The sequence below is a fragment of the Cylas formicarius genome, unplaced genomic scaffold (assembly GCF_029955315.1).
Source record: "Cylas formicarius isolate icCylForm1 unplaced genomic scaffold, icCylForm1.1 PGA_scaffold_10__41_contigs__length_53128322, whole genome shotgun sequence".
Classification (NCBI taxonomy): domain Eukaryota; kingdom Metazoa; phylum Arthropoda; class Insecta; order Coleoptera; family Brentidae; genus Cylas; species Cylas formicarius.
In genome coordinates, this window is record NW_026844214.1 from 18,188,718 (window position 1) to 18,332,896 (window position 144,179).

Sequence of the window (144,179 nt, forward strand, 5' to 3'; positions counted from 1 at the left end):
GGCTACTTGATAGACCAAATCGCCCGCAGAAGTACTATAGATGAGTTGGCCCATGCATTAATGTATTTTATTACCTAATGCGTTTTTTTTAAATATTTGGAAATACAGATTCCACTATTTTCATGACTATCCAACCATCGTAATAAAATATTTTTTGCCGCACTCTTATGGAGGAACTTCGTTTTTATTTTTTTTTATTTAATTTGTTCAGCTGAAGTCTTTCTCTTCAATTGTACTTCTCTTCAATATATATCTAAAATTGTAATTGTGAATGAAAAATTACATTTTATTAGACATATTTTTATCATAATAAAAGTGCATTTAAAATTTTTGTGATGTTATGATGTTTGTGAAATTCTCTACTGCAGTTTTGCAGAAATTCAGGTTTAAATTAAAAGTGTAACTCCAATTTACGTAGTAAATAGTTATAACATAATATTTTATATACGTTTCGATTTTACGTTACCCGTTTAAAACTTTTCACGTTTAAATCTTTTAATAAGAAAATAAAATTCAATTAAATACGTAAATTAATTAACTGTTCCCAAAACTACGGAATTTCGCCCAACCATACCGAGCGAAATCTGTTGAAAGCGTTTTAATAAACGCTCGATAATGAATAGTCAAATATTTATAATTCTAGTGGGTGCCCGCCACGAACATTATTGTTTAAATTATACATCTTTTATCCCCCACCTACCTATATTATAGTTTCGCCATACAATTAAGCTGCAGCATAATAATAAAACCCCTCAGCGAAAATTCTATAATATATCGACTGCGCGTTCTGGTCTTTCTTAAGAGTCCAATACAATAGCCTTTATATTTCCATTGAAAACTAGTTTGTATTCCTATTCACTTACCCATTGTATAACCGCACATAATACAGTAAATATACCTAGTAAATATCAGACTTCGCCTTGGTAGGAGTGGTCACGATCAAAATGTAGGCGTTCCGCTTCGAAAGCGTTCTGTTATTGGTTAATGTTGCCGAGCGGTGACAGCCAACAGTTATTGCATTGTAGCGATCATGGGATACCTAGTTATCTTTGACTGCTATATTCTCAGTAGCTTTAACTTATTTCCTCGGTTCGGTTTAAATTTTATTCTTGTTACTATAACGGAAATTATTTAGTGAATTAAAAAAAATATATTGATGGAACGCTACGATAACTAGAAAAGTAGGAACGATGAGCATTTCAAGCAGCGGCGTTGATATGACGGCGTTGATGTCTCAGCATCCCGTCTTGGGAAATATACCGCCCGCATTTTTCCTTAGAGCCTCCGAACGTTACCAAAGAACCCCGAAATGTGCACGGTGTAGAAATCACGGGGTAGTTTCGGCGCTAAAAGGTCACAAAAGGTAAGATAATTTTACATGATATGCATGCAATTCGTAATTTATTTGATCGCTATATTTTACGTGTTCTGTCAGTTTGTGATTAAAGTTGTAATTAACACAAGGTGACAGCTGTTTTAACAATGTAGAGAACGTCTAGGACAATTTATTTGATTAAGAAATTCTCTTTATTATCATTTTTGATAAAATTATTTTTTTATTCGCTGTTTTTAGGGATAATAAATTCTATATGATATGATTTTTAGTAAGCAATACCTTTTTATCTTTGAAATGCGGTGGGATTAATAATTAACCATCTATTACCTTAAAATAAATAGAACGTTTTGTGTGCGTTTTGCTTTTAGCTTTAGTCCAGAAAACTTCTAAATTAACAATTAACGATGTATAGAACTAAGAACTAAGTTAAGGGTAGAGTAAGTAGTTCTTTTTCCTTCTTATTCTGTGCTAATTATTTATTAAGGGTTTCGACAAGTTTTTAGTGTTTAATTCATTTTAATAGAATCCTAAGGAATATTAAAACAGAATAGATATTTTATATTGTTGAAGAACATCTCCTCAAGTATGTATAATATACCTAGAGTATCAAATTTTAGAATATTTCACCAGATCACTGGCAATATATCACCATATATAATCTCACGGAACGTATCACTATTTTCGGGGTAACAAGACTTTTTGATATTTTTACTAAATAGTTGTATATATTAGATATGATCAGTAAGAACCCCAGATTTGGAGGCCTTTGAGTTTCATGCGTGATACCGAATAAAACTATAGCAGATATACCTAATCCACTATAATCATTTGATAAGGAGAATTAACGAGCCAGGGACCCGGAAACGTTCGTCATAAAAAAAATGGACGATTCAATTTTGCAAAACGAATTAATTTTAGGTGGTTGTCCTGATTGACAATGTTTGCAAATAATTTTTTACTGTTGGTTGTTCAATAAAAAATTTGCCATATGCCATTATGCAGAATACAAATAAAATAATTTTAATTCTCTGAAATGGGTTCGTTTTTCAGCCAGTTGTATTTGAAATAAAATGGTAATATCGAACCAAAGTATATTTTTTAAAATAATTTTATAGTAATTCAATTTTGATTGGTTTTTGTGTATGAAATATTTTTCGTTTATTAAAAAAATAGCATAGTGCCTAAATTTAGAATTTTTAAAGCAATAGCAATATTTACAGCATTTATCATTAGCGGGTTTCTCAAAATAATTGTACAAGTTTCTAAATGCCTCGTTAGATACAATAAATAAGGAAAAAAATAAAAACAAAAATTGTGTATCACCCATAGCTTAGCTCATAAAACTGAACATAAAAATTTAAGAGGCCGGACAAACCCCCAAACTGTACTTAAAAACTTTGGTATTCGGACGTAATATGTCCGTACAGTAATTTGAATGCATTCATATTTATTAAAAGTGTATAATTAGAGGAAATGCGGCTTAGTGGGACCTATATACCGTTATACCCGTTAATATCTACTAAAATTATAAAATTTCATTTAGGTTTAGTAAATTTGATATAAAATGCATTGTGTAAATAAAGGAATTTGTTTGTTCATATAGACCGAACTTTCTGCCATTAATATGCTAAAATTCTAATATGGTGAACACTGGTTGCGGTTAGAAACTTGCGTTTATGATAATCCTGAAAGGAAATATATCGCAAACTAGCAGGTTCTCATAGTTAAATAAAATATATGAACAGAAAAATGCATTTAATTATATTTCATCTTCAATACCAACAGCAAACAATTTTAATTTATTCATGAAAATGTTGAAAGGAATCATTTTGCAGGTTCTCTTGATAACCTGAAGATAAATATATTTCATTTTCAATAAAAACAACAACATTGATTGTTTTACAAACATATTTTACTTATTTCTTAGTTTATCCCAAATCCAAAATTCTTGTTATCGGATTTTTATCGTCTAAAGGTAGTAGTAATATGTAAATTAGGTTTATTCCACTGCAATTTTGATCTTAGTTCTGAATCTACGACCCACTACAAAAACAAAGTACTTTATCTCTTTAGAAACACCTGAAAAGAAGGTTTAAATAAATGTTATTCCTGTTATTGTTATAACTCAAATATAGATAGATATAAGTAGTAGAATAGAATGGAATTTATTTTGCCACTTCCAATGGCACATTCAGGAGTACTAAATATAAATGGTATAGTTTACAGCACAAAACTACTAATATAAAATATAAATTTTGCCTAAATTATTTCTCAAACGTCCGATAAAAAATCTTGCAGCGAGTAATAGCAATTTTGAATAAGGATTTCTTTCACTTTGACTTTCAATTGAGAAAGCGCGAGGTTCACATTTAATGTGTTATCCGTTCTCACCATTTTATTAAAACATTGAATGCCAATAATTCGTTACGCTTACTTACAGATAATCTGTAGGAAGGGTAGAACTAGGTTTTATTTACCTTCTGCCCAAAGGTACAAAGCAATTATTGCATAACCATGGTGCGTATTATTCTTTTCTGTGTCTATTTCACTAGACATGCCCCAATAAACTATTCCGCATTTCTCAAATTTCTTATTACAAAACAATTTGAACTTATTATTCTTTTTTAAGAAACTTCCGCAGGGTACTGTAATACTATTTATAAATCTTCCTTCTGCCTCAGTTGTGTCATATTGGTGAAAGGTAAAAACCTGAGTCGCGGTTAGGATTGTGTGGGTCTTTATAAATTTCTATGGATTCCCGAATTTTTCTTTGATAGAAGAATTGATTACATGCAAGGATTTTAGTTTTAGTTTCATAATTCTGTTCGGCAATTGCTCATGAGTTTTACATGTTCTTTGAGCCTAGTTGATATTTTGCGTCAGGGCTCTCCAATGTTGCCGCATATGCATGGAATGCTGTAATTTCCCGGTATCTCAAACGGAATTTTGTCTTCCATGGATCGAAGATGTTGAGAGATTTTTGAACAAGTGGTAAATCTGGTTTAAAATTAATATTTCTTAAGAACTTTTGATATGTGGTCAGTGAAGTTTTGATTGTAATGACGGACAACAGCGGCCAGTGTGGGGTTTCTTTTGGACTCATTGTCTTTGGAAGGTTGTGGTAAAGTGTATTTTGTATCTCGAATGTGGAAATTTTTAGATGGAAAAGCAGATATAAGGTGTTTTAATGCTGATGGAGTTGATAACCCATGATTTTTGGGCCGGAGAGTGATGTGACAATACATTAAGGTTTTCTGTAAACAGAATGGCCCAATGTGAGGTTGCATTTTCAATTGGTACGAATATCTTAGAATGGGAAGTTCTTGCACATAATCAAGTCTTCTACCAAAGAAAATCCCAGAATCCTTAGAAATCTGTAAGCAACAAAACAATCTTAACTGCGACTCAGGTCTTTACCTTTCACCAATATGGGAATGAGTCATCCGAAACAATGTTTATAAGCAGCTACAGAGTAGAATGCGACTCAGTTTTAGTTAAGCTCTAAAGAAGAAGAACAGGATAAATGGCGAAACGTTAGCAAGTTTGATTTATAAAAAACCGACACAGGAGCCATCTAGAAAATTTCTAACTTATTTTAGAATTCGGGAAACCTATGTGTTTTTTCCAAGTTAGCTTTTGATCCAGTTTTATCAGTAAGACACTAGTACTTTTGCAATATACATCTACTCGGTCCTAACCAGAAGACTTTCTTGGTTACTCTTATTTTTTTTTTCGCAAAATTGCAAAATTTGTGACTTGGAGACATTTAATGCCGGTTCATTGACATCACACCATTTTATCGTAACTGAAGCTGCAAACGCACTCGTTTGCAGCTTGTGTTACTTCAGATTTACACTTTTTTCGCATCCCAATCCTATTGCCACTTAGCAAAATGTTGGTTTAAGTGAATTTATTGATTCGGTGTCTCACGTTGAGTGCCCTATCCTTTTACTAATTATAAGCCTTTTTTGCAGAAAAGCATCGCTTTATTAAAGCTTAATATTAAGTAAGTGAGCTAGCGATTTGCAAATTTTACAATGAAGAACATTTGAAGATACCTTAAGAAGTGTATGAAAGTCAAAATTATTTCCATGCATGGGTGACATATGGGGATGTATAACTTTGTGGCACTCACCATGAATGTAAAATAAATTGTAAATATCAAGATGTGAATAATTAGTTGCATTTTCCATTTTTTGCGTTGTTTTTTCGTGCTTTATTTAAGACTGTTGGCCGATGTCAAATAGTTTTCAAGAAGAATTAAAACATAAGCGAGCCATAGCCTATCTTTATGCACTCAAATCTAATAAACGGTATGCCGATTTTGTAGTGTGTGTGTTTGAACTTCTTAATATGTAGGGTTACATTAACGGAAAGAGATTTTTTGCTGCTACTAAAACGATAAACATTTTCACTTAAATATTTATATTTGCCTCGAATTCTATACGTTATATATTTATTTTAGTGTATACTATTTACTTTAAATAAAAGTATATCAAAACAAACGTTAATTTTCCATAATTAAGTTGGGCAAATTGCCGTGCAGTTAATTAGATAAATATCGAAGGTGTCAGTTGTATTGGTATCTACCTAACTGCAAGCGCCAATTGAACAATACACGCAATTAAACGGAAAAACTCCACCGACTAAAATTGCTTTTCGAGCATTATTGTTGCCGGTGTGGAGTGTTTGAGTGACACGAAAAGGTTGCGAGTTCTATATGTCGACGTCAACAACACCATCGCGAAGTGAACCGAAAAGGGACGAAACAAATAAGAAGAAAGGGCCCAATATGTCACTATAGTTGGCGCTAGTATCAGCTTTTTGTACATTACTTGTTTAACAGTCATTTTCCCGTAGAAACGGAGAGTTGTTTTTCTATCTTGTTATCTATACTCTTAATATGTCATCGCCAACATATTAAATTAAAGGAAAATGTTTTGCAATAGGTTGGTTTGAATTTAAAATTAAATTACACCAAAATACTGACATCTTTTCAATTATATTAATAATCAATAATAAAATTGCAATGCAATAGGTATTAGCGTAAATATTTTACTGACGCAAAACAGAATCTTTCTTTCGTAACCATATGCAACTTAAGAATTTACCATGAAATTGTTATTATAGATTATATATACATACACAACCAAAATATATTACAACCGCTTAATTTTCGTTGACAACCGATTTATCCTCAAAAACTTCAAACGGATAGAAACATTGATATAAAAAATAATATAAAATTCATATTGACCACTCCGTTATATTGAATCCACTGTTTGTATTATAAGGATAAATTTTGAGAATACGCTGTTAGTACTTGCCCACCTAGCACAGTGAAGACAGTAGAATACAATTAAAACCTAGAGTTAAAAAAGAATGCAAAACAAGATAACAGAACACACATATTAGCTTTCCAATCATTGTAATAATATTATATTGCGCCTTCCTTACTTGTCCTTATCACTAACAACTCATCTGAAATATGTCTGTCGATGACTTTTTATTTATTCTTACTTTTAATTACGAGTCGTTTTCTTCGATTGTTTTTCTGTTCTTCTTCTTTCATGCTTTGGGTCCAAAAAAAATTATGCTTTTTCGCTCTTGTTAGGAGACTGAATAACAGAACAATAATATTCTTAGGGTTTTTGGTTTATTGATACAAATACAAAGTTAAGAAGCAAAAACAAAAATATTTTCTTTTCTTTATTCACATAGATATTGCGCTCTGTTATATAATCATCAACGCGTTAACTACATCAACTCTGACTTCAACATCCACAGCTCTCTTTTTATCACCTTCCTGTAGCCTCATTTCTTCTTCAGATTCTTCCTTATCTTCTACATTTTGCTAGTTGTCAAGGCCTGGTCTAGTATTATAAATAAGTAAGTTTTTGATCGATTCGTTAGCCACAGCGAAAAAGTAAATCCACAAAGGCTGTCTCGAAAAAGCACGGACCTACCACAATTTTCAACTTACCTCACACACTCAAAAGCAATACCTGGAACTAAATTGGTGGAAAAGTGGTATCAAATACAGACAATATTTGTGTGTTTCTGCCAAACTAGGCCAACTTTAAGATTGATGCAACAAGTATTGGTATATAATAACATGATGCAACAAAGATATGATATTGCGCATGTAGGCGGAGCCAACGGGTCACGTCACTGATGTCACGCGGAGCTTGATTTGGCGGGATTCCTTACCAAATATCATTGTTTGTGTTGTGCTTTTTCGATCTTTGTAGAATTTTAGTGCTTTTTTGTGGTTTATATTAACCAATTTTTACCAAAATGCCGTTTTCTGTAGCAGGCTGAAATAAAGATAACGGGTTAAAACATTTTTCGAGTGATTTCATGCTCTTTGGAATGACGAAATGACGAAAACATTCAAAAGAGTCGGGTGCTTGCAAATTGCCGATTACTTAAACCAGCCGCTCTACCATTTCTTAATTTGCTATTGCAAAAATCGAGGGATATTGACAATTATGGAACAATTGAAAATTATTTTCAACCCTGTAAATTCAAATAATCTGGTAATCTAAGAAGGATATTTAAGCATTTTTTGGAGAAAGCCTCCAATATTTATTGCAGCATAAAAATCAAAAAGTTGTTTTTTAGGATATGTTTTAGAATAAAAAAAAACTAAATTGGGTTTTAAAAGATAATGCTTTATACAAAAAACGAAAAATGTCAACAAAAATTTCCTAATTCATCTTGCGTCCTAGTTAAATAATATATCGAGGATGGAGACAGGACCTCGAAACTGACCAAATTATCGTAAATGAGTTATTTGTATATTTGCATCTAGATCGAATGGGTACTGGAAAATAAAATAATTCCACACTTCATGTTGGATTTTTTTCCTATTAAATAAAAGTATTTTATTTTCAGGATTACTTAACATCTCCATTTTTAATTTTTAGAGAAAAAGATATTTCAAAAATAATACAAGTTAAATATATCTAACCCAAAACCTATTTCTCAGTTATGAAAAAATGAAGAAAAAAATTGCTGCTTTCTTATGAGATTACTGATCCTCCTCTACCGAGGTTTGGCAATGAAATATGAGAAATATATTATCGTTAATCCAAATGCCATAAAAGTCGTTTGATTTCTGCCCCAGTCCTAACTCTCTATTCTAGCAAAAAAAAAATGTTTTTATTTTTAACACTCATATTTCTCATTTTAGTCCCTTTTCAAACTGTAGATTTATAATTAATCTTATATATTACAGAAAAATGCAATATTAAATATTAAATTATATAAAATATTAAAATTATTTTAAAAAACAAATCTCCTTAACATTCACAGATCATCTTAAAAGCACCCAGATTTTTTATTAATCGTTAATAAAATGATACCTAATCCATTATCATAATATCAAAATTTCATTTTAAGTACCTACTTCAAATATCTTAGTTTGATAAGTGCAAATTTTTACACTAACTTATGAATCATATAACACATTTTATAAAGCGAAATTTAACGATTTTCTGATATGTTTCTGCATATTTGGTTTTTAGAAATATATGCTTTTTACCCTAAACAAGTATAATTAACAAACTTTCGTAATTACACTGTAAACAAGTATCATATCCCATAAGTACTCCTTATCCAATTCAAGTTTTCAGCTCCACATGACGAAATTAAAACTTGGATATATTTTTAAGGAATAACTTTAATAAAAAAATTAACAGTTCGAAACCACAGTGGCCAGATAGCAAATCTCAGGAACCAATCGTAAGAGTTTGGAAAAAATTTTATTATGGTAATCGAACAACAACAATTAGCTATTAGAAATATTTGTCCGAACCCTATGTTACCTGCGAACTTAATTGTGTTAAATATCTAGAAAATTTCTCAGGTTTAATAAAAAATGCTATATTATTAGTAAGTAATATAATGATTTGGATCTACGGTTTTTTAACATATTGTGCAAAAAATGGGCAAGAGAAAAAGTTGAACTTTTCCTGATTAAAGGGTCTATGTGTCTGTGTGTGTTATCTTAATTTCCGATGACGGCAAAACTTTTGCTTTTCATATTAGTTTTTGTCGTCGTTGTCAAGATTCGATCGCTCCAGAAATCTTAAAATATAATGTGGTGTACTATTTGAGCTTGAAGCTTTATGTAATTGAAGACTACGCTTCTATTGCGTTCATGTTCTATGAACCATTTGCGTCTTCAAAGTAGTTTGCGCAGGAGGAATCTTTAAATACGCACAAAGCCATGAGGCGTTTGGAATGAAACCATTTTTTGACCCAGTATGTAAAATAATTCTCTTTTTCCTTATTTGTCGGAACTTTTATCCTTTGGATGGATTCTTCCTTGTCTCAAGATAAGTTATAGCACGATTTTCAGTATTACTTTTATTCCAAAAGTGGGATTGCACATGTCAACTCTTCGATACTCGATATTTGAGAGCGGATTCTCTAGATTAGTGAAGCTACATACGCTTTGACAAAGTTAACTTTCTTACTCAAAGCATATCTTTCAATTGTAGAAATGCGTTAAATTATATAAAGACATAAGAACTTTTGTCAATGTCTCTTCGAGGAGACAATGTTAATGTGTTTGCTAAAAACATCATGCGAAGCGGATAACATAACCGAGTTAGAGTCGTTGATTTCAGTTTTCTATGATCTCAATAAAAACAGTACCTTGATCGGCATTTATTGTAAAAACGGAGATATATCGACAATCTACCGATCCATCGGTATCCAGACCTTCCCCCTTTTCGATAAATGTATGATCGTTAGCGTGGCATCATCGCGATCCTTCGGAAACCATTTCCCGTCAAAGCAGTCCATTGTGGGCTGGCGCGTTCGAATCCTAAAGACCTTCGACTAAATTGCTCTTTCTCGTCGCAAATCTTTGAAATGATAAAAGTTTCGGGGACGTTTTCGGCGTAACTACCGATTCGAGCAGTGTGCAAGATGTTTGTGTAAATCCTCTTGCCGTCGCTGCCCTTTTGCTTGCCTTGACATCTGTGTCTAGGCACCTGAGACACAAAAGAACCATATTTTCAATACAGCTCGTTAAGCTGACCGGATCAGTTAGCTAACAAGTTACAAATGTCTAAAAATATCCCAAACAAAATGTCTACAAACGTCAAACAAAACCTGAAATAGCTTTCTTGCACTAATTTTATTGTTTTAAGAATTGGTAATTAATCATTTTGTTGAAGCTGGTATTCACAATCGGTGTTCAAAGTTGCTTAAGTACAAGTAGCCGCTGTATTTGCATTTAATAAACCAAACTTGAACACAGATCGTTACTTACAACTGTGAGAATGGAAATTCAATCTCAAGCACACATTCGATCTACCTTGAATGTCAATTTCTAACAGTACTTTTTGCGTGTCATAAAGTCAACGAATAGCAAAGTCTTTAATTTACTTTGATTTTGCGAATTTATTTAGTTTTGAAGAATCCATAAAATGCTTAAATATTTTTAGAAATTAAAAAAAAATTGAACCGGTTTGACAAAGATAACATAATTCAGACTCTTTTGCCTCTTGTATTTGAAGGCTTGCAGCAGCCAACTAATCGTGGCTTAACCATACCGCCCATTTTGTAATTAGTATTAACTTAAAGGCCTATGTCTTTTACCATATTCAAGTTATTTGCAAGCCAAAATGGACATTTCTGTTGTAATTATATGTGCAACAGCTGTTTTACACAAACATTAGGTTTAATAAGAGACAATCGGCGAAATGATTTTGAGAACAATGTTCAATATGATTTTTTATTTTTAATGATGAACGAGAATTAGATTTTCGACGACATTTCAGGCATCAACATTTTTTACAATAGAGTTGTTAGATAGTGTATATACTTAAATATATTTAATATTAATTTATATTTGTAACCTCCACTTTAACGATAAACAATAAAAAAGAAAAGAAGGAAGTGTTTTAACCGTTTTAACACGGAGTTTTTCATTGAAATTAAAAAAAACACTTTGAATTATTTTCACAAAAACTGCGTTTCCTACTCTCCAAAATGCAAAATTTTTTTGTTTGGCACCTCGTGCATTAGGTGACAACTGCGATGACAAAGCTGGAAGCAGTAACAAGTACAAAAATATATATCTTGATTGGCTATATTGGCTTTATCCCATCTTTATGTAAACTAAAAGTTAGTTACAGGGTTCCAGGCAGTTTATTAACTTTGGATATAACGTCATTGACATTCACATTGGATGCTGTAAAAATATTTAAATAATCAGTCATATTGCCATATAACTATGTATGCAGTTACCACAGCTATTTCATAACATATAAGCATGGTCGCATGGGAAGGCCTAAACATCGGTCAGCTATATATCGGCTATACCTGAATGCCTGAAGGCCTGAATAGAATTGAATTACCTTGCTTGTAGTGATGCAATCACATTTTCTTTATAAAAAATATAAAATGTCAGAATGGTTCTTTCCTAATATTGGAATAATATAGAAGAATCAAATACAAATACAATAAATCGGTTTACTGTAACATGAATTTAAAATTTGTTAGTACTTTTAAATTCAATAAAAAAAAACTTACTTACTTAAGTCAAAACATATATCGATTTTGATTTATGTTTACGGAACGTATCCGCTGTTTTCTCAAAATTTGGTATTGTTTTGAAATGGGACGGGGTTTATTTCATTTATGCTTTTAACGTTTCTATCAATAAATACGCGATAGTGTTTATCCAGTACAGAGTTGTCTTGTATTAGCAACCTATCCACCTATGTGTAAAATCGAAAACCGAACAATCCAACAACTTGTAAAATGTATCTTTTCTGATTTTTATTATTAATCGTATTACGTTCACCAAATTTTAATGTTTCTGGCCCTCTAGTCATAGCAGCAGGTTGTGTTTTAATATAAGCGATCCTTTTAATGAGTAATACAATAAAAGCAAATTTTATTAAATTTGATAGGCAGTCAGTTTCCTTTAAAAAGTGTGTGTTCAAGAACCAAAACTAACCAACAGGATCGACCTATGGACTCACGCAAGGAAGATCGGTTTTAACAGCCCATTCGATTGCAAACTCGAAGGTGGCAGATGTAAGCGAGTAACTGAAATTACTGTGGGGAGTTTGGAATCGACCCGTGAGCAGCCGTCAAGGGGAGCAACATCCCAAAGCGATGAAAATCATTTTTCAATTACCGGTTGCGCGTCGACATTATTAACGTATAAGTGTTAAATGTAATACCATAAATGCCCGATTTATATGTACGTATATGTTGAAATTATTCCCTCAAAATACATGCTATTATGCAAAAAATATAACAAATGGATTATCGTTGTTTTTATATATATATATATATATATATATATATATATATATATATATATATATATATATATATATATATATATATATATATATATATATATTACTATAATGTAATTGGCGCCTAAATTTTGCTTAAAATAACTTTAACAAGAATTTAACTAGTTAAGAACTCAAAAAAAAAACATTTCCTTCTCCACGTCGATTTAATAAAACAATAGCCCTCAAAAGCAACTAAAATTAAAATGTTATAGGTGAGGTTAAAAAGTAGATCTTAATTCGCAAAATACGGATTTAGCTTTTTAGAGTTTTCTCTGGTCAGGTGCGTTCATAAAATTCATTATAAATTTAAAGGTTTGCATCTAAAAAATGTATATATTTTTTTAATCCTAAAAATGGTTAATTACTATTAAAAAATGAAATGCTTATTAGTTCCATTCACTCTCGTAAGTGTTTTGACTAGGGCGCGAACAGAATTAATAACATTAGACTTATATATCTAAGGTATTTCATGAACAGTGTGGCACACGTCAACAAGGAATAATTTGTATCAAATAATATCACCATGTAGGGTGTATTCCAGGTTTGTTTGTTTTTGCAGTACGTTCGATACATTTTTTTGCGAATAATTTATGTTTATGTTATTGGAGTTTTAGAAGTCTTATTGTTTCTTATAAGAAAAGATAAAATATAGATTACTCTGGTTAAATAAATGAGAATCATTTTTATATTTCAAGCTAAAATAAAATTTTGCGAACGAGATTAAAATCTCTGCTTTTACAAGTGACGGTAAATTTTTATATATCCTGTGGTATAAAGTGATATAAGTGTTTCTTTGAATACCTTAACAGTGTAAGTAAAATACCAAAAATACATTAAAAATGCTATACGATTAAAAAAAAGCATCGGTCTAATATAAATTAAAATATTTTGTTGTCAGTTTCCTATATAGTATGAATTAAACTCATTAAAAATGCAAATCTCTTACTCTCGACCACCTCTAATGTTCAAGCTTCAAATTAGGGCACCGAATTAACAGGTAAAATAATTTGAATAAACGACCTTTTTTGGTAATTGTTTCGGTAATTTTTTAGAGTAATTTGAACTAAGTTTACATTATTATAGTTTAATAGTTATGATTAGATTGTGATAGATTCTTGGCTTAAAAGTTGAGAGAAGTAGTTATAGTTATTACAGTTAGTTATATACGAGGTATATCTATAAAGATGTTTCTTCCAGAATATTCCGAACAAAAAATAGGAAAACTTGTGCAGCCCATATTCCAAAAGTAGAAAAATCTGACGTAAATATTGCCAAGGGAAAGAATTATTCTGAACTTGAATGACAAGAGTAACAGTGAGAGTGAAACAGACCCAAGTTAAAACTTATTCTTAATTATATTTATTCAAACGTTATCTACTTTATATACGTTAACTACCTAGTATAAAAATATCTGCTTTTTTTGGAGAAGGTGCTTTATTGCGTATACCTAACAGAGTGTATATCTATAATTGGCCTTTCGCTGGTACTTTTTGTTCTTTGTGTTATTATACTAAAATATTGCACATCGTAACAGAAACATTTGCCCCTTCTAAAGAACTCGCTTTCACTTTTCCACTTTTTTTAGTTTCTTATTCCAGCAGTAACAAGTCCGTCGCTGCCTTCATTCCGACACTGACTTGGTTATAACGGTAAAGGATAATAATGAATTTGATAGATATCTGGTTCCACTATACTATATTGCATTTATTGTCTTACATGTTTACAAAACCAAAAGTGTTTGAGGCAAACTAGTTTAACTTCTTGTGACTCCAAGAAAATATCCGGTTTCAAATTTTAAAGCAACGTTTTAACCCTTACCCGTGGTATTGATTTTTTTGTCAAAATCTTTCAACAGTCTTATCCAGACCGATCATTTTCTAGATTAATACCCAATCTGCTGTTCGCAGATGACTTAGAATTTATTCAATTGAATCAAGAGTACGGGATGCGACGCTTGGCGGTAGAGTTACTCGATGCCATCGACAGCGTGTTCGATGACAATGGCATCCGATTAATAAAGCTTTTTTAAATTATAATTTAAAACATTTTGATGGATAGAGATAGAATTGCCGATAAACTCGTTTACGGAAAGACCGAAAGCGCGAAGGCACTTCATTCCAATAGCGTGTTCATGGATGTGAGATATTAGAATTTGATTATTAATTAAAACGCTTTGTGTCTTTCCAAGTCTGAATAATAAAAACCCAAGGTCCAATTCAGGAAAATAAAACTTGAAATTAAGGTAAACCTATCTTGTAAGTAAAGAAGGACGACTATATAGGAACGTTTCTCAATATAGAAGTTTACACTGGTGGACTAAACTGGTGAGTTTGCAGTACATTTTTGTAGCACGTGACCTGAACTGACCAATGTCACATTACTATGGCCAAAATCATACACATTATATTCCATACGAAACTTCCAAAATTGCTGGACCAAGCCAAATCGTCACAACGTGACCTTGGAAAAAGAGTCGTAAAAAATAACGAATATTAAAACTCAAAATATTTGGGACAACGATTTAAGATAAATTTCCTTTAATCTGCGGATGAATGAAGCTGACCACCTATATAATATATACTATACTCTGTTTTCTCCAATAGTGTTTCGAACAATGACATATGCAGAAAAAAATTAAGGTCAATTAGATTTTTTTCAAAGTCACTATCTATGTACAAATGAAGAGGTTTGAAATTAGTTTTTACCAGATAAATAAAATATTTTAGCAATTTGCGGTTAAGAATTGGAGTTTATCTCTACTTTTAGCAGCATTTATCTACCTTTCTACATGAGTTTTTATTAATGAGTAATTGAAAAACATTTTTATTAGAAGGTTGTCACATATTGAAAAACTATCCCTGTAAAGTCCATTAAGAGCTATGTTATCATTAGCTATCCGTTTGGTTAAATGATTAGGTGAATATAATTATTTGGAAACAATTTACTGTTTCCTTGAAACCCGTTTTTGTAGCTATTACAACATTAAAACTTAACTTATCTTAGGAAAATTGAGAACCAATAGCGGGTAACCTAAATTGAAATCATCAACCGTAGAGGAGATACAAATGCAACCCAAGACCATCCGAACTCCCCAAAACTTATCTTAAAATTGCACCTTGTACTAATTTTATGCATGTATAATATCTGATCTCTTTTCAAGAAAGTTCGCTAGACAAAGGATAGATTTCGGTGTTCATATTTATAGAAATTAACATCATATCAGCTTTTTTAATGTTATATTCCACAGACGAACCAATCGTTATTCTTAGCATATTTTTTACCAATCGTTATTCTTAGCATATTTTTTATAGGAGTAAGTTGAAAATTAAGAAACGAATTGTCTTTTTTTGTAAACTTTGCAGCCTACTAATCTCCCCCTGTGTGCAGGTCAAAATTAAAGAGGAACAGTAATTAAAGTGAGACAAAATAATACTTTGTCAGGCCAAAGTCTTCGTGTACATTGACAAGCTCGGCGATATTCGCTTAAAAATCATAACTAGGATCCAATATTACACATAAATACTTTATTTCAGAGACAAATTCTACGAGGAAATAATTTATTCTTAAAGTTATTTTGGTGCCGATTACCATACATTCATATAAGTAACACATATTAATGTATCGTCTGTGAACAGACTTATAGAAAAATATAGAATAGTATATTATGCAACAAGTATGGTTAACGGTATTTGAGTCATGAGTTTATTTGGCACGATCGAAGCGAGTGTTTAATAAATGAGTAAGTTTAGAAGTTTACCAAAAGTGTAATATACTATACATATTCTACGACCAATAGATTTTGGGTAGATTTTTGCAAAACAACACGAATACATTCAATGACAGGCGGAAATATTACGGAAATGTCCGAACTGGCTCGGAATGACACTTTTCGCACGCTAGATTGATGTATAATTGGGTATTTTACAGAAGGGAGAAAAAAAATAAATATTGTGAATAGCCCTGCATGTTATTTGACATGACTCTGTATACTTACATTAAGAGCTTGACTTCTAGGCTCAATTTTATATTATGGGCAATTGCTGGCTTTTCGATAAGTTTTCAAATAGAAAAGATACACCTACATTTTGAAGAACAAAAATGAAAGAGATTTTTCTTTTCACAAATTTTGCTGTACATTATTTACCGCCAACATATTTTATGTAAACCCAAATTAAACGGTACTATAATATGATACTATAATACTTTTATAATAATAGGCCTGCGCCCAATGAAATTTGTATTTTGTCGTAGATACTGCAGGTGGAGAGACTGTAACTGCGCCAAATGTACGTTAATCGCAGAACGACAAAGAGTGATGGCGGCTCAGGTTGCACTGCGCCGTCAACAGGCCCAAGAAGAAAACGAGGCCAGGGAGTTGGGAATCTTGTTCCCGACGCCCGCCACATCTTTGGAGGAACCCACGTCTTCGGCCGTATCGCCGTCCTCGGCACCGAAAAGTCTCGAAAATCCTCTTTGCTCCCCCAATTTGAAACAGCAGAGGAGCACGACAACACCATTTGGCGCTTCAGATTCTTCCAGCGCATCAAGCCCAGGTATTTTGATGCCGCGTTTTCAAAAACGGATTGATCCCAAATAAGGACGCACACTGGGGTATCACAAAATATAATAAAAAAAATTAAGTGTTCCCTGGATTTTACAAATAATAATATTTAATAATAATGAATTAATATTTAAAAAAATAAGTAACAAGTCGAAACAATATTTGCTTAATCTGAGTTTTCAAGCATTTCTAATCTGGGTTATTTGTTGGTTATGTTACGTCAAAAATACGACTTAGATGGAGGAAGAAACTGCAGGTGTACTTTAAAACATTATATTATTTTTCAAAATCGATATTTATGAGAGTTTTAGTTAACTATTTTTTCGAATTCAGCTAAATTTCTATATACTTGTTACTCAGTAAACATCCAATTTTCTTATGGTAAAAAACTTGTTGCTACTTTTTTCTTCTCATACTTTAAAACTCCGGTGTACTAAATTTCCAAAAAAATTCAGGCAATAGTCTCTGAAATGTTTGAAAGTTGCGGGATTTTTGGCGAACCCTATGTAATGTAGATATTTGTTCATCCTTCAAAATATTAAATTCTTACGGAATTTATTTGCTTTTAAATAAAAAAATATATTTAAAAAGCCATTTCGATCAGTATCAAATCAATATCAGTTACAATATCTAAAAAGAAAAAACTCATAACTATAAACAAACTCAAATGATTTTTGAAAGAGTTGAATCTAAAAGGCCGTCATGTTTAGGTGCTTGATTTATGGCTATTATATTTTTATTAAAACCTTTTTTTTGTCATATTGCCAATATACAACAAAATTTAATAGGTTAAAGTATAGGAAGACAAAGAATTGTTCCGGTTGTATAAGCGAAGAAACTTGGAAACACTGTTAATTCTATTGCCATGACAATTATACAAATGGAGGACCTAAAACCAACTTGGCGTGAATGATTATATCAATAAAATTGAAAGGTATGGTTTGTGAAATTTGTTTAAATTATCAACTGCCTAGTTTGCAAAAACTTAGTCTATGAATGTGGACGTGGACAGCAAGCCAAATGTATCAATTTATTGGAACTGTGTGTGTGTGTGTGTGTGTGTGTGTGTGTGTGTGTGTGTGTGTGTGTGTGTGTGTGTGTGTGTGTGTGTGTGTGTGTGTGTGTGTGTGTGTGTGTGTGTGTGTGTGTGTGTGTGTGTGTGTGTGTGTGTGTGTGTGTGTGTGTGTGTGTGTGTGTGTGTGTGTGTGTGTGTGTGTGTGTGTGTGTGTGTGTGTGTGTGTGTGTGTGTGTGTGTGTGTGTGTGTGTGTGTGTGTGTGTGTGTGTGTGTGTGTGTGTGTGTGTGTGTGTGTGTGTGTGTGTGTGTGTGTGTGTGTGTGTGTGTGTGTGTGTGTGTGTGTGTGTGTGTGTGTGTGTGTGTGTGTGTGTGTGTGTGTGTGTGTGTGTGTGTGTGTGTGTGTGTGTGTGTGTGTGTGTGTGTGTGTGTGTGTGTGTGTGTGTGTGTGTGTGTGTGTGTGTGTGTGTGTGTGTGTGTGTGTGTGTGTGTGTGTGTGTGTGTGTGTGTGTGTGTGTGTGTGTGTGTGTGTGTGTGTGTGTGTGTGTGTGTGTGTGTGTGTGTGTGTGTGTGTGTGTGTGTGTGTGTGTGTGTGTGTGTGTGTGTGTGTGTGTGTGTGTGTGTGTGTGTGTGTGTGTGTGTGTGTGTGTGTGTGTGTGTGTGTGTGTGTGTGTGTGTGTGTGTGTGTGTGTGTGTGTGTGTGTGTGTGTGTGTGTGTGTGTGTGTGTGTGTGTGTGTGTGTGTGTGTGTGTGTGTGTGTGTGTGTGTGTGTGTGTGTGTGTGTGTGTGTGTGTGTGTGTGTGTGTGTGTGTGTGTGTGTGTGTGTGTGTGTGTGTGTGTGTGTGTGTGTGTGTGTGTGTGTGTGTGTGTGTGTGTGTGTGTGTGTGTGTGTGTGTGTGTGTGTGTGTGTGTGTGTGTGTGTGTGTGTGTGTGTGTGTGTGTGTGTGTGTGTGTGTGTGTGTGTGTGTGTGTGTGTGTGTGTGTGTGTGTGTGTGTGTGTGTGTGTGTGTGTGTGTGTGTGTGTGTGTGTGTGTGTGTGTGTGTGTGTGTGTGTGTGTGTGTGTGTGTGTGTGTGTGTGTGTGTGTGTGTGTGTGTGTGTGTGTGTGTGAGAGAGAGAGAGAGAGAGAGAGAGAGAGAGAGAGATATTGATGACAAAATCAAACGAAAGCCAATTAATTGCTGATGTATTATATGCACAGGTTATACATATTTGCTGTGGATGATAGTTTGTTATTAACAATGCCTCAATTTATAGATTGATGCCGGACAGAGTTCGGCAATATTGTAGTCTATACTTCCTAAGAAACAATTTAAACAGTTTATTTTGGCAGTGGCAGATTTCCTAAAGTAGAGCAAAATAGTAGTGATTTTGCAAATGAATCTATGAATTGGTTCTTATTATTTCCATCCGAACGGTGAACTAGACTAGACCTCTATTTTTTTTTATATCTAAGGCGATTTCGTCTATTAGTCGAAATATATATCCAATCCTCTATATACGATTAAGGCGAGGAAGACGGTCAAAGCCAAATCAACAGTTGCCGAAAAATGTAGAATTTTCATCTGTTTACGCAGTTCCTAATAAGGATTGACGTGTACGTTTGGCTAGACATTCGTCATTCAAATAAAAGGTCACAAAAATATAGGTCAGGAAATGTTTAATTTTCAAAATACATGACGTTAAATATTTAAAAAAAAAAGCGGCTGTTCAAAAATCCTTATGGCGGTCATTTTCATCATTTTTATGATTTTATTTTTTTCCACGGGCAAGGCAAGAAACAAAAAAATTAAAAAGTACTACTTTCCGTAGCTCATTGAAAGTAAATAACAAAAATTGCAAAAAAGTCAGTGACGTACATCTCTTTAACAATAGTATTCGTTATGACTGAATATAAATTAAATTGCCAAATTTCAACAAAATCTAACCTCAAATATTTAATATGTTTTAAAAAACCCGTTTTATTAAAAATAGTAAACAGTAAGCATTTCTCAACCTAGGAATAGGAATAGGTTCAACAGATAGACAAATGCTTTCAAATCTTCTGATTCCGATATATGAATATCATACAACAAAAAAATCGAAATTTCACGATCTTCCTACGCTCTATCGGGATTTATACACGGCGCGGGTCCACTCTCAGATCAGCTTTAAAAATAAAAAAAAACTCATCTTTTGAACCTCACCTTTCCTAACATTTCACAAGTCGTATGAAATTATTTATGACTTTCTCAGTTATTTTGCATTGTCCTTTAAATTAATTATTTTTCTTTCTTCAGTAGTATTAAGGTTTTCTTTTGTATTGCTGTGACGATATAAAACCAGCCCAGTTAGATACCATGCAGAGATATCTCCCAATTGTGTAAAATTATATACATTATTTTAATTTAATTAAACAAAAATATTTGTATTTCTTCAATTTAAGAAACATTACTAAAGTATAGATTTATGTTGTATAGTTAAAAAAAATAAAATAAAATTAGTGCCCGTAACGAGTATCGAATCTGCTTTTTGGGACCACGCCCGCGGGATATATTTAAATAGAAACCGTTACGAGAGAAGAATCGTTTTATTTGAAAAACAATCGTTGAAACTGTGCACCGAGTAATACGATAGTATATCTGTGTCTTACTTCTCAGCTTTGTTTGATAAACAACGCTCTTACAGTAGCGTGTAATTTAAGACGGCCGTAATATGAAAAAGGGAAAATATAGGGCCAGTGCCACCACCCATTCAACCTAAATCGGGATGAAAAGGACAATTCTGTTTTGTGTCATTTTTTGCGTCAGTGGTTGGCCCTGAAGATGAAGTTTCACATTGTATTTTAATGCTTGTTTCCCTCTTGATTAGGTTACTTAAAAAGTATAATAAATGTGATATCCTGTCAGAAATAATTAGATAAATCATCCCTCATCGAAATTCACAAACAATATTCCCAAAAAATTAGTTACATTTGCATATAGTAAGTACTTAACATATTTTCATTATTTACATTATTTATACCTAACATAATATTTACTGTACCAAATTAAGAAGTTACAAGGTGAACTAAGAAAGTAATGATGAAAACGAAAAAACCATTGAAGATGGCCATTTTGGATGTACCGATTATTTGGTGAAAAAACTGTACATATATAAATTTATACATATCGACATTAATCGACTTAAAAAATATATAATTTACAATACAATTTAACTACAAACAGTGGCTAGAAGGGACTTCCTATGGTTAACTTGATCTTCGTCTTCTCGTAGCCTATGAATTTTTCGCTTATTACGGGTCAGTACCGGTGGTAAAACTTTCAAGCAATGGTGGTAATTACTGAGACGCAGCAGTTAAAATGCGACCGAAAAACTTCTATATTTTTGACAACTTATCTATAACAATTATTTCGAAATCACCTAAACAAACAACTTTTTGTTTTTATTTTTTTCCTACCCTAAAATGACCAGTTACACCGGGTACTTTAGTCATGGGTTTGCGAGAGATCGGATGTTTATGGTAGATTTTAAGCATTTACGTATTTTAAAGTTTGTGAGTGGTAAACGACAGTCACGAGTTTATTTGACACGAGCGGAGCGGCGAAACACGATTACATTCACTGAGTGACGTGTGACATATCCGTCAGTAATACTCCGAAAACATCAGATCCAATTGCTCGCAAACCCGTGCGGTAATATAACGGAAATGGCCGAATTGGCTCGCGCACCGTAGGTAAAGAAACAGATGTCTTAAAATGTCTTATATTTTTAATTCAGTAACACGTCATAATATAAAGAAAGCGATCTCTTGCAATTTATGACAAGTGTTGCAAGATGTAAGTGCAAAATTTCGTCGTAAAATTATTTATTTCATCGAAAAAGTATAAGAACATTATTTTACGGTTGTGCGCTTCGTGAAATAAATTTTTCATTCACTGTAGACTGACTTTTCTGGCTTCTAGAAAAACGAGGCGAAAATCTTCTTAGCAAAATATATCTGCAAAGGATCGAGTGTTCCAGTCTCATGGGCATCATCATGCCGCCGGCATTACAAATCCCATAGGGGCTGTCGCATCGCGTCTGGCAGATTGATATTTTAGATACTGACTTTAACCTAGACGGATGTGTCAATATTGCAGAGATATTAATGTGCAAACGGTAAATACTTGATCTGACTTAATCAGTGAAACCAGAACGGTGGATCGAGCATTATTATAACAATTGTCAATGAGAATTCGGTCGGGTTTGCCACCTTAGTGTTTTACTTACATATAGAGTTTTTTTTAGAAATTTCCTGAAAATATTTTAATTTAAAGGATTTCACAGATTGATTGAACTGAAGAAGAGCAATAATTCAATTGTTTTTCAAAGAAACTTCTACAGGCAACTGTAAAACTATTGGTGGTTGTTGAATCGAACACAGGACATGATTATTAGCGAAACGCCAGCAATTTCGATTTAACATCAACCAACGCAGGATGAATCCAGAAGTGTTGTGAATAGTATAATAATAAATAATAATTCATCTACAATAAATAATTACAAAATTTATATAATACATATTCAGAGAGCGAGTAAAATCTATTTACGGGCACTATATCTAGCTTAGTTTATTGCGTTATGGCTGTATCCGTTTTAGTCTATTTTTTATCTATGACATATTATATTTTATATATATGTATATATATATATATATATATATATATATATATATATATATATATATATATATATATATATATATATATATATATATATATATATATATATATATATATATATATATATATATATATATATATATATATATCTTACAGTTTCGTAAAATTAAATTATTAGTAGTACAACTCATAGTTGCACAGTACACCATTGTATAAAGTATAAATGTATTTAAAATATGTCATAGATAAAAAATAGACTAAAACGGATACAGCCATAACGCAGTAAACTAAGATTTTACTCACTCTCTGAATATGTATTATATTAATTTTGTAATTATTTATTGTAGATGAATTATTATTTATATATTATATAACAGTAGAGACGTTACCTAATAATTATTGAATCTGATGCTAGAACGCAAATAATATTTGTAGTCCAGTATCCTATCAGCAGCTGAGAATCTATCTTATTATTTAGAAATGAATATACGAAATTAATAATGAATTAACTTCAAATTTTGTTGATTGTAATACTTTTCCAATTTATGCTCTTTGAACACTATTCTTTTATTTACGAACTTGAATAATAAAAAAGCAAAACAGTATTTAAAAAACAAGAGTTGAAATGAAATTACACCAAAAGGTCATGCTTTATCATGATCTGTCTGTACATTTAGGTCATGTTGTGATGTCATGCGTGTTTCAGTTCGAAAATAGTTCGAGAACTGACCATACTTTATAAAAATCGCAAAATAACCAACCCATCGCCAATGAGTTCATTTTTCATCTAGTTGTACTGACTATGACTGGAACAGTCCACTGGTTCGTTGGAAAGAGTTTGGCACGAGCGGAGCGAGTGTTTAATAAACGAATGACTTAAAAAGTTTACCGAACGTGTTGCATACTATATTTTTTCTAATAGTTGTTGGGTCCATTTTCGCAAAATGACACGAATACATTCCTTGACATAACCGTCAGTATTGACAAACGTCAAAATTCAAAGCGTGGGAAATATCTCCGAAAACATCCGATTGCTCCCAAACACGTGCGGTAAAATCCCGGAAATGTCCGAAGTGGCTCTGATCCGTGGGAAACAAAACTGACGTGGTAAAGTGACGCTTCCCGCACGCTAGATCGGTGCTTAATTAGCCATTTTACAGGCGGGCCTAGAAAATTAGTATATTATGCAACAAGTGCGGTAAACGGCATTTGACTCACGAGTTTATTTGACACGAGCGGAGCGAGTGTTTAATAAACGAGTGACTTAAAAAGTTTACCGAACGTGTAGCACACTTTTTCTAAGACCGTTAGTTTTTGAGTACAGTTTCGCAAAACAACAAGAATACATTCACTGACATGACCGTCAGAATTGACAAACGTCAATTCAGGGCAATTAAAATTGCTGGTGCTAGTTGAGTTATTCTTTCTGTCCCAAGATGTTCGGAAAGTTGCAGTGTATTACTGTTATCATTGATTTAAACTATAGTTCTGATTTAATCACGGAATTGCCGAGTTTTTAGTTCATCTCTATTTCTGCAAGGGGTCGTCAAACACTACTAGTCTGTAAATTTACAAGGAGATATCAGAGAATCGAACCTTCGAGAACTTCCGTTGCAAGAACTACACGCGATTCTTTAAGTATTACCTAGATGTGACTTCTAGATACGTCTTTCTCGTTACGCACTGAGCACTTCCCACGAAACCTCTCTAACAACACCGACAGTAAAAAATTTTTTGATTTCAATCGATTCGAATTTAAAAATAAAACACTTTTCTTCTGACTGTTGCCTTGAAATAATTGCTTCATCGTGCGTAGACTCGTTGTCTGTTCTCAGTGCGATTTTCTTGGTGATTTTGGCATTTGGTTAATATTTATCGGTATTCAACACCTTAGAAAATATGGCCATTTCATCAAATTCCATTTTAATGTAAAATTAGAAATAAACAATGACAGGTACCATCAACTTGTAAATAAAATAGTCAAAACCGGCTGCTAACAAAAGGATATTTATGAAATGCTGTGGTTATGCAGACATCATCAGGGCCCAAAATACTTCTAACAATATGAGATTATTTAATCGACAATTTGAGTGCATATTTTTTGGCTGACAAAACAAAAAAATAGAAAGAAAAACGAAACAAGCTGTTTCTTTTTTCACTGATTTCTCTGCATGTCAGAATCAAACTCAAACTTTTTAGAGAATATTTTTTTTTACCGTTATAACACATTTTAAACAAAACTTTCAAAAATTAGATAACTTTTTCTATCCATTTCATACTAGATTTTAACCATTCAATTCGAAGATGAAATAAATTCAATCAACTCCTGGTTAGGATTTAATTACCGATTGGCAAGTTCGAGAAGGCTTGCAATGAAAATTTTAAAATAAACTTAACATTTGGTTAGAATACTTGGAAACCAAATCTTACGTTTTAGAAATCAGTTAAGGTCAGCATCCGATCTAACTATATACTACTTAAAATATTTAGCGTCGATCTATACAATTTAATGGTTATAAATGGGGGTGAATACGTAATTTACTATTAAAAAAATGTCATCGTGGAGGACCTTAATAAAAGGAAGCGTTAGCCACTTCACTTTCATACTCGTAAATGATACTTATGGAATTCGCAATAAAGAAGGAATGTCATTGCGGAATGACGGTTGGGTACAAATATCCGTTTAATATGAGCCGCTTCAGGCATCTCAAATGGTATCGCGATGTTTTCAAGTACGTAAAGTGTAATTTCTACGAGAGGGTGAGAAGTTAAATATTTAGGGCTGTTAGTGTCTAGTTTATAATGATATAATTTATTTATTATCAAATAAGCAAGCATAATTATCTAATTTAAAATATAACAAATATTTTCCATACAACGTGAAAAAAATTAAAAATGTGTGTTGGAAAAAGTCAGTTTCCTCTCTTTATTGGATCATCCCGAGATTTCAAACAAATTATAAAGGTTTCTGATTTTTGACAGATTATTTTCTTTTTTTTTACTGCTACAATATGGCCGGCAACATTGTGTCTTCTTAAAAATTTGTGCCATGTCCTGAGGATGGCTGTCATCAGCATAGAAGCCGAAGAGATTTCTGCGTTTTTATTGACTCCTTCCAACAAACCAGAATATTTTTAAAAACAAGTTCAATTGGAAATCATCACTGCAAAAATATAAAATTTTATCCGGAAGCTGCTGTAATTTGACTTCCATTTATATGTGTTCAAGATATTATTTGTGATGAAAATAAAATTAAATAAAATTATAGTACAAGTGATATCTACAATTATCACAACAATTTAATGCATAGTCAAAACAATACATTGAGTTCCGGTAAAACCGGAGGACAAAATGGAATTAAAAAATCGATAGTAGTCTCAAAGAGGATTAAAAAATTGTCTACAGAATTTAGGTGCTAACCTCACTATATTTTAATTTATATTTTTCTGTATATGTGCACCATTGGTAGGTTTTGCTTAGTTTTGCAAATATGGATCAATGTCCACTATTAACTGTAAAGTAAACTAATTTCGAAGACTATTGCGCTACTTTAAGCGATCCATCCATGAACGAGTGCAGCCAAGTATGATGTTGTCCATTAAAGACGCCAGAATTGTTACGCTCTATCAATAGTTGCCAGAAACGTCGATGTGGACAACACGACACATTTAATTGGGGATACCCCAAATGCCCAACTAAGTGTACTACAGTGAAAATCGAACCTTTCAGTTATATATCTACAGTTTTGGTTAGTTTTAGTTAATTTTTATATTAACGCAGTTAACACTTCAGTTCAAGTATTGAAGATTAAGGGATGTGTTATCGACAAGAGAAAGCAATTCGATTGATAGCTAACAAAATTCCAATCACTAATATACACTTAAAAGAACATAAGTACTTAAAGAAAGCACACCGGTTCTAATATCACTGTTTTCTGAATCAATAACATCCGCCATTACTGTTTGTATACTTATGTATATCTATCCTTAGTGGCAATTAGACTCCAGCTTTAGATATAATGGGGAGTAGAGAATGTGAATAATGAACGTTACCAAATACCCTTTGAAATATTGATACACTCAAATTGACTTTGACCCCAAATTTTCCTAATCTACATATTACAGAAATAAATATTTTTCCTTTTTCATAAAAAATCTACAGTTTTGGTAAATCAAGCAAACTGAAACTCAGGAAAAAAGAATGCTTACACCAAAAAATATTGCGAAGATATAAGACCAGCAAAAAGTATGTCATAATTCCTTTACAATGCTTGATTTATTCGACAGCATTGTACGAACCAATACACTGATTAAATGGTTTCGGAAGCAATCGGAAAGTTTTAGGCAGATTTTACACTCATTTATTAAACACTGTACACTATTGACAACATGAAATATAAATTAAAACAAAACACAGCAAACATTTTTCAAAACCAATTCTAAAAATAAAATTGACTTGATGAATTAGGAACGCCATCTATGGAATTAAAACTAACCAATGTTGGGCAACATAATTTAGAATATAATGAAAGGACACTGAATTTAAACTTTGGGATCTGCCGGTTTGCAGTAATTTCATCCCAATTCTTCTTCAAATTAATTTTGTTTCAAGCAATTCTTATCTTGTTCGCCCGCATTACGACTTTCTTAAGTTTGATTGGCGTTTCCTTGTTTGAGATATAAAGAGTGATAATGTATAATTCAAGTTGCCTATGTATAAAAACAGTTATGCTACGTTATGTATATCTTTCTATAACAAATATTATTACAACCTGCAATCGTCTTAATAAAATATTTTTCATTATAAATACCCTAAATTTTCATGAGAAAATTACAAACGACTTCAAGATAGCGGGAATGAAATTTCAAACTCCATTTAGTATATCAGTGTCTTCGGAGATTTTCCTCGAATTTCTTAACCGTAGTAACTAAGTAGAACTGAAAGTTCATTTCATAAATTAGACGACATAAAGTTATTATGGCGTTTTAAATAACTCACTAACAAATAATTAGTTAAATGCGACATTAAAATCTCAAAAATCCCAAAGCATGATCGCTGACTGCAAAAGCAGCTTATTTCTTGCATTATCAACAATCGAAAACATTTCTAATCATGTGTATACAGAGCTCAAAACGCTAGTGGGAACAAAAACTTTTTAAAACCGGTACTTTTTTGAAACATTTTGACTCCAAAATTTTTCAAATTTCGTTAAAAAATAAGCTCACAAGAGGGAAAAAACCAGATAAGAAAATACATTTTTGTAAAAACAAAATATTACTTAGGTGGCTTTGCTTCTATTCATCAAGTCGCCATGATTGAAAATTCTAACAGTTTGTACATTTTTATCTGATTATCGCTTTTGTCTTGTTATTGATTTGGATTATCATGGAAAACAATAATCAATTTACAAATGGAGAAAAAGTTGATATGTTTCTGATATACGGGAAATGCAGAAAAAACTCTCGACAGGCCCGTGCATTGTGTGCAGCCCGCTTGGCAATTAATAATGGACAAAAATGAGAAAAAGCATCCTATCCTACGTAGAATGATCCCCTGAATCCAAAAATGCAAAAAAATGTAGGTTGTGCCATTTAAAATTCCAAAGTTACTGTCGTTTCCGCTCAAACCGGAAGTGCAACCATTGAATACATATTGTCAAAAACATGGACATTCAGCCTACATTAACCCTTCCAAATTTCAAATCGGTATCCCAAGCCGTTTAAAATTTATAAAGTCTTCCCACTTTCTGGTGTCACCCGGTATATTTTGTAATGGATCACCCTTCACGAGAGATCAGAAAAACAATTTATAAACAAAATAAAAAATGTGTTACCTATTTCCTTTATATAACATGTATAGAGAAGAAATACATTTCAACATATACATGTATAAAAACATCTCAATTTTTTTCTAAACAGTTATAACAAAAAAGTTTAAACGGGGCTGTACCTACTATTCGATAAAAATGCTTAAAACAGCCGCTGCAACGTGTCCAAATTTGTGACTGCCCGTTGAATAACCTCCTCCACGCACCCTTTAATACATCACTCCCCTTCTTCAGTTGCAACTTCCAAACTATCCCCATCTGTTTTTTATATTTCTTTTGATAACCGCTGATTTCGCTGAGAGTTATAATACTACACGCGATCGAAGACAAATTACCCAAAACGTTTCACATACATATTTCTTATAGTAAACCGTATTCCCCTCTCCAATTATTCTGTATCGTTTTCAAGAGTCATTAGAGGAAGAAGTGAACTGGGGTTGATCAATTAAAGGGTCTTTTCAAAAGATTTACTGCATAAGCTGCGTGGATGTGGCGCAATACAGTCAGGCGTGTTTTTCATTATTTTTCTACTCTTTAAGTTCAACCATTAACCACGCGATAGTACAAATAAAAAAGTTTTTCGCCGGAGTAGAGACGTATTTACTGAACCATATTTGCCAAATCGAGGGATTCGTGAATTAATTAATTCCACCACTAAAATAACAAATAAAGTATAAAATAAAGACCGAAGTTGTACGGATGGCCGGTTTTGCGCTTAGTCGAGATTAAAACGAACTTGATTGGCGGATAAAATGATCATAATCGGTAACGCACATGAATTTGGAGTTTTTTGTTGGCAAATATTGAGGCTCGTTTGTTTTAAAGGTACCTTCACATATATTTCGCCTGAAATGTGCGGTCTCAACTGAAGATTCAAACAGTTTTTGAACTGACAAATTTTTGAAGAAGAAGAAGTAAATTTAAAAAAAATTATTTTAAAATTTTATTCAGAGAAAATAGCAATATTTTAATATTTTATAAAATATAAATAAAATAAATATTATATAAAACAAACAAATAAAAAAATATTACGAAAAAAGAACAAAACTACCAAAACTAACCAAGAAAAGACCGACAAACAAAGAGCCCAAGTGTGTCACAGAATGTATAGTTTTTATTTTTTTCTACTGTTCATATCAACTTCGTAAACAGGCAGGTTATAAAATGCATTTGTAAAGTTTATTAAGTATTTATGAATTTATTTTTGTTTTGTTTTTGTTGATTTCAGCAGGAAGCATATTATAATATGCATGCCCGTAATGAGGTGATTTTTTAGAGTAATACTAATTAAAAAAATTTTTTAGCTATGAACGTCAGGTCTTATTTCAATGTTTTCTTTATTTTTTAGTTTTTGTTTTGATTCCTGACTCTAGTAGTTTTAAGTTGTATATTAATCGAATTATTCCGTACGATATAATATTGTAAGACATTACCTAATGCACTGATGAGTAGTATACATTTATGAAAGAAGCGGTATTTCAGGAAGATTTCAATGTTAATATTGCAAAATATGAACTATATTAAATTTAATTGGCCCATCTTAATAGACATTCAAGTTGGGTACCTAGAAATTTTTTATGAGAATTTTTAGTTACATCATTTTGGTCTATTTTGACGATTAACCCGTCTTTTTAGGATTTAGTAGAGGGTGGATTTCCATACAGTAGGTATGATGCTTTTATATAGCGACTACAATTTTTGTCTTGATTTTGTCACTAGTTACTTTCGAAAAAAGACCAAAACTAACCAAAAAAAGACCGATAAACAAAGAGCCCAAGTGTGTCACAGAATGTATAGTTTTTATTTTTTTCTACTGTTCATATTAACTTCGTAAACAGGCAGGTTATAAGTAAAAGTAAAGTTTATTAAGTATTTATGAATTTATTTTTGTTTACGGCTCTGATTTAATACTAATTAAAAAAACTTTTTAGTTATGAACGTCAGATCCTATTTCAATGTTTTCTTTATTTTTTAGTTTTTGTTTTGATTCCTGACTCTAGTAGTTTTAAGTTGTATATTAATCGAATTATTCCGTATGATATGATATTGTAAGAGATTACCTAATGTACTGATGAGTAGTATACATTTATGAAAGAAGCGGTATTTAAGGAAGATTTCAATGTTAATATTGCAAAATATGAACTATATTAAATTTAATTGGCCCATCTTAATAGACATTCAAGTTGGGTACCTAGAAATTTTTTATGAGAATTTTTAGTTACATCATTTTGGTCTATTTTGATGATTAACCCGTCTTTTTAGGATTTAGTAGAGGGTGGATTTCCATACAGTAGGTATGATGTTTTTATATGGCGACTACAATTTTTGTCTTGATTTTGTCACTAGTTACTTTCGAAAAATCGATGAATTCGAAATTTTCGATAGTATACGCGCTTAACTTATATCTCGGTAACGGTTGGTCCTATAGAGTCGCCATTGGTACAGATGGACTCAGCGTCGAAAAAAAATCACATGGCGTCCATGTTTTTTTCGCGATTTTTCTGTGTTTTCCGAACATCTTTATGAAACACGATAAGTGTCCGAAATTTGAAGGTTATTGACATCAAATTTATCATACACATGGAGCTTGACTCTGTAGCGGCACTTATTGAAATTGGGAGGGAGGGCTGGGGGTGGGAAATATTTTAAAAAAATTAAACATCGCGATTGCAGGGTTCCAAGAAAAAAATTAATTTTCGGAAACCGTTCACGCGATCCACAAAATTTGCAATTTGACAATTACAATTTTCAAAAATGTACAGGGTGTGCCAGGTGTTCGCAAAATACTGAAAATTAGGATCCTGTTATAATGGTAATTGACGATAACAAGAAGGCTGTGCTTTAGTTCTCAGTTTCTTTTACATAGTCATATAGCCCGTATGCACAGTTAAAATTTTTGTATTTAGGGTTTTCAGCTATTGTACAGGGTGTTCAATTTATTGCTATATTAAGAAATGTAACAAGTGTCTTAAATTTGAAGCCACCGACTTCAAATTTAGCAAAGAGTTAGAAGTTCGCACTTGCATTAATACTGTTAAAACTGAGAGCCATCGACTATCGCATCGACTATTTTTTTTTTAATTGAAAATTGTTGTTGAGTTATTTTGGTTTAGAGAAAAAAGAACATTTTCTCCAAAACTATTAACCCGATCGGTCAAATTCTATAACCATTAGACGCGAAAGATCCGGTACTATAACTTTTATTTCAACCATTTTTTCGATTATGTACAGGGTTTTTCAATTATAGACAAAAATATTAGAGTCCATGAAAATCATTCTTTTGCAGAGCAAAATATTTGCCGTACATCAAAATGTATAGAAGATATAGAAAAGTGGTTTAATCGGTATTTTCTCTCCCATCACACACGCAGCTCGGGATATTTGAAAAAATGCATATGAAAATCACTGGTTCTCGGGCTCTGTCCAGACGCGTCGACTATTGCGGAGTACTGCCTAGTTTCAGAAAAAAAATATTTTCTTGAAAACCATTTACTCTATTGGAAAAATTGTTGGACCAGAAAACGTAGCAGATCCCATTATGTACAGGGTGTCAAAATTTAATTATTATTAATATTGATCAAAGTTTGCTGTCACAATAGTGTTCCACAGAAGCACGATAAAAAACAATGCGTCCCTTTTTTGACATGAAACCGCGAATCGATTTCTTTTTGAAATACAAAACTGCTTGGCGCTACGCGCTACGAACTTACCCCACCCAGTGACGATTTTTTGAAAGCAATCTTGTTTTTCCCGGGATTACAATGATCGTATCTTCACAGTATTAATATAATTTTTCGCCAGGTGAACTGCAGGCAAATTGATTTTTCAGCACACGCATATCTTTTTGGAATTTTTGTCAGTACTGATCGGTAGATAAGAATGTTTTTAAATATAGAAAAAAGCTTATATTTTGATAATTACATCAATAAAGGCAAAAAATGATTTTAGGTGAAGGATTGGTTGTTACCACTGAATACTTTGGTCCTATGTAACATTTTTAAGCAAACTCACAAGAAACACTTATATAAAAAGATTATTTGAAGCTTACTCATGTCATTTTCATATATTCCTCATACCTATACAGAAACTGCAAAAAAGTTGGGCCCCTGCAGATCTATGTTTTTGAAACGTCCCCAAAGTTTTTCTTGAATTTATTGTGAGTGCAAAATGTCCGAACCTTCTACCAACGGTCTTCAAACTTTTGCGACACACTATATACAGGGGGTTACCTAACCTCTCTGAAAATAAGGAATAAGATATTTGTCACTTAATTTTTAGACGGAAATGAAATAGAATGTCACTTCATTTTTAAAATACAGTGGCAATAGTGACAAACGATATTCCAGTGATATTTGGTATATATAAATTTTAGTACTTTACTTTGTCTCCACTTTAAACATTTTAAACACAGTTCACTGTCGGACATAATTTCGCACAAATAAATTATACGGGCCTGTTTAGCATTGAATATGTTAATCTTATACAACGTGAAAATTAATGCCGAGCAAACAATTTTTTTTGCATTTTTCTCTGACGGTTCATTAAGGTAAGTACAGCAATAATGATTATTTTGATAAGTCATTGAGAAACTAAGAGGATCTCTTCCAATTAACTATTTGAAAACTTTAAAATGGTCACAAAGTAAAGTATGTGTACCAAATACTACTGAAATGTCGTTTGCCAAAAAATTTTTCAACACCCTGTATTTAATTAAATTAAATTAGATGGGAATTCCAATCTTTCCTTTTATCGAAGAGGTTAAGAAACACCTTGTATTTATATTGTAACTTTGTTGTATTTCTATGTGTAATTTTTAACATTTCAGCTTCGAAACGGCCTCGTATCAGCTCCGAGTTTCGAGTTGAAGAATCTGACTCTGATCCAGAAGATACCCAGCGTAGCCAATCATCCCCTTCTAGTCAAAATCATAATCTTCCCCAGCCCATAACTTCCCAGTCTTCACCCCAGGCGGACGATAATTTAGACCTTAACATAGAAGAAGACGAAAATCAAGAGGTTCCTGAAAATTTGTCCCTAAAAAAAGAAGCAGCAGCAAATCAGGATGTATTTCTTCAGAACAATACTTGCAGTTTCATCTACAATCACCAACCGCCTGCCCAAATTTCTCAAATTCCGACCTTCTTCGCTACACAGAGATCACCGGTTGATGTTTTGCTAAGAGTGTTTCCGGGAAGAAGTCGCTCAGAAGTTGAAGCAATTTTGCACAGGTTAGTTACCAATTCTACACAGTTACATCCAAAGGAGAATCAACAAGCCGTTAATATTTTCCAAGTAACGCAATTCATATTATGAATATCGTTGCCATATTGCCATATAAATGTATCGCTTACTCTTGACAAACACAAATACTTAATAAATATACTATAATCATTTATGGTGCTAGGGTGTTAGTTGAAAATATTTTATTAAATTTTATTCGGCCACTGAAAAATAAAATTAATATAGAGACTTTTTGTCCAGATTGTTTAATATTCGACTTTTAGTGCGAACGATGTAATTGGTCACTATGACCAAACGCTATCTACTATCAATCATCAGTAAAAAATTGTTTTTGAATTTAGGTAACTTACATTTAAAGGAGAAAAAACTACGGACAAAGTACTCCAGTCGTGATTTACAAAATGCATAACATACATACACACCAAAATATTTAGGAAACTGATATGTAAAAGTTTGTTGCGTCTTTTGTAACGCCATGCGACGGCTCGTTTCTATTCTGGTAATTTTACTACTTTTGCGCAAAAATTTCAACCCTTCAAATTTCAAACTATATAATATACAAGAAAAAGCAAGATTAGATTAATACTAATACTAATATGAAGGCATAAGAAAAACAGGTTAAATGAGCTTAAATAAAAGCACGAAGTCTTTTTCAGTACAAAAAATTCCAGATTACTAAGTAAATTTGCTTAGTATATTGCTAATTAGCAAAAGCAGAGTAAACCTACTAGCCCCATAGTTTGTACGATGACAGGAAACATGAAATGTCTGTATTCTGCTTGTGGATCTAACAGGAGAATGTAAATCAATCTGTGAGGCCAAGATCGAACAATCAACCAATGCATTAGTTAGTCGGAAGAACAGAAAAAGGTCATGACTACCACGCTTGATTTCAGAAGGCAGAATACCGAGTTTGAGCTTCATAATCAAAGGAACGATTGTTAAAAAAACTTTAAATTAAAGAGGAGAAACTTTCTCTACACGCACTCAATGGGATTTATGTGAATAAAGCGTAAATAAAGAGATTCATTCTAGTGTCTGAGCATAAAAATCTCTGTCATTTATTTTGAGAAAGCGCGTCATCATAAGATACTTGTTTATTATATTACTGATGTGGTGAACACAGTTTAAATTAACTTCAAGACTCTTGCGGACAGCACAGGCTACTGCTAACCAACTATGTTTGTTTCATCAAAGTACAAAAATTATTTACGTCATCCTGCAGTTGTTGGTAGTCTAAATAAAACTAAAAATAAAAGAGTTTTAAATCATCAGCAGAATCTGAAACAAGAATGAAAGTTAAGACAAATAAATATGATGTGCTACTGATGAAGTTAAATTATTAAATAGTTTGTTATTCGAAAAGGGGTGTTACTTTGTTTAATGAGTAGATTAAACGATTATGATCATCCTAATTTCAGTTTTTACGGGTAAGAAATGCGACAGCAAAACCTGAAAACGGGTAGGATATTCCAAATATAATTTCGTTTATTCGGCTGCACTTTTCTAGGGATTTTATTAACTGCTGCGTATATTTTTCATAGTAGGCTTTAGTCTAATGCAAAACACAAAGTCATGATCATTCCGAGACTTAGTGTTACCATCCGTATTTATCGATTAAAGATAAAATTTTCTACATCCGTTTAAGTTAGCCATTTAGATGAATGTAATATAAATATTAATTATCTACATTAAATACTAATAAAAAATAATAAAAAAATTAAGATCCCAAAACTATGGTCCTTTAACATTTTATGATGCAGATGGGTTTTCATTCCTGGCAAATTTCACTTACCGCTGGCCGTTGTAAGAAATATCCATCAATTTAACTAAATAGCTACATAAAACTTGGTGCCTCTAAATCCAACAGCAAAGTTATCTGGCTGCAATTCTGTGATATGTCAGAAAACATCGAGGATTGTTTTCGTTCTTAAGAAAATTGAAATATCAAACTTAACTTAAACTATTTTAATATTCTCAAGGTCTACGAAATATGATGCCTCTTCCGAAATAATTCGACCATTAACAGCACATATCTAAAGTCGGTAATGCTTTTATCAAGGATACGCTTTTCCATTATAATTTTTGCCAAGCTATATAGAAAATTGGTTTAACATTTTTTAGCCCTTACTGTAATTTTAAAAACTTTCGTATGTTTTTATTTGTCGGATAAGAAAGTCAGTGGCCACCCAAAAAAATTAATAAAAATATGTTTAAAATCGCAGTAAAAATGTAATTATCTATTTAATAGTAATTGAGTATAGCTTTTAATTAAAAAAATCGCAAAATATGTCTAACATGAAAAATAACTTTAATCTAGTTGAATAACTTTTAAGATATTTTTATTTAAAATGTTATGTTGGTAATCGCATTTTCTAAAAGTAAAACTTTAAGGACCATTAATTTTATTTCGACTTATTAGAATTGCTGTTATAACTATCCAGTTACAACTTCCCATTTTCGGGCGCATAACAGGACTTCATTATTAACTTTAATATTTGTCAAAAGAGGCCTTTCAGGATTATTCTAAAAATCCGTGTGATCATGCAGAGGTGAATTTAAGAAACAAAAGTTGGTAACCGTACAATGTACAATTATAATGTTACAACAACAATAACAGAGTTAGTTCTCTCCCCCTATCTGATAAATCTCTTTTTCATTTTTTAATAAAAATATATCGTTAAATATTCTAATCCAAAGCTACAAGTAGATATAATTATCTTCGCAACGAAATTAACGCACTAAAATTTGGGTCAATTCCAAATTTCATTTTCTCGCCAACAAAAAACATTTTTATTTAAATTTCAGTTTTCGGCATATATAGAGTGTTTAAAGAAAAACCAATATAATCGTCAATGTATGATAACATACACACAGAATATGAATATGAATTCTGTCGGTATTCCCTTCAACACAATTGGGTGTCTATCTAAATCAATGCATACCCCATCTTTTCTCAGCATTTTGTTTTTTCTTCACATCTTTACCTAACTTATTAAATGAAATGCGGAATTTAATATGAAATGTAACAATTGCAGTTTAATACAAAACAAAAACAAAATCATAAGCACTAAACAAATAAAAAGTTAATATCGGCTGTTTTCTCCCATACCCCTTATAACTGATTGACATAGACGACCCATGCATTAAACCGTTATCGATGTTAGTCGATGGTTTTATTGAGTTAAGGTCTGCACTGCGTCAGGTCAATCCAATCAATATTCACCTCATTAATATAATATTCTACTATTTTTGCAGTATGTGATCTGGCGTTATAAAACTCATCTGGCAAATTTATTAATTTGACATTGAATTCAGTATTTCATTTAATAACTGAGATAAACACGTGACTATATAAAAACAAGATGCTGAGAGCTATGTACTGACTTAGACACCCAGTAGTCTTAATGCAAATTTCAAAAAACTCTAATCTAAATAAAACATTTTTTCATCACATCATTGCTGATGGTTAGATCTACCTACAATTTAAAAAATGTGTCCAAATCGAATCAGCAGTTCGCGAAAAAATTAATTTTAAAGTTCACCCAAATTTTATTGATGTGTTACTTTTGATGCACAATTTGTGCATCTACCGAAGATACATCAACTCTTATTAGTGTTTGATATTCAACAGGTGCAAAGGAGACGTTCTTCAGACCATGGAATTAATGGTGGGTGGGATCCAAAGCGATATTTGTACTCCAGCATTTCCACCCTTGATGCCACCGCAAAACTTTCACAGATATTGTCCTTCAAGACGATTCTTGTCGGCACCTTACGCTGGCACAGGTTACCTTCCGACTATTATCCGACCACCGGCCGATTACCTTTCGGTAGGTCAGTTGCAAGATATTTACAACAGCGAGAAGGCCACTTCTCCCGGTTCCAATGCCGAGTCTGACAAAACGTCGTACTCTGAATAACCGGTACGGTTCTTACTGTGATTGTAGCATATTTATCTCTTCCGGCAGTTTAGCGTCATTTATATCAAATTGTACTACACGAGACAAATCGATAGTGATACTCTATAAAACTCTGCAATAGATACTTAAAAGTATTTAGTGGAAATGTTATTTAAAATGTAATTTTAACAAATAGTTATATCATATAGTAGAAATAATGAAATGAGTAGTTTTACTCGGTGTCGATCGTACTTGTATAAACCCGGTTCTGCGTGGTGCATTGTTTGTATATTTTGCTTTTATTAATAAATGAAATCAATATCGAGAAAGGGTTTTACTCGGTGCCTGCGAAATGGCCAGTGATGGCAAATAAATAACGTCCAATCGCGAACTGGTGTTCAAGCATAACAATGAAAAATATTGATTACTATATACCTTTGGTAACTATGTTTTTGACTCGAATAAAAGGTAAGGATGCATGGAGATCTCGGTTAGAGCTACAACTAACAGTATTATATCAAGAAGTTAAAAATTTGCAAATAATTTCCGGAATACCCGCAAGAAAACAAAACCTTTTAAGCAAAACTTAATTGTGGATTTACAATTTTTCCGCTCTGTCCAATAATCTAAAAATTACAGTTCCACATTTCGTCTCTGAGTGTCATTTTTTAATGCGGTTTAAAATTATTTGAGTTATTTTTCAAATGCTTTGACGTTTGAATAAAAGTGCTCATAATTTTCCAAAAAGAAAAAATCAACTTCAAATGTATATTTCTTCAATTTCCACAAAAAATTCGAAATATATTGAAAACAGTAAAACTTAAGTATATTTAAAATATATCTTGAAAATTCCGAGAAATTCGGGGAATTATATTTACAATAACAAAGTTGTTATTCGTCAACTGAAATACAAACATCCTATTATATATAACAAAGCTATATGTGAATTTTATAATTTAATTAAGTTATTAATTTCTTTCTTTAATAATTTTAATAATATAATTTACTCAGTATCTGCCTTAACCTTAAGCGGTAAATTTATGAAAGTTTAATAAAAAATAATGTAAGTTTTGAATTTACCCTTTTATTATATCTCTCATAAGTGACCTTGTAGACAGTGTGAAAAAAATACCCATAAAAACCCTGTACAAAGATAAAAATCCAGCTAAAGGAACACATTTTACAGCGAAAGAAAAAAACAAAAGCATTAAAAAAAACTACAAAATAACGACAACTAAGAAAACCCTATTACTAACACATTAACGCAATAGACCGTTAAGTAAAATTTAACATTGAATTAACATTATTCTGTAAATTTTACTAGCTTCAAAAAAACTATGTGACGGGAAACATCGCTAGCCTTTGCCACCCCACGAGCGGAGGGGTGTAATTTTTTGGGGGCATATTAAATGTAAGGAACAGTGTGTGCGGTTGACATTGATCTGCTTCGCGTAAAGGGATCACACGTGCATACTATTGAAAAAAAATAAATAAATAACACGGTTCACATTCTTCAAAGCGATGTCAATCCCGCCAAGAATTGCGCGTAAATTGCGAATTTTCTCTAAATAAAAATCGTGCGGGTATTTGGATCTTTTTTGAAGAGGCGAGGAGATAAGATAAATTCGTTTCTTTTTTCTAGAATTTCCAGTATTTAATTTTAGAAAATTTCAATAACGCCATTAAAAGAAAGTAACAAACATTTTAGATAGCACGTGTGAACAGAATCTAGTGTCATGCATAAAAGAACAATTCTCTACATCCGTGTAAAATGCTGTTACCGTTCTTATTTGTTAAAAATATGTTATATATGATCTCGCTATTGAAGGATTCTTTCTATTGTAGCTGTAACAAAATAGTCAGCTGACTGTACGGCTGTGTCATAAACATATGGAAAATATTACTTAAGTAAAATGAGAACAAGAGAACTGAAATTTATAAGAAATTTTAATTTTTATAGGAAAATAGCCCAACTGTCATGCCTACTTCAATGAAGGGGTTGCACTGTGCAAATAAATTAAACAATCTGGTAGAATAGTTATTTGAGACTGTGAAAATTGTAATAAGTATATGTGTGATTTGTATTGTTTTAATTTTGAAAATATATTTATATATTATAAAATTTATTGCATCAAATAACTTTTAAAAATATCCATTACTTTAACCTTCAAGTATTTTTAATTTTTCAATTTATATTGTCGTCTTGTGTATGCTGAATACCTACGCAAATATTCTTATTTCATACAAATTATATATTCAAAATCCATAAAAATGTGAAAAATAACTATACAGACATCAAAACATGATTAATCATATTTACACGTGGAAATATAAATAATATATTTACACCCTGAAATATGTAATATTTGCTACGGCACTTCGCCTCGGCGACTGCGACTGCGAATATGTCGAATCTAGTGTTATATTGTCCCAAACAGTAAATGGCAACCGCGAATATGGACTTACAATAAAAATTGACAAATTGCAAAATTCGCAAAAGCTAAAACTTCCGCTAACAGCAGCAATGAACTGTAACACAACGGAAAATTCAGAGGACTGTTTCTTTCTTAAAACTATTGAAATTAACTGCATTTTCACTTAATTTCAGCTTTCTTGATATAATTTTACTTTGGCTATATTTAAAACATGTTTACGTAGGAAGCTAACGTGTAATACACCACACAACAGCTATATTTGTTACAGCTATATAGAATATGATTAAGGTATCTAGCTATTCAGCTATATTTTTAGTAATTCTTGTGCATGTGTGGATCGTCCTTCACTTTCATTTTTAACATTACTGAATAGAATATAGGAAACATTGTAACTTTCTTATCATTGCCGGCTACTATTGAAATGCCAGCTATTACATTTTGGACTAGCCCAAAATATGTTTTGCCATTTTATTGATACCAAAATTTATCTAACAGCGCCAAAAAATGCTTTTTGACAAGAACAAAACATTTGGCTCTTCGGAACAACACCCATGTCTCTGATCTCTGATCTGTGAACATAATCCTGTGACTATTGTTTATGTTGTATATTTCAGTGTTGAGATTCTTGTTCTTATTGAAGATGAGGGAATAACGTTCTTTCACATTAAGGTCAATCCAGTTACTTTAGACCAAAGTACAAAGTACTGGTCAAATCTGATAGTAGCGGGATGCACTTATTAATATGAATGACTACTATTGCGAAAAACTTCAAATCATCAGCAATGGTATTTGTAACGATCCTTAAACATCGTTTATATGAAAAGGTTTCATATCCCTGTAGACCCTTGGGCTGATAATCATTTACCCTCACAACTTGAGAGCAATCCACCAGATATGATTTGAGCCACTTGCGGAGACAACCACTGCCACCCAGACTCTCACACCTGTACATAAGCAAATTATGGTTGATACTGTCGAAAGCCTTGGAAAAGTTGGTGTACATGACATGCATTTCATACCGGTCCTCCAGGGCATATTTGAGCGTTTTAGAAGGACATGTTCAAAAGAAATCATTGCTGCTACATTTTTAAAAATCCATGGACTTCAGCAATAATCGTCTTAATAGGTCCACCCACGTTGACGTTTTGGGGTTTCAAAATATTTTATCGTATTTACTTCCATGCATAAAAAAACATGTCCAATAGCCTTTTAAGAAAATAATGTTTCAAATAAATTCGAATCAAGCTCATCTTAGTAGTAATTTTTTCTTGTTTAATAAAGAAAACGTTCCAGGTGCTTTATATTTTTTCGTAAGGGACACCTATATAACCTCTCGAACCATAACTCAATTAAAATTCGAGATTGTATTATTTACGTCGAGTTATGACCAAAACATAAAAGGGATATTTAATCAAATAAAATATCTCCCAGGTAAAACCATTCATCTTACGTCGGATATTATCTCCTAACCTACGGACAATTAAAAGACCAGTTTCCAGACGAACAATCACATCAAAATTTAATTATAAAATACATATTATGAATCAACTGGGTTCCATCCCTCTATTCATCGAGTCACCCCGATATTCATGCACTCCGTAGTAGACTATTGAATACATGAAGCCAGTTATTAGACCCCATTGTTAGCCTGTAGCTAACAGATCGTATAAATTTTATTGTAAACAGTGGCGTGTGTGTAGTTGCATTGTTCGAATTAAATTGTGGTTAGCTACCTACTTGAAAGACAGACGCGAGCATTATTGAAAAGGATTTAAATTACGCTCGCAGAGGGTATTGGCTGCACATAAATTTTTTGATTTGCGATTATTGTGTTTCTGCGGATGAAACTTAGCCCGCAATCTATAATTGCTTTTTTAATACGCCAATTTAAAATCGTTTGGGGGAACGATGGGGGGGATGCGTTTAAACAAACCCACTGCGTGGGTTTGTTTAAACGAAAATAATTCATTCTTCCCAAAGCGGAATAGTAAGAATTCTGTCTATATGTCTTTCTTCAAAAAAATTCATTAACTTATTGAAATGATCTTCGTCACCTGAAAATTTAAGGATATCATAATTAAAGAGGGGGATATGGAGTGAACGGAAAATAACTTCAAAATCTTAAAACTAGATGTAGTGATACGCTATATCCATAGTGATAGGTGTGATCCATAATTGTTAAATAACGAATTGTTTGTAATATTTATGAATAAGCTAAATAAGCACGTCGAAAACACTGCTGAGTAATGGCAGTAGAATTAAGTCGAAACATGGCGCTACTTACCTGGGAGGTAAGCCGTGTGGGTTGTTGCAATAGAGTAAACGGGTAATTAAGGGCCGACTCTGTGTCCAATGCCCGACTGTTGTCTAGTATAGTGTTTGAATATAGTATTTTGATACGCTGTATTTCTTTGCAACCTAACTAACTTCACAACAACTAGTATAAGATCCAAGACACATCCACAATTTGGATCAAACTTGTTAACTTCGCCGATTTAATTAAAAAATTAACTGTTGATTGTTTTAGTATTTACAAACAAATAGTTGCTAAATTCAGACAGAATCGAATCTAAAATCATTTGTCACATTAGATTCTCTAAAGATTAAATAAAGTATGTGAACTTCTAGTCCACACATAGCAAAAGTTTATTGTTTGTATAAGCCGTATCTTATATTATAGCATATTTACTATGACTTTCAAAATATCAACTATTATTTTATTAAGAAACATAATAAATTTTGTTACTAATTATTTATTTATACCCCATACATCATGTGTTTTTTTATCAGTTAAAACGAATAACTATATTTTGTAGAGTTTCGACAAATTTTTTGCAATTTTCATTGTCAATTAATTGCGGAGCTAATTATTGCTGAATATTTTTGTTTCGTTAAGGCGGTCACCACAATGGTCTCAATGACGCAAAAATAAAAAATACATTTTTTCTTTGACCTAAAGTTTTTTACGAAGTCTGGGAGGATCAAAGTTTCTATTCAGTTCCACGAATTTTTAGAAACGGGCATGAAACTCTTTTTGGACAATCTTTTGAGGAATTACAGATTGATCTAGATGACAATGAACTGAAAAGTTGAAAGAGGAAACGAAAATTCATTAGCTTAGCAAGAATGTGATATAGGTTTAAAATAAAATCATCTATATGATCCAGTAAAAGCTTTCTATCAACAAAACTACTTTTCTTAATAAAAAATCAAAGCAGACCAAATTAGAATCTAATTACTACTTTCACATGATCAAGATCAAAGTCATTTATAGATACATATGTATTTAATTATTAAATGCAATAATTAGTTTGATTGATCTGATTTTTGTAGTCTAATAATTAGGGAATAGGGTTGGTTTAATGCACATTCATTTTCAGTTTATTAAATCAATTTTTTTTTTTAATTAAAAATAAAAATTTTGGCGGATGCGCAAGGATATGACACTAAATAAAGCCAATTCATGTCGGTAGGTCCCTCTATGGGCTTGTCAGTAAAATATTGGATTTAGAATCAACAAAATTCCAACTCAAAAACAAGACCCAAGATTCTAAATATTGTTATTAAGTACATATAATATGAAGGAGTAAAATTATAAGCAGTTAAAATACTAAAAAACAATGTGTTTGTTTAATTGCGAAGTGATATCTATGAATGAGTAGAGAAACATTAATCTTGAAATATAATTTCTGCTTTTTCGGTAAGAAATACATGTGACTTTGCATGGCTAAAGGTGATTTTCCAATGCTTTTGGGAGGCCTTATGATGCGCCGCAACATTTGGTTTTGCATTGACAGATATTATTATTATTCTAGCTTCGGTTCCCCGGTGTTATATATTCGATACTATGATTGGCCAAAGCTTGATCTGTCCAAAACGTTTGGTTTTGTTTTTTTTTCTGTTTTGCTTTGAATATTTCGTCACTTATTGTAAATCTACCTTTGTGTTTTGTCGAACGTCTAACAATTTTAGGTGGGAGGAGTAAAAATCCATTTGTTTACATTAATTTTGTTTGCAAAACGTGTAAAACACCAATTATAGATTGGGTTAACTTACAAATAAATTAGTAGTAATGAAATGTATACGGGCCAGTTGCTTTAAAGTGGCGCAATATTGAGGTGTTGTTTGGTGCACTTGATCCTAAGGTTTTACCTCTTGAAAGTATGTAGGTTTTTCCCACCGGTTTTCCGTGTTCCACCACCGGTACATGAACGATCTTGTTTACAAATCAGCAAAAACAGGTACCTACTTGTGTGTATGAATCAGTATATCATATTTGTTCCAAACACGAACACCGTGTAATAAAATTCTCTAATTTCCTGGATTGTTTTATTTTTTATCGATAAAATATATTTGTAGTGTGTCAACAGAGTAAGTATAATAATATTGGTGTATACGTATCTATGTCCTTATTAGTACAACAAACTTCTATAAGAATATTTCATTCGTACAAAAAAATCTTTAAGTATTAAGTATTAAGTAAATATTATGATTATCTGTACAGTATTTTATATATGTATACATTATGTAGGGGGCAATAATGAATGCAATTAACTTTTTAGCAGTTAATTTGGATCATGTTTATCTCTATTATCTCTATTTGTACGTATCTGTAAAAGTGCAACGAGCATATTTATCAAAGTATCAAAAGTATATTTGTTAGGTATCGTTTTATCATCTGCATACCGATAGTTGGTTATCGCTTGACGGTACATTTTCTTGTTTAAGGCAGGCCAAATTGCACGAGTTAAAACTTTTGAAGAGAGGTAGATGCACCAGTCAGGGATAAATAAATTAAAAGAATAAGAATAATTAATGTAATATTATTTCATTGCGCCATTAAAAAACTCTGCAATACAGGGGCAGAGGTATCCAACTGCTGTAATATAACACTAAAGGGAAATTTAGAAATTGGAATATACGGATTATTGCTAAAAATTTTATGTTTACGACTTATTGATGTACGAAGGTCTTCAGTTTGGTAAATTGGTACGTAAGTGATCAGAAATTAGACCGGAATCGTCAATTTGGAAAACTAAGAAAAGTTCTAAATTTTATGTAATATGTTCTAATCTTATGTAATAAAGATGTTTATGCAATAACTACACCAAAAGTACTAATTAATAACTATCGGTCGATGATACTAATAATAGTGTAATTGAAAAGGCAGAATGTACATATTTTTCATATTGATTTCCTAAGAAAAATGATGTCAAAGTTTTCTGATTTTTGGAATTTGTTTTTATTTCGTTTCTAATTGTCTTTCAGAATATTTCATAAAATAGATTAAAAGATGCATCTTTCGCCAACTGTGAATCAAGCCATAAGATGTCAAACCGCTCCTCTTCTCTTACTTTGATTCAATATAGGTTTTTTACTTCAATAGCGCTTATGTCAACGCATCACGCACCTTGTATGTAAGTAGAGTAACTTTCTAATTTCATTTAAAAAGCTTAAACCATCTGCACTTCGTACAATATACTTATGTAGCAGTAAACTCACAATTGTAAGTGCTGAATCGGCAAGATTTTGCTTTTATTATGAATCGCCACGCATATTTAGAACAATGAGATTGAATCGGAGTTTGTATAAAAAAAACTTAAAATTTGTCTATATTTGAATATTTTCACTAATAAGACCTTACCAGACATATACAAAACAATTCACCATCCGAATGTTAAATACTTAGGTAGTTATTTACTATTGAGGTACATTTTATTATACACTCTATGTCCTAGGGCTAGACAAAATTATTATTATCTATTTACTTATCTGTCATGTGTTAAAAAAAAGTATTCGTGTCAAAATATACTACTTCACAGGTATGTAACCGTTGACCGAATTACTAGGCTTGGTAGGCTATGAAAGGTTTTGTTTTAATTCGTCTTAACATTAAAATTGCCTAACACTCAGATTAACTACTTTGCTCAATCCAACCAACTAATGCAAGAATAAATGTAGTTTCTAAATTGCTTACTTGGTTAATGATATTAAACTCATTAACTACATAGTTATTTTGTAAAAAAAATTACAATTACCTATTTAATAGTTTAGTTATTATCTATAATATATTAAAATTAAAACCCGCCATGGGTAAACAAAAATTAGTTCGAGTAGTTTTGGTTTTTCAATAACAGAAATGCTGTCTTTTTGAACTACCCAGAACCGCTGACAACAAACCCAAAATTAACCAACCAATTTAGTATTTTATTTTGGACTTATAAGGTACAACGCGTGCTAAACCAAATAGATAAACTTTCGTAGACTGCGTATTAAACCGACACCAACAACAAAGATTTCTGGCTAACATTGAATCCAAAATTTAGCTAACGTGGTTTATGCCAAATTAAATCAATATGAATTAATATCAAGAATTTATGTTTGGTTTTCCGATAATATGTAAATACGGAAAAAAATAAATATATTCTAGATGTAACCAGTCATTTACGGGTACGGATTTTAATTGTTGGTGCTGTTTAGTTTTGTTTCCAGAACCATGGTACTACAATGGTCACCAAAATCTCCGGATTGGCTAGGGGATCACCTACATCTTTTTTTGACAATGAAACTAGAGGATGTTAAAACTCACTCCGCTGTTGAAATAATGGAGCGGAGTGACAGTTTCCCTATTAAATTCCCAGCTCATGCAGGAAGATTGAAGGAACTTCAGAATTACGTAAGACACATCAAATATATATTAGATATAGAAAATGGTCGTATGTTTCTACGGAAAATTAACTGAGAACTGATTATTTAAGTAGTCACGCGACCTAATATTTTAAATTAAATAAAAGCTCCTATAGTAGAACTATGAAATGGCTATACAATGAAAATGAATATTCAAAAAGTTAAATGCTATAATCCATGACACTATTTGAATTTCTGCTTAATCATATTCTCAACTTTCCCTTTCAACTCGAAATTTTAGCTTCTGTGTTTAGTTCAAACATAACTAATAGCTTTTGACTTGCTTCATTGGTAAAATGAACAGGTCCCGCTATAACTGATATCAATAATCCATTGACCGGTTTTTTAATAATAGTTCCATATCCAGCAGATGTCGTTCATTTCGTTTGAATTTTCGGATATTTGAGGGCGAATTTAAATTACTTTCACTAAGGATTCTACAAGTTCAGCTGATAATCCTTTGGCACTCACCATGAGTTTGTTCTGTTGAGCAACTAAATTATCTGTATAGGTTATCAAATATAGATACTTATTATTTCATGTCATCGTCAAGCCAAACAAATATCGTCTTCACCGACAAACCGACCAACAATTTCAATTTTCAATATTGTTTATTAGAGTTGGGGCTGGTGAATTTCCTATTTGACCAGTCAAATTGGATCAAAATGTTTTAAATAACATCTTGCAATTGTAGAGTGTTATTATTCTTATTTAATAATAATATGCACTTTTAATAAATTATTATGAATTGCAGTTTACCTATAACTCTCTTCAAGGAATATCCGATTACGATACTTAGCGATTTGGGGCATTCCAATAAAAATGTCAACTCCGTTTAGTTCTCATAATATAAATAAATATAATTTTTATTATTATTATTATTATTTATTGTTTATCAGGAATTAGATTTATACAACAAGAAATCCTCATCAGACATTACATAGGCTTAAAAAAAACAAGCAACATGTGATTTCAAATACATAGATGGAAATTATAATTTTATTTTTAATCATTTCTTAGAATGGCGCTGGTCTTTAATACATTTATAATGAGATAAGCAAGATGTTTTGACCCACGTTAGTCCAGAATTTTTGAAGCGATAATACAGGTATTATTATTGGTGGTAAGTTGTTTCAAGTTGATTGGGGATGCAAGCTTGAATAAAAATTCGTGTAGTGTGAATCGACTGCAACGTTAAGATGTGCTGGAAAAACTTTTGATTTAAAACAGTCTAAGATGTCATTCTTTTGCCGCTTTAGAGTTTGGTAAATTAAGTATGGGGAACCTGTTTGAAAACTATATAAAAAATTAACTATAATCCCTAAGAAATTAACTGACTGTACATATAATTTAAAGTCCATTAGGAATTTTACGTTTCCAGTGGTTTAGAAACAGTCTGAAATTAACTTTTTATAAAACTTCTGGATGCCTCCTGCTTCGGTTTTTGTTGAGTCGAACTAGCTAACGTTTCGCCAATCATCCTGTTGGCTTCTTCAGAGATTGACTGAAACTGGCTAAAGACCTAATGTCTTCATATGGCAGCACAATTTTTTTCATTTATTTTCAAACGCCAATGAAAAATGTTTGGATCTATGCGACTTTTGAGATTTCAAATAATTTTTTCATATTATAACTAGATAAGTGTTAATTATATAAATTTACCGTAGAAGGACGTAACGACCGAGTACATTGATCGGAACATCAATTCAGTCTATCCACTAGTCCACGAAAGCGTCTTGGAACTGTTCGGAAAGTTTCTCATTTTTAAAAGGGACCACGGAAGTTCGATCGAAAAAAACTTCTACAAAGACTTGTCGCTGAGAGATTTCATAAACAGACTTCTTAAAAATCGGGCGGTAATGTTCATGGGGAAGTACGATAAATTTCTTTTGATTACTGGGGAAAGAGGATCCCACAACTGGGAAAAGATCGGTAAGTTTAGAGAATCATTTGTCATTATTATTCCTTCGATATTCCTTTATATTATGCGGCTATAACTTTGCCAATTTAGTGAGAATCGATTAACTAGGGTGATTTAGTGGTACGTCTTTTTAAGGAGCTATTGAAATTAAACTGCTATAAATCACAGAAGCCGAGTTTGATTTAGTCGAAGCCAAATTGTTAGTACGGAATTATCCAGTAATGTGGTGTTCTGTTGCCTGAATTACGAGCGTTTTCGTTAGTTTAGTTACAATCGGTTCGGAAACAGTTGATTAATTAAATCACATAAAAATCTCGTTTAAAAGTTTTGCTTTGTAGAAAGCTATTTTTGGTGAATAACCGAGTTCGTATACCAGATATTTGTTCTTGAATATGGCAACAGTTATTTCATTCATCTTACTTATTTAAAAATAATTAAAATTTAAAAAGTTTCTTCTTCTCGAAGTTTTCTTTAAACACCATGGGTCTTTCTAAAATCACATTCATTAAATAAATCTTGATTTGTTGAACTTCGAACTACGACAATAACGTTTCGAACAGATCTGTCCGTTATAAGTGTAAACTTGATTGAAAATCACAAATTAAGACGTCAACAACACGCGCTCCTACCTAACGAATAATTTAGCTAGCTGAGCCATGAAGAACGAGAGAATTGCTGAGAATTTGTTATAGGATATGAATCTGCATTGAAATTCTGGGTATTCCATTCGAAACTTCAAAGTTGTCATTGCTTTCTAGCAGACGCAATACTCGATTAACCCAAATATCTCTGAAATATTGATTTGTTTGTTTGTTCGAGTTTGTTTTGAGTGTTTGTATATTCCAGTCGGAGCAATTGTGCAGTTACGTCACGTATAGTGACTTGATAAAGGATTATCCGCATGTCTTGGCTATATATAATCTGATTGGACTTTAGCAGCTCCTAGGTAAATGTTTGACATATGCCATCAGGGATTGCTCAAGATCAATGGACGAACTTAAGCTACAAGTTTATCAGTATAGTAATTATGGTTCCGGTTAAAGTCTATTTAAACTAACTAAAAACCAAATCCAATTCCAATTGATCACAATAGAAACTAAAATACAAATAAATACAGTCTTTGTTATCAAAATGGATAAATAGATTGCAGTCTTTATAAAGTTTCTTTTTACGCTTAAACGATTTAGGCACGAATGAAGAAAAACCCCCTCAAATAATAGCCAACTGCATAAGCTATGACGAGATCAAATTGTCGGCATTCATTTACGTTAGTTCCTATACTTATTTTGTGAACAAAGGAGATAGAAAGAACAAAGCAGTTTACAGTTCGGATAGAAGCAATATCCAAGACGAGGGCGTTATCCTCGGATTGATTGGTCCCAGGTTAAAGAAAGAAAACGTGATGGACTTTCAGGAGATGGTTTTTACTCCCAAACAAAATCAGGTATGGTCGTTACGTCGTTATTAAGATCCCATTCTAAGGCATATTATTTCACTTTTCCAGGCTTCTAACGGTTATGGAAAATTATGTCAAAATACTATTCACTCACTTTTCGCGGATTATTTTGAAGAAGATAATAATGATTACAAAGAAGTTATTGAACAGAGGTATTTAATAATAATAAGCAAGGTTGACCAGATACGGTTGTAGCAAACTTGATTTGTTTACTCAGTTTGTTCATTTTTGTCACGAACTACAATCTTATGTTAATAACACACATCGGACATACTTATTTAAGCTGGTACTTGTGTAACATATGAAGTAATACACTAACAGTCGTACTTAATTAAACGTTAATATCCATAAAAATAAATGTTTCCCGAATTTGCTTTTATTAATCTAATTAATTCCTTCATACAACGCACATAGAAATCGGATATAATAATATTGTTACAACCGTACCCAACCATTATTTTAAAAATCGAAATGTCCGAACTTTGTTTTTATTCAATCCCAACTAAAATAAAAGGCATTGACTCTTTCTACCTACTTCTAGTTCTACTACTACACGTTACTGCAAAAAAAAATACATTTTTCAAACTGGAAAATTTGCGGTTCGATCCTCCTTGAATAGTTAGACTATTAATTTCACATTTCGAGCAAAAAATGGTTTTGACCATGGTATCACTCTCTCCTCTGCTGGAACACCAAACACCATAACTAGTTCTATGCTTCGATACGATGTAAGCACCAAAATTTTTGCCTATATTCTTTTGGATGGATTCGCGCTGAATTTAAGAGAATATTCAACTCTCTCTTGCTTCTGTGATGAGTGCATCTGTGCAAGAGTTGATTATTCTCATGATTTTCTATTCAGACAAACTGGACTTCTTTTTTTCTATTATATGCTTATGCCTCTTAATACAAACTTCTTTTGCGCCTTAAAATTCATTAAACTGTTAATGCTTATTTTATTTACTTCTCCCTCTAAAAAGAAAAAGAAAACCCTCAACAATTTATAACATAGATTAATTCGAATAGGCAGTTGCTTTCGAAAGAAGACAGTACCAGATATACTGACTTATCCAAGATCGGTAAGGATTATATTTTCGACAATCACATTTACCACAAGCGGCTGACCATAATATTTGACTCACTTCTGCTCGAGGCGGACTTTAGAGCCAAAGAAGTTGGCAAAAGTGCATACGTCCACGTCGTAGGATTGGGTTTAGGTGTATGGAAAATTTCTGACCACCAGGAGAAAGTGTATATGGATTGTTTTTACAGCAGAATTATGTAAGTAACGTATTTACCCTCTCTTTTAGTGTAAGTTTAGACCAAATTCAACTTTTTCTCGAATTCCGTGTTACTGGTTCACAAGGGATGTATTTGTATTATAAGCGCTTCAAAAATGTGCCAGGTATGAATGTTAATAGCAACGCAAACCGACATCAAAACTAATTTTTATTACAGCTTTCTGATGAATGAGATTACTTAATTATGTGGACACTTAACGTGAATCATCAAATTCTCAACATCAATGAATTTTCTCAATTCTGTTATCATGATCCTAAAGGCTAAAGGTGTGCTTCAGTTTCTATTAGTATTTAAGTGTAGCTTTTTCTATGCCCTCTCTAGATAAATCGATTTGTATCCTTTATCGGAACCAAACAGAATGTTTTCCTACTTTCTACTCTAAAATACCCAATTACACACTAATCGTGCGCGCACAAAGGATAACTTTAAAACATCAGCTTCATTAAACACTGTTCGGTGCTTTAGTCACGCGTTGACAGCGCAAAATGTAAAACAGTAACGTATATACCCCTAGAAAGTTCATGAATAAAGTGTTTTTTGTAAAAGTTATGTATGTTATATACTGTTTTAATGTATTTGTATTTTATATTTATAGTTATTATGTAATTGCGTTTTGTCTCCTTGTTATTCTTATGTACTTGTGTATTACTTTACTTATGTATTACTGAATTCTATTCCGAAGTCTTCTTATTTAATTTACATGCGGTTCTTATAGTTCTTATTTTCTGTATACATCATTTTGCCCTTTTTGCAGCGCCATGAAAGCCAAAATAAATAACATTAGCGACATATGTTTTTCATATTTCAAAGAACAGAATTGCGGGGGATATAAAAATGGACAAAAAATTCAGATTGCGGAACATCCTTTACAGGGAATAAAAATTCACATTTACAAGCGGGATCCTCATGAAAAACTACACGGAGAGCACGAAGGTACACATTTTAAGTTTTAATAGAAAAGTAAGCGTTCTTATCCGTTTCCAAGAGACGCGCGATCGTTTTTAATTCAATCTGAAAACGTTTTGAATTTCCAAATTTGTCAATTCCCGTTAGTGTTTTGTAGTTGCAGTTCTTGTTTTTGTATTGTATTTGTAAAATATCAAAATGTCTGATACCTGATGTTTGGATAATTTTACGGCTTATCTTATAAGTTGTGTTGTCGCTTTCGGGACCCAAGGCTATTTTTTCATAAAATGAAAGGTAGTACAAACAGAAATGTCATGGCTATTTTAGGTTTTTTGAAACAGAATAATTTGAGAAATTTTGTATTTCTAGACACGCTCTGTAGCTCGGGTTTTAGATGGAATCCAGTGGCGTAATCAGTTTTACTCTAAAACTCACAAATTGTGAAATGAAATACCAACTAAACTTTGTGTATTTTAGTCATATTATTGTATATTTATTTTATTTTATTATTATTTTTATTCTTTATTATTAATATTAGACGTCTTATGAGCTTTTGAAAAACATACGAGTTATTTACAATACAAAGCATATATCTTTAATTGTATGTTTTTTTTACGAGTAGAAATGGAAAATAGTTTTTGTCGTAACATTTCGTAATTATTATTTTAATTTCTGCCTCTTCTTTTTTCTGCTATGACTCACGTTAAATCAAAATATCGCAATCGTGAGACAATAGATATAATAGGGAAGTATTATCAGTGCGCATTTAATATTGCAGACACAAGTATATTTTGACATGTAGGTAACTTTTTGTAATAAATGATGTAATTTACGTAGAAAAAAAAGAGTTATGCTTTGTGTATGAAATAGCCCTTATCTCCCGCGTTTGTAGCTTTCGGGACTCAATGCTTTGAATCTTACAAATTTTGCTATGATATACAAACTAAACTTGTATTATATGTTTTATTAATATTAGACGCCTTATGAGCTTTTGAAAAACGTACGAAGTATGAGTAGGTCATGGAAAATATTTAAGTTGTCAACCAATCATGACATTTCGTAATTATTTTTATTTCTGCCTCCTCTTCTTTCTGCTATGACTCATGTTAACCCAGTATATGACAATCATGAGACAATGGATATAATACGGTAGTGTTATCAACGTATTAAGTACAATTTGACACTTAAGTAACTTTTGTCATCAATAATGCAATTTACGTAAAAAAAAAGGGATATGCTTTGTATGAAATAGCTGAAAAGCTTGCGTAATAAAATTATTGAACACATACAGGATATTCCATTACAAAAAAAGACAAGTTTAATAAATACATCAAATTTTGTGAGTTTCAGAAGAAAACTGAGTGCGCCACTGGATCCTACATAAAAAATCCTATCCAAACCAGTTTCCATCTTTTTGAAAAGCTTCCGCATAATTGAGCTGCAAAGGGTACCCGGCATCAAAAAATTCAAAATAGCTATAAATCTCTGTTTGTGTTATTTTTGATTTCATTAAAAAGTAGCATTGGGTCACGATAGCCGCAACGCTTTTTTGAAGATATGCCCTAAACCCAAAATGGAACACACTGTACATAATAAATATTATTTTGATCTTATAGGAAAGTTACTTGTAGTAACTTACGCTTGGGATGGCAATTCCATGCCTGGAAACGAATTTTGGGATGGGAAGTTAGGTAGCAGTGGGGATTCAGCCGCGGCATCTTCAACTCAGATCGCCGAACTGCATAATCCCCATATTCACCCTGGAGTGTGTGCCGATAATTTAAGAGTGCGTTTAGACAGTGCGTTTCGTAATTTTTCTGTTTGACTTTTTATTTTTTAGGTGATTTGCGAAGACAGCGACGAAATTCTGTCAATCGGAGAATATCAAAGGAGGATTAAAACGAAATACGTTAAAATTAATCCACTCCGAAGCTGTGACTTGCAATGCGAGCAAGAAAAATCCACAAAAAGAATCAAAGCAGAGTAGATAATTTAAAAGTGTTCCGCTTCGTTGAATTTGAATTTGTTTTTTGAAATTGTCAAGATAAAATAAAATAATGAAATAAAATGTTCTAATTTTATTAAAACTTACAAATTGTTTTTTGTTGAAATTTTACTTTGCAAAAATTATTGGTATTTTTAGTTTGATAGAATAACATTAGAAGAGAATACAATATTATATCATATATCCACATGGACAGCATATTTTAATAAATTTTGCAGCTATTTCGGCATGTATAAAAAAAAGCGATTAAATTTATACTGAAATTAATTGGATACGTTTTATGGAAATCACCGGTCCTTTGATGCCTACAAAATTTATTCTAAATTTGATTTAAACAAATTATGATAATAATTATTTGTTTTTTGAAAGTTGCACAAGCTCAGAAACAAGTCATGGTAAGCGACATCTATAATATGGACCTTTTTCGCTGTGTTATTATTTAAGTATCGGAAACGCCTGAAGTGGCTCGCAAATCTGAAGTCTTAAAGTGACACTTTGCAGACTCCTGATAAGTGCATGAGGGAATGGTCCTGGCTCTAAATTATATGATGCCATTTCATTAACACAAAATGTTTAACAAGTTTATGAAATTGCATTCTGGGCTTTAGCAAACATTATTACTAAACCGAGTCGTAACGTGTACGAAGAATCTAATCTTCTTTTAGTTGATAGATTATTTTTAAGTTTTAATTAAAAACTGATAATAAACCCTGTAGATGAGCTATTAAATTATACTATTTGCCTTTATGTTAATTATTTATTAATTAGGAAAGGATATAATGTATATCTAATAGTACAATGTATCAAATAATATCGAAATAGACTAAACGCACTCTGATATTACTCAACTTTCCATTGTCCATTAGTTTGGTTAACATTATATCTATTACATCTATGATTGGAATGGAAATGAGATAATGGTTCAGTAATACAGAATTTCCGTAACAATCTGAATAGAAACTCATAAGGAAATTGGTAAACGTGATCTTCCGTTAAGAGTCAAAAACAATGAAAGTGCACGATTTGAAAAACAGTCTGGATAAAAAAAATGTTTGCCAATCGGTAAGGCTTCTACTTTTATTGCAAAGAGTTTTTGGTAAGTTTTTGTTTCTAACAAAAAGATCGTTTTGAAATGCCTATTCTTTCAGGTCTAAGTTATTTTACGTTTAACAAAAAAATAAAAGGACCAATTACTAAAAGAGATGTGCCTTATTTTATTTTGTTCGTTATGTTATATTTGTTTTTATTTATATACAATATTAACACAAATTTTAAAAATGTGGCCGAAATGAGAACAGACCACATCTTAACGACAACGTTTTTAATTTTTTGCTCAGTAAACGTAATTTTCCAGACACTCTTTGGATTTTTAATTAGAACACAGTTAGGGGAATGGTTTAATATGTTTGACAAAGTAGACGTGGAGATAATAAGAGCGGGTAAGTTTAATTTTATGTTTATGTTTTATGAATACCCTTCTTCAAGCTTCTCAAAAATATACAACGGTATAGGTCTGTTTTAAAAACTTAAAATCTAATTCAAAACTTTGCAGTAAGCCGTGCGAAGGAATGGTATTTTACTTTATGTCATTAATAGTATCTACGACATAGCGAAAGCTTGCAGAACATCATGGGTTATAATTATCTGAAACATTTCTGGGTAGCGATTGGCTGTTAGATAAAGATAGAAAATTTAACCTGTGTTAATATACAGTCAACATTTAGACGAAGCCTGTCTGGAGGTGCAACATCACCCGTCTATCAGTATACCCATGGCGTAAGCGCTGCCGAAGTTTTAATTTGAAATGGTGCTACTTGTGCTATGTAATATTTTTTTTGAATTTCAGTTTGCAGAGGTTCCTACATACATGGATTATTATGGTAAATATCCTACTAGACGCTTATGAAGAATGACCTACGGAAAAAACCTGAAGTGTTGATTACTTATGCAAGCGAATATGAGCTGCGTATGTAAAATAGTTTTGGCCATGGGGTGTTGCCAGATATACTCGTAACGTATCAACTTTCGTTCTTTAAATGGAGCACCCTGTATATTATTACATTTTTCGATTCTGCGAAATATTCTGGAACTTTTTTATGTAACATTTACTACACCTATCTTGAACATTTTTGACGATAAAAAATACTTTTTAAGAAGTTTGGCAACAAACACCCCAATATAAAATAATAATTGTTTTCGTAACCCATGCAGCTAAACACTTAAATTTCTGGTTGAGGTTCCCAATTAAATTGCTTTATCATAATATAGTACGAGAATTAACTTACTGCGTACAGGGCGTTCACAAGATAAGGCCCAATTGGCGAGATATATAATTCCATGTTACGTGGAAACTTTAATTTTTATATTGGCACGTAAATTAGCAATTAATTTGACATTTAAAAGTACCAAAAGTACTACTTTCACTGGCTGGCAACACCGTACAACCAAAAATAATTTACATATGTAGCAGATAATCGCTTACATAAGTAACCAACATTTCATATTTTTACCATCATCAAGTCATTCCTCATAAACGTCTAATAAGACACTCGCCGTGAATAACCCTCTATATATACCTTCGATGTCTTCCGATTCCTAATCTGCATTCCTTCCTATCTCCCCATAAGTCTTCTTAACAGTCTTTTTTTCCGAAATTGCTCTTCTTCCATGAACGCTTCGTTCAGTGTATCGTCTTGAGAGATTTTCATTCCTTGATATTTGTATTGTTGCTAGTCGTAGGTCTCATTGTTGTTCTCCAATGGACATATACTCCGTCTTATCGATAGTGAATTCTAGACTCCATTTGTCATAGTCCGCATTCAGCTTGCGTGTCATGATATGATATGATATGATGATGATATCATGTCGATGACATCGAATCATCGATGTCTTGTGCAACAATAACTTGATCAGCCGCGAACGATAGTTGTATAATGCTGTATAATCGTCATCTACTGGTATTCCCATAATTTTTCATTTTCATGATAGTGTATTTTTTAAATAAATTTAAATAAATTTCAAATAGCGTCCGAGATATGCAGAAACCTTGCTAAACACCTTTTGTAAGGTTAAAGCCCGTTGTTAGCCCCTGATTTGTGGTAATTTCTCCACTCTTCTTTCATTTCATATTCAATCTCTTCATCCCACCAATATGGTTTTCATTATTTTCCGCTCTTCTTTTGGTAACCCAACACCTCTTCTGCAACTGCATGCATAAATGTCTTTATCCATTTATATTCTTCTTTTATAGTATTGAATTCTACCTGTTGTATTTTCTGGTGCATCCAAGTGTTATATAATATTCTTATAATTTCTTTTTTTTAATTGATGTTATCTTGCCTTTCAATATATAATGTTAACTCTCACAAGATGCACTTTGGACTCTTGCTTTAATGGAGATTTTTGTCTTGTTATAATACAATCAATAGTACTTTTTATGTTTCTTGTTTGTACATGTTTATGGATGTCTTGAGCTTCGCAAACTTACCATTTTCCTTTTCGCAGATTTTTGAACGAAGTTTCTTAATTGATCAGCGACCGGGTAAATTCTTTTTATATAATCGTATTCGATATCAATAATAAGCAATTATATTAAAACATACCCTAAAACCAACTACGTGTTTACAATATTTTTATTAGGTGCTTAACATAGCATGTCATATCATATTTAAATACGTTTTTTGGGTTTCCATCATAACAAATATACTAACTTCTACACAACAAATTAATGAAAAAAACTAGAAAAGTTGGCACTTTTTAAAATAAACGGCAGAAAATATCATTATATTGTATGACTTACTGCAAAATTTTGAATATGAATTATTGGGATTTTTGTCATTGTTAAAAAAATTCAAGAAATAATGACACGAAATTTCAAAGTACTTCTGGATACTTACTTGTAGTTAAGACACCTACTTACTTTATTAAAAAAAAAACAAAGAAGTTATTTATAGTATGCAATTAAGAAATATATAAAAAGATAATCGTTAGATCTATCCTTCTTTTTCGTGGAAACTGTGTTTGCTTTATATCGACTGTAAAATTGACAAATACATAATTCTAACAGTTTCCAAATTAAAGGGCTTTTGAAGAAAATGCCTCCATTATAAAGCGCCAAAAATATGACCACTTTTAGCATACATTCAACAAAATGTAACATGTTATTTTTATTTTTATTCGCTTTACGAAATCGGACATACAATTTTATTCGATCTAAAATTCTTGCATGCAATTCTTCTACCAACAAAAAATATAAGAATCTATAGAAATTTATAAGCAACCTAACAATCTCAACCGCGCCTCAGGTCTTTACCTATCACCAATATGGGAATCAGTCATCCTTCACGTCATCTCCCAACAAACAATATATATAAACAGGTACAGAGTAAAGTGCGAGCCAGTTAAGTTTGGTTATAGTAGCCTAGGGAAGTTTCTTTAAAAAATTAGCATGACAAATTTTTCAAAAAAAAAAAATAATTTTACCTTTGCTTTGTATCAAACTCAATGATTCAGTCAAGATTTGACAATCGTTTTCACTTTTTAGGCCTTAGTATCGATTACCGACAGTTCAGAAAAATCTACAGAAAGCTGATAATTATAGCGATTTGCTCTGGATTTTGTAAATCGCTATCTCATATCCTTGTTTTCCAATCTCTTTCCGTTCAATGTTTAACTGCTAACCTATCCAAAGTAATCAACATTCTAAGAAAATATTTCGTCATAGTGATGATGCTCCACGTTGATATAAGATTTTTGGAAATCAATAACGGAATGAAGCGGCTTATTTCAAAAGTCGACTCCGGCACCAAATTGGCATTGATCTTTACAGGTAACTCTCAAAACTCAACATTTTCCATTGTTTTTGAAATGCATTCTATATTTTAGAGGAGCATAGCCAGATAACAGATCGGCTTCATACATACTGTTACATTCATCGAACTTTGAGTCAGGCTGCCTGCAAGCTTAACGATATCTTCTCGATGGAATTACTATTTTCGTTGGCACTATCTCTAGTTTCTGTGTTGCATTTCTCTTATTTCCTTTATTTCGTATCGACAAAGGAAAACGGTTTCTCGAATAACACTGACATCTATTCTATCGTTTTCTGCGTGGTGTCACTTGTTGATGAAATGATTGTCGTCTTCATTGTTATTTCTAGTTATACCAACGTATGCGATACGGTAAATATATTTTCTTATTTTGCTCCATTTTGGAGTAAAGTAACAACTAAAGCGTTTGTTAATGAAGCATCTTTAAACAGTTTGAAGAGAAAGTGCGCTGCAAAACAAGATATATTAATGAGGTAGTTGAAAATTTTAGAAAAGAAATGAGTATAGCGACGTTATCAGTTCCTGAGCATTTATTACATTTACATAAACTAGTTGGAGGTTCCTTGTAAACGGTAAAAAAAAACGCTAGAGGTCTGAGAGAAAAAACAATTAATTTTGGCGATCACAACGATGTACTTCTTTCTAATAGGACAGTATATTCTCAAAGGAAGCGAAATATATATTAATGCAAGACGGAACTTCTCTCTTGCTGCAATAATTTTTTTGACACGTGTTTGAATCATTATGTTTTTATGATGGACTGTTACTTTTGTTTGGATAAATTAAAAGGGTCCTTCTTCTTCTTTTACTTCTATTGGCCCCGATAGCTAGGATCGTTCGGCCAAATTAAAAGGGTTAAGTGAAAACTTTTAATTAAATATCAAACGTGAAGAGTTTATGCACTCTTTCGAGTGAATTTGCCTTAACTTTATATACAATGAATCATTTGTATGTACCCGAGACTACTTAATAACAGTAGAAATACGAGGACTATCAATTAAGAAACGAGGTGGATTTTTTAAATAATAATAATAACAATAATAATAAAATAAAATCATTCTGAAGGAACAGAGCGTCCGAGACCGTTCAGAAGAAATTTTCAGCTGAATGTTTTGGACATCCCTTGACGTGATTTTTCCACTTCAAATAGAGAAAGGTTTAAGTCAGGGGAGTAAAGAGGCTGAGGAGCACTAGCAATGTTTTTTTCTGGCCAAAAACTCGTTTGTTCTTCAGTTCAGTTGTTCTTCATATTCAGCATGAGTTAGAAGTGTGCCACTCCATGTTCTGGCGTTTGACGTCTAGATCGTACTCAAACACCCGATTATTTTGACTGTCAGCCAAAGATTTGATCCCTTGTGTTTTCAGAACACAATAACAAAATCTTATAACCCTAATAATTGTGTACAGTTCTTTAAATTTTCAGGCGAATGAAATCACAAGTCTTTTGCACGAGCTAAGAAATAAAATTTCGAATTCTGAATTTGACGAACAAGTAAGTGATGCACAGCTGCCAAACCATCAATACACTAATTAAAATTTTAGGTCCAGATAATATGTATACAACTATTACATCAAAGATTAAAGTTCAGCGCTCGAGGATTTTTCCAAATTGATTATAGTCTCATTTATTCGGTTTGACTTATGCCAATACACTAGATGAAATTCATATACTTTCTATTTTAGATGGCAAGCCATTTGGTTAATTATTTTATCATATTGGTGCAATATGCTCAGTCGGTGCAAAATTACCTAAAGCAACAACAGCGGCAAAATAATAGAGAGTTTTAATCCATATATTTGGATAAGGAAATGTAGGTCGAGTTAAAAAATATGGCATTAATTAAAAACAACAAACGGATATGATCGCTTGCAAACGGCGTTCTTTAAACAGCTTATTGGTTGAACCAATGAGATTATATCCAAAGAGAACCAGACAAGACCTTTACAAAGCGCCCAAAAACGGAGGGGCAGGAGTAGTCACCGTTATTCCTTCTATTCTATCTATTCTATTCTATTCTATCTATACAATTTCTTGGAATTCAGTCATACTGTAGTCCATAATTCCTCTACGGTTTACACCTTACTAAAAACATTCGACATAAATTATGAACCAAAATCCTTTGGACTTTACAATGTGGAGCAAACAACAACAACAAAATGAGACGCAATGTGTCAAAATACGAGGTAAAAGTACAGTTTGGTTCCAAAAGTATAGAACTAAAATGAAACTCAACGTTCCATATAGCAATTTAAAAAAGTTTATTTTAGTGGATTAACCAAACTTTTAATTTTAATTCTAATTGAATAACTTAATATCTGCACAAAATGTTATTAGTTATTAATTTAGTAATTAAGTAAGTATTATTACATTTTGAATATGAAAACGTTGTTTACCTGAGATTAGTATGTGGTCGGGTGCATAACTCTTAGAGATTGTCGAATTTCCTTGACATGAGAATTCATTTGTAAGTACTTTAGCCGCATATACATAATAAAATGCATAAAACATCGTAATAAGGGACGTTTTATTGATTTAATTTTCCTGGACTATAACTTTAGGTTCACTAAGTATAAAAAAACAAAATTTAATGTTCATGCCAACTCAGTCAGCTTCATGGGTAGGTCGGTTTAACGAAAGCGAAATACAGAATCGGACTAGGAACTGGATTTTAAAAAATTAAAAACCCTATCCCCTGTATGAAAATTTTGAAAATCTGATCTAGGCCACAAATTGAATTTTAATATCGCGCTGTCCCATGTTTGTTGCCTAACATGTTTTTCTGTTCAAAAGGAGTATACTAATTTCAAAAACTAACTTCAACAACCGCTTATAAAGATTTACTAGAATTGCCACATTAACCTGCATGTACTTTGCGCCATTTTCAGTCTAAAAGGCGTTATCCACACACATAACACTCCTTTTTGGCTGAAAATTTAAAGGGAGCTTGAGCTTTTTTGGAAAAATACTGCCGTAAAAACTTATTGACGATCTGTCAGCCATATTGGTGGTTTTTAGAATTCAGAACCCCAAAGAATATACGGAGGAAATGGTTTGGGAGAATAACAACGGAAGGTCAGGTGAATGCAATGCAAAATAATGCATTTACACGAAAGGTGTATTGCTTCTTCAAATGTTCCCCAAGAAGGAATAACCCTCAACGAATTCGTGTGTGCATCGATGCTAGAAGTGGCAATACTGTTTATTAAATCAATTTTCAGAAACAATATTTTTATGTAAATCTAAACTTTTTGTTAATTGTTCTATTATTACAAAAATTTAAATTATGTTTAATTATTTTTGTAATAAACAAAAACTGCTCGTTTATATTAAATTACTTTTTATTTTATTATTGTATTTCTCGAAATTACTAAAAATTCGTTGAATCAGAAACATTTCCTTATGAACTAAATCGATATAAAACTATTAAAACGAGTAAAAAAACTTGGGAGTATTCCAGCAACATGGTATGCTCAGCTGTAGCTCTGTTGGTTAGTAAGTAATTGTAATTAGTTAATAATACATTTTTTTAAACAAAGTATGTAGGATGTAGCATATACTACTAGGCTATACTATTCGATAAGTGTTAGCAATCCTTTTGTATAGTTTATTTCAAAATATATCGTTGTGTCTTTTTCCTGAATTGATTGAAATTAGCTGCTGACACCAGAACAGAATATTTGGGATGATCCTTTTTATAATATAAAGACTATGTAATTTACTGTTAGTTCAGGTATATTCTCGTAAAACTATTTTTTTAAAACGCAGAGTAAAAATAATTATTCAACACTGCCACTAATATATCAGCCGCCATATTAATATAAAAAATAGTATATTAATATGTCCCTGACTCACCCCTGCTGTGTGTGCTGTGACTCAAGTCCTTGGGTAAGTTGACTCTTTTATAATCACATTTTCCGCACACTTGAGGCGTGTATGATTGGATATTTTATAGTAGAGAATAGACAAAGAATGTTAACAAATTATTATAACGCATTTTTAGTATCATTATGCCCGGCACCAGCTCTCTAATCGCTATTTAGAGGATTCAACTGATATTTGAAGGAGTTAAAAATATCGTTGTTCACGAGATTTTGGTTAATGAATACCTTTCTTTAATTTTATTTATGCACAAACTTTAGGTAAATTACAACAAAGTGTTCGACACGAAGATGTTAATATGAATGATGAATCGTTCATAGTATGCATATGAAAAATAACCACTGGTCTGTGACCATGTATTTGTTTGACAAAATATATACTCCGTGGCTTAGGTTAGATGAAAGTTATCTGTACGTAGTCGCTTACGTGTGTAGGGTCTTAACACGACATGTTAGTCATTTCATTCGAACCTCTGCGTTTACCCGGTAATGGGCCACAGAAGCCTCAAATGGAAGAAGAAACGTCCAAAAACTACGAAAACCGTTTAACGAGTTCCAGCGAACCCCTAGTTTTCGTATTGCCATCGACATAAGCTGATTTTATCAATTATTGACCTGAGGTGGCTTTTACTTGATGAAAATCCTTTTATCAAAATAAATAAGAACTAAAAGTTCAGATTTTCACAAAATTATATATTATGACATGACAATTGTTTCGACAACACCGTGTCTTTATCAAATGATTTTGATAAAGACACGGTGTTGTCGAAACAGCTGTCATGTCATAATATATAATTTCGTGAAAATTTGAACTTTTAGTTCTTATTTATTTTGATTTTATCAACTAAATCGTCGTATTTGTTTTAATCATATAGAGGCCCGACCTATGTCGATAATATAGAAAATTGTGAAGCAACTGTGAAAAAAATCGATACATAGAACGAAAATGGCACAAGGTGCAGGTTAGTGGGTGACATATGCTTCTCTACTTATTGGTCAAAAATATTAAATAGCCAACTCAATATTTATTTCAAACTTCGCTTCAAAAATTCCTGTGTTAACAACAAGGCCTCTACATATTTGGTAGCTATACGATTTTAATCAATTGAATGTTTATTATTGGCATATCTACTTGGTTGTTCCATAAATATAATCTTAATTATTATTTAAATAGGTACAGGGGATTAAATATCAATCTTAACCCGCATTCGGTAATAATTTGAACATACGCAAACACGAAATAAAAAGAGAGGCGATTCTCACTCCAGAAGTTGCAATTTAAAGAGTTCGTATATATTCTTGTTAAAAGTTTAAACATCCATTTCACAAATGAAAAACAAAAACGCAAAACAATCGATATTTTCCCACATGTATTTCTCGTCGTATTTATTGTAGTTTCCCAGCCTCATGCATTCGAAAAAGTCACCTACGAAGTTCGTAGGTTGTCCAGTCCCCCAATTGGTAAACGTGACCTTGGTAAAATTTTTACCAACCCAGTACCAGACCCTATCATCCGTTCTAGCTCCTCCAACCCAAAATCCACCTTGAAAAAAATTAAAGCATCTAAAATTTAGCTTATATGTAAACTGATTGGAAACACTGATCCCAATACTTCTTCTTAAGTTCAATGCGCTAGTTTTAATAGTCCATAAAAACTATATAAAACCAACTTTCGCTTATTCAAAGATACCACATTAAATTACAGTATTACAGTTTTAGCAAGTGAAACTCACCCGTTGGGATGTAATTCGGTAAAACTTTGATCAGGTCGAACTGTTTTTCTTCGTTCTCCAAGCTGACTAAATTCATGCCAGCCTGTTTGCATTCCAACAAGGCCTCGTGAAATTGCCACTAAAAATAAAAACGCCTTTCAATAAGAAATTAAAATTTGGGTTGATACTTACTGTGGATTGTGAACAATAATATCGGTCGCTAAGCTTATTGAAGTTCGTAAGATCTACTTTAGCTGCAACTAGTGCAAAACAATAAATAAAAAGTAAAGAAAAAATTACACCGGCTCCCATGTTATTGCGTTAATGTTAACAATTTGTTATTTGTTGTCGTATCATACGAAATGGCAAATATACAGGTATTTTAAAACAAATAAATATAATAGGAGTGTGTAATTAAGGATTAGGTAAATCACAAAGTGTTTCCCCGTTTCATACATAGAAGTCATAGATAGTTCGATCGGTAATTTTCAACACAGTGCCGTGTAGATCCCATTTTTAACACCTGCGAATATCACAAACAATGGTATTTTCTACATATATTTTACTGATAATTTAGGATATGGCAAGCACCTTTTTCGCTTTGTTTACTGATACTATGATAACAATTTTCATTACATTTTAATTTAGCAAACTGCCCTGATAATCTTTTCAAACCCATTGTAAAAGAAAATAACCACGCCTATGATTACTTTCTACTTATCTGAGTAATCCTAAAAGTCTTCCTTAATCTCAGTAAATAATATATAGTTGTGGGTTTTGAAAAAAGAAAATACAATCAAAAGAATACGTCTGATAAATAAAACACAATGCTATTCGCCATATCAACGCTTACGATTTTCTTATCATTGTCAACTCCATCAATATTTTTGAAACTGAGCCCATTAAGCGACAAGTATTTCTTTTCGTATTCTGAAGTGAGTATCTACATCAATTCATAGGCTTGTTTTAATTGACAACTATTATTTTGACAGAAAACTTACCAACATGCATGGTTAGACTGCGAAACCAATGGACTTAGACTGGCAGCTATACAAAACAACCAACAGCAATCTGACTTATTTAACGCTCTCGCGAAGCAAGGCCTCTATACCAGTGAGTATATATGACCTCATTGTATAATTGTTCACTGAGTTTGCTGATCCTTTCAGCGGGATACTGGATAGATGGCGTTTTGTCGAGGCAAGACATGAAATACTATTGGTTACGAAACGCAACCGAAGTCAAGTATACCCTTTGGGGAACAGGTCAGCCTCAGACTCGGCAATCTAAACAACTTTGCGTGAAGTTGGGCAATTTTTATAAATATAATGAACCTTATAAGTTTCAGCTAGAAGACTGCACTTTTTGGCTTTCTTATATCTGCGAAAGGACAGACTTGTAACAATGGATTCTGTTAAAATAAACTTGAGTCTCGTACATGTATGTATTATTTGTATTTCTTAGCGGTGCATTGTGGCGACTTCTAGTGTTTCTGTTAGATAGACAGACCGGAGGAACAACGTACTTTCTACATCCTGCATGTAGATTTTTATGAAATTTATCTTCTCTGTTGCAACTTTCCATCTTGGATATATATTTTTCAGGGCCCCATTTAAAATAATAAGCATACACATAAATGCAATACAAAAAAGATCAGTTTTACAGATGTTAATACAAGATTCAATAGATAAAAAAGAATTAAACGATGAAATTATGTGAAAGAAAAGCTTTTTCAATATAATCTGCGTGACAGAGAAAATAAAAAATGGAAACAAGAATTTCAATTTACACAACATATACAGAGTACCATAAATAATAAAACTGTCTAACATCAACCTTGGTATCATAAAGAAATTGTAACAAAAAAAAGTGGGCCCTTTTAGAATCGATTTTCACTTAATGGCATATTGTCAAATTCAGTTGTTTTTGTTCTTCAATTTTAAGAAAAATAGAATACTTAGCTTAAAATATTCGCAACATATTTCAAGGTCACCGTACTAGGTGAAAAAAATTCATTCTAATGCGAAGAATATATAGATCCTTTGACACAAGACGGCAAGATGTGATAAGTAATAAGTGCCAAAATTAAGTCGATAGGTAATACATAAAGTTAAGAAATTTGAATTTAAAAAAAAAAAAAAAATCGAGACAGGTACAACTATTACAACAATATTGAACTATATTGAAGCTCAAATTAAAGACATAAACACAGCACCCTTTGGTAACGAAAGCCGCAACACGCTAGCTTTATTAATAAGAGAAGTAAGCCTCAAAACCACCCAAAATAGGTCGCACTATATAAACTAGAGCTACTTTTAAAATTTTTTTGTTTTTGCAAATACTTTTCTTATCATTTTCATCACTCTGCACGTAATGCTCCATTTGGCACAGTCAGAAATGTGACTGAGAATGAGGGCTTCCTTTAGAATTTTTCTTTTTTCGAGATTATTATTATCATATGAGTAGCCCTTCAAAAGATGCTCAATTTTTTTTAAGTCGGACACCTGCTGCAATTTATTTTTATTGCATTAAAGGAAAACAACTAGCAACAGTAATTTTAATTATCCAATGAATATGTCACTACAATTTCGAATGTTTCCAAGTGAAAAACGGACTTTACTAAATAAATAATGACAAACAACATAACAAAAGTTCGAAAAAAATAATACATGTATTAAGAAACCAAACACCTGCTAACAATACCCAAAAAGGTAGGTGAGTATACAAATACTTCTAATTTTTTTTCAGTTTCAGGCAGAGCTCTGAAGTAGCCAGCAGCATGTTTAGATAAACGTCAGCCACACAGAATCAACACCCGACACACGAGAAATCCAGAAGATGTGTACCTACTAGGAAGATGGTGAAATATGTATCTAAATTATCATGGGAAAAATAAATATTGTCAAAATGAAATTAATTAACTGCTGGTTTTTATTTTATAGTTTTAAAGAACATGTTTCAGAATGTTTATTAAAATTTACAATCTATGTGAGATTTGTGGCTTTATAGACAAATATCTGTTTGCACAATTTAAACATCCCTTTCGCAAATAAAATACAAAAATTTAAAGCAATGGATATTTTCCCACATGTATTTTTCGTCGTATTTGTTGTAGTTGCCAAGCCTCATACATTCAAAATGGTCTCCCACAAAGTTTGTCGTTTGTCCAGACCCCCAATTGGTAAACGTAACTCTGGTAAAATTTTTACCTACCCAGTACCAGTCTCCGTCGTTCGTTCTGGCTCCTGCGATCCAAAAGCCGCCTACAAAGAAAGTTCAGATGAATCTAAATTGCTATCAATCAAATCAATTCTTTTTCATTTTTTTTAATTTAGTCGATAGAGTTGTAATGTAATCTCAATGCTAATAAAAAGTAAATGAAAGTTCCTAGTTGGTACGTGTGTTTCAAGACACATTAATTACAATAAAGGCAATTGGAAAGTCAATGCTTAGAATCAATTATCTAGAGAAATGAGATATTGTTATCAAATCTGTGGCTATAGGAGGCTTTGGTCTGAATTTTCAAAATATTCTGACCTTATTACCAGATCTACCTAAAAGTCATAAAAACTTTGGAATACTATAGAATAATCAATTTTTGTTTACCAATGTAAATGATACATTAATTGCTAAAAAAATCCACAGACAAGGCTTACAAATAAATAAGTAAAATTAATTTGTATTTTATGTTACCAAAACTAAATCCGTCAAAATACCTAAATTGGCGTGAAGTAAAGTAAAACATTTAATTTTTTGGATTGTTAAAGTTGCGATATGATTTATTATTTGTTGTTGGGCGGTAATCGAAATATCAGTAAAAGGTTTGGGAATAACTCAATAATAACTCAAGCTGTCGCTGTTGTTATGACACTGACGAGAGTTAATAGTTTTCGCACATATTTATCTCCCTATCTACAATTAAATTGTACGAGCAAAAAGTAAACATCTTTATTTTAATAAACAGATACGATCCACCACCCATGGTTTCATTTTTTTTTCTTTTTCTTTATAAACACGTAGCACCCACACCAGTTATCACCGCCTGACGACTGCTTTGCTACCGGCGAAGTGCATTCTCACTTGTTTGGGTAGAATCTCTAGCTAAAAAATATTCTTAATTTGCCCAATACCACATAATATGGGCCAATGATTTCTAAAATTTGGGGGAATTCACTGCTTATACATTTTCATATATTGAATTGAAATTGGAATCCTTTAATGTAGGCTAAATGTACAATTTTAGTATTGTGCCAAAACAACGGTAACATTCCAATTATAAGTAGTGAACTGTGTATTATCTTGAATTTTTGGAATCAGGAGGTTGATCTACCCCAGATCGGGGCGTTTGTCATATATTCACGTTGTTTTTCTTGTGTGCCATGATCCTATTGGCCAATTTATTGCTACACACTTCCAATTTTTGTAGCTTGCCTATCAAGTTCAACCTCCGTATAAAGTCCTGTGGGAGATATGTGTTTTGCAGATTGCAGTGTCTGGTATACATCCTTATCAGGGTTCTCAGGTTTGCCTGCTCGTGGCTAATAGGATGTCGTATGCGCAGCATAAATGGAGGCGGTAGTTTTGGAGGGGCATGCCTGGCTATAAGTAAATTGCTTTTTCTTCGTGTTTGCTGACATTCTAGCACAGAGCTTGATGGCAGACTCTTTCACTTGCAATATGCTCGAATATGTCCACAGACGTCGGTCTAGTTCTGAACCTACTACTGCTTGTTTCTTTTTTTAAATTTTGGGGGTTATTTGCCGTTAGATAACCCATAAAATCATGTCCCGATCAATTATGAGTCAACCAAGTGTGCGGAAAATGTCACTTTAAGATGTAAAATAATATAAAATGGTCCTATCAAGCGCCAAATCTAAGAATATTAAAACATACTAGACGCGCCACTTAAAATGCCGACCAAATTCGTATTCTGCATAGAAGTTAGAAATTTGCAAATTGGGTGTATATCGTGCATTATTTGATGATGACGACAAGATTAACATCCAGATAATTAAATTTACATATAAATTTATTTGTTACGGATTGGGACAGAATTGGGAAGAACTTTGAATAGATGGCTCGATCTAATCATCTAATTATCCAGTGTTCTCTTAAAACTTTCTGTATTACAGTTATAGTAAGTAACACTCACCCGTTGGGATGTAATTCGGAAGAACTTTGATCAGGTCCAGCTGTTTTTCTTCGCTCTCCAAACTGACTAAATTCATGCCAGCCTGTTTGCATTCCAACAGGGCCTCGTGAAATTGCCACTAAAAATAAACACGTTTTTCGATGAGGAATTAAATTTTGTGTTGATACTTACTGTAGATTTAGAACAATAATATCGGTCACTAAGTGCATTAAAGTTCGTCAGATCCACTTTAGCCCCAACTAGTCCAACAGAATAAATAAATATTACGAAAATATTTAAACTTACTGACATCTTTGTTAAATGCGTTTTGCTTTGCTAGTCACAATTTGTTATTTGTCGTTGGGCTGTACGAAATAACGAATTTACAGGTGTTTTAAAGCAATTAACTAATTCAAAATAGTATAACTAAGGATTAGAAAAAAAAAAGTTTTTCCATTTCGTACATTTGTAGTCATAGACAGCGCGCGAGAATTTTAACTCCGCGATGTATTATTAAACGGAAATTCTTTAACTCTATAATTACAAATTAAAATAATTAAATAAATTAAATAAAAATAAATACAGAAATATTTTAACCGGGTTGATATTAACGATCCACTTATCATTTACTATTAACACCTTTGCATTATAAATAATAAATAAATAAGAGCATAAAATTTTACATACAATTTGTGGATTTGCTAGGATATGCCACACTCTTGCCTACGTATTAGAGCATTTCCGCAGATATCAATCTTTCTAGGCGACCTTTCTAAAACCATGGTAATAGAAATTGACTACGCTCGTGGTTACTTTATATTTAAATTCATAATCCTACAAGTCGTTCTAAATCTCAGTAATTCCTAATATATAGCTGTCAGTATTACAAACCGAGAATACAATCAAAAGAAAACCTCCGACCAATGCGAAACAATGTTCGTGGTGTCACAACTTACAATTTTCTTATTATTTTCAACAGTTTCGATATCATGGAAACTAAGTCCATTAAGCGATAAGTATTATTTTTCATATATGGAAGTAAGTATACCTAAAAGACAAGAATTTCTTTAAATTGACTTATTTTGTAAGAAAAATTACCAGCATGCTTGGTTAGACTGTGAAATCCACGGGCTTAGGCTGGCAGCCATTCAAAACAGCAAACAACAATCTGACTTATTTAACGCTCTCGCAAAGCAAGGGCTCCATACAAGTAAGTATATAAAAAAATCTACTATATTTTTCAAAAACCGAGAGACGGATACATAATTCCTGTACGTGCTTGTTTTCTTCCTCAGGGGGCTACTGGATAGACGGCATTCTGTCGAGAGAAGACTTGGAATACTATTGGTTGCGAAATGCAACGGAAATGAAGTATACGCTTTGGGGAACAGGTCAACCTCAGGCTGGGCAATCCAAAAGATTTTGCATCAAGTTGGGCAATTTTTACAAATACAACGAACCTTATAAGTATCAGCTAGAAGACTGCACCTTTTGGTTATCGTATATCTGCGAAGAGAAAAATTTGTAACCTTTGTGTTGGATATTAAAACGAAACTATTTAAAAACAAACTTGTGTGTTAATGCATGCTAGTTGTATTTCTTGTGCAGTACTGAACATTTTGCAAATATTTTTTATAAAATAAAAACGTGACTTATGAAACGTACAATTTTGAACAACAATTACGCTTAGCCCTAATGGTTAATGTTACCTACCCATCGAATAAAATGTTGAATTTTAAACATTTGACATCAAGATGATCGCTCCATAGGAGTTATTTTACATTCAAGAAGTTTATCAACATATTGCAGACTATATTTTATCTACTACCATTTTTTTTTGGGCTACATTTTTCCAAAAAAGCACGAATATATTCACTGAGTGACTTGTCTTAAAGTGGTACAATCCACACGCTTGATAGGTGCATAATTGGGTATTTTAGAGTAGGGAGTAAAAAAAGTTATAGGTTTCTTTTCTCACAACTAGCAACAAGCCATAGTAATACAAGTTAGACGATATTCAAATAATTCATAAGTATTGAATAATCCGGCTAATGTTATGATATTGTGTGATATTTGTTACAACAGATAAGCGAATTGGTAAAATAGGTCTAGTGATTTCAACATTAATAGCACAAATTGTGAAAGACCCTGAAAATTACCAAGAATATTATTTTGAATCCCCAACAATCCCCAACAGGTAAGAAATAAAATATTTAAAAAACACCATAATGGAGTGCGCTGGTTCTAAATCTTTTAAACGCTTTCTTATGAATCATCAAGAACTCTCCCTTCATGGAATTTCTTACGCCAGAATAAAAAATTAAAATTGCACTGTTGGATTTTTCTTTTTTTTGCACTGTTCAAATTTGAAATAGATGAATGTTACGTACCCCACATTAAATCATACTTGGATTCCATAATAACACTTCCAAACAGCCTAATACAGGATAGAAATAGAACTTTTAAATTCTTTTTTATACAATAAAATATTAGATATATATATTTTTTGAAAAATTTTAATAGTACCCCATAATTTTTCAAAAACACTTCTGCAAGAAAAATTCATACCCCATAATTGGCGACTTTCCTTCATTAAGGTATCCTATAGCTAAGTTTTTGCCTAATAAGACCATACCTGCAAATTTTTTATCAAAAACTTCTCCCCAGTTTTCAGAAATTTGCAGTCTATGATTCAATTTTTGTTTTTTCCTTCACTAGTCAATTTGGTACACAGAATTTGCTTTAGTTTTGAAGCTTAATATATTAGTTACGGCAACACCTTGTATACATATCCAGCTAACAGCTATCAGCTCCATATCTAAATGCGCCTGCAGCAGATGCGATAACGGGGAAGTATTTTGTCAAGTACTGTATAAAAACAAATTAATTCAAGTGTTTTTTTACAAAAAGGTTTCAATAATAATATCACACGGACGTAAACAATAAATATGAATTTAATTATTTCTATTCTTCTCATATTAAGCCCGATATTACTCTTAACGGCTCAACACCTAAGTGCAAATGAGAAAGGATATTATATCTCCAAGGATAAGGTAACCATAATTTAACTGTACTGGATATCGTTGCTAAATTTCTAATGCAGCAAGATTTTCTCGGAGCCCTTACCTTATGCAAAACTTACGGTTTGGAACTGGTCAGTCTACGTACTCCAGAAGACGAAGCGGAATTAGACTATGCTCTTAATGAATTCAATGCTTCCACGGAAGGTAAGTGTTTGAAACTACGGAATCTACTGAAAAAGTTACTAAAAACAAGCTTTCTGAATTTTCTCCAGTTGGTTACTGGTTGGCGGGTACCAAGCTAAAAACTGGCGATTGGTACTGGGTCACAACGGGTAACATGGTTTTGTATACAAACTGGGGCGATGGGCAACCGGACAATTCTGGAGGTTACGAAAATTGCCTTGAACTTGGAAATTTTAATCAATATCGGCAGCCAAGAAAATGGAATGATTTGAATTGTACAATCGAATTGAATTTCATTTGTAAACAACCTTAATTCTTGTAATAAAAACGTTTTTTTTTATGTAGATTGTTACTACCATCTTACTACTTACTAGTTGGATATTACATTTTTAAGATAGTTTCGTTATAAATGCAATTGCGCATTGAATGTAGGTCCTAGATATACAGGGTGCTGAATCTATATTAATATACATGTTCCATGTTTCATGTTTTCATAGTGCAAGGAAATTAAGAGTATATTATGCAACAAATTCTGTAAACGGCATTTAATTCACGAGTTTATTTAACACGGGCGGAGCGCAGCGGAGTGAGTGTTTAATAAACGAGTGATTAAAAAAGTATGTCGAACGTGTTGCATACTATACTTTTTCTACGACCGTTAGTTTTTGGGTACATTTTCGCCAAACAACACGAATACATTCACTGACATGACCGTCAGAATTGACAAACGTCAAAATTCAAGGGGTGGGAAATATCTCCGAAAACATCCGATTGCTCGCTCCCAAACCAGTGCGGTAAAATCCTAGAAATGTCCGAAGTGGCTCGGATCCGTGGGAAACGAAACTGACGTGGTAAAATGACGCTTCCCGCACGTTAGATCGGTGTGTAATTGGGTATTTTACAGACGAGAGTAGAAAAATATTTTTTTGTAGGTAATAATTGGTAAGCATTTGGAAAATTGTACTGTAGTACTGTAATGCGAATCGACATATCTATGTGTGTACGGTATTTTTTGGATATCTGGTGAAGTTGACCTCAAAATGAAATAAAAATCATAATGGTTAACAATAGGTTTTTGAATTTAATTTATAAGGGTCAAAATTAGGCATACAGAGTAATTAATTATTTATTAATTATTCAGCGTCTGAAAAAAGCAAACGAGGGGGGAAGGACTTAGACTGATTGGTGTTGTAATTAGTCTCTATATAATATATCTGGGAATAATTTTCAATTCCACTTCAGCCGATTATTGGTTTTCTGAACAATCAATACCGTTTTCAGACTTTTGTAAAAATTTTGATAAAAAGGAACTATTTTTTACTTTAGTCGAATCAACCTACCTATCAGGATTAAGGTTCTATAAACATTATCTTGTCCCAATCCCTAACACCTAAAAAATAAAAGTAAGTAAGTAATTAAATCATTTGTTCCTTAGAAAATACTGTATTATTACTATTATTAATGTTTATTCTTTCTATATTTTTATTTTTTCTATTTATTACTCTGGTTTAATTATTAAACTAACCTGATCTCTGTCTTAACCTGTGTTCAAAAGCTGTATTTAGATGGTCGCCTTAGTGTTGTCAGTTAAGAGGCAGAGCCAAATTCAACAATTTTAAGGAAAATACGAAACCTAAAAAATAACTATTATGTAAGCAAGACGGTGCAATTAACTCGACTAGAAAAATAAACAAAGCAATATTTCATATAGCTAATCAATATTTAACGATTTTGAAATTCTAAATTTTTAAATATATTTTTTTACTATTTTATGAATTAATGATAATTATTATAAAATTCAAAGTACCATGAATTTCTTTATTGTAAACAAGACATTTTTGGGTATTAGCTTAAAAAAAGTTTTTGAAATGTAATAGAAATATGATCCGCATTATAAAAATTAAAATGTTTTTCTATTATGGTTATTGCAATTTCAAGGATATTATTTCAACTCTGGAACATTTAAAATTTTTTAATAGTTTTTTCCAGTCGTTCGATTCCGAGCGTCGTGAATGGTACAAACCTTCTCTATCCTATATGGTTCTCATAATGCCAGCTACTGACCGTCCAAGGGATCCTCATCATGCTGCGATGGCATATCATTTTAAACGCCTCTATTCTCCTATGGCAAGTAGTGTTCAAGATTCTGAGCCATGGGCTGCCATGTGGTCTTTCCAGATCTTGACCAGCCTGCTCAACGCTTCTTTTGCCAGTCTAATCCTTCTCTTGATTTCTGGCTCGGAACCTCCCTTGGTCATCTTATCTGTAATAGGTTAAGAGGTTAATCTCGTATTCCACGAACCAGCACCAACCCTGAGTGTTCTAGTGGGATCTGAGGCAGGCAGTAGTTTTTTAATCTCTCTTGTATGATTTGCAAGAGAACATTAATGATATGAGCAACGATTCTGTAATTGCCGTATTCATCTTTAGCTTCTTTTTTATGTAATGGGATTTCGGGCCCTTTTCCATATTTTTGTGCAGGTTTGATGCAGCCGCGATGATTTGGTCTGGTCCAAGATATTTCTGATTGTTAAGGTTGTATAGAGCGGCTTCTACCTTGGATTTAAAAATGAAAAGCTTGCGTTTATGGGTGTTTTCTTTGCCGCTTTGTACATCATCTTCTCTTCTGAGGCTATCAGGTTTTCACAGTGTTGCCACCATCGTTCTATATTTCCAGGTCTCGTTAACCCGTGTGCATCCTCGATCGGAAGGTAAGTGAGTTTAAGAGGTCTTTGGAACCATTTTGATTTTTTTTTAAAGATCTCAAGGTTGATTTGAGTTGGCATGCTTTTCAATATGTTCGCATATTTAGAAAATATTCAGTATAATACGAATACTATTATATGTTGTTTAAAAAAATTAAGAATAAGAACACAAATTTATTTTATCTCTTAATAACATGCAATTGGAAATCGTTAAAAATTAATAATATCAATAACAATAATATACACTTTTCTTTGTTATGTCATTTTTAAAATTAAAATAACTCAAGGATACAAATGTTATCAAAAATATACCAGTTATACCAGTTATACCAGTATGTCGTGTTTATTTACAAAATTTACATGCAAAGCGTAACCCAAACCCAAACGGACTATATTATAAAAACCGAAATATTCCAAAAAAGTCCCAATATCTCCATGCACACAGGTTCATTAGGATACCCAATTCCAGGCATAATTTTTGTTTGATTTTAATGGACATCCCTTTTAAATTTTTACATTTTTTTATGTAAATATTAACTTAATTTTTTTAATTAGTAATATGCATTATTTAACAAAATAAAAAACCAAAATCGAATATGTCATTCACTTTGGTTAATAAACTGTTTTGAGTATGTAGACTATTTTTCAGCCATTAATATTTCAAGCTCTTACGCTTGACTATGTATACCTATTGCTGATGTTTTATATAAAAATAGATCAATTAAAAGCTTAAAATGGATCTTCGTGGTAGTGGAAGAATATTTTATCACAAATTCAACTTTGGTTTGCAAATATTCCCTTGTCGATTTTATTTTTTTACAACAAAAAAAATGGTTGAAGCAAATAGTTACAAGTGTTAAGATAACAAAGATTAATCACCTAATCCGGCAAGGGGAATTTTCGTCAATGTTTGTAGAACAATATAATGCGAATTTGCACAATAATATCAGCGAGGTCACATTTATTTGCCATGTAAAACTAGTTGTTTTCATTTATAAATAGTACGCGGTAGATAATAGTATCACAGAGGGCTAATAACTTAGAATATGGGAATATATAATGTAGGGGTAAAAGCTGAGAGCTGTTTCGCTTTATATTCCATGCGTGTACCAACGAATTTTCCATCCGTTAGATTCGTTTTGTTGTTTTGTTGACAAAATCTACGACCTAATAGAATTTGGGTAAATCGGTTATTTTGGAAAGTACATATGTGAAATAAATATTAAATTAAATTAAACATGACTGTGACTTCTACCCAAGCCTGTGTGGTTCGTTTTGTAGTTAAGCAGATTGTATGTCGAACAAATCTATTCAATTATTATAGTATTAAGTAGAACAAACGTTTAACGACGTATGATATTTTGCGCGGATCTTTACGGTGTTGGCCTTGACTTTGTTTGCATTTATAGTTTCCAACCCAAATAAAAAGCTCCAAATGATGTTATTAAAAATTTCATTTGCGATAAGCAAAGGCAGATTAAATATATAAGCTACAAAGAACTAGAAAGGTAAATCAAGACTTTTAAAAATCTAAAAAAAATGACATTCAGATTGATTGCAGTGACGGCTGCCTTGTCAGCTGTCATTTTCGTAAGCGCCATTTCAGATTCTGAAGATTCTGATGGAGCGTCAATAAACGCAACTGGAAGGCTGTTCGTACGACAGAAATATTTCGAAGTCTCTTTTGGTGTAGTAAGTATATGGTGAACATTACATCCGCAGTTTGTAAAATAATTAATATTATTGTCTTATTAATATTTTATATGTAGAATCGCACCACGTACTTTTACCACATATTGGATTACCAATTGAAATAGAGTTCAATATTTTAAATACCCATTTTAAAAGATAATATTTTACGGATCATTATAATATGATTGAACCAAGATATTTTTTATAACAAAATACTCATATGTAATGTGTCTATGTAATTTTCGAAGTACTTTTAAGCAATATATTAAATATTGGCAGTGCAAATGCAAAAATATACTGCTAGACAACGGATTGAAATATTTATAATCCGTAAGTAAAATTCAAGACAAATATATTCTAAAACTATTGAATTCTTATACATATTAAGCTTTCAGTTTATTCAATGGATAAATTGAATACAGGTACAGCGTATACAACTCGTTACAAAAATCGAAATTGCGTTGGTACCAAAAATGTAAACAATCCTAAATCGATTATCAATTATGAATAATCTATGGGGGCATTAACAAAACAAATGGACCGCTTTTTGATACTTGGCAATAATATAAGAGAATATAATAGGTTTTTATGAAAATAGCAACAATGTTTTCAAACAAACTCCCATCGTTTTAATTGGAGATAAATATATTTTTTATGCCAAAGAAGACAGGGTGTACACGAAAATAATAAATACCACGAAACATACATAAATTCAAATTAAACGTTCGCAATTTCCAATATATTGTTAAACAAAAAATGAGTTTTTTAAAAATGTAATTAATTGGAATTTTATTTAGATAGTGTTATGAAATAGGTAAATCGAATTTATGAAGGGTAGCCATAAACAGGCAATGGAAATTTATTTGTGCTTGTAATATTATCTAATAATAATAATAATAATAATAATAATAAATAAAACAACATAGATGTAAGATTAAATAGCTTATTAATTTTAAACTTATTATTATCTCTTCTTGGCCGTGTGTTCGATCTTGAGTGAGAGTCATGGCAAGTATGCGGATCGCAGAAAATAGCTCCATTGTAGGACAGAACTGTCCCGAGAAAATTGTAAACAACGTTTACCCAACTTTAATTAACACCGCAACACTTATTAAAAATTTATTAACCAACCACATTAACGAAAATTCCGAAGTCAACCGTTTGGAAAATTGTAAATAATCTTTTCTTTTCAAAATTATGAATTAGGGGTAAAATTTACAAGACATACTTAGATAATTTAATATGTGTGTATGTAACCGGTTTAGAACGTCTTTCGACGTTGCTCGACGCCTTGCCTCCACCTGTTTCGATCTTCCCAATCAACATCTTGCAGGTTTCTTGCGCTCATCGCTTTTGTTGCGCCCTGTTTCCAATAGGTTTTTGGTCTTCCTCTTTTCCGGTGTTCTTTAGGTTGCCATTCCATTGCTTACTTGGCAAGTCTTATATGTGACATTCGTTGCACGTGTCCGTACCAAATTAATTGTTTCCTTTCAATATCATCTACTACGGTTCCTTCGATGCCCATTATTTCTTTGACTCTATCGTTTCTAACCCTGTCTCTTCGAGTGACCTGCGCATTACATCTATCTGAACAGCTTCTACCTTTTTTATTTTTGATGGATTGGATTTAATCAAATGATATAGATACAAAACAAAAACGCCATCAAATTGAGGTAATAGGATTGGATGGATTATATTTGTCTGCAAAGAGCATGAAACTCCTATATATTGAATCTTATAATACATAATTAGAATCAATAAAAATCTTTCATTCATCGTACCAATATTAGCTCTGCTATTAATGCGAGTGTAATAAAAAACTTCTTGAGTACGAATATTTTAAAATTCCTTCACATTCTTGGAGAAATTCGGCATAGATGTTGATAAGCTTGATTGATACAGTAAGTGACTAACTTTAATAAGTAATAATTTGAACTTCTATAAATGCGTGTTCAAGTAATGAAGTATTGTTTAATGTTTAATATATCATTCATCAGTAAGCGAACTAATTCTTTGTATGATCTCGCATTTTTTGTCCTTTGTTTTGCAGTTTTTGAGAAAGACCTGGGTTGCCGGTCGGTATATATATATATATATATATATATATATATATATATATATATATATATATATATATATACAAGAGCGTTGATAAACGATGATTTTTGGACCGGATGGTGATGTAACCATGCATTAGGGTATCGGTCAGTGTGCGTAAGTTTTCTGTAAACACAATGACGCAATGTTCAAAAATTTAAAATATCACTGACCACATATCAAAATTTCTAAAGAAGTATAACGTCAAAACCAGACTTACCACTTATCCAAAATCTCTCGACATCTTCGGTTCGTCAAAGATAAAATTCCATTTGAGGTTTCCAGGAGTTTACAGCATTCCATGCATATGCGGCAAAGAATTCATCGGAGAAACCGGAAGAAAAATATCAACTAGGCTCAAAGAACACGAAAGAGCCTCACGACTAAGACAAATAAACCCATCAGCTGTTGCCGAACACAATCACGAAACCGTACATTAAATTTTATTCGATAAAACTAAAATGCTTGCATGTAATCAATTCTTCTAACAACGAAAAATCCGAGAGTTTATAGAAATCTATAAAGAACCTAACAATCTTAAGCGCGACTCTGGTCTTTACCTGTCACCAACATGGGAATCGGTCATCTGCCCCTCATTTAGTTCCGCCCTCCTCAAACAATATATAAGCAAGTACAGAGTAAAATGTGAGCCAGTTTCAGTCAAGCTCTGAAGAAGCCAACAGGATGATTGGCGAAACGTCAGCAAGTTCGACTCAGCAAAACCGACGCAGGAGGATACCAGAAGTTTTGTAAAAATGAAATACTACTATTCAAATATTATGTTTTTAAATTCTTTTCTAAGTTCTTGACAGTTGACTTATTTGCAGATCAATAAATTATTGTACCAAATTAACAAAAACTGTTAATTTGGAAATTAACGCCATTTTCAATAATTTTCTTTTACGAGGCCAACTGAGGCATCATATTACTTTGTTGTGTGTTTAATGCTGGTCTAAAATGGATCGATGTTAGATATTTGGAATATTTAGGAGGAATAATTAGAGGTTACTATTTTAGTTTTAATAAACATAAGGATTTTTTAAATCTTTATAACATTATAAAGAACACTTACAACAGCAATGGGAGCAGCATTCCTTACTCGTCAAAATTAACATTTTCTTCAGAAGGCTATTTACAAATCTTCTAGATCTCTTCTGCATCGTTTGGTTATAAACAAAGCTAGCTGACGTGTCGCCAATCATCCTGATGGCTTCTTCAGAGCTTAAGTGAAGCTTGCTCACATTCTATTCTGAACCCATTTATATACTGTTTGAGAGAAGAGGAACTAAAAGGACATGAACATTGTCTCAGATTTCCATATTGGTGAAAGACAGAGTCGCGGTTAAGATTGTTTGGTTGTTTAGAGATTTCTATGGATTCTCGGATATTTCCGGGTAGAAGAATTGATTACATTGATTAATTTTTAATTTGATCTAATGAGATTTCGGTTTCATTATTGTTCTTGGCAACTTTATTTGACTTTATTTGTCATAGTCGTATATTTTTTGTTCCGTTTCTCTGATTAATTTTGACATAGCTCTTTCAGATATATTGCAATTCGGGAATCTGGAATCAAACCTATACAAACGAATTGAAAAATTCATGTCTTGAACATATTTTTTGAGACGGTGAAATTTATGAACAGAACCATCTGTGAGATCTCCAGGATGGTTGGCGAAACGTCAGCAAGATCGATTTATCAACCACCGACGCAGGTGCAATGCAGAATATTTGTAAATAGTCTTAATTTATTCTGTGATAGTTTCCTTTAAAAAAAAATCTTCAGAAATTTTTTGGTAAACAAGTTTGATAAACGCCAGATTAGTTTATTTGGCACCAACGGAGGGAGTGCTTAATAAATGAATGACTGAAGTTTTCAGTGTCGCATACTATATGCGTACCTTGACCATCAGAATTGACAAACCAAAGCCCTGGCTCACCGAAAATATCCGAAGCCGCTCGCATCCCTAGGTAACGTCTTTAAGCCACACTGTATAATGGGTATTTTAGACCAGGAATTTGAAAGGGGGATTTTTTTTTTGGGAAAAATATTTAGATGGTATCCAAGGAACTAAAGAGATACTTTTTATCCCGAGGCAAAAGTTTATAGAGAATATGTCGAAAATCACCTAAACAGATACTTTACTTCAGAGGTTTATACACTAGTTATGCACCTTGAGAGTATATTTAGAAAAACATTGTTAGGATTTAAGTTTAGGTACATTAAAAAAAGTAATATATGAAAATATCATTCGGTGGTAGTGGTGACACATTATTGAATATTTCGTAGTTTACTTTTCATCCCTCTCATTCCTTGTTTAACTTTATTTTTATTTATATCTTAGGGCACAATGAAGAAAAATAACTATTAAAAAGAACGCTTTTATCGAAAAACTTTTATCAAATTTCATTTCAAAATAATAATTTTTACTAAAATATAGAAATGTTACTTTTCACATTTTTTTTGGTTTGATTAAAAGCAAAAGTCAAGAACATAAATCGTTCAATAAAATAGTTTCAAATAGTTCTTATATGTTGCATACTTTAATGGACGTCATATTAATAGTAATATAATATTATTAGCCGATAAAATCAAATTATTTTATTACCCAATTGTTTAGATAAGTATTTAGCAAATGATATTTTAATTTGCAAAACACATGTATTGTAAAAGCTACATATATGGAGTTACACCAACAAACCAATTGTTGGCAAAATTAGAGTCATATTTATATAACCATAATGTAATAATAGAATTTTATCGAAATTTGAAAATTATTTTGTACTCTGACGAGGGACTGTGGTTTAATACTTTTTTTGCTCACAGCTTAAGACAGATTCTTTCAGCAATCTTTCGCCAGAGCATTGGCCATTTGCAAAACTAGAGGGATGACTTTGGCCACCATTAGAAATCAAGACGATTACATTCGATTAAATGATACGCTAAATGTGCTGGGAGTGTCGCCTTTGGGTAAGTAGCCAAAAGTCAAAACGCAGGAGATCGTCGAACATTAAACGAGACTGTAATATTAGTTTCATATTCCGTTACATCAATAATATCAATAACAATAATATTTCCCGTAAAAGGTTGTCGATATTTCGAGTATCACTTTTTCCATCTTTATATTGTGTTACTTGTTCCGCTGTGAACGCTCGCACTATTTTTAAAGGAGTCGTTTAAGCCCTTAGAGTTTTGACTTGTAATCTAAGAATAAGTTACAAATCCTGAAAGAAGACCATACTACTAAAGTGTAACATACTACCAAGAAGTCACATGCATCATCAACCACTTATCATCTCTCTTACTCTATAATATACTTGTTGCACAAAAACGATATGACTCTTGCGTAGGCATGGTTAAATATCATTTTTGTATGATAATGTTGAAATGTTGAAAATTTTGTCATTAGCATAACCCCCCGTTGATCTGTGTATTATATATTCTTTAATAAAAGGATTATCTTGTTTTTGAATCAGAAGATGGATAAGTAAGTTTTGGAATGAAACTGACATAATTAATTCGAACTAATGTTAAATTTAAGTTTAATATATGTGTAAGCGTTCTTGCGTGTCCGTGTGTCCCCTTTGCGGGGTAATTATAAAAATAATTAAGTAATTATAAATGAAATTTACGGCTTGAGTGACTGTATAAATTAACTGAGGGATATAATTTTTAAATTATCCAATTGTACGTTAAAATATCATACTACAAAAAAATCTTTTAGAGAGCTACTGGCTAGGAGGCATTATGTTACAAAATGGCGTTTGGGTTTGGATTAGTACTGGTGAACGGATTGGATACTTCAACTGGGCATCGACTCGACCGGTTTATTCATCAGCTCAAACCGAATATTGCCTAAAATTAGGTGCTTACTTGCAGGCAACTAGAAAATACGAATCTAGACAATACGATAACGACAATTGTGCTTGCAAATTGTTGTTTATTTGTGAGAGTTTATAAAATTATACTAGTGTTTACATTATTTAATATCATTATGTTTATTGTACGTTTAATAAAATACGTTAATACTTATTTTATATACATAAATTATATCTTTATTATACAAAACAGACCATGCATATCACGAAGTGGCGATATTCAACATAGCTGCTCTGTCACATAACTACTTAAACACCTAATTATACACCGATCTAGCATGCGGAAACTGTCACCTTGCCACATCAGTTTCGTTTCCTATGGATCCGAGTCATTTCAGAATCGGATGTATTCGGAGATTTTACGGCACAGCTTGAATTTTGACGTTTGTCAATTCTGACAGTCATGTCAGTCAATCCATTCATGTTGTTTCGCAAAAATGTACCCAAAAACTAACGATCGTATAAAAAGTATAGTATGCAACACGTTTGGTAAAGTCACGCGTGGCTCGAACGCCGTTTACCACACTCATTGCATAATATACTAATTTTTAATTATTTCGATGAAAAAATAAATCTCATTTTAAACCAACATGTAGTTTCTCAAAAGTTTAATTTAATGACTGCAAATAAGTTCTATTTATAACACACTTTTGTGTAATTCTTTAATTATAATTTCTGAAAACGAATAAAAAAATTAAATTTTTCTACAAAGAAAAGAAGACAGCAAGTTAAATTTAAATATAAATAGTATCAGCAAAATTATAAAAACCTCTGATAGAATTGTCAACTATTATAATGAAATAACCATTCCAACCTTTATACTATACCGCTATATATATATATATATATATATATATATATATATATATATATATATATATAACACATGTATTGTAAAAGCTACATATATGGAGTTACACCAACAAAAAGATAACCAATTGTTGGCAAAATTAGAGTCATATTCATATAACCATAATGTAATAATAGAATTTTATCGAAATTTGAAAATTATTTTGTACTCTGACGAGGGACTGTGGTTTAATACTTTTTTTGCTCACAGCTTAAGACAGATTCTTTCAGCAATCTTTCGCCAGAGCATTGGCCATTTGCAAAACTGGAGGGATGACTTTGGCCACCATTAGAAATCAAGACGATTACATTCGATTAAATGATACGCTAAATGTGCTGGGAGTGTCGCCTTTGGGTAAGTAGCCAAAAGTCAAAACGCAGGAGATCGTCGAACATTAAACGAGACTGTAATATTAGTTTCATATTCCGTTACATCAATAATATCAATAACAATAATATTTCCCGTAAAAGGTTGTCGATATTTCGAGTATCACTTTTTCCATCTTTATATTGTGTTACTTGTTCCGCTGTGAACGCTCGCACTATTTTTAAAGGAGTCGTTTAAGCCCTTAGAGTTTTGACTTGTAATCTAAGAATAAGTTACAAATCCTGAAAGAAGACCATACTACTAAAGTGTAACATACTACCAAGAAGTCACATGCATCATCAACCACTTATCATCTCTCTTACTCTATAATATACTTGTTGCACAAAAACGATATGACTCTTGCGTAGGCATGGTTAAATATCATTTTTGTATGATAATGTTGAAATGTTGAAAATTTTGTCATTAGCATAACCCCCCGTTGATCTGTGTATTATATATTCTTTAATGAAAGGGTTATCTTGTTTTTGAATCAGAAGATGGATAAGTAAGTTTTGGAATGAAACTGACATAATTAATTCGAACTAATGTTAAATTTAAGTTTAATATATGTGTAAGCGTTCTTGCGTGTCCGTGTGTCCCCTTTGCGGGGTAATTAAAAAAATAATTAAGTAATTATAAATGAAATTTACGGCTTGAGTGACTTTATAAATTAACTGAGGGATATAATTTTTAAATTATCCAATTGTACGTTAAAATATCATACTACAAAAAAATCTTTTAGAGAGCTACTGGCTAGGAGGCATTATGTTACAAAATGGCGTTTGGGTTTGGATTAGTACTGGTGAACGGATTGGATACTTCAACTGGGCATCGACTCGACCGGTTTATTCATCAGCTCAAACCGAATATTGCCTAAAATTAGGTGCTTACTTGCAGGCAACTAGAAAATACGAATCTAGACAATACGATAACGACAATTGTGCTTGCAAATTGTTGTTTATTTGTGAGAGTTTATAAAATTATACTAGTGTTTACATTATTTAGTATCATTATGTTTATTGTACGTTTAATAAAATACGTTAATACTTATTTTATATACATAAATTATATCTTTATTATACAAAACAGACCATGCATATCACGAAGTGGCGATGTTCAACATAGCTGCTCTGTCACATAACTACTTAAACACCTAATTATACACCGATCTAGCATGCGGAAACTGTCACCTTGCCACATCAGTTTCGTTTCCTATGGATCCGAGTCATTTCAGAATCGGATGTATTCGGAGATTTTACGGCACAGCTTGAATTTTGACGTTTGTCAATTCTGACAGTCATGTCAGTCAATCCATTCATGTTGTTTCGCAAAAATGTACCCAAAAACTAACGATCGTTTAAAAAGTATAGTATGCAACACGTTTGGTAAAGTCACTCGTGGCTCGAACGCCGTTTACCACACTCATTGCATAATATACTAATTTTTAATTATTTCGATGAAAAAATAAATCTCATTTTAAACCAACATGTAGTTTCTCAAAAGTTTAATTTAATGACTGCAAATAAGTTCTATTTATAACACACTTTTGTGTAATTCTTTAATTATAATTTCTGAAAACGAATAAAAAAAATTAAATTTTTCTACAAAGAAAAGAAGACAGCAAGTTAAATTTAAATATAAATAGTATCAGCAAAATTATAAAAACCTCTGATAGAATTGTCAACTATTATAATGAAATAACCATTCCAACCTTTATACTATACCGCTATTTTGTCAAACCGAAACCATATTAAATTAGGTATCCCATAAAAATTGGTTTATTAGAACTAAAAAATGTATATATCTACTTTAGACATTCTTCCTTTTTTCACCATTAATGGCGGTTAAACAAATGCAAATGGTTAATGTTTTATATGTGTGGATGAATTGGGCGAACCTATCTTTCCCGAAGTCCTTTCTTTTAATGTCATTTTTAAGATAGCGCAGTAATAGGCATAGTAAATAGCACAGTGGGTAGTAGGTATCAGCGGCACAGTTCGCTAAATACTAAACTGTGTTAACAGTGGTTTAATACGTTGAACTGATTTAATTAAATCTCCTAAATATCAACAAAATAAATTTACTTATTGGAAAGAATATTTAATTTAATTTAAAAATCAAGGCCCAAAAAATTACTAGCTCAAAATACGCCCATTTTAAATAGCAATTTTTATCTGCTAAAAAAAATGTACAAAGTGCGCCTGTATATTTTTATGGTATGCATAGATCTGAGTGTATAACAAAATGAAAAATTGGCATTTCATATTGCAGATTGCAGATTAGTAATCTTGAAGTTGGAGCATCTGATTTAACCTCGTTCGGATAGATGGCGCGATCCACACGTATTGGAATTAAATATTTTAATATAAAAAATATATATAGCTTTAAATACATTTTCCATGTATGAAAAATACAACCAGAAAAGTTATGGAAGATGCAATTATTCTCATAAACAAACTCAATTATAATTCATATACATTATTGCAAGTCATTTATTTGTTTATTTTGCACTGCCCAATAGGATTGCTAAACTGCACTTTGCACAATCTTCTTACTTAACAGCGCTTTCTTCACAATGAATTCATTTTTTCCCTGGATATTTATTTGGTTTTGGGTATATTTTTACGTAATACTGCCGAGCAACATGATATACAAACTGAAAACTACCACATTGACCAACTACTAGCAGTGTGTCATATGGAAAAAAAGGGTTTTAAAAAGTAAAATTTTTCTATCAATATAACTACAAATTGCACCCTTCTCCTTGCAATAATTAGGCTACAACCACTGATTTGTGAAAGCACTATGTATAATAGCTATATGTCAGGTAGGTACATGAGAACTGGCATGATTGCAACCTGTTTATGATAAATATTTAAATGTGAAATGTAATGGGATTCGTTATTTTCCTTGTACAGTAGAAAATTTTCCAGTGTTTTAGATTCTAATATTTAGATAACTGTTTTTGAATGAGCTGCATTAATTACTGTCAAATTAATTATAATGCATTGTTAGAATTTTTTTAGGCTGTTTAGGCATTATGAACGCAAGGAAGAAAACTTCAACTTGTAAAAAAAATTATTCGCATCTCTTAATAATGTCCTTAAGACCTACCGGAGGGTACATATAGCAAGTTTCTCATTATACATTGACAAACAGATATTTTTGTTAGCATTAGTTGACGAACCTTAAATTGCTACTTGTCCTGTAATCAAAAATAAGATTAAAAAAAAGTCTCTCAAATTCCGGCGGGTTGTCATTTTTCCGGAAAGCCTGTATCTAAACATGGAAATCTGGTGAATTTTATTCTCTTGATTACAAATATATAATGGGAGTTTTTTTCGATGTATAGAACTTTAAGTTGGCATTACTGTTCAAGATGGCGACTGATTTAACAGCTGTCAAGTGATTTATTCTCAGTTTGGTTTGGTAATTCATCTTGAATAGACTCGCGCCTGAACAACGCTTGCAAATAGTGCAAAACGAGATTGCCGTTGTTCCCGATTTTCTTAAGCGAATTTTGTTTAGCGATGAAGCGCACTTCTGGTTGAATGGCTACGTCAACAAACAAAACTGCCGCATTTGGAGCGAAGCTAATCCTCAAGTGTATGTCGAAACACCGTTACATCCAGAAAAACTGACTGTTTGGTGCGCTTTCACTGGTCCGTACTTCTTCAAAAACGATGATGGCCAGAACGTTACAATCAATGGTGATCGGTATAGAGCTATGACTACTAATTCTTTCATTCCTGAATTGAATAACCATGATGTCCAGGAGATGTGGTTTCAACAAGACGGCGCAACATGTCACACAGCTCGTGCCACAATCGATTTATTGAAAGACATGTTTGGTGACCGCCTAATTTCACGTTTTGGACCTGTGAATTGGCCTCCAAGATCTTGTGATTTAGCACCGCTAGACTACTTTCTGTGGGGCTATGTAAAGTCATTGGTCTATGCGGATAAGCCACAAACGCTTGACCACTTGGAAGATAACATTCGCCGTATTATTGCCGATATACGGCCACAAATGTTGGAAAAAGGAAAATTGGACGTCTATAGATGGTTCACAAAAATAATGTAGCTTTGGAACATCTTTGATCTAAGTTATCAAGCGCAAAGTATCACTATAAAAGAGGTCTTCCATAACCACGGTTGTGTTCGAACGTTTCCGGTTACAAGCTTGGGAGCGATCAGATGTTTTCGGTAAATTTTAGCCACTGATGGTACTGGAACGTTTGTCAGTTATGATGGGGAACGTATGCATGCTGTTTTACAAAAATGTGCTCGTAGTATATCACTTGGTATTCACTGTTTCTTTATTTCTTTATTATACCTTTAATGTATCCAAATAAAATTGTTAAAATATCACTTTTTTTAAATGCTTGTAGAAATAAGGACAATTTAAACAGGTTAAAGTGGTGTTTATCATAGTTGTAACTTAATATACTATTCTAGTTACCAGGACGTGGACTATCATCTATAAATTGCGAAGCTCCGCTTGTATAAACATGACTTTTCAAAATGCTAAAATTTCCAAACCTAATGATGATAAGAGTAAAAGAGAACGAGAACGTTGTTTACATAACTGGGGAATTCTCCTTACTTTGTTTACGCGCTTAGCATCTTTAAATCACAAGCCACAATTATTGATGTAGGTCAACGAAAGTACCGAACCGGTTCGGAAAATGTGGCAACAACGCTTATTCCAATTTAAATTGCGGAGATCTAGTGAAATATGTAGCTTTAGTCACAGTCAGAGATAATAAAATTTTCTCTATGGGTATAATGTTTTGTTCCTATATTTTGATAAGTAATTTTTTATTTTATTCCGTTTGAGATCCTGTTCGTCAGGCAACTGGTATTAAAAGAACCTAATCAGCATAATCTTTTTAAATATTGTCTTTAGAATTATTTTTGGCTCTATAGCTATAAACTTATAGTTCGCTGTGAAGTGCTTGTAAGCGTAGACACCGAAAAAAAGAACAGGATTGAAATTTACGACTCCATTATCTTAAACTGTTTTTCAACAATTTATGTTCCTATCCATTATGTACAACTATTGGCTTTTTTTCTGAAGTCTAATAATATTTACCCGTTATGCAATTTACTATTCACTGTTGCTACATCTTCAAGATAAGTGATCTTAGTATGGAATACATATTGAAAGTAATTAAAGAGAATATTTTGGAAAATGAAATCAATATTCTGAAACATGAAAAGACACCAAACTTGCGATTTACAGAGAACACTCGTCGAATACTTTCACCGGGAAATGAAATGATAATCGTAAAGAATCCAATTAATACAGAAAATCTTTGTATACTTAAGCTTGGATCATGTTGGCTTTTTTTTCATATATTCTGCGACAAATATCGTGGGCTTGGCAACGCAGCAATTTCTTAGTAACGAATCGCTTGTACCCCTCGCAATCGGTTCAAGGAAGCCGGACTTTCCGGCTACAGGTTGATTTTCAGCCGCGAATTGAGGTCAATCCGGTTCCGGGGAACGCATGTTATATTCAAATATGTCATTTATATCGTGCAGATCAATAAATGGCGTTATTATACTTTTAAAGCATTAACTGGCGCTTATCAATATAAAATGTAATGTAAATGTTATTAGAGGGTTGATTAACCAAAGCTCCTGAAGACGGCACGAAAATCTGGTATACGCACAGATAAATGAAAATAGAGTTCCAAGTTTAGTATGAATAAGAAAGATTCCTTTAAAATAATTGGTTTGCTAATTGCTATTGTCGTATGAAAATGCATTTTTCAAAATTTGGTTAAGCAAAAATTATTGATTATCACTATCCGTACTTGTAAAACCATATAACATCTTGATTTTTTTTCTAATTTTTGGCTACATTGCCAGAGCTCCTGAATGCCATTTTATAGCGAATCCTATTCAATAAAAAGACAGCTTTGAATAAATGCGAAAAAACAAACACATGTCCTACCAATTTGGCTCTTATTTATGAAAAACAAGTTTTAATCTGTTTTAGTTATTAACTGTGAAAAAGAAAATCACAATAGAACAAGAAGAAACAGAAGTCACAATTAAGAGTATAATTTAGGATTCTTCTAGTTTTTATTAATTCCCCACCACTTAATTTCCATACATTTGTCAATCTTTCTACGCACTTCATAGCATCCTTTTTTATTGTTTTTTGAGTCCTATATTCGGTGCTTTTTTTTCTAGATACTTGAAACAATAGCGAACAATTGTTCAATAAATAAGCCAAGTTTAATATATAAAAAACGACTCAATTCATTTTTTTGTGTCCAACGCTTTTCTAATTTTTGATCTGCCATTTTCAGTAGTTTCAAAAAGTTGCAATAAAAATTTGATTTTCGCTCCTGCTTTAAAGAACTAATGACTAAAGTGATGTTTATAAAAAAATGTTGCGGAATATTTTTTCTAGGGCAATTTTTAATGAATGAATGAACTTTAAAGCAGGGAGTAGAAAATAGTATATTAATGAAACAGGTTTATAAAAAACCGCTTTAGTCACTTTTAACAAATGAATGCCTGCAGAAGTTCACTTCTACGACCATTAGCCATTGAATATATTTTTTCAAAACATCACGAATATGTTCACTGAGTGACGTGTGACATAACCATCAGATCTGACGAATGTGGACTCGGAACAGTGTTTACTGAAAATGACGTTTTAAAATAACACTTTGGTCGTGAGCATAGCGTAGAAAAACAATGAAGTCTTAGTACCCAACCTGCAAAAAAAACTTCAATAAAACTTTTTTACAAAAGATGTTTGAATTTACTTATACCTTTAAAATATTTTATTTTTATATATACAGCACCTATATTTAGTAACGTTTGACAATTTTTGATAAATCTTATAAATAAAATAATAAAAGTTATTAACAGATGAGTTTTTAAATTTGTTTAATATCTCGAAATGGGACTAATTTTATCAAAAATAATTATTCCCGAAAAAATATCTGAGGAACTTTTTGATATACCCTGTTTTTATTATAATAAATATGGTATTTCCATTTAAAAAAAAGTATTTTAAAGATTCTTAATGTAAATGGTTATTGTAATTTTTTTATCACACTGTATTTATTTATTTCAACTGCAAATATCAACAGACCACTAAACATATAAAAAAGTTTTCAGTCATCGTAGATTTATTTAGACTTATACACGTCACTTATAAACGGTAAAGCTTAGGTGTAGGATGTTATTTATCAAATTAGTCTAGAATTCTCCGCAGAATTATTAAATTATTTATTGTTAATATAAGATAATTCCTACTTGTTCACGAAAATACAAACACCCTGTATATTATATAGTATACAACTTTTGTCTAAGGGTTTATTTTATATTTTTAACAGATTCTGGGAAAAAGTGTCATTCCACAACAAAGGAGCCACCCTTTATCCGCAGAATGTGTATTTTCTCTAAGAATTATTTCATCTTCCGAAGTAGGTGTTGAAACCAAAAAAAACGCTGTCATCAGACGTCTCTCAGATAGAATACCTAAATAAAACTAATAAAAAGGTGAAATACAATGCATAGTCCATTTTTATTGGTCAACTAATATATACTCTTGTATGTGTTGAAGGTCTAAATTATATTTTGAAGTTATATTTTGAAACTTTATTATTTTTATTATTTCTATTAAATGAAACAAACGAAATTTGCAGTACATAAAAATCTTGGCAAACAATTCTATTTTTCTGTCCAAACAAAAATAGAGTCAATTCCATTAACACAAAAAACGTATATCATCCCGTTATTCATTGCCAAATCTTTGTTCGAAAATTTAACAGGTTTTCCCATCTGTGAGTCTATACCATGAAATAGTTTAAAATTATCGTACTAGGAATACATCCGGTTATCGGAAAGGCTGCCAACTGAGATGTGATGACAAACATTTAAATAAGTTCACTGTAAATTTTTATTCAACAATAACTGATAACACGATCGTTTGATAGCAATGTGCCAAGGTCATTGCTGTACCTACTTTTACAAGTTTAAAGTTGTATATATAAAATTTTTATTTGATAAGTTATTGAAACCTTAGTAGATTACTGCTAAGCTAATAACTTTTAATCGATCAATTCTCTTGCACACGTTCAGGGAATATATTTTTTGTGGCCCATCAAAATTTGCGAGGTCTTCAGAGATTGTGAAATCAAACCGTCAAAAATTTTGAGAGTTGGTTAGCTTTTGTAATTTTTTGAATTATAGTTTTCATGTTTTCAGTATGGTCTAGTAAAAAGAAATATTAAAATTTTTTTTCACCAAATGCGAACTACAACAACAGGCATAATTTTTTATTTTATACACTATTTTTTTAAATAATTTAACGAATGAAAGTGTTTTAGCACTAATCACCAATTAGAATTTTCTAAACGACAATTTTCGGATTTATTCCAATTCACAGGTGTTAAAGAGATTGTTCCCAATTTACTAATTAAAGAAACAAAATTAACAGATTCCGAACATTCATATGTCTACTTGACGTACATTACCTTCATGTGCATCTTTTCAAAAAACAAACGCGAAGTGTAAATTGAATTTCAAAATCGTTCCCAACATGTATAAATATCTTCTAATCAATATTTTTAAACTCTTTACCAGCTTGAAAAAAAATGTTGAATGTTTTAAAGATTTTCCGTATCTACCGAAATTTCCTCATCAGCAATTATCGAAAATTAATTTTTAATTTGGAAATAAACGTTTAGACCGCATACGCAAATAAACTTGTGTTTCCACGGCGGAAGTTTTTTATTAGTCGATTGGGTTTTTCACTATCTTGTGGTTAATTGTGTGTATAAGTGTCTTGCCGTAATCAAAATAGGAATAATTAGCTGGTACGGTTCAATTAACGGAAATTTGTTTGAATACAAGTTATATTTATATCAAGCCAACTATTTATTAATTTCCAAGATGATAGCAATAATTAACTCATGAACCCTAATATAATTCAAAATTGGTAGATATATCGCAAATGCGAGGACCGTTGGTCCGAACTTTGAACACTATCGGTTAGAACCTGATGCAGGAGATATTCAGAAGTTGTAGAGCGATTTCAAATTGAAAAAAAAACTTTTATTAGAAATATATTAAAACCAAAACTCCCATTTTCATTTAATTTTTATAATTTTATTGATTTTAACTTCATAGTTTGGTATTATTCGGCAGTTACATATGTGTCGTAGGCGCATTGAATAATTCAGTATTTTTACAAAGACTCAGCTATTATAAACTGTAAATAACAATAAAATACACATAAATTAAGACAAAAATATGTTTGCCGCGAATCGAAGTCTCATAAATCTGGACTGAAAATAATGTGCTTTTTGCAGAAATGTCTGTAATTTATTATCATAGTTGATTTGACTGGGTTAGGAATTTTTTAAAATCTCATTTCTTCATATAAAAAACTTTCGTGGTTAGTCTTTACTAATAACTAATCGTTAAGATTGATTTTCAAAAAATTTCTGCGTTGGTTGTTGATTAATCGAACTTGCTGAAGAAGCCAACAAGATGATTGGTGAAACGTCAGCAAGTTCGATTTATCAATAACCATCGCAGGAGGAATCCAGAAAATATGTAAATAGTATTAAGATTGTATTTTTAGCTGCCTTTGACATATTTTGGTTTCAGAGAGAATTCACAACTTTGCCATTGTTTATTATTTTCGGAATACGTGTATTGTAAGACCAAAAATATAGTGCATTTATTGGTTTGAAGTTTTTATCTTACAGTTAAGTTTGAAAATAATGATTTTCGTCTTGTGTCCATTAACAACATTCTTCTTCTTGTATTTTTGTCTCTTCTACATAAACCAATTTGTAAACAACAACAGTCTTTTTTAAGACTATAGATTAGATTAGCGGTTCGACAGCACAACAAAACGGAAATCTTGAGATTACCCCCGTATCATTGAATAATTTACCCGATTGAGATGATTTGATCTGAGATGAAAGCGCATATAAGAAGAAATAATCACAAAAATTTAGTGATAAAACTAAATAAAATAAAAATAAAATAAACGTAATTCGGGAAGAGGTAGTTAAAGTATCAGTACAAAGCTGGTCTAACTGTCAAAAATGAGTAATAAAAGAAGAAAATATTTATCGAGAACGATTATTGGCGGAGTTGATCATTGAAATAGGTGACGACACTAGCGACAGAGACGATTTTTTAAGTGACCGTTACTTTATTATTATTATATTTAATATTTTGTATATTATACTATGTATAAATTTAATGAAATAGAATGTAATAAATTGTTACTTTGTACTAATTTTTCTATGTACCTGTTTCAAGAATTGCTCGGCGAAAAAGATTGAAAACATACTTACATCCCGTTTGTTAGTACAGGTAGATAAATTCCGAGGACGGTCCTGGAATGGTTACAGATAAGGATCTGCAGGGTTTTCTATAAGGGGCTGCGGTTTTCGAGTAATAAAGAGTAGGCAAAGTTAATCACGAGGTCAGTTGTAAAAACACAATATTTCTGGTCATGGTATAACAGCTTGCAAAAAGACGTTTGCTTCGGCTTGACTCACGCACATCAACATTTCTGCGCTATGCATATTTTACTTCAAAATTCTTAGATAAACATTGTGACTCAAATGTTGGTGTTTTTTCTCACATACATATACATATATCATAGTATAACAGGGTCCGTCTAGAAATTTATATTTGACGATTTTTTCTGACGAAAATTAAAATTCATTCATGACTCTGTTGATATAAATGGAGCCGAACTGGCAGAGAAGAATTTTACAATATGCGAAAGCTTAAGCCCAAAGAAAATAACAACCTTAAATTTTGACCCAAACCTTTGTGTAAACTTCAGAATATTGGTGAGTACATCAATAACTACTGCAAGTGAGGAAAGGTGCTTCTCTAAGCTATAACTAACTAAGAACCTTTTCTTAATCATAATCATAATTGAAGCCAATCAATATAAAAAGGTGTCACGGCATTCAGATCTGAGCAACCTTACTTAGGCGTCAGTGAGACGAGAATAGATATATTTTTGGACAGAAAATAGTGTCTATGTTTGTTGATTCCAATTCACTTTCATGTAAAAATAGCTCATTCCGATTTATACTTTTCTATGCAGGAATTCCAAAAATTCAATGCTCATTGAAATATTAATAATTTGTCTTTCACTCTAATTTTTCTGGTTTGATTTGATCAGGTTTACCGTTTATAATATATGTAATATATATATAGTACATTTTAAGTTTTTTAACTCTGTCTAATAATTTCCCTTTTTCGTTCCGTCGCGACGCACAGTTGGATGACCTGAGGGAGCCCAGGGAATTGTTCGTCTCAAGTAATTGTACCGGTTGGACTATTTTATTAAGCTATTAAGGTATTGTGGGCAAATATTAATGTATAATAGTGCACAAACAGAACATCGTGCAAAGTTATCAAATAAATGGTTACACTACAATAGGTATTTTTTTATTTCGCAGTAGAATTCATGAATTGCAATATTAAAGACAAACGAAAAATGAGGTGGTACCAAAACTCACAGAAATATTTTAGCTTCTACCTTTTAAAAAATTAACTATGGAATGCTAATATTTTGATAGCCTACGGTGGGCGAGTCTCCTATTCTTCATGTACTCAGTCCTTAGTTCATCTCAGTTCACCCAAAGTTGGGCGATTTCCCCGTAAAAATGTTAACAAATACTTCAGCTCTAAGTCTTGAAAGACAATGAATTGTCTTCTCTCGTTCAAAATTCATTTATAATTGAAAAAGGAAATAGTGTGGTTTTAAGATTAACAAATACATAAAAACATTTTTATATTAATTCATTATGAAATATTTCTTAGTAGGATTACATTAAACTGGATTTTTTCGTTTACCAAAATATTTAAATGAATACATTAAAACAATAGCAAGGTAATATTTCTACTTAAATTCTTAAACATGCCTTTTGTAAATTCGACAGTTAAAACGAAAACCCACGCTGAACCTGGAAAAAAATAGAGATTTGGCAACACTCTCACAATTCCTTGAATGAGTCAGCCTTTGGGTTTTGAGTAAAATGAAGATCCTGAGAGGGGCGTGTTTCATAGCGTGTTTTTTACGCCGGTCGAATTCCACCAGGCAGACTTTGTCGAAACGGATACAATCCTTTTCGCCAATGGTGACCGAATAATCTAGCATAAAAATAACATTTGTATTAGCTAGACATATCAGTTCGTCTGCTTTATCTTTGTTTGAAAATAAATTAAGGTAAGTGTGCTTATAAATTAAGTGGTACGTTAAGTTCTTGCAACAGGTAATCAATCAATTTTAGGTACTATTTACAAGCTGGTACACTTAGCTATTTCGTTTTCCGTCCGAGTTTTCAAATTCATTGCCTGGAATAATTTTGCACATTAATAGATGTATTCATAATTTTATTTATTATTTAGTTTAAAGTACAGATTTACTTTAAAAATATATGTATATGTATACATGTTACAAATGTTTTCACGTAATAATTCAATTGAAAACGTTTGTGATAAATAATAATTGTTCCGGGATAACATCCGTTAGTTTATCAAATTGGGATTGGAATCTCGCAGATGTGTAGCAAAAATTTTAATTCAGATTCAAATAAAATCAGCTTTGTTCTAAAGCGTAAACATAATATGTAAGATATTTGATACATCGATAGAAATATTTCACTGGGTGATAACTGGAATTATATTGACATTACATCACATTATGCAAAGTCTTGGTTTCGAGATAAGAGTTCTTTTGATCAGTTTTACTGGACATAACACTAATCATAATTATTTTTTAAGGTAGTATACGTAAATGTACATGGAAGTTCCATTTTTTGAAATATTTGTTACTAATCAGAATATGCACTTTAATAAAATAATGCCAAATAATAGTATTGCAAAATTATTATTAAGCAATGTCCATGCAAAAACAATTTGGATCAAAAATGGTGTTTTATTTCAAATATAATTTGGTATTTTTATGGGTGAACGAATATGAGGAGAAACCCATAAATACTAACAGTTCATTTTATTATTTTATGTGTAATTTATCTAAAATAATTTTAAAGTTATTTTTTTCGTTTCCAAACAAGAATCTTCAATTTGCTATTTTCGGATTCGGATGAAAGCAATTTTTTTCAAAGTCGACTGTTACTAAGTTTTCAAAAACGTTTGTTTCATAACAACTAACCAAAACTAAAACCTATTTTGAAAGCCTAGAAAATGATATTTAGAAAAGTATCTCGGTGTATCAAGTCTTTATTCGCTATCACTATGTTTTTGCAAAAAAATTTTATAACGTATTTTTTTATTAGACTAAATGGTAAACCAGAGAGTGCATTTTTTATTCAAATTTTAGCAAAACGCATACTACTAACATCATGTATTTTTCTTTTTTTTTATATTTGCGACGGTCCGTTTTTTTTGTATCTCTTGTTTAATGTGACCGTATATAAAACGGTAGGATATCTTTGGTTGATATTTTCCAAAAACGTACCCAAAAACTAATGGTCGTAAAAAAAGTAAAATATGGAAACACCCGCTCTCGTCGTGCCTAAACAAAATCATGGTTAAAGTTTCATTTATAAAACTAGTTCCATAATATACTTTTGTAATTTAAACATCCAAATTTGCTCACCTTGTTCCTATTCTATCTGCGGTGCATCCTTGTTCGTTATGGCCAGCGCGCTGTACTTAGACTTTTTGACTCGTTATACCCGCACGGCTTTAATCCCTCCCCTAAAAGAGCCCTGTACTCTCTCGGATGTACAGCACCTCATTCATAGGGAATTTAGATAGTTCTTCGGGCTTATTGAATGGAGCTTCTAGTACTCTCAATCGCCTGCCACTAGTGGTGCGCAGCTGAGATGAATTGCAATTTCTTCCTCTTCTAAACACACCCTGCACGTGCTATCGTCGCCAACCCGATGATATGGAGGTAAGGCCTCTGTCCCGTTAAAGTCTCCCAGTGCAGAGCGAACTTCCTACAGAGCCATTCATTCAGCTCGCTCTTCAACACGCAAAGGCTCCCGTTCGAGATACGATGTTGAAAGATTGACAGAATTACATTTCACCCGTTTTGCCAGTGTTTTTAGGTAGTGAAGTAGCAATCTCGAGGTGGACAGTCAAGTATAGATGTGCTTGTCCGAGATATCCTCTGAAGTTCTCGTGAGCACACATCAATTTCGCATAGATCTCTGCCTAGAATATATTGGGATAGAACTACAGAGGCATAGATATCTGTATCTTAGAAGAGTTGCTAAATCTACCAGCTCGTGTTCAAGTGTCTATTTTGGAGACGCTCGTATTCCATGCTAACCCATGACGCACTAGTATGGATCCTCGTCAGGACCATACGCTCTCCCAGCCTGAGACAGATGACAATTGTCGGTGCACCTCTGTCACCGGTGACATTCCATTTTCGTAGAATCTATATCCCGAGTGTCTCAAGGCTTACCTTTAGGTGTAAGGGCTCAAGTCGTAAAAGGAACCTTCATCGATCTGCCCTGCTATTGTTTCTCTCAGTCGAGCACCACCATACCAAGACAGAAGAGGTCATGAGTGGTCTTACCGCTTTACCATCATCGTGTACATCCATTGCAGGACGCGATTTGTTGCTTCAATCCCCAGTTGTGTCCCCAAAGGTCACGACACATCCAAAGGAATGCGCGCGCCTTCCGGCTTATTTTCATTAACGTCCAGGAGAGCTTGGAGTCCAGAGTCACCCCCCAAATACTTCACTGTCCGGACCGGTTTCAAATTCACGCGCTGCATAGCAGGCCCACGAATTACGCCTTGCTTCCTTTTGTTTGTGAACAGAAGTACCTCCATTTTTGTCGGATTTACTGACAAACCTTTTTGTTCGCACCATTCGCTAGTTCGATAAAGAGCTATCTACATGAGCTCCGTCTTGGGCCCTAAATACTTGCCTTTGATAACAATACACCTGAGCGTGTAGGTCCGCCCGAAGATCGTCCACTAGAAGCGACTCGTGGAAAGGAACCCCCCTGATGGCCGTCTCTCACGGCGGCCGCATCCAATTTGGCCTCTCTTAGGGTTACCTCCAAGCGGCCGCCGCTGAGCTTAGACAGGACCCATTTAACGACAGCTCGATCGACACATTGAAGCAAGGGTTATCAAACGCTTTTTCTTCAAATATTTTTATTATGTTTACCCTTTTCAAGTGTCTAACCATTTACATAATTATTCTATTGTTGGAAATGAGCTTTTAGAACTGACGTGAGAAGATGTTGAACTTCAAACAAATTGCAATATTTAGTTTTGGTTAATTAAATTTCGCTAAACTAACAAGCATTCCTGCAATTCCTGCAATTCCTGATTTCTACATTTTGTCAATATAAATATGCCAACAAAAACAAATGGTGGGTAAAATAGATTAAAACCCCACGGTTTCCGAAACGTAGGTATTTCCACATTGTATTTCCCATTCTTACTACGAATAGCCGGGGTACCCGAGCAGAAAATTCCGTAAAGCACCGAGTCCTAGGTCGATTGCATAACAATTAATTTATTCAACGGATCTCGTAATCTTTCACCATTCGTGCACCGATGTTGCAGCAGAATGTTTACCGTTGGTGCGTTAGCTTCCACCCGCAGGACTTTCCTCGAAGCATTTCGATCGTAGTTAGCTCGGAATTCACGTGCCCCCACCACTCCGCGAACGATCGAGCTTTAAAAGCGAATTCACGGCGGCAACGTCACACATAGCTGAGCAGCACGTGTAGTAAAAACATTGAAGGTTGTTATTAAAGATTGAGTGAGATTACACAATCTTGTAAAACGCCGGTTCAAGTTCAAGTTTAGTGACTTGTGCAGTGAAAAAGTGTTTTTCGAGCTGCGCCAAAGGGGTTTTATTGCCGACAGACTGTATAAATCTTTGAGATCTTCTACTTACATAGACATGTACATCACCAGGCCCAGCGAAGAGAAGTGCAAAATGATTAACAGGTGTGCTATTAATTAATTTATAATTAGAAGAAGATAATCTCTCTTTCATTTGCAATATTTTAATTACATCACAAACTAATTTAAGAATTCAATGTGCAATACGTAGTAATACTGTTTTAATTTGTTGATTTTGTTAATAATCATAGACCGCGATAATGCGCAAGCTCAGAGATATTGCGAATATTATGTTAGTTCCCGCTGTGCACATATATTTACCCTTTTTATCAATGATATGTCGAGCCTAGAATCACATCAAAACTAACAATTAAGATAAAAAAATAAATACTGGAAGCTGTTAAAATATATACGTCGACACGCGTCAATGTAAACAAAGACGGCTGTCGCCATGACGTCGTCTGTCTAGCCACGTGCCCTTCGCACGTGGTTATTGACTCCTATCCGTGACCTTGCCCTGCGTGGGCGATGAACTCACGTTTTTCTTTCTTAATTTTCGCCGTTTACTGACTGACGCCTTCGGCTGTTTTCAGGAACAAGTTGGGACGTGCTCTTAGAGGAGCCCTAATTAAGGCGAAAGCCGAACGCCGTTTGATATGCGGACTTCTGCCTGCCATAGCCTACTTGGAAAAAAGCCCCGAGGACGTTGTACTCTGCGTTTTGCCTCAGACTCGTCCGGGCGATGCCGCCAACCATATACAGACCGTCCTCTTGCATGCGTTCTGTTACGAGAACTACATTCCCGTTCTTGAGGTAAGGATTGTATTGTATGATTGTAACTTGGTACACAACCATTAGATTTCACTCAATTTTCACGAAGATTTCAGAATTCGCTTATTTTACTAAATTATTACATGAATTTAAATTATTTAATTATTTTGATTAAAAAATTATTAAAATATGTAAGGATCATCAAAAATAAAACCACGTAATGAAGCAGAATCGAGTTTAATCCTCTCCGTTCGACAACTACGTCTTCACTAACTCATCGTAAACCCCCAAAAACATCGCATAATAATACCCTAATTATCTCCTCACCGCAGCTTGCCCACCCTGTCCTTTTTGCCTGAGACGCCGATACATTTTACGATCGGCAAAAAAAACAAGGCGGCGCCTCTTTGTTACGGGGTCTTGTCGGATATGACGTAATAATATAAATATTCCAACACTCGGCCATCCTGACTATTGGTCTGTCCTCAGACCTAATGGTGAAATTTAAACGTAACTTAAATCTTTCAAAACTACAATAATTTGACTATTCTAGCTTGGTTCCTAGTCTTACGTAATAAAAAAAACATAATCAATTAGTAGGGTATCTTAAACATAAGCGATATTCCTTTATAAACAATAAAATAAGCAACATTTGCTTATAGGCAACGTTTGCCAAACTACAAAACACGAGCGACGTTCGCTCATAGGCACGTTTGCCAAAATACAAAACACGAGCGACGTTCGCTCATAGGCACGTTTGCCAAAATACAAAGCACGAGCGACGTTCGCTCATAGGCACGTTTGCCAAAATACAAAACACGAGCGACGTTCGCTCATAGGCACGTTTGCCAAAATACAAAACACGAGCGACGTTCGCTCATAGGCACGTTTGCCAAAATACAAAACACGAGCGACGTTCGCTCATAGGCACGTTTGCCAAAATACAAAACACGAGCGACGTTCGCTCATAGGCACGTTTGCCAAAATACAAAACACGAGCGACGTTCGCTCATAGGCACGTTTGCCAAAATACAAAACACGAGCGACGTTCGCTCATAGGCACGTTTGCCAAAATACAAAACACGAGCGACGTTCGCTCATAGGCACGTTTGCCAAAATACAAAACACGAGCGACGTTCGCTCATAGGCACGTTTGCCAAAATACAAAACACGAGCGACGTTCGCTCATAGGCACGTTTGCCAAAATACAAAACACGAGCGACGTTCGCTCATAGGCACGTTTGCCAAAATACAAAACACGAGCGACGTTCGCTCATAGGCACGTTTGCCAAAATACAAAACACGAGCGACGTTCGCTCATAGGCACGTTTGCCAAAATACAAAACACGAGCGACGTTCGCTCATAGGCACGTTTGCCAAAATACAAAACACGAGCGACGTTCGCTCATAGGCACGTTTGCCAAAATACAAAACACGAGCGACGTTCGCTCATAGGCACGTTTGCCATTAATCCTCTTCGTTTTGTATACTAATCCACTTTTTAACATGGTCTGCGGCTACAACAGTTCGTCTACGTTTGAACCCCTCTCGTAAGTCTTCAACTTCGTATCTGTCATTAAATAGTACTTTTGTGATGCGAAAAGGGCCTTTGTATTTCGGATGAAGCTTATGACTGGCACCCGTAGTAGGTATACTCGTTATTAATACTCTAACTAGGTCACCGTCGTTGTACCTTTTGGCATCTCGTCGTGTTTTATCATAGCGTTCTTTTTGTTTTTTCTGGTCCCTCGATATGTGATCCGAAATTTTACACCTAAGCTCTTCCAGGTCTAGCCTATCGATTTCGTCTTGGATTTCATTCAGAATTATTGCCTCTGCCGCATGTTTTGAATTATAGCCAATAAGCGCCTTCATGGGGGTCGAATTAATACCCTTATTAAAACTTGTATTAAGTGCGCTTTGCACTTGTTTTATATATTTGTCCCAATCTCTTTCATCCTTGCCTGCAGCTGTTGTTGATAGCGCACTCACAATGGTTTTGTTATATCGCTCACATTGGCCATTACTTCTGGGCGAGGCAACGGCATTTAAAACGTGCTTAATCCCATAAGTATTACAAAATGTTCTAAAAGTTCGAGATGTAAAAGCTGTCCCTCTATCGCTTATAATTCTGCTAGGTACTCCAAATAGATATATTAGGTCGGTTAAAACCCTAATAACGTATTTACTTTTTTGATTATGTACTGGTTCGATTACAGTGAATTTAGTAAATGCGTCAACAATTACAAAAATATACTTATTCTTCTTTTTGCTTGTCATAAACGGCCCAACATGATCTACATGTAATGTATGAAAAGGAATCGGATGTTTCTCAATAGGGTTCAATTTACATTCTCGTTTAGAAAACGACTGTTTGTAATACATACAACTTAGACATGCGTTAACATATTTCGTTACGAATTTCCTCATTTTTGCGAACCAATAGTTTTCACAAATTCTTTGTAACACTTTTTCTACACCAAGATGCCCAGAATCATCGTGACACAAACGACAAATTTGCATACGTGCTGCTCGTGGAACAACCCATGCTTTGGTTCCATTTCCTAATTTTTTGTATAATTTGTTATTCCTTAACTCATACTGCTCAAAGTAAAACTTTGTATCGCTATTTTTTATTTTATCGGCTAAAATGTTTCGGATTCTACAAATCTGTTCATCTTGCATTTGTGCGGCGGTAATCCAGTCAGCTTCTGTCAAGTCTATATGAAAAACTTCAACTTTAAAATTATTGTTCGATATAGGGTTTCTGCTAAGAGCGTCAACATGCGTCATCTTTTTGCCGGCCCTGTACTCAATTTCGAAGGTATATTCTTGAATTTCCAGCCACCATCTTCCAATGCGCGGGATCAAATCCTTCTTTGATAAGGTCGTTCGCAAGGCATTACAATCCGTAACCACTTTAAAGTTTATCCCCAATAAATAAACCCGAAAATATTTTAAGGCATAAACTACAGCCATAGTCTCGAGTTCGTATGAGTGGTACTGCCTTTGGTCGCTTGTTGTTTTTTTGCTAAAATAAGAGACAACATGTGTATTACCCTCAGCATCATATTGAAGCAATATTGCCCCGACACCGATGGAACATGCGTCTGTGTGAAGTTCGGTTTCTAATTTAGGGTTATATATTGCAAGAATTGGACAAGATATAAGCTTTTGTTGAATTTGGTGAAATGCTTCTTTTTGTGGTGCGCTCCATATCCAATTCGCACTTTTGCGAGTTAATTTTGTTAGAGGCTCGACAATCATGGAGAAGTTCTTGACAAATTTTCGAAAATAACTTGCTAATCCAAGAAATTGACGCACTTGCTTAACGTTGGAAGGATAATTCATATCCAATACCGCTTGAATTTTCTTCTTACCTGGCCTCACTCCTTCTGCACTGATTTCTCTCCCAAGATATTCTATAGTAGTTGCAAGAAATACGCACTTACTGATTTTTAAAGTAAGGTTATGTGCACGAAGTTGGATTAACACCTTTTTTAAGCGTTCTAGTCCCTCCGCAACCGTCAATGAAGGAATTATAATGTCATCTATATAGGGGAAGGCAAATTCATCTTTTAACGGTCCCAGAACCTTGTTTATTAATGATTGAAAAACTGAAGGCGCATTTGCTAACCCAAAGGGCATCCTTAAAAATTCGTAATGGCCATCGGGTGTTACAAATGCAGTCTTTTCAATGGAATTAGCAGCCATGCGAACTTGATAAAAACCGGATGCTAAATCTAAACTGGTGAAATACTTAAATCCTCCTAATTTGTCGATTTGGTCTTCGATATGTGGCAATACACCACGGTTTTTAATGGTTACTGCATTGAGATGTCTAAAATCAACGCACATTCTATAGCCTCCATCCTTTTTTTTAACAAGTGTAATCGGGCTGGAGTACGGAGAATTGGATTCGCGGATGACTTCATTATCCAAAAGTTCTTGAATCATATTTCGGAGAATACCCCTTTCAACCTCAGGCATACGATAAGGATAACGTACAACCGGTGTGTCGACTATACATTTTATCTCCATCTCTACCGTATTCGTATTTCCTAAATTTTCCATGGAAGATGAAATGCAATCCGAAAAACTATGCAATAAGGAAATACATTTTACTTTATCAGCCTCTGAAATAGGGCCCAAATTTACACTATTTAAATCCATAGTGTCATAAACCTCAACCAAACTCACAGACACACTTGTAATGGGGAATAAGCTGTATAAAACTAATCGATCGTCACGTTTAATCATGATTACATGTTCTTGGTTAATAAAATCCCGACCAACTAATAAATCATATTTAAGGTATTTGTCCGGAAGAATTATGGCACTTACTTGTGCCGAAACCCCTTGTATAGTAGCGGTTATTTTACAAAGGGACCTACTATCTAAAGAAGTGCCCATAAAACTACACAAAGTCATACTCTCCGAATCAATACGTTGCAATCCAAATCTCTTAACGAGGGACTCCTTTATTAGCGTATTTGAACTGCCCGAATCTATTAAACATTTTATTTTTTTGCCAAAAATTCGGGCGGGCTGTAAGAATATATTAGGAAACTTTTCCTTTGCTAACAGATTAACGTGCTGTATTTCCTTTTGTAAAAAGGGACACTTTTCTTTAGTGTGACCTAGTTTTTTGCAATTATTACATTCAAGACGTGGTTTTTTGCAGTTAACTGAAATGTGACCCGGAATACCACAATTGTAACACGTTGGGCGGGACTCAGATTTTCTAGAAAATTCTTTATTATTCGAATTTCCTCGATTGAAGCCAGTCCAAGGCAGACGTTTGAATTTAGTATTATTCTGACGAAAACTACAAATTTCCGTAGGCATGTTACCCACGGTGTTTAGATACGCATAAAGTGCATTGGCATTCTCATGCTGTGCGGCTCTAACAGTTCGCGATATATTATCGTCTTTAATACCGCCGATTACTGCGTCAATCAAATAAACGTCAGGTATATTTATGTTAAGTGCCCTTAATTTAGACATTTTTTTAAAACAATAATCTCCTAGGTTTTGTCCCGGCTTAGTTTCGTAATTAGCAGCGTCCTTTAGTAACTTGGAAAATGGAACAGACTTACGGAAATAGAGGCTCATTGATGTTTTAATTTCAATCCAGCTTGAGTCATACTCCACGTTCTCGTCGTACCATTGACGAGCATTACCTCGTAATCGTCCGGAAATTATTCGAAGAATAGTATCATCGTCCCACTGATAACGTTCTGCCAAACTATCCACTTTACTCAACCAATTATCCACCATCACGTCATCCCGACTTGGGTCAAATTTTGGCACTAAAAGTTCGTCTCCCGCGCGAAAGACCGGCTTACGCCTTTTTAAATCATTTAATTCTTTTCTCAAACGTTTTATTGTCCGTTTTCTCCTCGAGCTATTATCGGAAGAGCTATAACTCGAATTCGAACTGTCACTATCACTTCCCGAAGACGAGGATGAACGTTCTTTCCGTTTATTACGCTTTTCACTTGTAACTGTTTTCGATTTAAATCTTCCCATGACGTACAATAATTTTAACTTGTCCGAGAAGAGAAAAAAAAAAACGATTGTAAGTGATTTTAGTAAAATCCCACCGCTGCTTTGTAAGGATCATCAAAAATAAAACCACGTAATGAAGCAGAATCGAGTTTAATCCTCTCCGTTCGACAACTACGTCTTCACTAACTCATCGTAAACCCCCAAAAACATCGCATAATAATACCCTAATTATCTCCTCACCGCAGCTTGCCCACCCTGTCCTTTTTGCCTGAGACGCCGATACATTTTACGATCGGCAAAAAAAACAAGGCGGCGCCTCTTTGTTACGGGGTCTTGTCGGATATGACGTAATAATATAAATATTCCAACAAATATATATTTTTAAAATCGTTCTCCAAAAAGTGGGAACGAGTATTGCCAGTGTCAGTGTTAAATTAATAATTTCCATAAACTTTCACAACGCGACAAAAAAATAATATTTTTAATTTTTTTTTTCAAAATTTGTTTCTTTTCAATTTTGGTTTGGAATTTAAATAACTATTGTTAAAGATTGATAAAAAAAAGTACAATTAAAGCAAAATAAGAAAAAGCATAAAGACCTTATCTTGTGCTTTATATCTTATAATCTTAATAATGACAAGTAAGTTTGTTGAATTTTTTAAATCGGTGAGGCCGCAACCAAACCTTACACCCATAGCGCAATCTACAAATAACTTAAAACTTGTTATTTAATCATATTGGGTTATTATTTAAAGAAGTGCTCAAAACTTTGGTAAAATATTAGAACTACGTTATGATTTAACAGAGTTTTTACGGGTTTCATAGGTCAGATTTCATGCGCGATTAGTTATTAGTATTAGGTATTATTTCTTAATGATAAGAAATAATTACGTAAAAACATTTTGCTCCTTACAAAATCTATAAAGCTCTCTAAGTCGAAAGACGTCATATCATAGAATTCCTAATCCTCTTAACATGTACCCCAGATAAATCTAAATACATATTTTATAAGATAATTTTTTTAGTCGTTGATATGTTAAATGTGTGCGATTTTATATGCAGAAAGAAAACTAGGTATATCTGTGATTAGTAGTGTGTTTTGTCTCTTTTTTGATATCACCACACGTACTCCAATAGTTAGTCTTCAATATGACATGCAACTGTGTAAATATTTCAGCACAGAATTAGTTATTCTGTGACTTGAGTTTGAGGCTCGATCGAATATTCTTGTTTTAAACAAATGTGGTCACATGAAACACTGACGTACCGGTTTCTAATTCGCTAAAATATCCGAAAATTTGCTAAAACATTTTAATGTGTTCTAATTGTATTACATCATTCGAAGTTATGCTCTAATCGCTTACTATACACTTTTTCGTTGCAATGAATGGCGCATTTAATTCTCGAATAAATTTAAACGATTTCCAGTTGCTATAATGAAAAAAATATTGCGTTTTGAAGACATGATCATAAAATAGGTGTGTGTCCAATGTCCTATGTAGATATTCTCGGTATTTTTACATTGCCAAAGAAATCGAGTGTGCTTTAAGTCACGTTGGTACCTATGGCTGGCGCCGGTGACACAAACTTGGACCACGGTTAATGCTTAAGGACGTGATAACCGCAACGTTTCAGATTTGTATTGGTCTCAATAACGCTACGGAAAAGGACAGGGTATGACCGTAACCCACATTCTTTGGCATTCCTCGCTTCCATTGTTGAAACGTTGTGTAAGTTGATCGGCGCATATGCTCTTCTCTCCGGTTTGCCTAGGTTAACACTTTCACTTTCTTTTTCATATCGTTGACAGCGTTACCGAAGGCTGAATTTCTCGAAATAGCTTTTTAAAATATTTGCTAACAATTGATAACAATTAAAGATATATTGCACTTTGTCGTGTTGCAAACTGACGAGTCAGGATAAAAGAAGGACACCAATTGCACTCCTAAAAAATGGATCAGAAATTCATCTTGTAATTGAGATTTTTAGATTTTCAGTTAATTTTTATAGAAATACACATTTCAATAATAGTCCAAAAATTACCTAAAAAATACGGTGTTTTACAGAAGGGAGCAGAAAAAATATCTAAAAGTCTTTTTTTTTCAAATGTGACCACGATTTTTATCATTTTACCGGCTTTTCGGAATATTAGCAATAGCAAATATATATTCTTATATATATATATATATATATATATATATATATATATATATATATATATATATATATATATATATATATATATATATATATATATATATATATATATATATATATATATATATATATATATATATATATATATATATATATTCTCACGTATTGATTCACGGATGGAAAAATGTGATGACACTATATTCCGGGATATCATCCGTTCGCTCGTTGAACTCCGACTGGAATCCTGCAAATCCTGCATCCGACTGGAATCCTGCAGACGTTTCGCCAAAATCTCACTTGGCATCTTCAATGCTCGCGCTCCGAAAACACTTCGAACACTAACACGAAGTGTCATCATATATGTATATATATATATATATATATATATATATATATATATATATATATATATATATATATATATATATATATATATATATATATATATATATATATATAATAAACGCTTTTTTTATTTAAATTTTTAAAATTCTAAAGAAAATCAACTCCCAATATATAACAAAGGAAGACATATCTGCAAACATCATTTTTGACAAAAAATTGAAAATATTTTCAGAAAGTTCCAACGAATTCAAAAATATCTTAATATCTTGTATTTTTTACTTTTCCTGAGATAAAAGAGATAATAAATGGGCCACCTTTATAGGTAAACAACAATACCGTTTCATTTTCGTCGTGGTGTTGCGGTAGTAAAAACTGAATTTTCGCACTTGGCTGTTAAAATCTAACCATATTTTCCATTGTTACAGGTAGACAGTAGTCAAAAGCTAGCCACCTATTGCGGGGTAGCCAAAAAATCCATAGACTCTGGTCAGTGTAACTGCGCGATCATAGTCCGAGACGAGAGGATCCAATTATCAGAGAATGACAGTATTCCAATGTCACCTACAGAACAAACCCTGGCTGATTTTTACGAGTGCACAATTGAAGAGTCGCCCAGGCCCGTGATCGAGCTGCCCATTTGAATCGAGAAGGGCATCGGGCACGGGAAGAAAAGCGCCTATTCACGAAAAAGAAGATATTAGACTTGCAAAATCTTCATCGGTAGATGTACGTTGACGCGTTGTCGAAACATATATGAGAGCTACCCGCTATATAACTGTTAATAATGATAATGGCCAGTTATTGTCATGCCGAATGCGATTATTTTAAAAACCTTGTTTACGGCCATAAATTAATAGCGAAATGGCGATGAACGCCTGCAATTAACTTATGACTTGCGTATGTGTATAAAACTCGGTAGTTATAAATATTCTCGCGACTAGTTTGAGGAAATTCGTATATTTCTTTATTGATGAAATATTGATAAAAATTATATATAGGAGTACTTCTTAGAAGCGACGTCGTAAGACATTGTAGAATTGGTACTTGAGTATAATATTGGTTACTTGGGATTGTTTAATACGGAATTGTTGCAATGATTTGTTAATAAACAAATGCATTTTTACTGGAATTTATACTACCTACTAAAATACAATGGTTATTGAAAATAAGAAACTTTTTATGCTAAAACTCCCAATTACCAGCCTAAAATATGCTGCACTTGAAGCCGAGACCATTTAAAATATTTCTTAAAAAAGGATAACCCGCAACCTGTAACACTACAGAGTGACGAATACTTAAGGTTGTGGAATTGATCGGTCAAATTTTTTCGTGTCAACTGACCGAAATAATTTTAAAAATAACATGAAATTTATATTTATTTATTTATATTTATTTTTATTGTGCGTTACGTCGCCGTCGCGTCGTTCTCAGAACTAAATGGAGTTGATATTTTCATTGGGATTCCCTGAATCGATAAGTATCGTATTCGGATATTCCTTGAACAGGGTTATAGGTAAATTGGACATCACAAATGCAAAATAATTTAATATAAAATACATATTATTAATTATTGATAGATAACACTCTATAATTGCAAGATGTTATTTAAAACATTTTTTGAATAGTCAATTAAAAGGTGGTCAATTGACCAATCCCAACACTACGAACACTTCCATTATTTCATTGCAGTGCAGGTGGTACCACCCCGGGTTTAGTTCAATTTATGCGCTTTGCAATGTATCTGATCTCCTTTTTTTCACGTCAAACGAAAAATGCATTATACGGAAATTAAATGATAAACATCATAATATTATTTGTCCTTAAACAAAGGTTTATTTGAGTAATTGCCCAGATAGCACACAATATCCTCAGTATATCCGGTCAATGTCCCATTTAAGTCGCATGTGGACACGTGGAGGATATTCTTAGGATATACGTTAGCATATATACTGTAAAATATATCCCAAGGATATCCTCTGAATGGATTGCTTGCGGATTTACTGTACACGATATTCCACAGATATCCTCTAAACAGATGGCCTTGCGCCATAATGGGAACATTAGAATAGAAATAACGGAAAAAGGTGAACAACCGTGAAGGAAAATGAAACCTAAAAAGTTAAGTTTTGAACAACTGAAAAGGAAAATATTTAGTTTTTCTAGATTTCTGGTGTTTTGGGAGACATTTTATTGGCAACGTTTTTGTCCACATCTACATCGACGTCATTGTTGGTAAATAATAAAAAAAACCGCAATCAAACCGTTAAAATCAACTTGTTTTTATTATTTTTAAACACGAACGAGACAAGAAACGCTTTTTTAATAAAAATACGGATTCATCTAAGTAAATAAATTACAAAAACGTAAAAATAATATATTTGTTGACAACACGTTCGGCTTTAACCAATGACGCAACTACTCGCGAATCGTGTCGTACCGGACTCGCTCGAGTTTCGTCGGCTTCTCCTCCGTCTCGTCGTCCGCCATCTTTTCAGCCTTGTTTTTGTTGGCGGTATACGGTATGCGGCGACTTAGCGTCTATTTTGAGTATTTTGTGTGCTGTGCTTACTGCTTTCAGTGCGTTCATTTCAGTTATTTTTTTGTGATATTATTATTACTGAAAATTAATAATTCACGTAAGTAAAGCTTTATAGTAATATATAACATAAGATTTCATAAATTCTAAGCTGAACGAACCCTTGTTGTGTAGTCTTCCAACATGATGCCTTGTTTTTTATTATTTTGCTAGGTTAATGAGACAGCCAGATTAGGCGGCGGCAGCAGTTATGAGTTTGTAAAACAAGCTCTGACCCCGCTGACTTCAAATGAATTTGCAATGAAAGGTATTTTGTTGGGCATGAACAAAAAGGAGAAATTTTTAAAATTAAAATTGGCCAAATTAATCCGTGGTTATGTTTTTTAAAAATAAATAGGAAGTAAATGTAATATAAATAAAGTGTAAGAAATATAATTTAAAAAAATATATATTATATATTCATATTTTTTGAGCAGTTAAATTTAGGCATACAAAACTGAACTAATTTTTTATTTAAGTAAGCAATGTTAGAGAAAATTCCCCAGAACAAAATTATATTTTTAGTTATATAATATAGTTAGTATATTTCTTTTCTTAAAATGGATGCAAGAATTGGGGGTGAAAACAAAGTATTAATTTTAGGAATCACCCTGCATAACGTACAATTTTCATATGAAAACGTTTTTCCTATTTTTTAACGCTTGTTTTCATAAAGTTCCAAAAAACTTGTGCCTTTAAAATATCGCCTGCAGTAATGACTTCACCAACCATACCCAATAGGTTAATTCCATCACATGCGAGTACCAAATACTCTGATAGAATGGTTGTAGTCGTACAACCAATTGGACTACTGCACATTTATATGCACCTTTCCAGTATTTCTCATAGGCTGTTGGAAATAACCTGATAAGTAACGTCCACTGGTATATCTATATAAGTTCCTATATCCTCACGTCGGATATACTAACAACGTCTCAATTAGTATAACTGGATATACTTCGGAAGTTCTAACAAACATCCTACGGACATATCTATCTGATTACTGTAGACGTTGCAATTAGTAACATCTTATATCCTTAAGAGGTCTTAAGGATATCCCTTAGTTGAAACAGTATATCCCTAGGATATATGCTATGTCCCGTCAGATATCCCAAGGACGTTTTACGGACGTCCCTGTGCCATTTGAGTGTCTACATTCGAAATATTGTTTTATGTGTTTACGTATTAACTTAAAACATTTTCATAAATAAATAACTGACGTAGAACTTCTTATTCAGTGGAAGTTAAGACTCCAGTTATGCACCGTGGCCAATTTGTGTGTTTCATTTAGCGATATTTTTGAAAATGCTCTCCGTTAGACGTTATTTCATGTGCGACTGCAAATTTCATCTGAAAATACTGACATGATGCACATTAAAATTTATTCTAGAGTTTCTTTCTAACACATAAACGGTCTGTCGCTCTTTCTACAGCTTTTGTACTCTACTAGGATATATTAAGTCTATAGAAAAGATACATAAAGTAATTGGGTGAACCAAATCATTCTATGTGTTTGTTTATGTTGACTCCCTATTACGGTATGGTCTGTTCATAGATATAAGAAAGTGACCAATTGCTTTTAAATGGGATTATCCAAGGGTGGTCATTAACATACAATGCAACAAGATTATTACCTAAAGTTTCAGAATTTAAATTCAGGTAAAATTGTGGTCCATAATAGAAAATAATTTTACATCTACCTGTGTTTAATATTCTTTGGTTTGGTATACTACTTAGTTTAAGGTTTAAGTTTATTAGTAATCATTCTTATTTCGTGTGTAATACAGCGTGTGTTGAATTGTGTGCGAATTATGCAAAATATGTGCGAGTCTAGTGTATCTCAGGAGATGCTCCCGCCCAAATGTAGAAAACACTATTCTATTGAGACTAAGGAAGTTATAAACAATGTTTATTTGGCTCTCATTGAACGTGGTGCCAGCAAGCAAGCATCTTTAGAAGAAACGGCCACATTGACGAAAATTCCAACATCAACTATATGGAAAATTGTTAATAATCCCATTTCAGCGAGGAAAAAAAAGCGATGCTGACATTTTCTCGAGTGCAGATGAAAGTGATCAAGATATAATACGGCGTAAAATTTACCAGCTATATGAGGAACAAAGCGTGCCTACATTAGATATCTTAATTAGGAGGATTGAAAAAGATGAAACCGGTGTTAAATGGAAGTATATTCAACACATGGGTTTTAGATTTTTAAAAATTGACAAAAGGCAAGTTTTAATGGAATCTTTTAGAATTTGGAAATGGCGACGGGAATACCTAGAAAAAATTAGGATTTACAGAGAACAACAAAGGTCCAATTATTTACTTGGATGAAACCTGGTTCGACACTTATGATACCCCGAAAAACGGTTGGGTTGACTCAACTGATAAGTGTAAAACAAACGCGCCATCAAAAAGAGGTAAAAGAATAACTATTTTGCATGCTGGCTCTAAAGATGGTTGGATTCCAAATGGACTTTATCTGTGTTAAAGATTCTTCTCTGAAGACACCACCGCTGATTTATTTAAAAGTTGGTTTAAAAGCAAATTAGTTCCAAACATTCCTCCTAATAACGTCATTGTAATGGACAATGCAAGTTAACACAGTAGACAGTTGACTAAAACCCCTTCCTCATGTGACACAAAAGCAACAATCCAAAGCTACATGTATAATAACATTTATTTTCACGAAGATTATACCAAAAAGCAATTAATTGAGGTTCTACAAAGCTTGAACCTACAAAAGGCATACGTCTGTGATAATTATGCGAAAAATATAGAGCATAGAGTTTTAAGGCTTCCACGTTACCACTGTATATTTAATCCCATTGAACATGTTTGGCACCAACTGAAATCTGCCATTCGTCGTTACAATGTTTTTCCCCGTGGTTAACTCCAATGTCCTCAAACTTATAGAAACCGAAGTTTTTAACATCCTTCCACAAAGTTGGACAAATTGTGTTAAATGTATAGAAAACGCAGAACAATCGTATATCCATATTGCAAATAATATAGAACAAATAATAATTAAAACAGGCGATGAGAGCTATAGTGATACTGATATATTATGTTAATAATTTTTTTTATGTAATTTAAGTAGGTAATACAAATAATTTGTAATTTTATTTTAGATTTAAACATAAATATATGCATAAATAAATAAATATCGTTTAGTATCTTTCCTAACAAAACCCCAAATAATTAAATTATAAGCAAAGTACTGACCTGTTCGGCCATATTTCATTCTTACAGCTGGCCCGGTTCTTTCTTTAATTCGTATCAGTTAGTCACTTTCTTATATCTGTGAACCGACTTTACATTTCCTCCTTTCTCTTTTATTATTGACTGAAAGGTCGTTTATCAAACTTGTTGCATATTTATACTATTTGGCTATAACTAAAAGGTTCCATGCATCAATTTGCTTCAGAAAGAGGCGGGATATTGTGCTATTTGTATTAATAGATATTCTATATAACTTGTATAAATTAATTACAATTAGTGTATAACTATTTATCAGAATCTTAATGGCGCATTTCATATTTAGATATTTCCACAATTCTGGAAGTTACCAGGTTGCAGATAGATTTTTTTTGATAATACAAACTTCTGAGCGGCGCAGTGTATAGTTACAGTATTGTATAAATTAATATAAATGTGATAATTTTCATTTTATAAGGGTCTTCGATAGGCAATGTTTATTTAGACTTTATTTAAACTGAATTTTACTGCAATTGTAATAATTCCGTAATACATTTGGGTTCATTATTAAAATTGTTTGTTAACTTTAAATATATAGGACGAAAAGGGACTTATCATAAAAACAAAAACTAAGTCAAAATGTCAAATTTATTTTTCTATGCATAACAAAATACAGACCTTTTTATCTGAAAAATTAGTTATTCAAGTTAAGACGTTAATACTGAGAAAAACGAAACTAAATACGAATAAATTGTGTTCTTCGACACAAATATTATCAACTACCGGTAATTCAGCAATATTTTCACAAGAAACGGAGGAAAGAAAAAAATATTCGCATTTCCTCATTCGATGTATATTATTTCCGATAGATGAGCAAACCATTTCAGTGGCCATTTAATTTACAATTTTTACTAATAAAGTTGTATTGTATTCACATAATAAAAAATATATTTTATTAACTTCTGATTATTAAGTTCGAATAGCCTTAGACTAGAATTGGCACATGTATACTTTGATTATTATAAATAAAGTCGATAATTGTTACAATTATTACGTCATTACGATATGTGAGTTTATCACACATTTGTCAATTAGATACCTACGTAATAAAATTTTAATCACAATTGCTTTTATGGAGTTTGTTAAAAGATGTGAAGAAATATTAAACAAACAGCACCAGGTCCTAACGTCTACTATCACTTAAAATATCACCCGAAAAATCGTATAAAAATAAAATAAACTTCAATATTATAGAAGAACAGCTTGCCAGGCAAGTGTCTTTGGTAACCATTATTCCGTAAATATATGTCTCTAACGTAATAGAACTACAGTGTTTACTGGCGCTGGATTGAATGAACTTCGTTTCTTGCTGGCTGTTCTACGGGATCTTCGGTCTGACTTTCATTTGTTAGCGGTACATAGCTCTGCATTGGCCTTTTGATATACAGGATTACTCTGAAATTGGAAAAGTCTTCATGTTAGTAATATTTTATCGCACCCCAAATTAATATTTTTAATTACAAGATTTAAAATTTCAAAATTATGTTTGGTCGGAAAATAATAAAGAAGGTGTCGTTTCCTGGAGCCAGAAACAAAACAGAAAACTACGGTCCCAAATTGGGACAAATCTAAAGAATAGAATGTCCGATTATTATAAGAGTCATTGAAATTACACCAACCAAGGCTCTAGAGGTTGGGCAATGTCTCACGGCTCTCGATTTAACGACGACGACGCACCACGTCCGACGATAATTAACGAAAGATGTTGATTCGGACTGTACTCCAAATCTTCAAATTTAATATTGTGGAGACTATAGGTAAAATGGTCAGTGTGATGCAGACGGAGCTGACTCGCATCACTATAACCGAACAGAAAATTGCCAAGCACAAAGTCAGTGAAAAAACTGTAGGCATCCATACTGGCAGTTCTGACCTCAAACCACAATTATAGTCGATACGATTTGTGGTGGCATAGTCGGCAATAAAATCCCAGATAGAATAACTACTTATACTTCAAAAGATGTGGTTCTGCCCTAAATATATATCTGATCAATGCAAGTCAGCCGTCACTAACGATCACGATTATATTACTTGGGAGTAAGCGAGACAGAATGAGTTGTATTTGGCATTTATTAATTTAACCAGTATCAGGGTGTTCCTCAATGATATGCGAATATTTAAGTAGGTGAACGTATATGAAAAAAATATGATAATTTGTTTAAATAAACTTCTGGCAGAAAATTCTGTCCATGCAATAAAAATTAAAACAGAATCAAAAATATCGGAAAATTAAAAAGTATATATCATACAGTATAATATATAATTTGGCAAGAGTAAATATACAAGTAAATCATATTTAGTTTGTATTTTCGATGAAATATCTTCATCAGATCCCCGTCTACATTAATAACAAGTGTTGGTACCGTTATATCAACTGTATTCTCTTTTTCCCAGTATTCTTTTATTATATTTTCTGTATGTGTTATATAACTGATCCAATTTTCTTTGGTAACTGTCTGGAGAGCTGCCTGTCAAAGAGATACTACAACAGTATCACCGTGCCTTGCCTCACTTACAATATTTTAATTAAAAAATATTTTGTACTAGGCATTAAATATACAATGGTAAGAAGGCAATCTTAAAATTTGATGACCCATTTCCGCAATTATTTCGTCTGTAGCATTTGGCAAGTTTTTTTTTTTTTTTGACAATTTTTAGCAACTCTTGCTGCGCAGCTGATTGATGTTTTCTTGTTTTCTCATCTATGAACACTTTCACTAAGTCTAGAATGATATCGTGTATTATCCATAATGATTAGAGACGACCTTTCGAGTTTCGGCAGCAGTTTTTCAGTTTTATAGCGAAAACTACTCTAATTATCCGATAATTGGTTCTATCTCTGTCGAGTGTACGACACCGGAGCGTAATAGACAAAGATAGAACACTTGCAAGCAAATGCGTAGGTTTTACCATTCTTCGTATACGAGTGAAAGCAGGTAAAATACTCAGGCACCTTCTCTCTTGGATTTATGACGAACTATGCCATAGCAAATCGTACCGACTATAGTTACTGCGTGACATTGCAACTAGCGTTAGAATGTCACCGTGATCTCATCTACTTGTCAGCCTACAAAGTTGGATCAAGGGACATTCACGTTCTAGAGAAAATCACCGACTCGCTGGAGACTTAATAAACACTAATGAAGTTTAGGTTTAAGTAGTCAGAGTGTCCGAATAGAACGACGAGACGCAACGTTCAATGTGAATGTCGTATCTCGTTTAGGAGGGAAGTCAAGCCATATTTGGCGCAGGACTTGCAGGTAAGAAAGGCTATTTATAATTCAAGTGTTTTTCGAAGGATTAACTATACATATAAACAAAAATCCACAAAAACAAACCGTTGGAGAAATAAATATATGTAAACTCTTACCCCAAAATAATGGTATTTAATATATGTATTCCAGCGGTAAAGAAATTGAAAATGGCCGGATTGCTATTAATTGTCGCGTTATATAAATTGGTGTAGATAGGGGCACCCGCCATACTGAATAGACTTGAGCCTATATTAAATACCGAAAATATTTTGGCCACTTCGTTGTCGTGAACAAGTTTCGACATCAAAGATTTCGCCATCGGAGTTAAACCTGCCCCAGGAAGTCTGACTAGTGCGGCTAGAAACAGTAATTTCTTTAAAAAAATCAATTAAAAAGATCCCATTCTCTTACCTAAATAAATGTGCCAGTCTTTTGTTGCGAAGCCTGTGATAAAAGCTCCAAATAAATTTCCCAAAAAACCAGCAAAAATCAAAAAAGCTTCCTCTACTTTTAGCAGATGGTGAAATATGTAAACTATTAAAACAGTACCTAAAAGGAACATAATTGTATTGTATTACACTAACGTTACAGTTTTACCGAATTGTTTGCCTCAGTCGTTTAGTTCAATTCAGATTAAAATGGCTATGCTCATAAGTTTACAACGAGAATTTAATTGTATATTGTTTTCAAAAATTTGAAGTGAACCCGTAAAAATAAATTAAAAAATGTTTTTTGCTTTTCTCCAAGTTTCAAGTCAGATCAAATCATGAACAGAGCCATAAGACGTTAAGCCAATAAACTATTCTCAGTACTTTTTTTAAGCTTGGTACAACAAATGAACACGTTATTGTCGCATACATTTGGCGCAACATAGAGGAGTAAAAATTATCTGGAACTGGAACTATCTGGAACGCACTCAATGAGCGAGCATTTAAAGATTATTATTCGTAATTATTACTGGCAATACTAACCTACTATCCACAGAATATTTGTTGCACTACTAAACCAGTTATATTTTTCCAAACTCCATTGGAATTTTTCCCTTAGGAACAGGAAGTAAACACTACCGTCACCCCCAATGATGACGTAAAATAGACTCAACACAACTATAAGCATTAAGATAATTGCCCGTTTGTAGTCTTCTCGTTGCTTGAATGCCGTGTTGAACATGGCTTTTATGCTGGATATTTCGAAAAATCCTTTCACTTTGTTCTGCAAATTAATTCTTATGCATGTATAAGTCCTAATTACATTAGAACTGCTTGTTCATTTACCTCGGTTTCTCGAAATTCCAACGATTCCGGCACAAAAAATATTATATAGACGAGAGAAATTAGTGAACACAGGGTACCCAGCAAATACATAAACACGTAGCTCGTAGCTTTTAAAATGTAGGCACTGGAAGCAGTACCAATAAGTACGGCCGTAGCCATTACGCCTTCAAATATTCCCATCCTGAAAACGCATCAAAATGAGGGAATGTTCTCTCGCAGTTCATATTCAGTCATACCTAAACCCCCTATGTTGTTCGTCAGTTCTGTCTGTTAAATAAGCAGTTAGCACTGTAGTAAATGCAGTTCCGCCTCCCGTTAGCACTGAAGGAATAATACACAACAACATGTACCAGGGTGATAAATTTTCCAAAAAGGAAAATCCGACCATAATCAACATCATACATGTACCTCCTGAAAGAAAGAAAGTACCTAATTTATTTTCTGTCATGTCTGGTGAGCGACGATACTCTATCGATGCTGACATACTGTAAGCGTCCAGTGTTGTCGCTTCGACGTGAACCTGACAACATAATTTCCGTAATTATGATGCAGATCCGATGTTCAATTTAAAAAAATATATCTTAGCACTGCGTATATGTTTTAATTTCCAACTTGTATGAAACAAATTAATCGAATTAGTTTCCCTGTTTCATTTTCATGTACCCTTTTTTTAAATAAACATTTAATTTTACTCATACAGAGTGCGTAAGCTTCAAAAACTCTCTTTAATTTTCAATTCTCTTTCACACATTACACATTACGTTATTGTGCATACATTATACATTATTACCTTTTCTTGGCTGGTGTTAGGTTCTCGCAAAGAGAGCTTTCCAGGGATTGAATGAATGATGGAATGATAGAATGATTAATAAAAATAAATCAGTTTGTTTGTGGGTCGCGTGCTGATAAAATCAAGTTGATTGCCAATTTTTAGAATCGTAAGAGGTGTTAAGTTCATTTATTATACCAACAATATATCCCCCACAAGTTCATTTCATTTCTTTTTCATTGGCATTCACTAATAATCGCGTTAGTTTGTGATACAGATTTCATTACTTCCAAATAATAGAAATATCAAAAAATAAAAACTTGATAATTAAATCTATTAATTATTTAAATTTGGAAATTGAATTCCAGTTGAAATAGCTGGTTATGACATGTACTGCATGTAGTTATATGGTGATTAAGTCAAACAAAAAATGTTATCTCGACGAACTTATTTCCAGATCTACAACTTGCAATATTCTAATAAATTCATATATTTTTTGAGAAATTGTGGTCTTGTTTTTTACAATACTTCTGGATTCCTCCTGCGTCGGTTTTTGCTTAGTCGAAATAGCTGACGTTTCGCCAATCATCCTGTTGGCTTTTTCAGAGCTTGACTGAGCAAGCAAAAACCGACGCAGGAGGAATCCAGAAGTTTTGTAAAAAGCATTACAGTAGCCTGTGGAAGTTTCTTTGAAAAATTAATTCTGTTCTTTATGACTATCGATTTTCAAATATAAAAAATACGACATATTTCGTTCGTGTAATTGTCTAAAGCCAGCGCCCTCTATGAGCTACATAAAATAAGTTAAATATTTGAGTTTCTGGTCCTAAAAATGCGTGGAAATCAATTTTCATGTCGCTACTACCAAAATTATTAAAAAATTTAGCTGCTTTTTAATCTTCGTAGAAAAACTTTCACAACCTGTATCTTGTATCCTATCAACATTTGTATAAAGCGGATTTGAATTTATAGTCATATAATTACGTGTACTATCTTCAGTTTCTGAATTTCCCTTTCGTTTCTTTTCGTTCCGTTTTCGTTCTGCTATATGCGGATTAAACTTTAATAAATATATTTTATTGGTCGTCGGAATTTACGGTATGAATCGCCAATTTTCAAAAACCAATTTTTAATACAAAGATTATAAAGATTTTGTTTTCCGCGGTAATGATCGCGGACTAAATGCCTTGTGAAGAATTTTTGATATTTATTATTTTTATATTTATATTTAATCTGCGAAACTATCGTGATCATCATCCCATTTTAAATATGCCTAATTCGGTTAAGTGACGTCAAAAGTAGCATAAATATAACGTTATAAAAATTGAGAACATTATAATGCGTTTGTTGGGTTGTCTAGTGTCAAGGTTGGCTAAGCTTTAAATAATATTGTTGTAATAAATCTCGAACAACAGAGCTCGGACATATCAGACAAAGTAATTTTTAAAACTGTGAAACAAAGAAGTTCAAACGAATGATGTAATGTCGATAACAGTATAGCGGCATATAATCCACAAAAAAACCGAAATGTTTAGGTTGAGAGATAAGAGAATAATTTGCAGTGAATAATGAGGTGGAGCGTTGTCAACGTGGGTAAAATACATGTAGTTTTGAGTTACAACTATGAGTCACGTAAAAATATCTAATCAACTTACACACACACAGTTTAAAAAAATAGTCTCCAAATGCTATGTCGAGATAAGTTGAAAAAAGACTAAAGTAAATGTCATAATAGAGACACTTAATAGTGATTTGTACAAAAGATTATCGAACCCAGAAATTGAACGTTTTTCCCAGAATTTTTTATAGCACTTCACTCTTACATTTACATTTCTGTAAATAACACGTAATTTAAAACAACCTTTAATTGTGTTTTTGCGTGGCGGTAGAATATCTAATTAAGAAATTAAGGTTAAGAAATTTCGCTTTTTTTCACAAAATTTCATAAAAAACAAATACGGCAAGCGAACGCAAAATTTTTTCAACTAACGAAAAATTGACGAGTTAAATTTTTGATTCATAGCTATTAGATATAAAACCCTTAATAGACGCCTTAAATGTGACGGCCATCATATTTTCGGAAAGAAAGTGAAGAACTTCCACACATGTACCTAAATTTCAAACACTTGAACTTTGGGACCTCTTTTTTAATGACAAACTTTTTTCATTCGCAGCGAAACTTTACAGTGTTGTTGAATGAAAGCAGACTTGGATATGACTTACACATGCGTACTTTGAATGTCCCTCGTTAACAGTTTCCTCCCATGGTTTCAAGACCTCCATATATCTAATAGTTATAGGGGCTTTACCCATGCTAAAAATATTTTATTTTGAATTTTCGCAACAAACATCATAAAATGTTGATGAGGGATATTCAATATGCACATCCTCGGGTTATTTAAAATCTCACTTTCAACCGATAGGAGCTTAGCATCTCGTAAATTCGACAGTTTTCGGGGGAAAATGAGATTGTTATCGCAAAAAAAGTGTAGATACTGTGTAACGGTGTACATAAAAAGATTTTGAAAAGCATTCATACACTGCTTATTCCTAAAACGAATGTCTGTGTCTAAAGATCACCAGGAAGGTTTTGTATAACAGTAGATACAAGTATTTTGCGGTGTTGAGAAAATGTCTCTGGCCTTATATATCACATTCAGTTTTTCCTATTCTACAAAGTAGAGAATTTTGTGCAAAATTAGATCTTTTAAAAGGGCCAGAAAAAATGTCGGTATTCTGAAACTAACCAAAGGGAAATTTGACAACTTGGCGAGAGCATTATAGCGGCAATCCTCTTCTATTAGTTAAGGGGACTAATCATGATTATTAATATAATTATCGTATATATTATTATACCCATAAACAATTGATAAAAAAACAAGAAATTAGCGCGTTTGGACGATTTATTTTTAGAATTTAGAATCACTCGTATGTTTGGACACTAGTTTATGGCCACATTCAAATAACAATGAGAACAATAACTAAATACTATGTAGAGTAGAATTTATATTTTTATCTCTATTTAGTACAGATTAATTGTTTTGTCTTAGCTATAATTTGATTATACGGTTTTTGAAGTTGCGGAAACGTCGGCGTTGTTATATGTTGTTCAAAATAATTCGTCCAAACAGCTAAGTTACTCTCAGAACTAAATATAAAAATGTCAACGACTCGAAAAAAATAAAAAGCAAGGTATAACAAAAGTGATAAAGTTAGGTGACATCTCAAGAACTACAGTTCTTCATGAAAAAGACGATAAAAAGCTTCATGGATCAAAAACAGATTTGAGTAAAGGAGGCGGCATCGTGAGTAACATGACAAATTCAGAAATAAAAATTAACACTTTCAAAAAATATAACCGAAACAAAAAATCTTTTTATTTTGTCAGTACCACTATTTTTATTATTTAATCAATATTTCAAACCTATAGAGCCCGCTACAAGCACAGGTTTTCTCCCGAACCTGTCACTCCAGGGTGCCACAAATATACACAGTATACATCCGGTGATGGATTCCAGAATCCCCTTGTACATCGCGATTATGTCGGCAGTTGGTTCCACCTTTTTTTCGAGTTCTGCTGTAGTTGAATCGTTGTCCATTCCCAATTTGGCACACTCAGTTTTATTGAATCCTAATAAGGCGTAGCAAGTTCGGTATATCATCAGATTTGTTGTCACATTTGCTAAAAAAAATGCACACAGCGTGAATAACGTGAATAAATTCATCTCGGCGCTATTGCTAACTTCTTTATTATTGGAGCTGGGAGGTAGGTTAAATTAGAGAGGTTGTATCATTTATATCCTGTTCAGCGTCATTTTAACGGAAAGACAATAATTGAAAATCGCACACCCTGTGTAGTTTTCCATTAATCCATTAGTACTTCCTCGGCTTCTACAATTTTTTCCAAAACCAAAAATTAACAAAATTTGAACCTGTTTCAATTTTGTCTTGAAAAAAATAAAATAAAGCAAATTGGAGGAATTGTTAATTTTTTAAACGACTGCTAACCCTAAACATTACATTAAATGTTCGAATACATCTCCATACTCAATACATTTTTGGGCAAGCTTAACAGCGCTTCTTGGTGACCGTCGAACCGTATAACTAACGGTCGTAGAAAAAGTATAGTATGCAACACGTTCGGTAAACTTTTTAAGTCACGCGTTTATTAAACACTCGCTCCCTGCGCTCTGCTCGTGTGAGTCAGATGCCGTTTTTCTATTCCCGTATGTAATATGCCTAATTACACACCGATCTAGCGTGCGGAAAGTGTCAGTTTAGTTTCCCACGGATCCGAGCCAGCTCGGACAATTCCGGAAAATTACCGCACCGGTTTGGGAGCAATCGGATGTTTTCGGAGATATTTGACACGCCTTGAATTTTGACGTTTGTCAATTCTAACGGTCATGTCAGTGAATGTATTCGTGTTGTTTTGCGAAAATATACCCGAAAAGTAACAGTCGTAGAAAAAGTATAGTATGCAACAATTTCGGTAAACTTTCTAAGTCACTCGTTTATTACACACTCGTTCCGCTAGTGTCAAACTCGTGAGTCAAATACCATTTACCGCACTTGTTGCGTAATATACTATTACCGCACTTGTTACATAATATACTATTATCATTCACGCTCCAATAACTCCGAAACTATTCAACATATCGGAATGATTTTTTTTTGACTTGAAGATGATACATAAGCGATAATAATTGAGGCCATGATTTTCAATTTTGTTTATTTTCGAAATTTTTTCTTGATGAGTTGATAATTGATTATACATTTCAGGAACAATTTACTATTCACAGATGATATGTAAAAAAAATCCCAAACATAAACCTCAAGGAATAAACTCAGCTTGTAAAAATAAAGAGGTAATTAAAGTTTTCAATGCAGTTGAATCCAATTGGTGCAATCCGTTCGATTTATATGCTGTTCGCAAACAATATATGTAAGGAAAAAGCAGCCACAAAAAAAGCCTATCTAATTATTTACAAACAACTGCTGAAAAAACAACTACCATCCTCGAAAGGTCTGTTGAAAGATTTTGGAGAAACTAAGAAGCCCGCAAGCCTTTCTAAAAAATGGTTTTAGGATCGCAATTCATGTTTTGTAGAATAATCTTCAGCACTGTTTCATGAAGATGGTTCGATGCGAAAATCTGCAAAGGCTGAATTGTGTCCTAGATTGCAACAAAATACAGAGAGAGAGAGAGAGAGAGAGAGAGAGAGAGAGAGAGAGAGAGAGAGAGAATGGATATACATCCAAATGTACATTCTTACATTATTGTTGGTATGGTACTCATTCAGGAATTGAAAAAAACTTCTTTCATGACATCAACGACTGCGATGGAACTGCCACCAACTGACAATGCATTTCAACAACACTTAATAAAGTGATTATTATATATATATATATATATATATATATATATATATATATATATATATATATATATATATATATATATATATATATATATATATATATATATACATAAAATCATATTTTTATTATGACGCGTGGATATGTGGTTAGTCCAATAGTCCAATACTTTCTTTTTTTATTATTTTAGATGCATACATTAACAGAAAATTTGGTATTCCAATCAGGTTGGGATAGACAAATGTGAACAATACACCGATATTTTCGACCCAAGATTCTATGCCACATAAAATCGGGAACATTCTGGTTTTATGATCCAACTTGCAACAGTAATAAATGTAAATGTCTATACCTATGTCCTATGTATGTCTATATCATCGACTTATCGTAATATCATAAATCATATTTTGAATACCATTGCGGACCAAAGACTGCGTTTTTTTAAAAAACTCTTCCAAATAAACAAGTTGCCCGCTTACTGACAATTTGATATTTTAAAGTTTTTTTTTTAATTTCCGCATTTTGACAGTTATTTCCATTTTACTAAACTCGGTACCACTAAAAAAAATAGTAATTACCCATTTGGTGTGTACAACAACCTAACTAATGATTTCACTCAGGTTCCATGTGGTTCTAAGAAGATTTCTTTTTCAAGAAGGAAGCGACTTTTATAGGCTTTTTTACTCAACAGAGAACATTAAAAACTGTGAATACTCAATATGGTTTCTATACGAAAAATTAATTCGTATTCGATATTTGACTTCCATCAAAAGTTCCACTGAGAACGTAGCCCTCATATGCAGATTTTTTCCAAATTTTTAAATAGTCTGATAAAACTGCGCTTACCATTGATCTGCTATAGTCCGTCGCAAAGTATATCGTCTTGACTTTTGGCGGCAATTCTCGAAATAACCTGCCGACGGCAATAACACACCAGACCAGTGATTGTAGGACAGAGCATCAGGGAAGCCTTTTAAGGTATTTTAAAAATGTAAAGATTCGGTATTATATTATGTTTATCAAGGTATAATAAAATCATATTAGTACTAATAGAAAATACGATGACACTAAATATAAACAAATTAGCAATAATTATTTAAATAATTCGTCATTAAGATTATTTCAACGTGCGCTGTGTTACTTTGAATGCAAATGCAAAATTTTTCACAATTTGTTTTGTATCTAATGAGAAGTGATTTCGACGCGCCATAACGGAAATATTAGTGAATTAGAAGTAAGAAGCTTTTTCGAAACGCACGGTAACACAGGTTATTCAACACTGCCGTTGATATTAATCGATACGCGGTCGACATCTACCTGACCCGCCCCTGTCTGGTCCCTTACCTATGAATAAATTATCAGTAGTTGAGTTTACCCAGTGACAATAGGTATGACGGTCGTAATTACTCTTAGGGAAGCTCGGTCAAATACCAAGACTATATATTTTGAGACAGACGGACTATACTTTTCAGTGGCAACAAAATCGACTACAAAATTACTATTGATCCTTGAAAGACTACAAATCAGCTGAATTTTTTGGCGCAGTGATTCGCAGAAAGACATATTTCCGGCGCATTCGCCTTTTTGTACTGATGTTACGTCCGAATTATGCTTTTCATAATTTTGTTGGTATTGAAAGAGGTGAAGGTGAAAAAGAATATTTACAACTAAAATATTAATTAATTACTCACCAGTCAGCAACAATCCTAAGACAGTCAAAAAGAGAGGAATTTCGACCGTCATTTGAAAAGTCATCCCGATCTCGTTTTAATTCGATGCGTCGATAAACTAAAACTGTGCCGGTAATATTTAATTTAAAGACAATGAATCGCCATTGAACCAAACGCTAATATTTGCGTTCTGAAGTGCACAATACAATTAATTGAACGAAAAAATAGCAATAAACAAATATTAAGCAGTTGAGAGATAAGAATTATACAAGGAGTGAAACTGAATACTGTTACAATAGTATTTTTTTAAGGTCAAATTCAATTTCAACGCGTGTTACGATTATGACGGCGCTCATAAGGATTCCAGCGCGCGACCCGGTTACTAACGCTTCAAACAAATTCAAAAACCGCGCACTAACAAACCAGACACTCTCGCTGATGATTTTAATTTTTTACGTTATCTATTTTCACGCCACTACCTAAACGAGATAAATCATTATTGTATCGTGCGCATTTTCCGCTCAAAAGTTTGTGCCCAGATACTTCCTTTGTTGCTGCCGCCAAGGCCGAGTGAGAGCAATAATTAAATTTGGCTGCAAAAATGGTCCGATGATTCTGCAAAAGAGCAGAAACTTACTGCGAAGATTCTACCTTCAAAGCAATTATATTTTGTATTTGGAAGCGATGTTGTTCGCGACCTGCAGGCATAAAGTAGCAATATGTCTACGCAGTCGGTAGGCGGCAAACATTAGGGTTATATAAGCGCAATGTTGCCAGATCTACACTAATATTAATGCGTAACAAATGATAATTTATGGTAAAGTAAATTTCGTATTTATTACATAGCGCCATATTAATATACCTAATTAAGAAAAGGGCAACGAAATGGACGCATCCAGGATTTTAGAGATTAATAACGAAGTTAGCAAATCTTTGTATAAGTTACCGGCAATGTACAAAAACCGTCAATGTGCGAAATGCATAACTATTCTGCAAACTCACGATTTACCGGGCATTATGCAAATTTACCACTATTTTGGGCAATCTGCAAATTAACTACACTATTTTAGGCTATCTGCAAAATATCTGATGCATTAGTCAATGAAAGGTATTTATACCTAATCCTGTCGAAGTTTATCAGAAGAATGGTATTAGTAAAGTATATTATACAGCAATATACTTTGTGCTTTTATCATTTAACGAAAGGGAAATGATCATTAATATTCTGAGAGTGCCAGTCGCGCATAAAAACAGATACTAGAAAGTGTTAAATGTTTGACGCCAATCCATTGTTACCAAGTTGTACCTTCACCTACCTGCTATCATTTTATTGACTCGACAAAAGAACAACAGAAACTAACCAACTAAGAAAAATACTTGCTTATTTCTTCAAAAAAGTATTTGGCTGAGTTTGAGTTGAGTTGATAGAATGATAGGAGGCAGATGGAAATACAACTTGGCATTAATATGTTACAATCAAACATTTAACATGCACAATTTTAGGTTCGGTTTTATGTTTACCTTTCTGTCAAAAAATAAATGTATTTTTATTTATTATCCGATTTTCTAGTCAATGTGAAAAATAAAAACCTTTATTCCTTAGATTGACGAAGGCATCAGAAATCGCAGATTGCCTAAAACAGCGTAGTCAATTTGCAGATTGCCTAAAATAGTAGTGCATAATGCCTGTTAAATTGGTCAGTTTGCAGAATACCTAGATATTTTGCACATTCACGGATTTATACAGGGCGTTTTCTAATTGTTAATATTCCTATGACCACGCAGAAAAGAGGTTTTTTTAAGCGAAAATCGTACATGGCATTAAAAAGAAACACGAAATTAAATTCCTTTAGGAATGACGTACCATCAATGCCTGCCAAAATATAGACAGGTGAAATAATACCTCTGTGTGCCAAATTTCATTAAAATATCTAATGTGGTGTTACACATATTAAGAAAATATATTTAATTTTTCAAAAGTTTACCGCCCTGTATTTCAAAAATTAAGACGTTTAGGACATGTTCATATGACGTTTTCTTTATAAAATGGACCTAAAAGTCGCCCACTTAATTATTGACATTCAATTAGAAAACACCCTGTATGTTTATGTATTCATTTTGTTAGAATGGATTGTGAGTACTACGTATCTTGGAACAGGTACGATAATAAAATGTAATGTAGCATTGCTTATTAGCCCATAATTCGTCGTAAACCATACACCTTTGTTTTGGTCAGTTATACTGACCTAGTAAACCGTGCGATTAGTTATATTAAAGTTTTAATAAAGACCAGACGATTGAAATATTAAATATCAACTATCTGATTTAAATAGAAGAGTAGTGATGGTTTATGTTTATCGCATTTTATTGATAACACTGAATTTATAATCGTTTTCATTAATTAGCGTTCTGGTTAACTAAGATCCACATTAATTAAAATTATTATAGGGTTTACTTGGAAATCAAATTTTTTAAAACCTCTCAAAGTTTGTCTGATTTTTAATTGTAAGTGGGCTTCTTGGCGAAACGTCTGCAGGATTCTAATCGGAGTTCAACAAACGAACGGATGATATCACAGAATATATTGTCATCACATTTTTCTATCCGTGATTAAGTACGAAAAAATAAAAATCTGAAAGACGGCAAGCCTAATAGCTATACGATAGTATTTATCATACACAAATTGACGTCCATCTTAAAAATATTATAACCGGTTGCAAAACAAAAATGCAAATTTAGTATTATATGTAGGTACAGTGGGCACGTCTATTACGTATATATACTTAAGTACGCAGATCGCCAAAGCACTCGACCGAATAATATATCCTGTGTATTAGGTTTTTAAAACGCTAAAGTTTATTGGTTGGTGTACACTCTCGGACGGAATGTGATGTAATCTGTATATTTTATCACTTTCAATTTCTATTATTTAATGGAAATTTATATACCCATCTCTTCTGATGTTTGAATTTGAAATAAAAAACTGGATCTTGGATACTTTTCGAATTATTTCGAATATAGTTAAAGCGTCTTTAAAGTTTTTATTCCAAAATATTTTCTTGAAAATAGGTTCCCATTGGATTGATTTATTATTATTCTTAAAAGCCGCTAGCGATAGGTGTAGGGAAATAATATACTAATATAATATAATATAAGTAGTAGGGAAGCGGTAAACACGCGACATCCGCTAAAAATATTTTTGGTCGATAGAACGTAGCCGCCTATAAAAACGAACAAATGTTTTTAATTTATTAATGTCCTACATTCAAATAATCTATTTAATAGATTTAACAAAATTTCGCGCCAAAAAAAAAAACTACCGTTTTTATTTTAAACTAACATTTTAATCAAAAAGCAATTACCTTAAACCTAAATCTTTTGTTAAGTTGTCGAGAACTAAGCTCATTAACAATATTGACCTCTTTAATTTCCAATACTCAATACCGAAGATTTTGTGGGGACTCATTTTTTTGGAAAAACGATGTTTTGAGTTGTTGGGCGCTTTTTAAAGCACCTTGTAAGTCCACCGATTCAAGACCCAACAGCCAGACTAATCATCGTGTTCTACCTTCTCGTGGCCTTCGCTGATTGGTGTTTATAAGCATCGTGGCACTTTTAAACAGATGAATTTTCAAATCTTTGTTCAGTGCATCTACCAGTCCCGCGAATTTAAAAATTTTGAAATATACCACAGCAAATTCTAATCAAATTGCATTTTTCAAGCAACTTTCTATCCAGCCAAAAAGTTACGTTAATTTTATTTATTTCTCAATGCGACATATTTTTTTACATTCCCTAGGGATAGCAGAATGAAATCAATTTTGTTTCTATTCTGTGATGTCGATTGGTATCTTCGCTATAATCTATGACTGAGAGCAGTAGTATTGTAATTTCACTCTGTGGCAAAATTCGGAGATTTTGGCAAAGGGAAGCAAATATGCCGAAAATTTTGTGTTTAATTTTTGTTGGAGTGCTAGTACTTTTTGTCGTAACCCGAGCATCTGGTGAAGATGGCAAGAAAGGACCAAAAGTCACCGATACAGTAAGCACACTTTGTCCTTTTAATTCGCATGGAGAAAATGTAACTAAGGACACACTCAAAACATTTTCAAGCTGCTTGCCTCTTTCGTGTTGTATGTTAATTGAATATCCAATTGTTTTGCTGTTTTTTCGTAAATCGATTTTCAGTTTTCAATGATGATATTTAGACTCTTTGTCAAGATTCAATTGTTGACGTAGCATGTGTTTTTTTGGCAACTGAACAACTCTTGTTTGGAGTGTTTTTGAATGCTTTTAGGCATTTTTACGCATTCAATTTGTAAATTTGACTCGCAATTTTTCTCGGATAATTAATTTTAAAATTCTCAAAATGCAAAAATCCTAGGACTACTTTTTCTGTTAACAATTATTTAATTTCGAAATTATGTATAAATTGAATGTTATGAGTTCTTTATAAAATAATGAATAACCCAAATATTTTTTTGATCCACTTTCTGCTTCTGCTCTTCCCACCTAGATGATTTTTATTTCATAATTGTAGGTATGGTTTGATATTCAAATTGGAGGGGAAGCCATTGGCCGGATTGAAATAGGGCTTTTCGGAAAAACTGTGCCAAAAACTGTTGAAAATTTCAAGCAATTGGCAACATTACCTGTAGGTGATGGCTACAAGGGCAGCAAATTTCATCGTATAATTAAAGATTTTATGATCCAAGGAGGTGACTTCACAAAAGGAGATGGAACTGGAGGTAAAGCTTGTCTCTTATGGACTACATAGATAACTGCAGTCTCAATATCTAGGTCGCTCCATTTATGGAGACCGCTTCCCTGATGAAAACTTCAAGTTGAAGCATTATGGTGCTGGATGGTTATCTATGGCAAACGCCGGTAAAGACACAAATGGATCTCAGTTCTTTATTACAACAAAAAAAACAAGTTGGTTGGATGGAAGACATGTTGTTTTTGGAAAAATAATTAAGGGAATGGATATTGTGAGAAAAATTGAGAGTACCCCTACTGACAATAGGTGAGTCATTATCTCATTATTATTAAGTGAGCAGAGTCCTTTTTTTCAAAACAAGTCCAGTGCCAACTTCCTGTTATTTTTACTTTACAGGGATAAGCCTCTAAAAGATGTGGTCATCGCCGATTGTGGAACTCAAGTAGTTTCAGAGCCATTTAGTGTAGCAAAGGAAGATGCTACTGAATAATTAAATTATTATTTTGTGATAATTTTTCATACAGGTTAACCAGTCCAGTATAATATACTTTTTTTTATATACTTTGCATTTTTTTCTTTTTGCTATTAAGTGCGGTTAACATTGGGGCACGATATACATCGGGTTGCTGACAGTAGGTAATGACGTATAGTAATTGAGAAAATGACTATACATCAATGTGGCAAGATTTTACTTAGTATAAAGCACATCCTATATTATTTCATTTTTGCATTCCCTAAAAAATAAAAGTTTATTTAGTTTAGTTTTCTCTTACTTATTTTAGACTTTCCTTAGCTACCATGAAAATAAGCAATCTTTTCCATTAAGCCTCCTTACGAGGAAACCTAAATAAAAATACTAGTCTTGACAATTCCATTAGTATCCCAAGGTATGATTTATAATATAAGAGCTGATGGTAACAATCTATGGAGGTAAATTCTATAAATGATTTTAATAATTTTTGTTGTCATAGGCTGAAGTAAGTTTAGTTTGCACCATATAAATCATGTTGCACGGCCACAGTCGTTGTTCCTGACCCTATTATTTATAATGCTATTAAAGGTAAAACTAATTGATCAAAGCATCAAGTTACTGTCATGCGTGGCGAACGATGTGGGCGGGACGGACAAGTGCAGGGTGTCCTACTTCGTCCTACTGTTCGTATTTCCAGGCGCGAATAAAAGATCTGAGCTGATTCAATTGTGTAAAAATGGCTTGGTCGTCCAGATGTATATTTATTTAGAACAAACAATATTTGGAGATTTTTTCCATTTGTTATAGCTAGCGTCAACTTTTGACTATATAGTGAACGCTATAAGCCCAGAAATAAGATATCAGGCAACTAATTTTCAGCGTCCTATTTCAGTAGAAGAAAGAAAGGCTTATGTTAACTTTAAGGTACGTAAAAGAAGCATTTGCCATTAAAGTAATTTTATTCTTGTTACAACAAATATAAAATAACTTATGGCCATCCGAAAAAAGGAAATTATGGTTAATATCATTGTGAACAACAGGTATTCACTCAACTCTAACATAACTGCCAGTGCCAGTTTCTTGACCACTATTGTAGGCCGATGAATAAGGAGAGCAGAAAGGTGTGTCGTTCACTGCTCGAATATTGAAAAAATTAGTTAGAGCAGCTTGAAGCTTGGTTAATTTCTGTACCAGAAAATTTTGCACTTGAATTAGAAAATTTAAATTATTCAGTGAAGGAAGTGTTTTAACATGTGATAAGAGTGATTTAAAAAAACTGGTATCTTCCTCGTCATCATTCCCTTTTGTTAAAATCTCGAGTTTCTTTACCTCCAGTTGCAACATTTCTCTTTCAATATTGGACTTTGGAGCACTTTTGCGTTTCGTTCGCGCCAAGCCAATGGGTTTTGTTGAACCATTTTCATGGAGTAATGATTTTGCAAGGTCTTCTATTTCTTTTTGTAAATTCTTAGTTTGAATGTTACTATTAGTTAATAGCTGTATTAGAATTTCATATTCATTACCAATCTTTTCTTCTTTGTTGCTGTTTTTCATTTGCATGTCATGTTCAGTAATATTTGTTGTCTGAGGCGCTTCTAGATTCCCTTCCATTTTCCTAGGAGCCACTAACCGCTTTAAGAATTGCATAGCTTCGAAGTGAGGCCAAGAACCTGTTTCACAGTAACTGCTTTCTTTTTAATTCTTTTCGAAAGGTGTCACGTAAATTTCTCCACGTCCCTTTAACTGTTTCTTCTGAAAATAAAATCACATTTTTTTTTAGATTCTTGGCAACAGGAATTCAGTTTAGGCAAATTGCATATTCTTTTAGAATTTCAAAGAAGGCTTCTATTGTTGTAAAAGTATGTAAAGCAATTTGGAAAACCTACAATTACCACATTCAAACAAATTTGCGAAAACATTTTGGGAACGGTGGCAGTTCCCTCATTACCTAGGTTGTATAGACGGCAAGCACATGATGATAAAAAGACCTGCCAATTCTGGTTCTACTTATTACTGTTCCAAGAATTTTTACTCCATTGTACTTGCTGTCACGGATGCTACTTACAAATTTGTCATGGTCAATGTTGGCTCATACGGAAAAGAGAATGATGGAATGGAAGACATGGAATACTCAGGAACAATTTTATTACCTGAAGAAACAGCATTCCCAGAATCAATAATTACAGCACCCTTTGTTTTTCTGGGTGATGAAGCTTTTCGTCTTTCCTGCAGGAGAGAACCGAACCTGACATATTCAATTACTGACTATCCAGAGTCAGAATTGTCGTGAAATGTTCATTTGGAAGCATAGTTACCAAGTTTAGGGTTTTAGCAAAAGCTATAGAAACCAAAGTAGAAAATGCTGTTCACATTGTGAAAGCAATTACACTATTGCATAACATCATTATAGACTTTGAGGGAACATCGGAATACGACATAAGGCAATTTAGAAATGCTAAAACTGATCCGCGTGGATACCTTAGAGCAAGAAAGAGAAATAATAGTACTACGAAATAAGCGTCTAACAGTCGATTATGGTACTTTTTATATGTTATATCGCACAATAAATTAGATTTTCTAATGCTTCTATTAACAATTCCATGGTAAAAAAAAACTGTTGGCTTCCAGGACTCAACTACTACTGAGGCAAATTATGTGCGATGCGTGCGAAAATCTTAACTTATTTGTTTCCACAAGTCGTGCAAAAGCTTTTGCGTTGCGGCACCACCACGCAGGACAGCGATACTTTAATAAATGCGGTTCGGTCGCATCGCCCATCACATGGATCTAGTCATTCATCCAGGACGTCGAGTCAAGATATCTTCAGTCTAAAGAGGTTTCAAAATGTTTTAATCACGCGTTTTAAGTTGCTTCATTGTTTTTCGTAAATATTGGCTGACAATAAGATTCTCCTTTGGCTTCATGTGATTAGCTTTGAAAATTAGAATTTATTTTAAACATAGACCTTAATGACACAGTGAGATTTTCACCAAGGGTCATAAAATAAGCATATACACTTATTTTCAAAAGTAAAGCATCCTTGACGCCATGTAAAAGATAGCAAGTTTATTGGGATAAAAAAGATCTATTATTACAATTGACTTAAAAAAACAGGTGACCAATAAGAGTTCAGGAGAAAACAAATAGTTTATTTATACAAAATACAGATTAGGTAAACTGCTACGCTTAACAACATAGCTGTAATATCACAATTGATTTTTCAGTCTAGGGTGATGACATCTGAAATAAAACCAAAAAATGAAATAATGTTATGCTGTTTACACTTAACTGTAAATTTACACCAAGTCAAAAAAGATTTATAAACCTCATGTTTTGTGTAAAGTTTTCTGAAATATCTTTTTTGGAAATATATTTGCAATAAGATTGTTATTCCAAATACAAAAAAAATATTATTATTATTAAGTGCCGCGATGTAATTCCGTTAAAAAAAGTTTTAATAATTAGTATTTTTCAATATTTTATTATACACTGATCAAGAGTGCGGAAAGAGCCACTTTTAGACGTCAGCTTCGTTATTATAGGGTTTGAGAGCGACCGGAAGTTTTCGGTAGATTTTAACTATAGTATTTTGACGGTGGCGTCACGCTTCACTCAGTGTTCGCGATGTTTTACAAAAATGCAGAAAATGTACAGTATGCCAACATAGTGATAAACTTCTTTACTTGTTTCTGCATAATATACTATATATATATACAAGTTACAAGTTATAGACCTTTCTCGGGTTTTTAAGAATTGGGTTAACACGCTGAAGCGTACTAAAATAGAAATTAATATTACATACTGGAATTTAATAAAATTTACTAAAATGTTCTTCAATAGAAAGCGGAGTCAGGTCTTAAATATATATTTTTTTATACATTGCAGATTTTCCTCAATCCAAAAAAAATTGTCGCTAATATGTCAAACTTCGAAATTAATTTTTTAAAGCCGTTATATGTATTTATACTGTTCATAGGCCGTCAGTAAAATAAGATTCCCTACTTCATTCACAAAATGGAAAAAAAAAATAAAATTAGTTTGTTGGTAATAAAAAATTAGATCCCATAAAATTATTTTTTCCGGCGTAGGACTGGTAAAACCTTCTGTCCAATTTATAGACTGCTAACAAAAACATAATTTTATCTAAATCGGATAGAAAATCAGCCAGTTTAATTTTTTTCAACCACATCCAACATTTTCGTTGGAGGATCATTCCTTTCAAACCAATGTTTTTTTGGTACTTACTTCAGCATTATTTCCGAACTGTACGGGTTTGTAAACAAAATAAGAAATTACCTGGGAGAGAACTTTTCCAACTTCGTCCTCAAAAATCACAAAAGGTCTCATACTAGGAACGACACCGCACCATTAGCAACACGTAAAAAAAGGCAATTTTATTTCTAAAGATATTGGTCCTTTAAGGTTCACATTTAGATCCACTTTTATTTAATATTTTTATCAATGATGGAACAGAGTTGATTTTTCAAAGAAAGTTCCGCAGGCTACTGTAATACTATTTACAAAACTTCTGGATTCCTACTGCGTTGGTTGTTGTTGAGTTGAACTTGCTAAAGTTTCGCAAAACATCCTGTTGGATTCTTCAGAGTTTCAGTTAAGCTCTGAAGAAGCCAACAGGATGATTGGCTAAACGTTAGCAAGTTCGACTCAACAACAACCGACGCAGGAGGAATCCAGAAGTTTTGTAAATAGTATGATGCAACAGAGTGCTTGAGATATTTCAAATGTCGTTTGTCGAATGATTGAAAATTCGAGACTTAAATTCTATGAGTGAATTTAAATGGTATGACATTAGTAGTAATAGTAGTTAAATGTTTTGCTTAGTTAATTAGTTAGCACAAATTAAGGTTTGTTTATTTTCATTTCTCATAGGCTTTTCAGATAGTGCAATTAGTTCAAAAATAAAAAAATATTGAAACTGTGTTAGTGTGATACTGTAAATTGTAACAATTTTTTGTTTTTGTATTTTTGTTGCTTATTTTTAGTATTCTGTAAATGGCTGTTTCGTTAATAAAAATAAAATTAAACAAAAGCACGCAAAAAAAAAATTTTCAAAATATTATCTGCTCCCCATCTTAGATAACTCAGACTTTATAGATTTTCCTCAGAGTAATCGGTTAAAAAGGCACTCCATTTCAGAGGTTGAAACAGTATTTTTATTTGTGTTTCTGTTTTATGCATTAATTAATTAATCGGGTACTAACATTTGTGATCTATAGGTATGTCCGTAAAATATTTCTAAATTCGATAAAAAACGATAGATGTGTTAACTATATAATATACTAACAAAAATATATGTGTCAAATGTACACCTCAGATGTTAAATCTTTTTCTCTATTTCATAGGGAGAGGTGAAAGTTACGAATTCTGTTTTGCATTTTTAGTGGATATTTAAAAACACACGATTTTAAAATGCGCGATACGCAATTGTTAAGCACAGTGCTTTTATTGTTTATTTTAGATGTAAATGTAAATCTATTAATTGTCACGTTATTACTGTTCTCGAGTAACTCTCTGGTTTCAACTAAAAACCGAAAAAAAAAAAGTAAACCCTTACCGTTGGAATTGTCATTCTTTTTTACCATATTAATACTGATGCCCTTTTTCTTCAAATCATCGACCATATCTTTTGACAATGAACTACTACTTGATGTACTGCCATTGTCATCATCATCATTTGAAAGATCTATAGAAACAGCAGATTTTAGCAATTGAAGTTTTGATTTTTTTGTATTTTCTTTGTTGCCGTGCGGAATGGTGGTTGCACTTTCGATTGTAGTTGAGGGACTTACTAAAGCTGGTATCCATGTTTGCGACTGTAACAAACAAATATAATAAGAGTTACATTTTGTAAATTTCAAATCACTAGAAATAAAAAGGAACTGCGAAAAATTTATAAAAAAATTATGACTTCAATAATTTTTTTGCTTCTATCATTGCTAACCTTTTTGTAAAGCCGTATCAACTTATTTATATATATTTTAAAATTAAAAAATGATACAAAACTTCTTTTTATTAGAATCGTTGAGACGTATCTAAAAACTGGTAACCAAGAAAAAATTGAAAATCTGGCTCCATAATTCGTAATTCGAGAAAGTCTACTTCATTCCGAGAAAATGTTACCCCTAAATATATAAACTGGGGGCTGATGCTAAATGAGGCTAAATGAAGCTAAACTAAAAGAAAGCATATCGGGTACAGAATAAATAAGAAAATTAATGAAAAGTCATGAAAACAGGATGTAGGAAGACGAGGGAGAAATGATAGCTTTTCCAAAAGCCGGAATTTAAAAGTTATTGTGGAAGACATATTGGAAAAATTAACAAATTTAAAATGTCTAATGTAAAATAATGATTTTTTTCATGCTGATCTGCATTACTGGCCGGATAAGAGTGGCGATTTCAGTGAATAACTGACAAGCTTGTATGCTTTGAAAGGATAGGAGGAGCAGAACGATATTGTACAAAAACAATTGTACTCGGCTGTTCCAGATAATTTTTTTTTCAGAAAAATACTTACCTATTCTAATAATACAGCCACTGTTGAAATTAATATTAAAAAATGGTCAGAAGCGGCATTAAGTATAAAGCGTTCAACAGTTAACATTGTCCCTGACAATTAGATAGCTTTCGGTTTGGCTGTGACATTTTTTGCAATAATTGTTAAAATATAAAGAAAATGGCGCAACGTGCAGATTAAGCTACATTTGCCTAGCTGCGATTATCGCACTGTCTACAGTGTATGTACATCACCTATAGTGTGTAAAATTTATCATCATGCATAAATTTTAAGGTATTTGCAGCCCCCACATTGTCTATAAAATAATGATCACAATTGAGATGACCAAATTTTCCATTCCATTCATTATTTCTGCAAAACAGTATTTGCTTATGTCATACGTCACAAGATAATATAGTAGCTCCAGCACGCGCATGTCTGCTAAATTTCACCCACCAACTTGCACTTTTCTCCATTTTCTTTCTAAACAGAAATCTCCACGCAATAAACTTATTTTCCCACGAAATCTAAGCATATTTTGAGAAAATACTGTCTTGAAAATACATCTAAACTAAAACCTTATTGGTAGACGACACAAAAATTAAAATACGGTAATGGGCGACCAATACCCTACATCTATGCATTGCAATGGTATCAAAATAAGCAAATATTTTGTTAGTTTTTAGTTTGGTTTTTGTTATTCTGTTGTTGAATTGATTGAGAAGAGAGGAGAGAGCATAAGGGATGTAGGAATTATAGGAACTACTTTAACTTAATTTTTGTTATTCTTAAGCTTCAAATAGAATTCTAAGAATACATGTAGATAAAAAAAATAGAACATAGAATTTTTTAATTAAAACACTATCTAAAATAAATATAACAAAAACCAGTTGTTAAAATGCTATCAAATACATGGTTTAGACTTATTAATAAGATTTGTTTTACGAGTTTTTTTTCTCTTTTTAAGTATGGCCAAATACGAAAAATATCTTTTGAACGGTGTTTATCACAGTTTTTACACAAAACAGAAATTAGTAGGTTAGGTGTTCAAATAGGAAAAATAAAATTTGTTCACATTTTCGCTTTATGAACGACTTTGGGTCCAATGATAGCTTCCACTGGAATTATCCACATTGTTATTCTGTGTAGGTGGAATGAGTTTGTGTATTCGTTGTACAAGAATAAAACTTATCATTGCAAACTGAAAATGTTGCATAGATCATATTGAAAACCGCCCTGCCCAACCTACCTTAATAATATTAGAATTTCTTGGAGTAGTTGGCCAAAGTGATAACGTTGTATCTGATGATGCTATGTCTGTGTTGTTCTTGATAGGGTTTGGTGACTTGGCAGAATTTTGCGACGCTAAAGATGTTGATGTCGTAGACGGAAAGATGGTCGAAGTACCCGGAATTTTTTTATCAGATTTTGCAATCTAAAATTTTAGAAGAACTATTACATTATCTTAAAATTTTGATTGTAATGAATTGTTAATAAATTAAGACTTCATATTGTTGATGCAATTAGCTCAAAAAAGCCTAATTATTAATTTAATCTAGAAGTTATATTTTTGGAAATAATTTGGTTAGACTTCATTTTTTTTTTTTGATAGATGCTTTAGTTTCTTAAAAAAGTATTCCAGTGTCGTGAAAATCGCAATTTTTCTATTTTGAAAAATACGAGAGATACCATACAAAGAGAACAACCTGTACTGTTAGTTGTGAATAAAGTTTCAGACTTAAGAAGATTATCACGCGACAGTATATGTTGTGATTGACCATTGACCACTCTTACTGTAGTTGTTAAGCAGAACCGAAAGGTTGAGTGAAACCACATTGAAACTCTTCTCGTTGTATTCCAAGCCGCCAAACTCATACAAACGTGGTGCAAGCACAGTATAAATACTAATTCAATCCGTATTGCGAAACGCTATTAAAATTACTTACCTTTACAGTGCTCGTTTTTCGCCAACTACTTGCTAATCTTTTGTTTGCTGCCGTTATTATGTCGTGTTTTGAGGCTCCAGGCAATCCCACTTTTTTAGAACTGTTGACACTTCTCGTGTTTTTATCCACATTTTTTGTTGCTAAATTCAGTGTATTGCTGTTAATGTTCAAGAACGAAACAGAGGTATTTGTTGGCGGAATTTTTTGTTCAAGTTGTTTCGGAAACCCAACGGATGGCAAAGGCAATGATGGTCCTAGCGTTTCAACGCACGGTATGGCGGCGTGAGCTGGCGATGGAGATTTCTGCAACATCACTTGCATTGGAAATGATTTTTACTTACTTAAACTAGTGTTAGCAGAATATGTCACGGTGTACTAAGTGCAATCACATATACTTATTTTAAGCTTGACGCTGAAATGAATATCAATATTGCTGAATATTTTTGAAAATTTGGAGAGTTTGTGCGCTTGGCTGTGAGTTTGTTGGTTTCTTTAGCTCAATCTAATTAAATTAAGGCCATTTTTACTGCGGTGTCTGTTGATCCTGATTTCCATTTAAAAAAATTTGAGGGCTGACCAGCCCACTTAGGAGTGAATGTTTTCCTATGAATTTTGGGTCAAGAGCAGTTTCTCTGAAAACTAATTTGATATGTTTATGGATTTTGCCAAAAGTGTGAAGAAATATATAAATCTAAGCGACATGGCTAGGCTATGAGAGAAAAATTGCTAACAGAGGAAGAGAGTCATTCTATTAAAAACCAAACAGAATATTATTCCGTGAATGTTCTCTTAAGTTATATTGAAGGAAGGAACCAACATAATGACAATTTATTTTGACAGTTCTTGCTTATTAAGATTTAAAGATTTTAGAATGGATAATTATATATAAATATATACATAATTTCCCATGATAAAATTCAAATTCTAGTTAGGATGAGCCACATTACTAACCAATTTTTTTTTCTTTAATGGTGTAATTATAGGCCCTTTGTCGTTTGAATACTTCTTGTTTTCTACTAGCTTGGCCTTAATATTTTTTTCAAATCCACCCAAGTCTAAAGAATTATATAATCTGGAGTTCTTAATTTTATTGGTAAAAACATTCAAAGTACCAAAAAAGTTTCGAAGCGCTAATAATAAATTGACCTTTTTTTCACATTTTCAAAATATTGGTATAAAAGACATTTTCTACCCAAGTCCTTTACTGTATTTTATTATAAGCACACAATAATCAAACTTAAGCAAACTACCCACTTATTCAGAAAAAAATGGCATTTACAAACATCAGCCACAAACATAAAAAATTTGGAATTATCTACAGACAGAATTTCTAGTGCACTGATTGGCCAGGTGCATTTGAAAGTGTTCTCTGCTGGTGGTCAAGAAAAAGGATCGGGGTTGGTTAGAATGTAGATATCATGAGGATTAGGGAGCAGTTGTACTTGCCAAGAGAGCTTGGCTAGAGAAGTCATTCTTCCATGGATTTGCAATTATGTACGTCACAAAAGATTAGATTGCTATTAGACGATACGATAAGAAATCAATCACTTGATTTATAGAAATCTTCACATTTCATTTTTCTACACAGTTTATCTTTTTAATAACCCTTTTCTTAAACTCACATTATACTAGTTTTCCATTTCTATGTCAAAGAATCAAGGAAATTTTGAAAAATCAGTCTGTTAAAAATGCTACGTACTCTGTTGTTTAATATCTTTGCTGCTAATGCACTAGCTGGATTCGGAACAAGTTGTTTCCATTGCTGGCTTGTAGCAGGCAATCTTACTGCGTTTAGTACGGAAGGTATAACTTGTTTGGAGCCGTGTTGTAACACAAACGAAGCTGGTCGTAAAGCATTCGCCTGTTTGGCTTCGGCAATCGCTTTCGCTACAGCTTGAATATTGATGTCCATATTTGATGCCGGTAGCTGACTAGTAAATAAATTACGAGTTGCTTGAACAACGGAGCTGTAAAAAAGACAATTTCAAAGCAATTAGAAAAAAATAGTCTAAAAACAGATGTAGCGACCAATAATATTAAAATCATAAACATAAAATAGACTTAATGTTCTTACTTAACTTTAGGAAGAGAATAGTTATGATCTTCATCAATAGGGAGCCTACAAACAAAAAAAAACGAGCAGCTATAACAGCCGATAGCTAAATCTTAGACCAATATTTTCTTTACGCTACAACTCATTATTAAATAAATCCACGCTTTTTAGAAATCTATCGACGTACAGCATAATATAATATATTACCATATCACCAAACAAGGAAGTTTAGTCAATTGAAAGTATTGTCTCTCTCCTAACAAAAGGGATGTACCAAGAATAACGAGCTTGGCACAAAAAAATTAAATGGGCAGAAAATCAAATTATTAATACCACTGATCATTGCCATCAAAGAATACAAATCTTCTATGATGAACTGTGACTGGGGTAGCTATTAGATAATAGTAATAAGAATTCGACAAGAAAGGAATAAATCAGATTCCGTCTCTTGAAAATTTAATATGATCTGTGCAAATCCAAGCTGATAACTGTCGAATAGGCGAAACGTCAGCCGCCATGTTGATGACGAACGCCACCCAGTTCCAAAGTTCCAAACAAATGCACAAAGATTAGGCTGGAAATTTATCATCCAAAAAAATGATATGAACCTGATAAACATTAAAATAAAAACGAATTTTTTAGAGTATGTTAAATATTAATTGATCGATTGTGCAGAAATCTAGCAACGTCATTTATAAAAGGCTAATTTCAACTGCATAATAGTAGTGA

General features: G+C 32.8%; 14 protein-coding genes across 33 annotated transcripts in view; 10 read left to right on the plus strand and 4 right to left on the minus strand.

Moving 5' to 3' along the window:
- The first annotated feature begins 1,190 nt into the window (after nt 1-1,190).
- On the plus strand, nt 1,191-37,925 carry LOC132708350 (doublesex- and mab-3-related transcription factor A2-like). The gene is made up of 4 exons (XM_060680638.1): nt 1,191-1,363; nt 16,921-17,222; nt 33,538-33,940; nt 37,588-37,925. The coding sequence occupies exons 1-4, from the start codon at nt 1,191-1,193 to the stop codon at nt 37,874-37,876; spliced, it is 1,167 nt and encodes a 388-aa protein (XP_060536621.1). The 3' UTR covers nt 37,877-37,925.
- A 6,259-nt stretch (nt 37,926-44,184) lies between these two features.
- LOC132705578 (uncharacterized) lies at nt 44,185-54,628 on the plus strand. 7 transcript variants are annotated; one of them, XM_060676238.1, is made up of 10 exons: nt 44,185-44,531; nt 45,559-45,707; nt 46,771-46,966; nt 48,645-48,909; nt 50,086-50,342; nt 50,403-50,506; nt 51,381-51,635; nt 52,411-52,589; nt 54,179-54,348; nt 54,403-54,628. In XM_060676238.1, exons 2-10 carry the CDS (start codon nt 45,619-45,621, stop codon nt 54,547-54,549), a joined length of 1,662 nt encoding a protein of 553 aa, XP_060532221.1. In that variant the 5' UTR covers nt 44,185-44,531; nt 45,559-45,618; the 3' UTR covers nt 54,550-54,628. The 7 variants fall into 7 exon arrangements, with proteins under 7 accessions (XP_060532221.1, XP_060532239.1, XP_060532246.1 ...); XM_060676256.1 differs by having other exon boundaries at nt 46,783-46,966; XM_060676248.1 differs by lacking the exon at nt 44,185-44,531 and adding an exon at nt 44,573-44,661.
- Nucleotides 54,629-55,969: 1,341 nt separating this feature from the next.
- Nucleotides 55,970-61,184, plus strand: LOC132708351 (putative gustatory receptor 28b). Its single transcript, XM_060680639.1, has 6 exons — nt 55,970-56,006; nt 59,111-59,395; nt 59,452-59,747; nt 60,820-60,888; nt 60,939-61,028; nt 61,080-61,184. Exons 1-6 carry the CDS (start codon nt 55,970-55,972, stop codon nt 61,182-61,184), a joined length of 882 nt encoding a protein of 293 aa, XP_060536622.1.
- A 3,076-nt stretch (nt 61,185-64,260) lies between these two features.
- LOC132701108 (macrophage mannose receptor 1-like) lies at nt 64,261-65,372 on the minus strand. Its single transcript, XM_060668796.1, has 3 exons — nt 65,180-65,372; nt 65,009-65,126; nt 64,261-64,818 (listed from the first exon to the last, which is right to left on the minus strand). Exons 1-3 carry the CDS (start codon nt 65,297-65,299, stop codon nt 64,586-64,588), a joined length of 471 nt encoding a protein of 156 aa, XP_060524779.1. The 5' UTR covers nt 65,300-65,372; the 3' UTR covers nt 64,261-64,585.
- A 385-nt stretch (nt 65,373-65,757) lies between these two features.
- Nucleotides 65,758-66,427, plus strand: LOC132701126 (perlucin-like protein). Its single transcript, XM_060668830.1, has 3 exons — nt 65,758-65,922; nt 65,980-66,100; nt 66,157-66,427. The coding sequence occupies exons 1-3, from the start codon at nt 65,815-65,817 to the stop codon at nt 66,387-66,389; spliced, it is 462 nt and encodes a 153-aa protein (XP_060524813.1). The 5' UTR covers nt 65,758-65,814; the 3' UTR covers nt 66,390-66,427.
- A 1,461-nt stretch (nt 66,428-67,888) lies between these two features.
- On the minus strand, nt 67,889-70,505 carry LOC132701114 (hepatic lectin-like). 2 transcript variants are annotated; one of them, XM_060668817.1, is made up of 3 exons: nt 70,425-70,505; nt 70,140-70,257; nt 67,889-68,250 (listed from the first exon to the last, which is right to left on the minus strand). In XM_060668817.1, exons 1-3 carry the CDS (start codon nt 70,428-70,430, stop codon nt 68,018-68,020), a joined length of 357 nt encoding a protein of 118 aa, XP_060524800.1. In that variant the 5' UTR covers nt 70,431-70,505; the 3' UTR covers nt 67,889-68,017. The 2 variants fall into 2 exon arrangements, with proteins under 2 accessions (XP_060524800.1, XP_060524792.1); XM_060668809.1 differs by having other exon boundaries at nt 70,311-70,482.
- Nucleotides 70,506-70,992: 487 nt separating this feature from the next.
- Nucleotides 70,993-71,763, plus strand: LOC132707791 (perlucin-like protein). Of its 2 annotated transcripts, none has more exons than XM_060679746.1 (3): nt 70,993-71,156; nt 71,220-71,328; nt 71,414-71,763. In XM_060679746.1, the coding sequence occupies exons 1-3, from the start codon at nt 71,052-71,054 to the stop codon at nt 71,644-71,646; spliced, it is 447 nt and encodes a 148-aa protein (XP_060535729.1). In that variant the 5' UTR covers nt 70,993-71,051; the 3' UTR covers nt 71,647-71,763. The 2 variants fall into 2 exon arrangements, with proteins under 2 accessions (XP_060535729.1, XP_060535720.1); XM_060679737.1 differs by having other exon boundaries at nt 70,998-71,156; nt 71,208-71,328; nt 71,414-71,757.
- Nucleotides 71,764-73,011: 1,248 nt separating this feature from the next.
- LOC132706682 (C-type lectin 37Da-like) lies at nt 73,012-73,653 on the plus strand. The gene is made up of 3 exons (XM_060678165.1): nt 73,012-73,171; nt 73,222-73,345; nt 73,414-73,653. Exons 1-3 carry the CDS (start codon nt 73,067-73,069, stop codon nt 73,635-73,637), a joined length of 453 nt encoding a protein of 150 aa, XP_060534148.1. The 5' UTR covers nt 73,012-73,066; the 3' UTR covers nt 73,638-73,653.
- A 3,906-nt stretch (nt 73,654-77,559) lies between these two features.
- Nucleotides 77,560-83,779, plus strand: LOC132708165 (E-selectin-like). Its single transcript, XM_060680304.1, has 3 exons — nt 77,560-77,721; nt 82,666-82,789; nt 83,544-83,779. The coding sequence occupies exons 1-3, from the start codon at nt 77,569-77,571 to the stop codon at nt 83,777-83,779; spliced, it is 513 nt and encodes a 170-aa protein (XP_060536287.1). The 5' UTR covers nt 77,560-77,568.
- Nucleotides 83,780-84,646: 867 nt separating this feature from the next.
- Nucleotides 84,647-85,925, plus strand: LOC132708328 (E-selectin-like). Its single transcript, XM_060680596.1, has 2 exons — nt 84,647-84,901; nt 85,656-85,925. Exons 1-2 carry the CDS (start codon nt 84,820-84,822, stop codon nt 85,889-85,891), a joined length of 318 nt encoding a protein of 105 aa, XP_060536579.1. The 5' UTR covers nt 84,647-84,819; the 3' UTR covers nt 85,892-85,925.
- Nucleotides 85,926-100,634: 14,709 nt separating this feature from the next.
- On the plus strand, nt 100,635-110,670 carry LOC132700637 (growth arrest and DNA damage-inducible protein GADD45 alpha). Its single transcript, XM_060668103.1, has 3 exons — nt 100,635-100,882; nt 101,371-101,590; nt 109,987-110,670. The coding sequence occupies exons 1-3, from the start codon at nt 100,836-100,838 to the stop codon at nt 110,200-110,202; spliced, it is 483 nt and encodes a 160-aa protein (XP_060524086.1). The 5' UTR covers nt 100,635-100,835; the 3' UTR covers nt 110,203-110,670.
- A 5,308-nt stretch (nt 110,671-115,978) lies between these two features.
- Nucleotides 115,979-129,265, minus strand: LOC132704173 (probable peptidoglycan muropeptide transporter SLC46). Of its 5 annotated transcripts, none has more exons than XM_060674034.1 (9): nt 128,690-129,265; nt 127,765-127,867; nt 124,119-124,376; nt 120,162-120,336; nt 119,926-120,106; nt 119,623-119,863; nt 119,063-119,200; nt 118,768-119,008; nt 115,979-116,792 (listed from the first exon to the last, which is right to left on the minus strand). In XM_060674034.1, the coding sequence occupies exons 2-9, from the start codon at nt 127,826-127,828 to the stop codon at nt 116,672-116,674; spliced, it is 1,419 nt and encodes a 472-aa protein (XP_060530017.1). In that variant the 5' UTR covers nt 127,829-127,867; nt 128,690-129,265; the 3' UTR covers nt 115,979-116,671. The 5 variants fall into 5 exon arrangements, with proteins under 5 accessions (XP_060530017.1, XP_060530027.1, XP_060530037.1 ...); XM_060674044.1 differs by lacking the exon at nt 128,690-129,265 and adding an exon at nt 128,381-128,657; XM_060674054.1 differs by lacking the exon at nt 128,690-129,265 and adding an exon at nt 124,438-124,585 and having other exon boundaries at nt 127,765-128,657.
- A 2,315-nt stretch (nt 129,266-131,580) lies between these two features.
- LOC132696245 (peptidyl-prolyl cis-trans isomerase B) lies at nt 131,581-133,027 on the plus strand. Its single transcript, XM_060660976.1, has 4 exons — nt 131,581-131,785; nt 132,284-132,491; nt 132,544-132,769; nt 132,860-133,027. The coding sequence occupies exons 1-4, from the start codon at nt 131,609-131,611 to the stop codon at nt 132,951-132,953; spliced, it is 705 nt and encodes a 234-aa protein (XP_060516959.1). The 5' UTR covers nt 131,581-131,608; the 3' UTR covers nt 132,954-133,027.
- Nucleotides 133,028-136,070: 3,043 nt separating this feature from the next.
- LOC132707965 (transcriptional regulator ATRX-like) overlaps nt 136,071-144,179 on the minus strand; it is a 29,879-nt gene continuing 21,770 nt past the window's right edge. For 6 of the 8 annotated variants that reach the window (XM_060680041.1, XM_060680036.1, XM_060680018.1 and 3 more), the window contains 6 exons: nt 143,472-143,516; nt 143,097-143,364; nt 141,398-141,700; nt 140,701-140,886; nt 138,511-138,769; nt 136,071-136,175 (listed from right to left, as the gene is read on the minus strand). In XM_060680041.1, the coding sequence (XP_060536024.1) occupies nt 136,156-136,175; nt 138,511-138,769; nt 140,701-140,886; nt 141,398-141,700; nt 143,097-143,364; nt 143,472-143,516 (1,081 nt within the window). In that variant the 3' untranslated portion in view covers nt 136,071-136,155. The remainder of the gene's footprint in view (nt 136,176-138,510; nt 138,770-140,700; nt 140,887-141,397; nt 141,701-143,096; nt 143,365-143,471; nt 143,517-144,179) is intronic. The other 2 variants (XM_060680050.1, XM_060680027.1) reach the window with 2 other exon arrangements.

Bases quoted from the DNA above. Each gene is read 5' to 3' on its own strand.
- LOC132708350 (XM_060680638.1), top strand. From the start codon at position 1,191: ATGAGCATTTCAAGCAGCGGCGTTGATATGACGGCGTTGATGTCTCAG. The intron at 17,223-33,537 runs GTATTTTGATGC...TTAACATTTCAG, and splicing joins TTCCAGCGCATCAAGCCCAG to CTTCGAAACGGCCTCGTATC. The intron at 33,941-37,587 runs GTTAGTTACCAA...GATATTCAACAG, and splicing joins GTTGAAGCAATTTTGCACAG to GTGCAAAGGAGACGTTCTTC.
- LOC132705578 (XM_060676238.1), top strand. From the start codon at position 45,619: ATGTCAAACCGCTCCTCTTCTCTTACTTTGATTCAATATAGGTTTTTT. The intron at 45,708-46,770 runs GTAAGTAGAGTA...GGTGCTGTTTAG, and splicing joins ACGCATCACGCACCTTGTAT to TTTTGTTTCCAGAACCATGG. The intron at 52,590-54,178 runs GTACACATTTTA...TTGATCTTATAG, and splicing joins ACTACACGGAGAGCACGAAG to GAAAGTTACTTGTAGTAACT.
- LOC132708351 (XM_060680639.1), top strand. From the start codon at position 55,970: ATGTTTGACAAAGTAGACGTGGAGATAATAAGAGCGG. The intron at 59,396-59,451 runs GTAACTCTCAAA...TCTATATTTTAG, and splicing joins ATTGGCATTGATCTTTACAG to AGGAGCATAGCCAGATAACA. The intron at 61,029-61,079 runs GTTTGACTTATG...TTTCTATTTTAG, and splicing joins ATTATAGTCTCATTTATTCG to ATGGCAAGCCATTTGGTTAA.
- LOC132701108 (XM_060668796.1), bottom strand. From the start codon at position 65,299: ATGGGAGCCGGTGTAATTTTTTCTTTACTTTTTATTTATTGTTTTGCA. The intron at 65,127-65,179 runs GTAAGTATCAAC...TTTTATTTTTAG, and splicing joins ATTATTGTTCACAATCCACA to TGGCAATTTCACGAGGCCTT. The intron at 64,819-65,008 runs GTGAGTTTCACT...ATTTTTTTCAAG, and splicing joins ACCGAATTACATCCCAACGG to GTGGATTTTGGGTTGGAGGA.
- LOC132701126 (XM_060668830.1), top strand. From the start codon at position 65,815: ATGCTATTCGCCATATCAACGCTTACGATTTTCTTATCATTGTCAACT. The intron at 65,923-65,979 runs GTGAGTATCTAC...TTATTTTGACAG, and splicing joins ATTTCTTTTCGTATTCTGAA to AAAACTTACCAACATGCATG. The intron at 66,101-66,156 runs GTGAGTATATAT...TGATCCTTTCAG, and splicing joins GAAGCAAGGCCTCTATACCA to CGGGATACTGGATAGATGGC.
- LOC132701114 (XM_060668809.1), bottom strand. From the start codon at position 70,430: ATGTCAGTAAGTTTAAATATTTTCGTAATATTTATTTATTCTGTTGGA. The intron at 70,258-70,310 runs GTAAGTATCAAC...GTTTATTTTTAG, and splicing joins ATTATTGTTCTAAATCTACA to TGGCAATTTCACGAGGCCCT. The intron at 68,251-70,139 runs GTGAGTGTTACT...CTTTCTTTGTAG, and splicing joins TCCGAATTACATCCCAACGG to GCGGCTTTTGGATCGCAGGA.
- LOC132707791 (XM_060679737.1), top strand. From the start codon at position 71,052: ATGTTCGTGGTGTCACAACTTACAATTTTCTTATTATTTTCAACAGTT. The intron at 71,157-71,207 runs GTAAGTATACCT...TTATTTTGTAAG, and splicing joins ATTATTTTTCATATATGGAA to AAAAATTACCAGCATGCTTG. The intron at 71,329-71,413 runs GTAAGTATATAA...TTTCTTCCTCAG, and splicing joins AAAGCAAGGGCTCCATACAA to GGGGCTACTGGATAGACGGC.
- LOC132706682 (XM_060678165.1), top strand. From the start codon at position 73,067: ATGAATTTAATTATTTCTATTCTTCTCATATTAAGCCCGATATTACTC. The intron at 73,172-73,221 runs GTAACCATAATT...TTTCTAATGCAG, and splicing joins ATTATATCTCCAAGGATAAG to CAAGATTTTCTCGGAGCCCT. The intron at 73,346-73,413 runs GTAAGTGTTTGA...AATTTTCTCCAG, and splicing joins ATTCAATGCTTCCACGGAAG to TTGGTTACTGGTTGGCGGGT.
- LOC132708165 (XM_060680304.1), top strand. From the start codon at position 77,569: ATGACATTCAGATTGATTGCAGTGACGGCTGCCTTGTCAGCTGTCATT. The intron at 77,722-82,665 runs GTAAGTATATGG...AGATTCTTTCAG, and splicing joins TCGAAGTCTCTTTTGGTGTA to CAATCTTTCGCCAGAGCATT. The intron at 82,790-83,543 runs GTAAGTAGCCAA...AAAATCTTTTAG, and splicing joins GCTGGGAGTGTCGCCTTTGG to AGAGCTACTGGCTAGGAGGC.
- LOC132708328 (XM_060680596.1), top strand. From the start codon at position 84,820: ATGACTTTGGCCACCATTAGAAATCAAGACGATTACATTCGATTAAAT. The intron at 84,902-85,655 runs GTAAGTAGCCAA...AAAATCTTTTAG, and splicing joins GCTGGGAGTGTCGCCTTTGG to AGAGCTACTGGCTAGGAGGC.
- LOC132700637 (XM_060668103.1), top strand. From the start codon at position 100,836: ATGTACATCACCAGGCCCAGCGAAGAGAAGTGCAAAATGATTAACAG. The intron at 100,883-101,370 runs GTGTGCTATTAA...GGCTGTTTTCAG, and splicing joins AAGTGCAAAATGATTAACAG to GAACAAGTTGGGACGTGCTC. The intron at 101,591-109,986 runs GTAAGGATTGTA...CCATTGTTACAG, and splicing joins ACTACATTCCCGTTCTTGAG to GTAGACAGTAGTCAAAAGCT.
- LOC132704173 (XM_060674034.1), bottom strand. From the start codon at position 127,828: ATGACTTTTCAAATGACGGTCGAAATTCCTCTCTTTTTGACTGTCTTA. The intron at 120,337-124,118 runs GTTTGAAATATT...TCTTTCTTTCAG, and splicing joins GCTTGTAGCGGGCTCTATAG to GAGGTACATGTATGATGTTG. The intron at 120,107-120,161 runs GTATGACTGAAT...ATGCGTTTTCAG, and splicing joins GAACAACATAGGGGGTTTAG to GATGGGAATATTTGAAGGCG.
- LOC132696245 (XM_060660976.1), top strand. From the start codon at position 131,609: ATGACTGAGAGCAGTAGTATTGTAATTTCACTCTGTGGCAAAATTCGG. The intron at 131,786-132,283 runs GTAAGCACACTT...TCATAATTGTAG, and splicing joins GACCAAAAGTCACCGATACA to GTATGGTTTGATATTCAAAT. The intron at 132,770-132,859 runs GTGAGTCATTAT...TTTACTTTACAG, and splicing joins AGTACCCCTACTGACAATAG to GGATAAGCCTCTAAAAGATG.